Below are 103,605 nucleotides of genomic sequence, written 5' to 3'. Positions count from 1 at the left end.
GGGACAGGGACACTGCAGTGGCAGCAGCGGTGACAGCGATGGGGACACCGCCGGGACGGGGTGACCTCGGGACCGCGGCTGTGACAGCGACCGAGTGCGAGACCATCAATGAACGCGCAAAATAATAAAATAAAATGTCAATAAATCCAACAATAAAATAAATCAAACAATAAAATCAATCGAGCAATAAAATCAATCGAAATAAATAAATCAAACAATAAAATAAATCAATCGATAAATTAAATCGGACAATCAAATCAATCAATCAGTCAAACCAATCAATCAATCAATCAAACCAACGGAACAATTCGGGGCCGGACCCCCCCCCGGCGGGGCCCCTCCGCCCCTCCCCCCCCTGCGTGATCTCATCGCTGTTGATGGAGAAAATTCCAAAATTCCCAAATTCCCAAACTCCCAAAATTCCTCGGCGGGGGCCGGGACGCGCGATGGGCGGGGGGGGGGGGGGGGGCGCGGAGGGGACAGAAGGGGGAGGGGACGAAAGGGGGGGGGACGTTGGGGACAGCGGGGACACGGACAGGGACGGGGGCCGGACGCGGGACGGGGACAAGGGGGGGACGTTGGGGGTCCCTCCCGGTTCCCCCCGGTCCCTCCCGGTCCCCCCCGGTTCCCCCCGGTCCCCCCCGGTCCCCCCCGCTGTTGTCGCGGCTGCCGGGGCCGTGAGTCACGGGCACGCCCGCACCGGGAGCGCCGGGAGCGCTGGGAGGGGCAGCGCCGGGGCACTGGGAGCGCTGGGAGCGCTGGGATGAGCCGAACTGGTGTCACTGGGAGCGCTGGGATGTGTCACTGGTGTCACTGGTGTCACTGGGATGTGTCACTGGTGTCACTGGGAGCGCTGGGATGTGTCACTGGTGTCACTGGTGTCACTGGGATGTGTCACTGGTGTCACTGGGAGCACTGGGATGTGTCACTGGTGTCACTGGGAGCACTGGGATGAGCCGAACTGGTGTCACTGGGAGCGCTGGGATGTGTCACTGGTGTCACTGGTGTCACTGGGATGTGTCACTGGTGTCACTGGGAGCACTGGGATGTGTCACTGGTGTCACTGGGAGCGCTGGGATGTGTCACTGGTGTCACTGGGAGCACTGGGATGAGCCGAACTGGTGTCACTGGTGTCAGTGGGAGCACTGGGATGTGTCACTGGTGTCACTGGTGTCACTGGGAGCACTGTGCTGTGTCACTGTGCTGTGTTACTGGTGTCACTGGGAGCACTGGGATGTGTCACTGGTGTCACTGGTGTCACTGGGATGTGTCACTGGTGTCACTGGGAGCACTGGGTTTGGCTTACTGGGGGTTTTGGGCTTGCTGGAGGGCCGTACTGGTTTTACTGGGAGCACTGGGATGGGCTGTGCCATGTTACTGGAGTTACTGGGAGGACTGGAATGGACTGTGCCGTGTTACTGGTGTCACTGGGAGCATTTGGACAGACCGTACTGGTGTCACTGGGAGCGCTGGGATGTGTCACTGGTGTCACTGGTGTCACTGGGATGTGTTACTGGTGTTACTGGGAGCACTGGGATGTGTTACTGGGAGCACTGGGATGTGTCACTGGGAGTGATGGGGTTTATGGGGTTGCTGGTGTCACTGGGATGGGCCATACTGGTGTAACTGGGAGCACTGGGATGTGTCACTGGTGTCACTGGTGTCACTGGGATGTGTCACTGGTGTTACTGGGAGCACTGGGTTTGGCTTACTGGGGTTTATGGGGTTGCTGGTGTCACTGGGATGGGCCATACTGGTGTAACTGGGAGCCCTGGGCTGGGCTCTGCCACAGCACTGGTGTTACTGGGAACACTGAGGCAGGCTATACTGGTGTAACTGGGAGGACTGGGATGGACTGTGCTGTGTTACTGGGAGCACTGGGAGCACTGGGATGTGTCACTGGTGTAACTGGGAGCCCTGGGGTGGGCTGTGCCCTGTCACGGGTGTTACTGGTGTTAATGGTTTCTCTCACTGGTGTCACTGGTCTTACTGGGATGTGTTACTGCTGTTACTGGTGTTACTGGTTTCCATTACTGGTGTTACTGGTGTCACTGGGATGTGTTACTGGTGTCACTGGTTTCTCTCACTGGTGTTACTGGTGTCACTGGTCTCACTGGTTTCCATTACTGGTGTCACTGGTTTGTGTTACTGGTCTCACTGGTGTCACTGGTTTCTCTCACTGGTGTCACTGGGATGTGTTACTGGTGTCACTGGTTTCCTTTACTGGTGTTACTGGTTTCCATTACTGGTCTCACTGGTGTCACTGGTTTCTCTCGCTGGTGTCGCTGGTGTTACTGGTTTCCCTTACTGGTCTCACTGGTTTCCCTTACTGGTCTCACTGGTCTCCCTTACTGGTCTCACTGGTCTCCCTTACTGGTCTCACTGGTTTCTCTCACTGGTTGCTCTCACTGGTTTCCCTTACTGGTCTCACTGGTCTCCCTTACTGGTCTCACTGGTTTCTCTCACTGGTCTCCCTTACTGGTCTCACTGGTTTTCCTTACTGGTCTCACTGGTCTCCCTTACTGGTCTCACTGGTTTCCCTTACTGGTCTCACTGGTTTCCCTCACTGGTCTCACTGGTTTCCCTTACTGGTCTCACTGGTCTCCCTTACTGGTCTCACTGGTTTCCCTTACTGGTCTCACTGGTTTCCCTCACTGGTCTCACTGGTTTCCCTTACTGGTCTCACTGGTTTCCCTTACTGGTCTCACTGGTTTCCCTTACTGGTCTCACTGGTTTCCCTTACTGGTCTCACTGGTTTCCCTTACTGGTCTCACTGGTTTCTCTCCCCGCTCTCCCTGGAGCCGCTCCCGCTCCGCTGTTTGGTTTCCATGGCAACGCCCCAAACACGGGCGGGGGAGGCTCCCCTGGGGGGGCGGGGTGGGTGTGGCCCAGGCCCCGCCCCCAGGCCCCGCCCCCAGGCCCCGCCCCCTCGGGCCACCCCGCCCGGGGCAGAGCGAGAGCGGAGCGGGAGCGGCCGGAGGTACTGGGGGATACTGGGGGGAACTGGGATGGACTGGGGGGAACTGGGATGGACTGGGGGGAACTGGGATGGACTGGGGGGAACTGGGGGACGCTGGGATGGACTGGGAGAGACTGGGATGAACTGGGATGGACTGGGAGGGAACTGGGGGGGGACTGGGATGGACTGTGGGGGACTGGGAGGGAACTGGGGGGGAACTGGGATGGACTGGGGGGAACGGGGGGGCGCTGGGATGGACTGGGAGAGATTGGGATGAACTGGGATGGACTGGGAGGGAACTGGGGGGGGACTGGGATGGACTGGGGGGGACTGGGAGAGACTGGGGGGAACTGGGATGGACTGGGGGGGACTGGGGGGGGACTGGGATGGACTGGGGGGGACTGGGAGGGACTGGGATGGACTGGGAGAGACTGGGGGGATTGGGAGGGACTGGGATGGACTGGGAGGTACTGGGAGAGACTGGGGGGAGCTGGGAGGGACTGGGGGGCACTGGGGGGAACTGGGAAAGCTGGGCAGGACTGGGGGGGCACTGAGAGAATCGGGGGGAACTGGGGGCACTGGGAGAACTGGGAGGGACTGGGAGGGACTGGGAGGGACTGGGGGGCACAGGAGGGTCTGGGGGAACTGGGAGAACTGGGGGGGAACTGGGAGAACTGGGGGGCACTTGGGGGGACTGGGAGGGACTGGGAAGAACTGGGAGGAACTGGGAGGAACTGGGAGAATGGGGCAGGACTGAGGGGCACAGGGGGTCTGGGGGGAACTGGGGGAAGTGGCGGGGGACCAGGAGGACTGGGCAGCACTGGGGGGACACGGATATCTGAGGGGAACTGGGAGCACTGGGAGGGACTGGGAGGCCGCTGGGAGGCGCTGGGGGCTCTGAGGTCACTGGGAAGAACTGGGAGAACTGGGGGAAACTGGGGGGAACTGGGGGCACTGGGAGAGCTGAGAGGGACTGGGAGGGACTGGGAGGGACTGGGAGAATGGGGCGGGACTGGGGGGCACTGAGAGATCTGGGGGAAACTGGGGGGAATTGGGGGCACTGGGGGGGACTGGGAGCACTGGGATGGACTGGGGGGAACTGGGAGGGACTGGGGGCACTGGGAGGGACTGGGAGAACTGGGAGGGACTGGGGGGAACTGGGAGGGACTGGGAGGAACTTGGAGAACTGGGCAGTACTGGGGGGCCCTGAGAGAACTGGGAGAAACTGGGGGGAGTTGGGGGCACTGGGAGAGCTGAGAGGGACTGGGAGGGACTGGGGGGGGACTGGGAGGGACTGGGATGGACTGGGAGAGACTGGGGGAATTGGGGGCACTGGGGGGGACTGGGAGCACTGGGATGGACTGGGGAGCACTGGGGGGGACTGGGAGCACTGGGATGAACTGGGGGGAACTGGGAGGGACTGGGAGCACTGGGATGAACTGGGCAGTACTGGGGGACCCTGAGAGAACTGGGAGAAGCTGGGGGGAATTTGGGGCACTGGAGGGGACTGGGAGAACTGGAATGGACTGGGAGGGAACTGGGGGGAACTGGGGGCACTGGGAGGGACTGGGAGGCCGCTGGGAGGCGCTGGGGGCTCTGAGGTCACTGGGAAGAACTGGGAGAACTGGGGGAAACTGGGGGGAACTGGGGGCACTGGGAGAGCTGAGAGGGACTGGGAGGGACTGGGAGGGACTGGGAGAATGGGGCGGGACTGGGGGGCACTGAGAGATCTGGGGGAAACTGGGGGGAATTGGGGGCACTGGGGGGGACTGGGAGCACTGGGGTGGACTGGGGGGAACTGGGAGGGACTGGGGGCACTGGGAGGGACTGGGAGGGACTGGGAGGGACTGGGGGCACTGGGAAGGACTGGGAGAACTGGGAGGGACTGGGGGGAACTGGGAGGGACTGGGAGCACTGGGATGAACTGGGCAGTACTGGGGGGCCCTGAGAGAACTGGGAGAAACTGGGGGGAATTTGGGGCACTGGAGGGGACTGGGAGAACTGGGATGGACTGGGAGGGAACTGGGGGGAACTGGGGGCACTGGGAGGGACTGGGAGGGAACTGGGAGGGACTGGGGGCACTGGGAGGGACTGGGAGGGACTGGGAGGCACTGGGGGCTCTGAGGTCACTGGGAAGAACTGGGAGAACTGGGGGAAACTGGGGGGAATTTGGGGCACTGGGGGGGACTGGGAGAACTGGGATGGACTGGGAGGGAACTGGGGGGAACTGGGGGCACTGGGGGAGACTGGGAGAACTGGGAGGGACTGGGAGCACTGGGATGAACTGGGCAGTACTGGGGGGCCCTGAGAGAACTGGGGGAAACTGGGGGGAATTGGGGGCACTGGGAGGGACTGGGAGAACTGGGATGGACTGGGAGGGAACTGGGGGGAACTGGGGGCACTGGGAGGGACTGGGAGGCACTGGGGGGAAGTGTGGGGGGGACTGGGAAGGTCCTGGGGGGCACTGGGGGGCACTGGGGGAGACTGGGGGAGACTGGGGGAATTGCACCCGGGGGAATGGGGGGAACTGGGGGGGACTGGGAATCACTGGGAGGGGTGACTGGGGGTGACTGGGGGTGACTGGGGGTGACTGGGGGTGCCAGGTTCGGGGTGTCTGTGTGTCCCCAGGGGTGTCCCCATGGATGTCCCCACATGCTCATCCCTGTCCCTGTGTCCCCTGGCTGTCCCCACATGTCCCTGTGCCCTTCATTGGTGTCCCCGTGTCCACCCATGGATGTCCCCAAGATGTCCCTGCCTGCTCATGCCTGTGTCCCCTAGCTGTCCCCACAGGTGTCCCTGCGTCCCCTCCATGTCCCTGTGTCCTCATGGATGTCCCCACAGATGTCCCCTCATGCTCATCCCTGTCCCTGTGTCCCGTAGCTGTCCCCACGGATGTCCCCAGGGATGTCCCCCCCATGTCCCCGTGTCCCCAGGGATGTCCCTATGGATGTGCCTGCATGCTCATCCCTGTGCCTGTGTCCCCATCCATGTCCCCGTGTCCCCACCCATGTCCCCATCCATGTCCCCATGTCCCTGTGTCCCCAGGGATGTCCCCTTGTCCCTACGATGTCCCCATCCATGTCCCCACAATGTCCCCACGATGTCCCCGTGTCTCCATCCATGTCCCCATCCATGTCCCCATGTCCCCATCCATGTCCCCATGTCCCCATGTCCCTGTGTCCCCTCGCAGTGTCCCCATGTCCCCACGATGTCCCCATCCATGTCCCCATGTCCCTGTGTCCCTGTGTCCCCTCGCAGTGTCCCCATGTCCCCACGATGTCCCCATCCATGTCCCCATGTCCCCGTGTCCCTGTGTCCCCTCGCAGTGTCCCCATGTCCCCATCCATGTCCCCAGGTCCCCCTCCACATCCCCATCCATGTCCCCATGTCCCCACGATGTCCCCATGTCCCCATCCATGTCCCCATGTCCCTGTGTCCCTGTGTCCCCTCACAGTGTCCCCATGTCCCCACGATGTCCCCATGTCCCCATGTCCCCACGATGTCCCCACGATGTCCCCATGTCCCCATCCATGTCCCCATCCATGTCCCCATGTCCCTGTGTCCCTGTGTCCCCTCGCAGTGTCCCCATGTCCCCACGATGTCCCCACGATGTCCCCATGTCCCCATCCATGTCCCCATCCATGTCCCCATGTCCCTGTGTCCCTGTGTCCCCTCGCAGTGTCCCCATGTCCCCACGATGTCCCCACGATGTCCCCATGTCCCCCTGCTGTCCCGCAGGACGATGCCGGTGTCCCTGGAGCTGCGGCTGCTGCTGCTGGCGCTGGCGCTGCGGGGGGAGGCGGTGCCACCCCCGGTGCCACCCCCGGTGTCCCCTCCGGTGTCGCCCCCGGTGTCCCCATCGGTGTCGCCTGTCCCCGGGCCGTGCGGGGCGGCGCTGGCCGATGTGCTGCGGCGGCTGCGGGAGCTCGAGGGACACGTGCAGGCGCTGAGGGGACACTGCGGGGACACGGGGGGACCGCAGGCCGGGACAGGTGACAGGGGACAGCGAGGACAATGGGGACATGGGGGGCACTGCGGGGACACAGGGGGACCCCAGGCCGGGACAGGTGACAGGGGATGGGGGGGGGGGAGACATGGGGGACATGGGGACACTGCGGGGACACGGGGGGACCCCAGGCCGGGACAGGTGACAGGGGACAGCGAGGACAATGGGGACATGGGGGGCACTGCGGGGACACGGGGGGACCCCAGGCCGGGACAGGTGACAGGGGACAGCGGGGGGACACTGGGGACATTTGGGACATTGGAAGGACAGGGGGGACATGGGGTAGTGAGGGTACATTGGGGACATTGCAGGGACAGTACAGGGACAAGGGGGGACCCCAGGCCAGGACAGGTGACAGGGGACAGCGGGGGAGGGGGACATTGGGGACATGGGGGGCATTGGGGGACATGGGGACATTGCAGGGACAAGGGGGACATTGGGGACATGGGGGACATGGGGACATGGGGGACATGGGGGACATGGGGACATGGGGGACATAGGGGACATTGCAGGGACAAGGGGGACATGGGGACAGGGGGAACATTGGGGGACATGGGGGACCTTGGGGGACATTGGGGACATGGGGGACATGGGGGACATTGCAGGGACATGGGGACATGGGGGACATTGGGGGACATTGCAGGGACAAGGGGGACATTGGGGACATGGGGGACCTTGGGGGACATTGGGGACATGGGGGACATTGCAGGGACATGGGGACATGGGGGACATTGGGGGACATTGCAGGGACAAGGGGGACATGGGGGACATGGGGGACATTGGGGACATGGGGGACATTGGGGACATTGCAGGGACATGGGGGACATGGGGACATGGGGACATGGGGGACATTGGGGGACATTGCAGGGACAAGGGGGACATTGGGGACATGGGGGACATGGGGGACATTGCAGGGACAAGGGGGACATTGGGGACATGGGGGACATTGCAGGGACATGGGGGACATTGGGGACATGGGGGACATTGGGGACATTGCAGGGACAAGGGGGACATGGGGACATGGGGGACATGGCAGAACACGAGGCTGGGACAGGTGAGCACAGGGAGGGCAGGGGGACATGGGGGACAATGGGGACATGGGGCTGGGACAGGTGACAGAGGTTGGTGACCTGGAGGGGACAAGGGGGGGACACGGGGGAGCTCCAGGCTGGGACAGGGACACAGGGGGACACAGGGGACTACTGGGGACATTGGGCTCATGGGGACACTGCGGGGACAAGGGGGGACCCCAGGCTGGGACAGGTGACAGGGGACAAGGGGGGGGACATTGGGGACATGGGGGGACATTGGGGACAAGGGGGGACCCCAGGCCAGGACAGGTGACAGGGGACAAGGGGGGGGGAAATGGGGGACATGGGGTAGTGAGGGGACATTGGGGGTCACTGGGGACATGAGGGACACTGCGGGGACAAGGGGGGACCCCAGGCCGGGACAGGTGACAGGGGACAAGGGGGCGACACAGAAGAACCCCGGTCTGGGACAGGGACACAGGGAGGGCAGGGAGACATTGGGGACATTGGTGACATGGGGGACATGGGCCTCATGGGGACAGTGAAGGGACATGGCAGAACACGAGGCTGGGATGAGCGACAGAGATTGGTGACATGTTGGGGACATGGAGGGGACATGGGAGTGCCCCAGGATGGGACAGGGGAGCACAGGGGGACACTGGGGACATGGGGGACATTGGGGACATTGGGAGCATGGGGGCACATGGCAGAACACGAGGCTGGGACAGGTGACAGAGGTTGGTGACATGGAGGGGACATGGGGGAGCCCCAGGGTGGGACAGAAACAGAGGGAGGCCAGGGGGACACTGGGGACATGGGGGACATTGGGGACACAGGGAGGACAGGGGGACAATGGGGACATTGGGGGACATTGGGGCATCATTGGGGGGGCATTGGGGTCATTGGGTGTCCTTGGGGGATTGGGGGGGGACACTGGGGGGCCATTGGGGGTCATTGGGGTGACATTGGTGGAGTCATTCGGGGTCACTGGGGGGTCATTGGAGGGTCACTGGGGAGGTCACCGAGGGGTCACTGGGGGGACATTGGTGGGGACATTCGGGGGTCGTTGTGGGGTCATTGAGGGGACACTGAGGTGGGTTTTGGTGGGGACATTGGGGCGGTCATTGGGGGGTCACTGCGAGGGTCAGCAGGGGTCACTGGGGGGGTCACTGGGAGGTCATTGGGGGGTCATTGAGGTCGTCATTGCTGATGATATTGGGGGGTCGTTGGAGGGGGTCGCTGAGGGGTCACTGGGGTGGGCATTGGTGGGGACATTGGGGGGGGGTTTGGGGGGATCGGTGGGGGGGGCATTGGGGGGTCACTGAGGTGGGTTTCGGGGGGTCATTGGGGGGTCACTGAGGTGGGTTTCGGGGGGTCATTGGGGGGGGTTTGGGGGGATCGGTGGGGGGGTCATTGGGGGGACACTGAGGTGGGTTTCGGGGGGTCATTGGGGGGACACTGAGGTGGGTTTTGGTGGGGACATTGGGGGGGGGTTTGGGGGGATCGGTGGGGGGGTCATTGGGGGGACACTGAGGTGGGTTTCGGGGGGTCATTGGGGGGTCACTGAGGTGGGTTTTGGGGGGGTCATTGGGGGGGGTTGGGGGGATCGGTGGGGGGGTCATTGGGGGGTCACTGAGGTGGGTTTCGGGGGGGTCATTGGGGGGACATTGGGGGGATCGGTGGGGGGGGCATTGGGGGGACACTGAGGTGGGTTTCGGGGGGTCATTGGGGGGGGTTGGGGGGATCGGTGGGGGGGACATTGGGGGGACACTGAGGTGGGTTTTGGGGGGGTCATTGGGGGGGGTTGGGGGGATCGGTGGGGGGTCATTGGGGGGACACTGAGGTGGGTTTCGGGGGGTCATTGGGGGGTCACTGAGGTGGGTTTCGGGGGGTCATTGGGGGGGGGTTTGGGGGGATCGGTGGGGGGGTCATTGGGGGGTCATTGAGGTGGGTTTCGGGGGGACATTGGGGGGGGGTTTGGGGGGATCAGTGGGGGGGTCATTGGGGGGTCACTGAGGTGGGTTTCGGGGGGTCATTGGGGGGTCACTGAGGTGGGTTTCGGGGGGTCATTGGGGGTCACCGGGGGGTCATTGGGGGTCACCGGGGGTCACTGTGTCTCACCCCGCTGTCCGTGTCCCCCCCCCCCCCCCCCCCCAGGCCGCTCCGTGCAGCTCTGCGCCCCCCCCGCGGGCGGTGCCTGCGCTTGCCCCGCCCCCTCGGGCGAGGCCCCGCCCCCGGCCCCGCCCCGGCCCGCGTGTCCCCGCGGCTGCAGCGACCAGGGCCGGTGCGAGCGGGGGCGCTGCCGCTGCTTCCCGGGCTGGAGCGGCCCCGACTGCGGCACGGCCGCCTGCGCGCCGGGCTGGGGCGGCGCCCGCTGCCACGTCGGTGCGTCCCCGCGGTGACACACGGTGTCCCCAGTGTGTCCCCAAGGTGTCCCCAGTGTGTCCCTAATGTGTCCCCAAGGTGTCCCCAATGTGTCCCCAAGGTGTCACCAGTGTGTCCCCAGTGTGTCCCCAAGGTGTCCCCAAGGTGTCCCCAATGTGTCCCCAGTGTGTCCCCAAGGTGTCCCCAATGTGTCCCCAAGGTGTCCCCAGTGTGTCCCCAGTGTGTCCCCAAGGTGTCCCCAGTGTGTCCCCAATGTGTCCCCAGTGTGTCCCCAGTGTGTCCCCAAGGTGTCCCCAGTGTGTCCCCAATGTGTCCCCAGTGTGTCCCCAGGGTGTCCCTAAGGTGTGCCCAAGGTGCCCCAAAGGTGTCCCCAAAGTGTCCCCAAGGTGTCCCCATGGTGTCCCCACAGTGTCCCCAAGGTGCCCCAAAGGTGTCCCCAGTGTGTCCCCAATGTGTCCCTGCTCTGTCCCCACGCTGTCCCTGCTCTGTCCCCACGGTGTCCCTGTTGTGTCCCCTCAGAGGTGCCCTGGGTGTCACCCCGCCTGGCCTCCCGCACGCCGACGTCGCTGCGCATCACCTGGGCCCAGCCCGCGGTGCCTCCCGACGGCTACCGGGTGACACTGGTGCCACTGGTGAGTGGGGACACGGGGGTGGCACAGGAGGGGACACTGGTGCCACTGGTGAGTGGGGACACGGGGGTGGCACAGGAGGGGACACTGGTGCCACTGGTGAGTGGGGACACGGGGGTCGCACAGGGACAGCAGGTGACAGGCGGGGGTGGCACAGGGACGGGAGGTGACACGTGGGGGTGGCACCGGGACAGGAGCGGACACAGCAGGAACAGGGACATGCCAGGGGCACCACCCCAGTGCCACCGTGTGGCCACAATGGGAAGAGCCCAACATGTCCCCAAATCATCCCTGTATGTCCCCAAGGTGTCCCCAATGGTGTCCCCTATGTGTCCCCCAAAATGTGTCCCAAACATGTGCATGCCCCCAGCATTGTCCCCAGTGTGTCCCCAGCGTGTCCCTGTGGTGTCCCCATGGTTTCCCCCATGGTGTCCCCAACGTGTCCCCAGTGTCTCCCTGTGGTGTCCCCAGTGTGTCCCCAGTGTGTCCCCAATGTTCCCTGTGGTGTCCCCATGGTGTCCCCCAGTGTGTCCCATGGTGTCCCCAACGTGTCCCCAGTGTCTCCCTGTGGTGTCCCCAGTGTGTCCCCAATGTTCCCTGTGGTGTCTCCACCACGTTCCTGGTGTGTCCCCATTGTGTCCCCCAATGAGTCACCACCCTGTCCTCACTGTGTCCCCAACACGTCACCAAAGTGTCCCTCAAGCTCCCAACACATTCCTAGGGTGTCCCCAGTGTGTCCCCAGTGTGTTCCCAGTGTGTCCCCAGTGTTCCCTGTGGTGTCCCCATGGTGTCCCCCAGTGTGTCCCATGGTGTCCCCAACGTGTCCCCAGTGTTCCCTGTGGTGTCCCCATGGTTTCCCCACTCTGTCCCCAGTGTGTCCCTGTGGTGTCCCCAGGTGTCCTCACCTGTGTCCAGTGTGTCCCCAGTGTTCAGTGTGTCCCCAGTGTGTCCCTGTGGTGTCCCCACGGTGCCCCCGTGTCCCCTCACTGTGTCCCCAAATGTCCCCAGTGTGTCCCTGTGGTGTCCCCACGGTGCCCCCGTGTCCCCTCACTGTGTCCCCAAATGTCCCCAGTGTGTCCCTGTGGTGTCCCCACGGTGCCCCCGTGTCCCCTCACTGTGTCCCCAAATGTCCCCAGTGTGTCCCTGTGGTGTCCCCACGGTGCCCCCGTGTCCCCTCACTGTGTCCCCAAATGTCCCCAGTGTGTCCCTGTGGTGTCCCCACGGTGCCCCCGTGTCCCCTCACTGTGTCCCCAAATGTCCCCAGTGTGTCCCTGTGGTGTCCCCACGGTGCCCCCGTGTCCCCTCACTGTGTCCCCAAATGTCCCCAGTGTGTCCCTGTGGTGTCCCCACGGTGCCCCCGTGTCCCCTCACTGTGTCCCCAAATGTCCCCAGTGTGTCCCTGTGGTGTCCCCACGGTGCCCCCGTGTCCCCTCACTGTGTCCCCAAATGTCCCCAGGATGACCCGGTGGCCATGACGACGCACGAACTGCCCAGCTCTGCCGTCGCCTTCTCGGTGACAGGGCTGTCCCCAGGCCGCCCCTTCGAGCTGCTGGTCCAGGCCCGGCGGGGGCCGCACCTGGGGGCACCCGGGGTCCTGCGGCTGCGCACAGGTGGGGACACCTGGGGACACCTGGGGACACCTGGGGACACCTGGGGACACGGTGGGGACATGGCAAGGGGTGGGGAAACAGGAACGGGGTGAGGGTGAGAATGGCATTGGGAGGAGGGTGGAGAGAGGGTCCTGCACCTGTGCACAGGTGGGGACACCTGGGGACACCTGGGGACACCTGGGGACATGGTGGGGACACCTGGGGACACCTGGGGACACGGTGGGGACAGGGCAGGGCAGCAGGATTGGGGTGAGGGTGGGAATGGCAGGGGGGTGAGGGTGGAGAGAGGGTCCTGCACCTATGCACAGGTGGGGACACCTGGAGACAGCTGGGGACACCTGGGGACACCTGGGGACACGGTGGGGACAGGGCAGGGGTGGGGAAACAGGAACGGGGTGAGGGTGGGAATGGCATTGGGAGGAGGGTGGAGAGAGGGTCCTGCACCTGTGCACAGGTGGGGACACCTGGGGACACCTGGGGACACCACAGGGACACCTGGGGACATGGTGGGGACACCTGGGGACACCTGGGGACACCTGGGATCACTGTGGGGACAGGGCAGGGCAACAGGATTGGGGTGAGGGTGGGAATGGCAGGGGGGTGAGGATGGAGAGAGGGTCCTGCACCTGTGCACAGGTGGGGACACCTGGGGACACCTGGGGACATGGTGGGGACACCTGGGGACACGGTGGGGACATGGCAAGGGGTGGGGAAACAGGAACGGGGTGAGAATGGGAATGGGACGGGGGTGAGGATGGAGAAAGGATCCTGCACCTGTGCACAGGTGGGGACACCTGGGGACACCCCAGGGACACCTGGGGACACCATGGGAACAGGGTGGTGCACAGGTGGGGACACTTGGGGACACCTGGGGACAGGGCAGGGAGTGGGGGAACAGGAGCTGGGTGAGGGTGGGGATGGCATGGAGGTGAGGAGGGAGAGAGGGTCCTGCACCTGTGCACAGGTGGGGACACCTGGGGACACCTGGGAACACCTGAGGACACCTGGGAACATGGTGGGGACACCTGGGAACATGGTGGGGACACCTGGGGGCACGGTGGGGACAGGGCAGGGGATGAGGAAACAGGAACGGGGTGAGGGTGGGGATGGCATGGGGGTGAGGAGGGAGAGAGGGTCCTGCACCTGTGCACAGGTGGGGACACCTGGGGACACCTGGGGACACGGTGGGGACAGGAAAGGGGGTGGGAATGGCAGGGGGGTGAGGGTGGAGAGAGGGTCCTGCACCTGTGCAAAGGTGGGGACACCTGGGGACACCCCAGGGACACCTCAGGGACACCTGGGGACACCTGGGGACAAGGCAGCGGGCGCAGAGATGGAGTGAGGAACACAGCAGGGACAGGAATGGCAGTGGGGACAGTGGGTGGCATGGGGACAGGGACAGGATGGCATGGAGACAGTGGAGATGGCACAGGGATGGGGACAGGGATGTCCCCAGTCTCTGTGACACATTGGTGACATGGCTCCCCTTTGTTCCACAGCGCTCACCCTGTCCGTGCCCCACCATGAGGGGTCCCCGGGGTCACCTCAGGGCTCCCTGGGGTCCCCAGCAGTGGCACCATCAGCCCGAGGACCCCCAGAATCCCCAGGGTCCCCAGGGTCACCGGTGTCACCCCTATCACCAGACTTGTCCCTGGGGTCACCCGGCTCCTTGGGGTCACCAGCATCTCCCAAGGTTCCAGCATCTCCAGCAGCTCGAGGGTCCCTAGGATCGCCAGCACCCGCGAGGTCACCGGTGCCACCAGAGCCCCCAGCGTCACCGGTGCCACCAGAATTCTCAGAGTCACCGGTGCCACCAGAGTCCCCAGGGTCACCGGTGCCACCAGAATTCTCAGAGTCACCAGTGTCACCAGAGTCCCCAGGGTCACCGGTGTCACCAGAGTCACCGGAGTCACCAGAATCCCCAGGGTCACCAGGATCCCCAGGGTCATCAGTGTCCCCAGAGTCCCCAGAGTTCCCAATGTCCCCAGAGTTCCCAGAGCTGCCAGGGTCCCCAGGGTCCCCAGGGTCTCCTTCACCCCCAGAGTCCCCAGTGTCCCCAGAGTCCCCTCCACCCCCGTGGTCCCCAGAGTCCCCGTGGTCCCCCCTGTCCCCAGGCGTCCCCTCCCTGCAGGACCTGGTGGCCCGGCTGTCCCCGTACAGTGGCTCCCTGCTGCAGCGTCTCGAGAGCCACCTCCGGGCCACCAAGTTCCCTCTGCGTGGCAACCAGACGGTGCCAGGGGTGGCCCGTGCCATCCTGGCCTACATCCTGCGGCGGCACCCGGGCCTGGGGACAGCGCGGGGACACACAGGTGGCTGTGGGGACACTGGGGAGGGACAGGGGGGGAAAGGAGGCCTCAGGGATGGGGGGACAAGGGAGGGACATCCTGGAGAGGGGAAGAGATGGGGAGAGAGGAACATCAGAGTGAGGGGATGGTGGGACAGGGACAGGGACAGGGACAGGGACAGGGACATTCCAGGGAGGGTGGGATGGAGGGGATGGAGAACATGGAGGATGGGAGAAAGGAACATCAGAATGAGATGGATGCAGGGAGGTGGGAATGGGACAGGACAGGGACAGGGAAGGGACATTCCAGGGAGGGTGGGATCGAGGGGACAGGGGGACAGGGGGACAGGGACAGGGAGGATGGAGAGGATGGGTGGACAGGACATGCTGAGAAGGAGGAGGATCACAGGGATCAGAGGGAGGGACATCCTGGAGAGAGGAAAAGGGAGGATGGGTGTAAGGGACATCCTGAGAAGGAGGAGGATCACAGGGATCAGGGGGAAGGACATGCTGGGCAGGGAAATGAGAGATGGGGTGTCAGGGATGTCCTGTAACACACTCTCTGGGGACAGGGGACGGTGGAAACCAGGTGGAAGCGCTGGAATGGGGGGACTTGGACAGGATGAAGGTGACGGAGCCATGGAGGGACATGGGGAAAACAGGTACTGACGTTGGGAATGATGGATGGGATGAGCTCAGGGGTTGGATTTGATGGCCCTTAAGGGTCCCATCCAGTTAAGAAGATTCTGGTATGGAGAGAGGATGGATGGATGGATGGATGGATGGATGATGGATGGACGGATGGGTGGATGGATGGATGGATGGATGGATGGATGGATGGATGGATGGATGGATGGACGGACACAGGGAGGAATGGATGGATGGATGGATGGATGGATGGATGGATGGATGGATGGATGGGTGGATGGATGGATGATGGATGGATGGATGGATGGATGGATGGATGGATGGATGGATGGAGGGATGGATGGATGGATGGATGGATGGATGGATGGATGGATGGATGGATGGATGGACGGACACAGGGATGGATGGATGGATGGATGGATGGATGGATGGATGGATGGATGGGTGGATGGATGGGTGGATGGATGGACGGACACAGGGAGGGATGGCTGGGTGGATGGATGGATGATGGATGGATGATGGATGGATGGATGGATGGGTGGATGGATGGATGATGGATGGATGGATGGATGGATGGATGGATGGATGGATGGACGGACACAGGGATGGATGGGTGGATGGATGGATGGATGGATGGATGGATGGGTGGATGGATGGATGATGGATGGATGGATGGATGGATGGATGGATGGATGATGGATGGACGGATGGGTGGATGGATGGATGGATGGATGGATGGATGGATGGATGGACGGACACAGGGAGGAATGGATGGATGGGTGGATGGATGGACGGACACAGGGAGGGATGGCTGGGTGGATGGATGGATGATGGATGGATGATGGATGGATGGATGGATGGATGGATGGATGGATGGATGATGGATGGATGGATGGATGGATGGATGGATGGATGGATGGATGGACACAGGGAGGGATGGATGGATGGATGGATGGATGGATGGATGGATGATGGATGGATGGATGGATGGATGGATGGATGGATGGATGATGGATGGATGGATGGATGGATGGCCCATGGATTAGAGAGATGGAGAGACTGATGAATGCAGACATGAACGGAGGAGGAGATGGATGGAGAGATGGAGGGATAAGAGAGGGATGGATGGAGGGAGGCTGGAGATATGGATGACCATGCGAACGGACAGACAGCTGCCTGTGCCCACACTGTTCCCACTCCATTGCAGTCAAAGCCGAGCCAGAAGAGCAGCGTCCATCCCGGCCAGCCCTGGGTGACCTGGGGGTCTCGAGTGTCACGCCCAGCTCTGTGCAGCTGCACTGGAGCGTCCCCGAGGGCTCCTTTGACTCCTTCACGCTGCAGTACCGGGATGCCCAGGGCCAGCCCCAGGCCCTGCCCATCGATGGCGGGTCCCGCTCGGTGACAGTGCCAGGGCTGTCCCCGTCCCGCCGGTACCGCTTCCACCTCTATGGGCTGAGGGGTGAGAAGAGGATCGACCGTGTCTCCATTGATATCATCACAGGTGAGGGTAGATGGATGGATGGATGGATGGATGGACCAACTTATCTCATCTCATCTCATCCCATACTAACCTGCTATCAAGAACCCACAGTCATCATCATCACCCATCATCATCGGTACCATCATCATCCAGCACCCATCCTTCCACCAAAGCTCTCCTCAGTTTCCTCCAATCCCAAGTGCCAGCTCGAGGGTGGAGGACTGGTAACAGCATGATGGGATGGATGGATGGATGGATGGATGGATGGATGGATGGATGGATGGATGGATGGATGATGGATGGATGGATGATGGATGGATGGATGGATGGTGACTGTGATGGGTAATGATGGATGGTGATGATAATGATGATGATCAATGGTGAATGGGTGTGGGGACAGCTTGCTGGAGGTTTGATGTATCAAATCAGTGATTTGGTGGCTGGATGATCCAAATGAGGGAGAAGTTAAAGAATCGGTTGAAGCGAAAGGTGCCTGTGAAGAACCGTGCTTGAATGGATGAGTTGCTAATGAAGGCCAGAATGAATGATCCAGGAGATGAAAGTGTGGATGGATGTTCAGATGGACACACCCATCACCCTCACCTCTCCATCACAGCTGCAGAAGAGCCAGAGAAGCAGAACTTGCCCTCAGAGGAGCCCCATGAGAAACCCCAACCTGAGCCCCCAGCATCAGAGTCATTCCCAGCAGGAGCAGAGCTGGGGGAGCTGAGTGTCTCGAGTGTCACGCCCAGCTCTGTGCAGCTGCACTGGAGCGTCCCCGAGGGCTCCTTTGACTCCTTCACGCTGCAGTACCGGGATGCCCAGGGCCAGCCCCAGGCCCTGCCCATCGATGGCAGGTCCCGCTCGGTGACAGTGCCAGGGCTGTCCCCATCCCGCCGGTACCGCTTCCACCTCTACGGGCTGAGGGGCAGGAAGAAGATCGACCATGTGTCCACCGAGGCTGTGACAGGTGAGGAGGATGGTCAAAGGGACGGAAGGATCCCAGAAGGGAGCCATCAAGGGATCCCATGCCCATCACACACCCGCCAGCGGGCAGCCGTTGACTCACCACCATCTCATCAACCATCAACCTTTCCACCAACATATTCACCAGCACCTCCCATTATCCATCATCCACCAACAGCAGGCGGAACTATCAATTATCCATCGTCTTCATTGTCATCCATTATCTTCATCTACCATGAATCGTGATCACCATCTTCCATCAATTATCATGCATCCATCTGTCCTTTCATGCTTTCCTCATCCTCTGTCCATCAAGGATGGTTTCAGTGATACATGAATGGAAGATTGCTCATGGGAGATGGGTGTGGGAGGCTGGAAGGCATGGAGAGCTGTGATTAGAAAAAGACAGACAGATTGATGTGAGACTGTCTAGGGGGTTGTGTTGGGTGTTGGGTATGGAATGGGGAGGAAGGAAGGAAGGAAGGAAGGAAGGAAGGAAGGAAGGAAGGAAGGAAGGAAGGAAGGAAGGAAGGAAGGAAGGAAGGAAGGAAGGAAGGAAGGAAGGAAGGAAGGAAGGAAGGAAGGAAGGAAGGAAGGAAGGAAGGAAGGAAGGAAGGAAGGAAGGAAGGAAGGAAGGAAGGAAGGAAGGATGATACAACAGATGGACACATGGGTGAATGGATGGATTGGTTGTTGGGCCATGGGATGTGCATTTGCATGGACACAAGGATGCCCATGCCCATTGCCCTCTTCTCTCCAATGCAGCCACTGAAGAACCCTTGCCCTCAGAGGAGCCTCAAGTTGAAATGCCCCAAACGGAGTCCCCGGCACCTGAGGCACTCCCAGCACGGGCAGAGCTGGGGGAACTGAGGGTCTCGAGTGTCACGCCCAGCTCTGTGCAGCTGCACTGGAGCGTCCCCGAGGGCTCCTTTGACTCCTTCACGCTGCAGTACCGGGATGCCCAGGGCCAGCCCCAGGCCCTGCCCATCGATGGCGGGTCCCGCTCGGTGACAGTGCCAGGGCTGTCCCCGTCCCGCCGGTACCGCTTCCACCTCTACGGGCTGAGGGGCAGGAAGAAGATCGACCATGTGTCCACCGAGGTCATCACGGGTAAGGGAGAAGGTCACAGGGATGGAAGGATCACAAAATGGACGCATCAAGGGATCCCATGCCCATCACACACCCACCAACTAGCAGCCATTGACTCAGCAACAACTGATCAGCCATGAACCCTTCCCCCAACCCATTGTCTGGCACCTTCCATCATTCATCATCCATCAGCACCTGCAGGAACCATGAATTGTCCATTGTCGTCCATCATCTTCATCTATCATGGATCGCCATCGCCGTCATTCATCAATTATCATGCATCCATCTATCCTGCCATGCTTCCCTCATCCTCTATCCAGGCCGGATGTTTTCAGTGATAAATGAATGGAAGGTTGTCCATGGGAAATAAGGGTGGGAAGGGTGAAGGCGTGGGGAGATTTGATGAAAAAGAGGCAGAGAGGTTGATGTGGAAATGTCCACAGGCTTGTATTGGATGTTGGATGAGTGACTGAAAGAATGATGGATGGATGGATGGATGGATGGATGGATGGATGGATGGATGGATGATCCAATAGATGGACACATGGGTGAATGGATGGTTGGTGGGTGGTGGGATGGGGATTTGGAAGGACACATGGATGGCCACACCCATTACCATTTATTTCCAATCCAGCCACTGAAGAATCCTTGCCAACAGAGGAGCCCCAACAGGAGAAGCCCCAAACTGAATCCCTGGCATCTGAGGCACTCCCACCAAGAGCAGAGCTGGGTGACCTGAGGGTCTCGAGTGTCACGCCCAGCTCTGTGCAGCTGCACTGGAGCGTCCCCGAGGGCTCCTTTGACTCCTTCACGCTGCAGTACCGGGATGCCCAGGGCCAGCCCCAGGCCCTGCCCATCGATGGCGGGTCCCGCTCGGTGACAGTGCCAGGGCTGTCCCCGTCCCGCCGGTACCGCTTCCACCTCTACGGGCTGCGGGGCAGGAAGAAGATCGACCATGTGTCCACCGAGGTCATCACGGGTGAGGGAGAAGGTCAAGAGGAGGAAGACTGGGTGGATGTATGGATGAAGAAAAATGGATATATGCAGTGATGGAGGGATGAAGGGATGGGTGATTGGAGGAAGGGATAGATTGATGGAGTAGTGGATGGATGGATGGATGGATGGATGGATGCATGCATGCATGCATGCATGCATAGCAGATTTATGACTGGGCCTGTGTTGTGTTTGTGTCCTGGGTTTGGGAGGCGCATGGCAATGAGAATGGGCATGGAGGATTGGATTCAAGGACTGACTGAAGGAAACAGGAGGGATGAAGATGGATAATACATGATGTTTTTTAGGGCAAATTGATGGATTTTGGACAGAGCAGATCAGATCAATTCTGATCAGTGGTTGGGTGGTTGGATGGTCAAAAGGAGGGTGAGATTAAAGAAGGCGATAAGGAAAAAGTGTGTGAAAAGAAATATGACTGGATGGATGCATGGCTGGATGGATGGATGGATGGATGGATGGATGGATGGATGGATGGATGGATGAAGGATGATTGCCAGAATGAATGGTCCAGTATATGGAAGTGTGGATGAATGAGTGGATTGGTCGGTCTTGGATGGTCGGTTGGATGGAAGCAGCCATTAACATCGCCTCTCCACAGGAGCTGCAGAAGAGCCAGAGGAACAGCCCCTGCCCACAGAGGAACCGCAGGATGAGAAACCCCAAACTAAGTCCCCCACATCTGAGGCCACCCCAGCACTGGAAGACCTGAAGGTTTCCAGCGTCACGCCCAGCTCTGTGCAGCTGCACTGGAGCGTCCCCGAGGGCTCCTTTGACTCCTTCACGCTGCAGTACCGGGATGCCCAGGGCCAGCCCCAGGCCCTGCCCATCGATGGCGGGTCCCGCTCGGTGACAGTGCCAGGGCTGTCCCCGTCCCGCCGGTACCGCTTCCACCTCTACGGGCTGAGGGGCAGGAAGAAGATCGACCATGTGTCCACCGAGGTCATCACGGGTAAGAGAGAAGGTCAGGGTGAGGAAGGGTGGGTGGATGTATGGATGAAGGATATCAGGTATATGGAGACGTGGAGGGATGAAGGAATGGAGGGATGCCTGATTGGAGGAAGGGATGGAGTGGTGGATGTATGGGGAATACAGGAATGGGTGGATGGATGGATGGATGGATGGATGGATGGATGGATGGATGGATGGACAAATGGCCGGATGGACAGAAGGATGATTGCCAGTAAGAATGGTCTAGAATATGGAAGTGTCAATGAGTGAGTGGGTTGGTTGGTGGTGGATGGATGTTTGGATGGAAGCAGCCATTAACATCCCCTCTCCATAGGAGCTGTAGAAGAGCCAGAGGAACTGCCCCTGCCCACAGAGGAACCACAGCATGAGAAACCCCAAACTGAGGCTCCCACACCTGAGGCCACTCCAGCACTGGAAGACCTGAGGGTGTCTGGTGTCACATCCAACTCTGTGGAGCTACAGTGGACTGTCCCTGAGGGCTCCTTTGACTCCTTCACGCTGCAGTACCGGGATGCCCAGGGCCAGCCCCAGGCCCTGCCCATCGATGGCGGGTCCCGCTCGGTGACAGTGCCAGGGCTGTCCCCGTCCCGCCGGTACCGCTTCCACCTCTACGGGCTGAGGGGCAGGAAGAAGATCGACCATGTGTCCACTGAGGCTGTGACAGGTGAGGGGGAAAATCAGGAGGAGGAAGGGCGGGTGGATGTATGGATGAAGAATAATGGATATATGGAGAGATGGAGGGATGAAAGAATGGAGTGATGGGCGATTGGATGAAGGGTTGGAGTGCTGGAGGAGTGAGGCAATAGAGGAATGGATGGATGGATGGATGGATGGATGGATGGATGGATGGATGGATGGATGGACAGATCCCACTCCTATTCCATCCCCATCTGTCAGTGAGCATCCACTGACTTGGGTACCATCCAATCACTCACTGACCCTTCTACTGACCAGGTGACCAACATTTACAGTCCACTATGATCATCATCATCATCCATCCACCATTATCCATCACTGATCCATCATTTTCATCCCTATTTTTTATCTACCATGTATAAACACCACCATCATCATTCCTCAATTATCTTCCATCCATCCATCCATTCTTCCATCCACCCACTGATCATTCTTCATCCATTAACGATGGATGGATGGATGGATGGATGGATGGATGGATGGATGGATGGATGGATTGTTGGTAAGTGGTGGGATGGACATTTGAGGGACACAGGCATTTCCACCGCGATCGCTATCCCATCTCAACAGGAGAGGATGGATGAATGGTCCAATGGATGGACACATGGGTGAATGGATGGATTGGTTGGTGGGTGCTGGGATGGACTTTTGGAGGGACATATATATGCCCATCCCTTTACCATCTCTTGTCCACTACAGGCATGGAAGAACCCCTGCCCTCAGAGGAACCGCAGCATGAGAAACCCCAAACTGAGTATCCAGCATCTGAGGCCACTCCAGCACTGGAAGTCCTGAGGGTCACCAGTGTCACGCCCAGCTCTGTGCAGCTGCACTGGAGCGTCCCCGAGGGCTCCTTTGACTCCTTCACGCTGCAGTACCGGGATGCCCAGGGCCAGCCCCAGGCCCTGCCCATCGATGGCGGGTCCCGCTCGGTGACAGTGCCAGGGCTGTCCCCGTCCCGCCGGTACCGCTTCCACCTCTACGGGCTGAGGGGAGGCAGGAGGGTTGACCGTGTCTCCACCGAGGCTGTCACAGGTGAGGGAGAAGGTCAGAGGGATGGAAGGATCACAAAATGGAGGCATGAAGGGATTCCCATCACACGCCCACCAACCAGCAGCCATTGGCTCAGCACCATCTGATCAACCATCAACCCTTCCACCAACCCATTGACCAGCACCTCCCATCGTCCATCATCCACCACCACCAGCAGCAGGAACCATCAATTACTTATCGTCATCCATCATCTTCATCTGCCATGAATAACCATCACCATCATCCATTAATTATCATGCATCCATCTATCCTGCCATGCTTTCCTCATCCTCTGTCCATCAAGGATGGTTTCAGTGATACATGAATGGAAGGTTGTCCATGGGAAATGGATGTGGGAGGCTGGAAGGCATGGAGAGCTGTGATTAGAAACAGAAAGACAGATTGATGTGAGACGGTCTAGGGGGTTGTGTTGGATGTTGGATATGTGGTGGGAAGAATGGATGGATGGATGGATGGATGGATGGATGGATGGATGGGTGGATGGATGATGGATGGATGGATGGATGGATGGATGGATGGATGGATGGATGGATGATCCAATAGATGGACACATGGGTGAATGGATGGATTGGTTGGTGGGTTGTGGGATGGGCATTTGGATGGAATCAAGGATGCCCACACCCATTACCATGTTATCTCCAATGCAGCCACTGAAGTACCCTTGCCCTCAGAGGAGCCTCAAGTGGAAAAGCCCCAGACTGAGTCCCCGGCACCTGAGGCACTCCCAGCAAGAGCAGAGCTGGGGGAGCTGAGAGTCTCCAGTGTCACATCCAACTCTGTGGGGCTGCAGTGGAGTGTCCCTGAAGGATTGTTTGATTCCTTCCTGCTGCAGTACCGGGATGCCCAGGGCCGGCCCCAGGCCCTGCCCATCGATGGCGGGTCCCGCTCGGTGACAGTGCCAGGGCTGTCCCCTTCTCAGTGGTACCGCTTCCACCTCTGTGGTTTGCAGGGAAGGAAGAAGATTGACCGTGTTTCCACCGATGTCATGACAGGCAAGGCAGAAGGACGGGTGGGTGGATGTATTTATGCAGAAGAATGGATATATGGAGAAATGGAGAGATGAAGGGATGGAGGGAGGAGTGATGGGTGACTGGAGGAAGGTGTGGAGTGGTAGAGGAGAGGATGGATGGATGGATGGATGGATGGATGGATGGATGGATGGATGCATGGGTGGATGGATGCATGGGTGGATTGACGGATACCAGATTGAATGGCCCAGAGAATGAGAATGTGGATGTGTTAATGGATGCGTTGGTTTGTCGGTGGTGGATGGCTATTAGGATGGAAGTATCCATGACCATCCCCTCTCCATAGGAGCTGCAGAAGAGCCAGAGGAACTGCCCCTGCCCACAGAGGAACCGCAGGATGAGAAACGCCAAACTGAGGCCCCCACATCTGAGGCCATTCCAGCAAAGGCAGTGTTGGGTGACCTGAGGGTCTCGAGTGTCACGCCCAGCTCTGTGCAGCTGCACTGGAGCGTCCCCGAGGGCTCCTTTGACTCCTTCACGCTGCAGTACCGGGATGCCCAGGGCCAGCCCCAGGCCCTGCCCATCGATGGCGGGTCCCGCTCGGTGACAGTGCCAGGGCTGTCCCCGTCCCGCCGGTACCGCTTCCACCTCTACGGGCTGAGGGACAGGAAGAAGATCGACCATGTGTCCACCGAGGTCAGGACGGGTAAGGAAGAAGGTCAAGAGGAGGAAGACTGGGTGGATGTATGGATGAAGAATAATGGACATATGCAGTGATGGAGGGATGACGGGATGTGTAATTGCAGGAAGGGATAGATAGATGGAGTGGTGGATGGATGGATGGATGGATGGATGGATGGATGGATGGATGGATGGATGGAGGGATGGATAGATGGATAGCAGATTTATGGCTGGGCCTGCGTCGGGTTTGTGTCCTGGGTTTGGGACGCGCCTGGCAATGAGAATGGGCATGGAGGATTGGATTCAAGGACTGACTGAAGGAAACAGGAGGGATGAAGATGGATAATACATGATGTTTTTTAGGGCAAATTGATGGATGTTTGACAGAGCAGATCAGATCAGATCTGATCAGCGGTTGGATGGTTGGATGGTCAAAAGTAGGGGAAGATTAAGAAAACATTAAAGGAAAAAGTGTGTGAAAAGAAATATGACTGGATGGATGGATGGATGGATGGATGGATGGATGGATGGAAGGATGGATGGATGGATGGATGGATGGATGGATGGATGGATGGATGGATGGATGGATGGATGGATGGAGGGGTGGATGGATGGATGGATGGATGGATGGATGGATGGATGGATGGATGATGGATGGATGGATGGATGGATGGATGGATGGATGGATGGAGGGGTGGATGGACGGATGCCAGATCGAACGGCCCAGAGAATGAGAATGTGGATGTGTTGATGGATGCGTTGGTTTGTCGTTGGTGGATGGCTATTAGGATGGAAGTGTCCATGACCATCCCCTCTCTATAGGAGCTGCAGAAGAGCCAGAGGAACTGCCCCTGCCCACAGAGGAACCACAGCATGAGAAACCCCAAACTGAGGCCCCCACTTCTGAGGCCACTCCAGCAAAGGCAGTGCTGGAAGACCTGAGGGTCTCGAGTGTCACGCCCAGCTCTGTGCAGCTGCACTGGAGCGTCCCCGAGGGCTCCTTTGACTCCTTCACGCTGCAGTACCGGGATGCCCAGGGCCAGCCCCAGGCCCTGCCCATCGATGGCGGGTCCCGCTCGGTGACAGTGCCAGGGCTGTCCCCGTCCCGCCGGTACCACTTCCACCTCTACGGGCTGAGGGGAGGCAGGAGGGTTGACCGTGTCTCCACCGACGCTGTCACAGGTGAGGGAGAAGGTCAGAGGGATGGAAGGATCACAAAATGGAGACCTCAAGGGATCCCATGCCCATCACACACCCAGCAGCGGGCAGCTGTTGACTCAGCGCCATCTGATCAACCATCAACCCTTCCACCAACCCATTGACCAGCACCTCCCATCATCCATCATCCACCACCACCAGCAGCAGGAACCATCAATTACCTATCGTCATCCATCATCTTCATCTGCCATGAATAACCATCACCATCATCCATTAATTATCATGCATCCATCTATCCTGCCATGCTTTCCTCATCCTCTGTCCACCAAGGATGGTTTCAGTGATACATGAATGGAAGGTTGTCCATGGGAAATGGATGTGGGAGGCTGGAAGGCATGGAGAGCTGTGATTAGAAACAGAAAGACAGATTGATGTGAGACTGTCTAGGGGTTTGTGTTGGGTGTTGGATATGTGGTGGGAAGAATGGATGGATGGATGGATGGATGGATGGATGGATGGATGGATGGATGGATGGATGATCCAATAGATGGACACATGGGTGAATGGATGGATTGGTTGTTGGGCCATGGGATGTGCATTTGCATGGACACAAGGATGCCCATGCCCATTGCCCTCTTCTCTCCAATGCAGCCAGCGAAGAAACCTTGCCCTCAGAGGAGCCTCAAGTGGAAAAGCCCCAGACTGAGTCCCCGGCACCTGAGGCACTCCCAGCACGGGCAGAGCTGGGAGACCTGAGGGTCTCCAGTGTCACATCCAACTCTGTGGGGCTGCAGTGGAGTGTCCCTGAAGGATTGTTTGATTCCTTCCTGCTGCAGTACCGGGATGCCCAGGGCCGGCCCCAGGCCCTGCCCATCGATGGCGGGTCCCGCTCGGTGACAGTGCCAGGGCTGTCCCCATCCCGCCGGTACCGCTTCCACCTCTACGGGCTGAGGGACAGGAAGAAGATCGACCATGTGTCCACCGAGGTCAGGACGGGTAAGGAAGAAGGTCAAGAGGAGGAAGACTGGGTGGATGAATGGATGAAGAATAATGGACATATGCAGTGATGGAGGGATGACGGGATGTGTAATTGCAGGAAGGGATAGATAGATGGAGTGGTGGATGGATGGATGGATGGATGGATGGATGGATGGATGGATGGATGGATGGATGGAGGGATGGATAGATGGATAGCAGATTTATGGCTGGGCCTGCGTCGGGTTTGTGTCCTGGGTTTGGGAGGCGCATGGCAATGAGAATGGGCATGGAGGATTGGATTCAAGGACTGACTGAAGGAAACAGGAGGGATGAAGATGGATAATACATGATGTTTTTTAGGGCAAATTGATGGATGTTTGACAGAGCAGATCAGATCAGATCTGATCAGCGGTTGGATGGTTGGATGGTCAAAAGTAGGGGAAGATTAAGAAAACATTAAAGGAAAAAGTGTGTGAAAAGAAATATGACTGGATGGATGGATGGATGGATGGATGGATGGATGGATGGAAGGAAGGATGGATGGATGGATGGATGGATGGATGGATGGATGGATGGATGGATGGAGGGGTGGATGGATGGATGGATGGATGGATGGATGGATGGATGATGGATTGATGGATGGATGGATGGATGGATGGATGGATGGAGGGGTGGATGGATGGATGGATGGATGGATGGATGGATGATGGATTGATGGATGGATGGATGGATGGATGGATGGATGGATGGATGGATGGAGGGGTGGATGGACGGATGCCAGATCGAACGGCCCAGAGAATGAGAATGTGGATGTGTTGATGGATGCGTTGGTTTGTCAGTGGTGGATGGCTATTAGGATGGAAGTGTCCATGACCATCCCCTCTCTATAGGAGCTGCAGAAGAGCCAGAGGAACTGCCCCTGCCCACAGAGGAACCGCAGCATGAGAAACCCCAAACTGAGGCCCCCACTTCTGAGGCCACTCCAGCAAAGGCAGTGCTGGAAGACCTGAGGGTCTCGAGTGTCACGCCCAGCTCTGTGCAGCTGCACTGGAGCGTCCCCGAGGGCTCCTTTGACTCCTTCACGCTGCAGTACCGGGATGCCCAGGGCCAGCCCCAGGCCCTGCCCATCGATGGCGGGTCCCGCTCGGTGACAGTGCCAGGGCTGTCCCCGTCCCGCCGGTACCGCTTCCACCTCTACGGGCTGAGGGGCAGGAAGAAGATCGACCATGTGTCCACCGAGGCTGTGACAGGTGAGGGAAAGGAGCAAGACGAGGAACGGCGGATGGATAAATGGATGAAAAATAATGGATATAAGGAGAGATGAAGCGATGGAAGAATGGAGGAATGGGTGATTAGATGAAGGAACGTAGTGGTGGAGGGGTGAGCAATAGAGGAACGGATGCACGGATGGATGCATGGATGGATGGATGGATGGAGACCAGATTTATGGATGTGTCAGTGGCTGGTTTGTGTCTTGGGGTTGGGAGGTGCATGGGAATGGGAGAGTGGACGAAGGATTGGATTCAAAGACTGAGTGAAAGAAACAGGACTGATGAAGGCAGATGATGCATGATGGGTTTTTAGGACAGATTGATGGTTGATCAACAGGGCAGATCAGATCAGTGGTTGAATGATCGGATGATCAAATGGAGGTTAAGATTAAAGAAGGTGTTGAAGAAAAAAGTGTGCGAAGAGAAATATTACAGGATGGATGCATGATGGATGGATGGAAGGATGGATGGATGGATGGATGGATGGATGGATGGATGGATGGATGACTCCCAGAATTAATCGTCCAAAATATGAAAGTGTGGATGAATGAGTCGGTTTGTACACGTTGGATGGTTTTTTGGATGTAACCAGCCATTAACATCTTTTCTCAATAGGAGCTGTCGAAGAGCCAGAGGAGCGGCCCCTGCCCACAGAGGAACCACAGCATGAGAAACCCCAAACTGAGGCCCCCACACCTGAGGCCACTCCATCACTAGAAGACCTGAGGGTGTCTGGTGTCACATCCAACTCTGTGGAGCTACAGTGGACTGTCCCTGAGGGCTCCTTTGACTCCTTCACGCTGCAGTACCGGGATGCCCAGGGCCAGCCCCAGGCCCTGCCCATCGATGGCGGGTCCCGCTCGGTGACAGTGCCAGGGCTGTCCCCGTCCCGCCGGTACCGCTTCCACCTCTACGGGCTGAGGGGAGGCAGGAGGGTTGACCGTGTCTCCACCGACGCTGTCACAGGTGAGGGAGGAGGTCAGAGGGATGGAAGGATCACAAAATGGAGGCATGAAGGGATTCCCATCACACGCCCACCAACCAGCAGCCATTGGCTCAGCACCATCTGATCAATCATCAACCCTTCCACCAACCCATTGACCAGCACCTCCCATCATCCATCATCCACCACCACCAGCAGCAGGAACCATCAATTACCTATCGTCATCCATCATCTTCATCTGCCATGAATAACCATCACCATCATCCATTAATTATCATGCATCCATCTATCCTGCCATGCTTTCCTCATCCTCTGTCCATCAAGGATGGTTTCAGTGATACATGAATGGAAGGTTGTCCATGGGAAATGGATGTGGGAGGCTGGAAGGCATGGAGAGCTGTGATTAGAAACAGAAAGACAGATTGATGTGAGACTGTCTAGGGGGTTGTGTTGGGTGTAAGGTATGTAATGGGAAGAATGGATGGATGGATGGATGGATGGATGGATGGATGGATGGATGGATGGATGGATGATCCAATAGATGGACACATGGGTGAATGGATGGATTGGTTGTTGGGCCATGGGATGTGCATTTGCATGGACACAAGGATGCCCATGCCCATTGCCCTCTTCTCTCCAATGCAGCCAGCGAAGAAACCTTGCCCTCAGAGGAGCCTCAAGTGGAAAAGCCCCAGACTGAGTCCCCGGCACCTGAGGCACTCCCAGCACGGGCAGAGCTGGGAGACCTGAGGGTCTCCAGTGTCACATCCAACTCTGTGGGGCTGCAGTGGAGTGTCCCTGAAGGATTGTTTGATTCCTTCCTGCTGCAGTACCGGGATGCCCAGGGCCAGCCCCAGGCCCTGCCCATCGATGGCGGGTCCCGCTCGGTGACAGTGCCAGGGCTCTCCCCGTCCCGCCGGTACCGCTTCCACCTCTACGGGCTGAGGGGCAGGAAGAAGATTATCCACGTTTCAACCGAGGTCATGACGGGTAAGAGGAAAGGTCATAAGGAATACGGCTGGGTGGATGAATGGATGTAGAATAATGGATATATGGATATATGGCAGGATCAAAGGATGCAGGAATGGGTGATTGGAGGAAGAGATGGAGTAGTAGAGGGATGGAGGTATACAAGAAAGGATGGTTGGATGGATGGATGGATGGATGGATGGATGGATGGATGGATGGATGGACAGTGGATTAATGGCTGAGCCAGTGGCTGCTTTGGGTCGTGGGTTTGGGAGGTGCATGGCAATTAAATTGTAGATGGAGGATTGGATTCAAGGTCTGCCTGAAGGAAACAGTACTGATGAAGATGGATGATGCATGATGTTTTTATGGGCAGATTGATGCTTACTTGACAGAGCAGATCTGATCAGATCCATGGTTGGGTGGTTGGATGATCAAAGGGAGGGTGACATGAAAAAAGGAGTCGAAGCAAAAAGTGTTTGAAAAGGTATATGACTGGATGGATGGATGGATGGATGGATGGATGGATGGATGGATGGATGGTTGCCAGAATGAATGGCTTAGAATATGTAAATGTGGATGAATGAGTGGGTTGATTGGTGGTGGATTGTTGTTTGGATGGAAGAAGCCAGTAACATCCCGTCTCTATAGGAGCTGCAGAAGAGCCAGAGGAACAGCCCCTGCCCACAGAGGGACTGCAGGATGAGCACGCCCAAACTGAGGCCCCCACACCTGAGGCCACTCCAGCACTGGAAGACCTGAGGCTCTCCAGTGTCACACCCAGCTCTGTGCAGCTGCACTGGAGTGTCCCCGAGGGCTCCTTTGACTCCTTCACGCTGCAGTACCGGGATGCCCAGGGCCAGCCCCAGGCCCTGCCCATCGATGGCGGGTCCCGCTCGGTGACAGTGCCAGGGCTGTCCCCGTCCCGCCGGTACCACTTCCACCTCTACGGGCTGAGGGGAGGCAGGAGGGTTGACCGTGTCTCCACCGAGGCTGTCACAGGTGAGGGAGAAGGTCAGAGGGATGGAAGTATCACAAAATGGAGGCATGAAGGGATTCCCATCACACGCCCACCAACCAGCAGCCATTGGCTCAGCACCATCTGATCAATCATCAACCCTTCCACCAACCCAGTGACAAGCACCTCCCATCATCCATCATCCACCACCACCAACAGCAGGAACCATCAATTATCCATTGTCATCCATCATCTTCATCTGCCATGAATAACCATCACCATCATCCATTAATTATCATGCATCCATCTATCCTGCCATGCTTTCCTCATCCTCTGTCCATCAAGGATGGTTTCAGTGATAAATAAATGGAAGATTGTCCATGGGAAATGAGGGTGGGAAGGGTGAAGGCGTGGGGAAATGTGATAAGCAAGAGATAGGGAGGTTGATGTGGAATGGTCAACAGGGTTTTTTTGGATGTTGGCTCTGTGATGGGAAGAATGGATGGATGGATGGATGGATGGATGGATGGATGGATGGATGGATGGATGGGTGGATGGATGATGGATGGATGGATGGATGGATGGATGGATGGATGGATGGATGATCCAATAGATGGACACATGGGTGAATGGATGGATTGGTTGGTGGGTTGTGGGACGGGCATTTGGATGGACACAAGGATGCCCACACCCATTACCATGTTATCTCCAATGCAGCCAGCGAAGAACCCTTGCCCTCAGAGGAGCCTCAAGTGGAAAAGCCACAAACTGAATCCCCAGCACCTGAGGCACTCCCAGCAGGAGCAGAGCTGGGGGAGCTGAGAGTCTCGAGTGTCACGCCCAGCTCTGTGCAGCTGCACTGGAGCGTCCCCGAGGGCTCCTTTGCCTCCTTCCTGCTGCAGTACCGGGATGCCCAGGGCCAGCCCCAGGCCCTGCCCATCGATGGCGGGTCCCGCTCGGTGACAGTGCCAGGGCTGTCCCCATCCCGCCGGTACCGCTTCCACCTCTACGGGTTACAAAGTGGCAAAAGGATTGACCACGTGTCCGCTGATGTCGTGACAGGTGAGGGGGGCTCAGGCCGCATCTGCTCCTGTGGTGCATCAAAGGTCTCACATGATCCTTCAAGCTCGGGGAGTCTGGGAAGTTCTTCTGCGGCTGGAGATGGGGTGGCAATGTGGAGGCCAGAGGGATGGAGAGTGGATCCATGGATGGATGGGGATGCAGCGTTGTGTGGTTCTATGGATGGATGAGGGATGATGGTTGATGATGGCTGATGGGTTATAGATGATGGTGGCAGGTTGGTCAATAGGTAGGGTGATGGATCAATGACTGATCTGATGCTACTGGGACCACTGGGATACAACCGTCCGTCCATCCATCCATCCATCCATCCACTCATCCATGCTGATGATGATGGTGATGGGTGTTGTGGCAGGCGGTTTCACAGATCCAGTCAACAGTTTGATTATTGAATGGAAGAAGAAGAAGATAAAGAATCAGTTGTAGAAAAAGCCACATTGAAAGCCACGCAGTTGGATTGACGGATGGTGGATGATGGATAGTGGAATGAATGGTCCAGGAGATGAAAGTGGATGGATGGATGGATGGATGGATGGATGGATGGATGGATGGATGGATGGATGGAGATGATGGTGATGATGAGGATGATGATGATGATGATAGATGATGATGATGATGATGATAATGGGTGTTGGGGTAGGCAGTTTCACAGATCCAATCAATGGTTTGATTATTGAATGATTCAATGGTGGAAGAAGCTAAAGAATCAGTTGTAGGATTGAAAGCCAGGTGGTTGGATTGAGGGATGGTGGATGACGGATACTGGAATGAATGATCCAGGAGATGAAAGAATGGATGGATGGATGGATGGATGGATGGATGGATGGATAGTTGGTTCAATGAAGTTGTTGATTCTCACTCCTATCATCATTCCTTCTCCATCACAGATGCAGCAGTTCCAGAGCAGCTGCCCCTACCCTCACAGGAGCCCCAGCTTGAAGACCACAACCCTGAGCAGCCCCAAACTGAGCAGCCCCAAACTGAGTCCAGCCAGGGACAGGTGGTGCTGGGGGACCTGAGGGTCACCAGTGTCACGCCCAGCTCTGTGCAGCTGCACTGGAGCGTCCCCGAGGGCTCCTTTGACTCCTTCACGCTGCAGTACCGGGATGCCCAGGGCCAGCCCCAGGCCCTGCCCATCGATGGCGGGTCCCGCTCGGTGACAGTGCCAGGGCTGTCCCCGTCCCGCCGGTACCGCTTCCACCTCTACGGGCTGAGGGGCAGGAAGAAGATCGACCATGTGTCCACCGAGGCTGTGACAGGTGAGGGAGAAGGTCAGAGGGTGGAAGGACCTAGGAGATGGAGAGATTAATGGAAAGATGGAGAAAAAGGTGGATTATTGATGGATGTCTGGATGGATGGACCCGTGAGTAGAAGGATGGACATGAACATCACTGGATGGCTGCAGGAATGGGTAGTGGAAGTGTGGATGGATGGCTGGGTGCATGGGTGATGGATGATGGGGGTTGTTTGTCTGTAGGCAGGCGGGATTTAGTATCAATAATTAAACAGATGTTTTCCGGGACTTGTGACTGCTTGGTGGTGGACGGTGATGTGGAGGGAAAGGAGAAAGGGGTGGAATTGGGCAGGGAAACGGGAGATGGAGAGAGGGCTGGGACCAAGGGATGGTGGTGTGATGGAGAGACTGATGTTTGGATGGATGGATGGATGGATGGATGGATGCATGCATGGACAATGGATGGATGGATGGATGGATGGATGGATGCATGCATGCATGCATGCATGCATGGACAGTGGATGCATGGATGGATGGATGGATGGTTGATGGATGGATGATGGATGGATGATGGATGGATGGATGGATGGATGGATGGATGGATGGATGGATGGATGAATGGATGGATGGACGATGGATGGATGATGGATGGTGGATGGATGGATGGATGGATGGATGGATGGATGGTTGATGGATGGATGATGGATGGATGGATGGATGGATGATGGATGGATGGATGGATGGACGATGGATGGATGGATGGATGGATGGATGGATGGATGATGGATGGATGGATGGACGATGGATGGATGGATGGATGGATGGTTGATGGATGGATGATGGATGGATGGATGGATGGATGGATGGACAATGGATGCATGGATGGATGGATGGATGCATGCATGCATGGACAGTGGATGCATGGATGGATGGATGGATGGATGGATGGATGATGGATGGATGGATGGATGGATGGACGGACGATGGATGGACCTGGGTCTGAGCCCATGGTCAGCTTTTCCTTGAATGCCGGAGGACCTGCCTGTATGGATTCAGGGTGGTGGGGTTAGATGGAGGTTTAGTTTCAAGAATTTCAGTCAAGGGAAGAAGGACGGATGATGAAGGATTTATGATGAATAAATGGATGATGAGTAAATGATAAATGGAAGATCGATAACAGGCAGATGATGAACGCCTGAAGATAGATGGCAGGTGAATAATGGATGGATGAAGATGGATGGCAGATGAATAACGGATGGAGGAAGATGGATGATGCAGGATGTCCATTGTGGCAGTTGGAGGTTTGGTGGATCAGTTTCATAGTTGGGTTGTTGGATGATCCAATGGAGATGGAGGTAGAGATGGATGGATGGATGGATGGATGGATGGATGGATGGATGGATGGATGAATGGATGGATGGATGGATGGATGGATGGATGGATGGATGGATGGATGGATGATGGAAGGATGATGGATGGATGATGCAATGGATGGACACATGGGTGAATGGACACACGGGATGGACATTTAGAGGGACACAAGGATTCCCATGCCTATTACCATCTTCTCTCCAAAGCAGCCACTGAAGAACCCTTGCCCTCAGAGGAGCCGCAACAGGAGAAACCCCAACCTGAGCCCCCAGCATCAGAGTCATTCCCAGCAGGAGCAGAGCTGGGGGAGCTGAGGGTCTCGAGTGTCACGCCCAGCTCTGTGCAGCTGCACTGGAGCGTCCCCGAGGGCTCCTTTGACTCCTTCACGCTGCAGTACCGGGATGCCCAGGGCCAGCCCCAGGCCCTGCCCATCGATGGCGGGTCCCGCTCGGTGACAGTGCCAGGGCTGTCCCCGTCCCGCCGGTACCGCTTCCACCTCTACGGGCTGAGGGGCAGGAAGAAGATCGACCATGTGTCCACCGAGGTCATGACAGGTGAGGGAGAAGGTCAGAGGGCCAGATGGATGACAATGTGAATGGATTCAGGGATGATGGCCATTCCATCTCTACCTGCCCTCTGTTACCCACAGAGCCCAGCACAAGCCAATCAATCATCAACCCTTCCACCAACCCATTGACCCGCACCTGCCATGATCCACCATCATTGTCATCATCCTCCTTATCTATCACCCATCATCGTCATCACCATCATTGTTATCATCTTCCATCATGGTCCTGATCCATCCACAATGGTTGAAGAACTGAATGCTTGAATGGATTGTGGACATGATTGTGAGTGGATTTCTTCCCAGGCTGATGGAAGAAGGTCAAGAGATGGATGAGTGGTTGGATGGAATTGGGAATAGTGGTGAATGGTGCGTTCCTGGCGGGTGGTTGGATGTCTGGAAGGATGGAAGGTTGTCCATGGGAAATGGGTGGTGGAAGAGGTGAAAGCTTGGGTGGATCTGGAGATAAAGAGTGGGAGAGATGATTGTAGGATTGGTTATGGCATGGGGTTGGATGTTGGGTGAGATGATGGATGGATGGATGGATGGATGGATGGATGGATGGATGGATGGATGGACGGACGGACATATAGCTGGACAGGTATATCTGTGACTGAGCCCATGGCCAGTTTTTTCCTTGAGTGAAGGAGGAGCTGCCTGTAGGGATGCACGGGTGGTGGGGGTGGATGGAAGTTTAGTTCCAAGGAGTTCTGTCAAAGGAAGAAGGACGGATGATGGATGGATGATGGATGGATGATGGATAAATGGATGATGGATAAATGATAAATGGATGATGGATAACAGGGAGATGATGAATGGATGAAGATGGATGAGAGATGAATAATGGATGGATGAAGATGGATGACAGATGAAAACTGCATGGATAATATATATGGCAAATGAATAACGGATGGATGAAGAGGGATGTTGCAGGATGTCCATTGGGGCAGTTGGTTTGGTGGATCAGTTTCATAGTTGGGTTGTTGGATGATCCAATGAAGATAGAGGTAAAAAAGCAGTTGAATAAAAAGTTGCATGGAGAATATTGTGGATGAATGGATGGATGGATGGATGGATGGATGGATGGATGGATGGATGGAAGGGTGGAGGGCTGGATGGATGGATGGGTGATGGATGGATGATGGATGGATGGATGGATGGATGGATGGATGGATGGGTGGAGGGCTGGATGGATGGATGGATGTGGATGGATGGATGGATGGATGGATGGACGGATGGACGGATGGATGATGAACGATGGCTCATTTTTTGGATGATGAATGCCCTTTTGGATGGACACATGGACACCCATCACCGTCTCCTCTTCATTGCACCCGCAGCCAACATTGATGAGCCACCCATGCCTTCAGGGGATCTCCAACCCGAGGAACCCCAACCTAAAGATCCCCCAGCTGGGTCCCCATCAAGTGACACCGCCCCGGCCCAGGCAGTGCTGGGTGACCTGAGGGTCTCGAGTGTCACGCCCAGCTCTGTGCAGCTGCACTGGAGCGTCCCCGAGGGCTCCTTTGACTCCTTCACGCTGCAGTACCGGGATGCCCAGGGCCAGCCCCAGGCCCTGCCCATCGATGGCGGGTCCCGCTCGGTGACAGTGCCAGGGCTGTCCCCGTCCCGCCGGTACCGCTTCCACCTCTACGGGCTGAGGGGTGGCACCAGGACTGGCCACGTCTCCACCGAGGCTGACACTGGTGAGGAGCTGCGGGGATTCCTCCAGAGCCCCTCAGGGATGGCGCTGGAGCTGGGACAGGGCTGGGAATGGGGCCCAGGGGGAACTGGGAGGAACTGGGAATGGGGCCGGAGAAATGAGGGGCACTGGGGAGCTCGGGGGGCACTGAGGGCCGGGGAATTTGGGGGAAAGCGGGAACTGGGAGGGGATTGGGAATTGTCAGGGTTGGGGATTGGGGAGTTTGGGAGGAAACTGGGAATTGGGAATTGTCGGAGTTGGGAATTGGGGAATTTGGGGGAAAGTGGGAACTGGGAGGGGATTGGGAATTGTCGGAGTTGGGGATTGGGGGAATTTGGGAGGAAACTGGGGATTGGGAATTGTCGGAGTTGGGAATTGGGGAATTTGGGAGGAAACTGGGAACTGGGAGGGGATTGGGAATTGTCAAAGTTGGGGATTGGGGAGTTTGGGAGGAAACTGGGAATTGGGAATTGTCGGAGTTGGGGATTGGGGAATTTGGGAGGAAACTGGGAATTGGGAATTGTCGGAGTTGGGGATTGGGGGAATTTGGGGGTAAATGGGAGCTGGGGGGGAATTTGGAATTCCCGAATTTGGGAGGGTATTGGGGCTTCCCAGATTCGGGAATTTGGGATGGAATTGGGGATTTGCAAAGTTGGGAATTTGGGAATTTGGGAGGAAACTGGGAATTGGGAATTGTCGGAGTTGGGGATTGAGGGAATTTGGGGGTAAATGGGAACTGGGGGGGAATTTGGAATTCCCGAATTTGGGAGGGTATTGGGGCTTCCCGGATTTGGGAATTTGGGATGGAATTGGGGATTTGCAAAGTTGGGAATTTGGGAATTTGGGAGGAAACTGGGGATTGGGAATTGTCGGAGTTGGGGATTGGGGGAATTTGGGGGTAAATGGGAACTGGGAGGGAATTTGGAATTCCCGAATTTGGGAGGGTATTGGGGCTTCCCAGATTCGGGAATTTGGGATGGAATTGGGGATTTGCAAAGTTGGGAATTTGGGAATTTGGGAGGAAACTGGGAATTGGGAATTGTCGGAGTTGGGGATTGGGGGAATTTGGGGGTAAATGGGAACTGGGAGGGAATTTGGAATTCCCGAATTTGGGAGGGTATTGGGGCTTCCCGGATTTGGGAATTTGGGATGGAATTGGGAATTTGCAAAGTTGGGAATTTGGGAATTTGGGAGGAAACTGGGAATTGGGAATTGTCGGAGTTGGGAATTGGGGAATTTGGGGGTAAATGGGAACTGGGGGGGAATTTGGAATTCCAAAATTTGGGAGGGTATTGGGCCTTCCCGGATTTGGGAATTTGGGATGGAACTGGGAATTTGCAAAGTTGGGAATTTGGGAATTTGGGGGAAACTGGGAACTGGGAGGGAATTGCGAAGTCCCAAAGTTGGGAATTTGGGAGGGAATTGGGAATTCCCAAATTTGCAAATTGGGGAATTTTGGAGGGAATTTGGGAATTCCCAAATTTGAGAATTAGGGAATTTGGGGGAAAGTTGGAACTGGAGGCAAGCGGGGATTGGAGGGGAATGGAGATGAAGGGGAGTGAAACACCTGGAGGGGCTCTGAGCAGCTGGGGATGAGGAACTGGGGGGACTGGTTTGAACTGGGGCAACTGGGAGGCCTGCGTGGAACGGTGTGGGACTGGGGAATGGGGAGAACTGGGGTGAACTGGGGGAAACTGGGGGGAACTGGGGGGAACTGGGGGGAACTGGGGGGAACTGGGGGAAACTGGGGTGAACTGGGGTGAACTGGGGGAAACTGGGGTGAACTGGGGGGAACTGGGGTGAACTGGGGTGAACTGGAGCTGGGGACTGGCAAAGAGTGGGGGAAACTGGGACTGGGGAGAACTTAAGATATACTGGGATGAACTGGGGTGAACTGGGGTGAACTGGGGTGAACTGGGGGAAACTGGGGTGAACTGGGATGAACTGGGATGAACTGGGGTGAACTGGGGTGAACTGGGGTGAACTGGAGCTGGGGACTGGCAAAGAGTGGGGGAAACTGGGACTGGGGAGAACTGGGGTGAACTGGGGGGAACTGGGGTGAACTGGAGGGAACTGGGGGGAACTGGGGGAAACTGGGGTGAACTGGGGTGAACTGAGGTGAACTGGGGTGAACTGGGGTGAACTGGGGGGAACTGGGGGGAACTGGGGGATACTGGGTGAACTGGGGGGAACTGGGGTGAACTGGGGTGAACTGGGGTGAACTGGGGGAAACTGGGGAACTGGGGGGAACTGGGGGAAACTGGGGAACTGGGGGGAACTGGGGACAACTGGGGTGAACTGGGGTGAACTGGAGCTGGGCACTGGCAAAGAGTGGGGGAAACTGGGACTGGGGAGAACTGGGGTGAACTGGAGGAGCTGGAGTGAACTGGGGACAACTGGGGGGAACTGGGGGAAACTGGGGTGAACTGGGGTGAACTGGGGTGAACTGGGGTGAACTGGAGCTGGGGACTGGCAAAGAGTGGGGGAAACTGGGACTGGGGAGAACTGGGGTGAACTGGGGGAAACTGGGGTGAACTGGGGTGAACTGGGGTGAACTGGAGGAACTGGAGGAACTGGGGTGAACTGGGGACAACTGGGGGGAACTGGGGGGAACAGGAGACTGGGCTGAACTGGGAGGGGTCGTGAGGCACTGGGGGAACTGGTGTGGGAGGAACTGGGGGGAACTGGGGACTGGGAGCACTGGGGGAAACTGGTCTGAAGGAAACTGAGGGGAACTGGGAATGGGGGGACTGGGAGTACTGGGAGTACCGGGAGTACTGGGAGTACTGGGGGAACTGGGACTGGGCAGAGCTCAGGGGGAACTGAGGGGAACTGGGGTGAACTGGGGTGACCGGGATCTGAGGACTGGCAAAGAGTGGGGGAAACTGGGGGCACTGGGGACAATTTGGGGTGAACTGGGGTGAACTGGGAGGGGTTGTGAGGCACTGGGGGAACTGGTCTGGGAGGAACTGGGGCCAACTGGGGACTGGTGAGTACTGGGGGAAACTGGGAATGGGGAGATTGGGGGAACTGGGAATGGGGGTGGCTGGGGAATGAGGGGACACTGGGAATGGGGAGAACAGTGGGGAACTGGGGTGAACTGGGGGGAACTGGAGCTGGGGACTGGAGAGTACTGGGGGAAACTGGGAATGGGGTGAACTGGGGTGAACTGGGGCAAACTGGGTGAACTGGGTCTGGGGACTGGGAGTACTGGGGGAAACTGGGAATGGGGTGACTGGGGTGAACTGGGGGAAACTGGGAGGAACTGGGGTGAACTGGGGACTGGTGAGTACTGGGGGAAACTGGTCTGAGGGAGACTGGGGGAACTGGGAATGGGGGTGACTGGGGAATGTGGGGACACTGGGAATGGGGAGAACAGTGGGGAACTGGGGTGAACTGGGGGGAACTGGAGCTGGGGACTGGGAGTACTGGGGGAAACTGGGAATGGGGTGACTGGGGGGAACTGGGACTGGAGGGGGATTGGGAGCAGCTGGGGCTGAGGGGAACTGGGAGAAACTGGGAGAAACTGGGGGAACTGGGAGAACTGGGGCAAACTGGGAGCTGGGGGTCGGCAGAGAGTGCAGGGAACTGGAGATTGGGGGCAACGTGGCACTGGGAGCAACTGGGAGAACTGGGGCAACTGGGGGCAACTGGGGGAACTGGAGACTGGGGTGAACTGGGAGGGGGTTGTGGGGCACTGGGGAGAATTTCAGAGATACTGGGGTGAACTGGGGGGAACTGGGGTGAACTGGGGTGAACTGGGGTGAACTGGGGGAAACTGGGGGGAACTGGGGGATACTGGGTGAACTGGAGCTGGGCACTGGCAAAGAGTGGGGGAAACTGGGACTGGGGAGAACTTCAGAGATACTGGGGTGAACTGGGGTGAACTGGAGGAACTGGGGACAACTGGGGGGAACTGGGGTGAACTGGGGGGAACTGGGGGGAACAGGAGACTGGGCTGAACTGGGAGGGGTCGTGAGGCACTGGGGGAACTGGTCTGGGAGGAACTGGGGGGAACTGGGGACTGGGAGCGCTGGGGGAAACTGGTCTGAGGGAGATCGGGGGCAACGTGGCACTGGGAGCAACTGGGAGAACTGGGGTGAGCTGGGGTGAACTGGAGCTGGGGACTGGTGAGCACCGGGGGAAGCTGGGACTGAGGAGAATTTGGGGTGAACTGGGGTGAGCTGGGGCTGGGCTGGAGCTGAGGAATGGATTGGTGGGGTATTTGGGGTGCCACCAGTGAATTTTGGGGTGTCCGTGGGGGGATTTTGGGGTGTCAGTGGATTACGGGGCAGGTTTGGGGTGCCAGCAGTGGGTTTTGGGGTATCGGTGGCAGATTTTGGGGTATCAGTGTTTTGGTGGGGTATTTGGGGTGCCAGCAGTGATTTTTGGGGTATCTGTGGGGGATTTTGGGGTGTCAGTGGATTATGGGGCAGGTTTGGGGTGCCAGCAGTGGGTTTTGGGGTATCGGTGGCAGATTTTGGGGTTTCGGTGGTTTAGTGGGTGTTTTGGGGTGGCAACAGTGATTTTTGGGGTATCAGTGGATTTAGGGGGTAATTGGGGTGCCAACCGGAGTTTTTGGGGTATCCGTGGCAGGTTTTGGGCTATCAGCAGATTATGAGGGGTTATTTGGGGCGCAGCAGTGATTTCTGGGGCATCAGTGGCAGATGTTGGGGTGTCAGCAGATTATGGGGGAGTATTTGGGGTGCCAGCAGTGATTTTTGGGGTGTCCGTGGCAGATTTTGGGGTTTCAGTGGTTTAGGGCGGTGTTTGGGGTGCCAGCAGTGATTTTTGGGGTATCCCTGGGAGATTTTGGGGTGTCAGTGGATTATGGGGCAGGTTTGGGGTGCCAGCAGTGGGTTTTGGGGTATCGGTGGCAGATTTTGGGGTTTTGGTGGTTTAGTGGGTGTTTTGGGGTGGCAACAGTGATTTTTGGGGTATCAGTGGATTTAGGGGGTAATTGGGGTGCCAACCGGAGTTTTTGGGGTATCCGTGGCAGGTTTTGGGCTATCAGCAGATTATGAGGGGTTATTTGGGGCGCAGCAGTGATTTCTGGGGCATCAGTGGCAGATGTTGGGGTGTCAGCAGATTATGGGGGAGTATTTGGGGTGCCAGCGGTGATTTTTGGGGTATCCCTGGCAGATTTTGGGGTTTCGGTGGTTTAGGGCGGTATTTGGGGTGCCAGCAGTGATTTTTGGGGTATCCGTGGGGGATTTTGGGGTTTCAGTGATTTGGGGCGGTATTTGGGGTGCCAGCAGTGATTTTTGGGGTATCCCTGGCAGATTTTGGGGTGTCAGTGGTTTGGGGCGGTGTTTGGGGTGCCAGCAGTGATTTTTGGGGTGTCCGTGGGGTATTTTGGGGTGTCAGTGGTTTAGGGCGGTATTTGGGGTGCCACCAGTGATTTTTGGGGTATCCCTGGGAGATTTTGGGGTTTCGGTGGTTTAGGGCCGTATTTGGGGTGCCAGCGGTGATTTTTGGGGTATCCCTGGGAGATTTTGGGGTGTCAGTGGTTTGGGGCGGTATTTGGGGTGCCAGCGGTGATTTTTGGGGTATCCCTGGCAGATTTTGGGGTGTCAGTGGTTTAGGGCGGTGTTTGGGGTGCCAGCAGTGATTTTTGGGGTATCTGTGGGGTATTTTGGGGTTTCAGTGGTTTAGGGCGGTATTTGGGGTGCCAGCAGTGATTTTTGGGGTATCCGTGGCAGATTTTGGGGTTTCCGTGGTTTGGTGGGGTATTTGGGGTGCCAGCAGTGATTTTTGGGGTATCCGTGGGGGATTTTGGGGTCCCTGAGGTGCCACCGCTGTGTCCCTGCCCAGGCACCCCCGGGACCCTCAGGGTGGACTCGGTGTGGCCCCGCAGTGCCCGAGTGCGCTGGGACCCCAAACCCGGCCCCATCGATGGCTACGAGCTGGAGTACGGCCCCACAGGGGGACCCCAAAAGGTAACGGAACCAAAAAGGATCCCAAAAACCCCAGAACGGCCCCAAAAAGGATCCTAAAAGCCCCAAAATGGCCCCAAAAACCCCAAACAGCCCAGAACGGCCCCAAAAAGGATCCCAAAAACCCCAAACAGCCCAGAACGGCCCCAAAAAGGATCCCAAAAACCCCAAACAGCCCAGAACGGCCCCAAAAAGGATCCCAAAAACCCCAAACAGCCCAGAACGGCCCCAAAAAGGATCCCAAAAACCCCAGAACGGCCCCAAAAAGGATCCCAAAAACCCCAGAACGGCCCCAAAAAGGATCCTAAAACCCCAAACACCCCAGAATGGCCCCAAAACCCCAAACACCCAGAACAGCCCCAAAAAAGATCCTAAAAACCCCAAAAAGGATCCCAAAAACCCCAAACAGCCCAAAACGGCCCCAAAAAGGATCCCAAACCCCCCAAAACTCCAAACACCCCATAAAGGATCCTGAAAACCCCAAAACCCCCTGAACGCCCCCAAAAAGGATCCTAAAAAACCCAAAAACCTCAGAATGGCCGCCCGAAAAAATCCCAAAAACCCCAAACAGCCCAAAACGGCCCCAAAAAAGATCCTAAAAACCCCAAACAGCCCAGAACGGCCCCAAAAATCCCCAAACACTCAGAACAGCCCCAAAAAAGATCCCCAAAACGCCAAACACCCAGAATGGCCCCAAAAATCCCCAAAAACCCCAAACAGCCCAGAACGGCCCCAAAACGATCTTAAAAACCCCAAACACCCCAAAATGGCCCCAAAAACCCCAAACAGCCCAGAACGGCCCCAAAAAGGATCCCAAACCCCCCGAAACTGCAAACACCCCATAAAGGATCCTGAAAACCCCAAAACCCCCTGAACGCCCCCAAAAAGGATCCTAAAAACCCCAAAAACCCCGGAATGGCCGCCCGAAAAAATCCCAAAAACCCCAAACACCCCAAAACGGCCCCAAAAACCCCAAACACCCCAAAACGGCCCCAAAAACCCCAAACACCCCAAAACGGCCCCAAAAACCCCAAACAGCCCAGAACGGCCCCAAAAATCCCCAAAAACCACAAACAGCCCCGAACGGCCCCAAAACGATCTTAAAAACCACAAACACCCCAAAACGGCCCCAAAAACCCCAAACAGCCCAGAACGGCCCCAAAAAGGATCCCAAAAACCCCCGGGACCCCCCAATAATCCCCCAAGGGACCCCAAAACCCCCTTAGTGACCCCATAACCCCTGGGACACCCCATAACATTTAGAGACACCCCAAAACCCCCCCGGACACCCCAAAACCCCCCGGGACACCCCAAAACCCACCGGGACACCCCAAAACCCCCCTGGTGACCCCAAAACCCCCTTAGTGACCCCAAAACCCCTGGGACACCCCAAAACCTTTTGGGACACCCCAATAACCCCCCCGGACACCCCAAAACCCCCCGGGACACCCCAATAATCCCCTTGGTGACCCCAAAACCCCCTTAGTGACCCAAATAACCCCCGGGACACCCCAAAACCCCTCTGGGACACCCCGAAACCTTTTGGGACACCCCAAAAAACCCCCAAGGGACCCCAAACCCTTTTGGGACACCCCAAAACCCCTCTGGGACACCCCATAACATTTAGGGACACCCCAAAACCCCCCGGGACACCCCAAAACCTTTTGGGACACCCTAAAACCCCCCTGGTGACCCCAAAACCCCCTTAGTGACCCCATAACTCCTGGGACACCCCGAAACCTTTTGGGACACCCCAATAACCCCCCCGGACACCCCAAAACCCACCGGGACACCCCAATAATCCCCCAAGGGACCCCAAAACCTTTTGGGACACCCCAAAACCCCCCTGGTGACCCCAAAACCCCTCTGGGACACCCCATAACCCCTGGGACACCCCATAACATTTAGAGACACCCCAATACCCCCCCGGACACCCCAAAACCCACCGGGACACCCCAATAATCCCCCAAGGGACCCCAAAAGCTTCTGGGACACCCCAAAACCCCTCTGGGACACCCCAAAACCCCTGGGACACCCCAATACCCCCCCGGGACACCCCAAAACCCACCGGGACACCCCAAAACCTTTAGGGACACCCCAATAACCCCTGGCGACCCCAAACACCATCTGGGGCACCCCAATAATCCCAACAGCACCCTCTGATGGTAACGGCACCCCAAAACACCTCCAGGGGACCCCAATAATCCCTTTGGGCACCCCGATAACAGCCTGGGTACCCCAAAACCCCCTGGCGACCCCATAACCTTTAGGGACACCCCAATACCCCCTGAGGGACCCCAAAACCCCCCCGGGACACCCCAATATCCTTTAGGGTCACCCCAATACTGCCCGGGACACCCCAATAATCCCCTTGGTGACCCCATAACCTTTAGGAACACCCCAATAACCCCCGGAATATCCCAAAACCCACCGGGACACCCCAATAGTCCCCCAGGAAACCCCAATACCCCCCCAGACACCCCAATAACCTTTAGGGACCCCCCAATAACCCCGGGACACCCCAATATCCCCCGGAACACCCCAATAATCCCCCAGGACACCACAATAACCCCCCAGACACCCCATAACCTTTAGGGACCCCCCAATAACCCCGGGACACCCCAATATCCCCCGGAACACCCCAATAATCCCCCAGGACACCACAATAACCCCCCAGACACCCCATAACCTTTAGGGACACCCCAATAATCCCCTTGGTGACCCCATAACCCCCGGGACACCCCAATAATCCCCCAGGACACCCCAATAACCCCCGGGACACCCCAATATCCCCTGGGAACCCCAATAACCCCCGGAACACCCCAATAACGCCCGGGACACCCCAATAATCCACCAGGACACCCCAATATCCCCCGGGACACCCCAATACCCCCTTGGTGACCCCATAACCTTTAGGGACACCCCAATAACGCCCGGGACACCCCAATAACTCCTTGGTGACCCCATAACCTTTGGGGACACCCCAATAACCCCCCGGGACCCCCCAATACTCCCCTGGGAACCCCAATAATCCCCGGGACACCCCAATACCCCCTTGGTGACCCCATAACCTTTAGGGACACCCCAATAATCCCCCAGGACACCCCAATAACCCCCGGGACACCCCAATAATCCCCTTGGTGACCCAATAACCTTTGGGGACACCCCAATAACCCCCGGGCCCCCCAATTTCCCCCGGACCCCCCAATACCCCCGGAACACCCCAATACCGCCTGGGAACCCCAATAATCCCCTGGGAACCCAAATAACCCACGGAACACCCCAATAACCCACGGGACACCCCAGTAACTCCTTGGTGACCCCATAACCTTTAGGGACACCCCAATAATCCCCTGGGACCCCCCAATAACCCCCGGGACCCCCCAATATCCCCCGGGACCCCCCCCAATACTCCCCTGGGAACCCCAATAATCCCCGGGACACCCCAATAACTCCTTGGTGACCCCATAACCTTTAGGGACACCCCAATAATCCCCCGGGACACCCCAATAACCCCCGGGACCCCCCAATAACCTCCGGGACCCCCCAATACTCCCCGGGATACCCCAATAACCCCCGGGCCCCCCCAATAACTCCTTGGTGACCCCATAACCTTTAGGGACACCCCAATATCCCCCGGGACCCCCCAATAACCCCCTTGGTGACCCCAATAACCCCCGGGACACCCCAATAACCCCCGGGACCCCCCAATATCCCCCGGGACACCCCAATACCCCCTTGGTGACCCCATAACCTTTAGGGACACCCCAATAACCCCCGGGACACCCCAATATCCCCTGGGAACCCCAATAACCCCCGGAACACCCCAATAACCCCCGGGACCCCCCAATAATCCCCCAGGACACCCCAATAATCCACCAGGACACCCCAATACTCCCCTGGGAACCCCAATAACCCCCGGGACACCCCAATAACTCCTTGGTGACCCCATAACCTTTAGGGACACCCCAATAATCCCCGGGACACCCCAATATGCCCCAGAACACCCCAATAATCCCCCAGGACACCACAATAACCCCCCGGGACACCCCAATAACCCCCGGGACACCCCAATAACCCCCTTGGTGACCCCATAACCTTTAGGGACACCCCAATAATCCCCCGGGACACCCCATAACCTTTAGGGACACCTCAATACTCCCCCGGGACCCCCCAATAACCCCTTGGTGACCCCAATAATCTCCCAGGACACCCCAATAACCCCCGGGACCCCCCAATAACCCCTTGGTGACCCCAATAACCCCCGGGACACCCCAATAACCCCCTTGGTGACCCCATAACCTTTAGGGACACCCCAATAATCCCTTAGGACACCCCAATATTCCCCGGAACACCCCAATAATCCACGGAAAGCCCCAATAATCCCCCAGGACACCCCATAACCTTTAGGGACACCCCAATAACCCCCGGGACACCCCAATACCCCCTTGGTGACCCCATAACCTTTGGGGACACCCCAATAACCCCCGAGACACCCCAATACTCCCCTGGGAACCCCAATAACCCCCGGGACACCCCAATAATCCCCCAGGACACCCCATAACCTTTAGGGACACCTCAATACTCCCCCGGGCCCCCCCAATAACCCCTTGGTGACCCCAATAACCCACGGAACACCCCAATAACCCCCGGGACACCCCAATACCCTCTTGGTGACCCCATAACCTTTAGGGACACCCCAATATCCCCCGGGATCCCCCAATACTCCCCTGGGAACCCCAATAATCCCCGGGACACCCCAATAACTCCTTGGTGACCCCATAACCTTTAGGGACACCCCAATAACCCCCGGGACCCCCCAATAACCCCCGGGACCCCCCAATAACCCCCGGGACACCCCAATAACCTCCGGGACCCCCCAATACTCCCCGGGATACCCCAATAACCCCCGGGACACCCCAATAACTCCTTGGTGACCCCATAACCTTTAGGGACACCCCAATATCCCCCGGGACCCCCCAATAACCCCCGGGACCCCCCAATAACCCCCTTGGTGACCCCAATATCCCCCGGGACACCCCAATAACCCCCGGGACACCCCAATACTCCCCCGGGACACCCCAATAATCCCCTTGGTGACCCCCCCCCGGGCCCCCCCAATTTCCCGGTGCCCCCCAATACCCCCGGTGCCCCCCAATACCCCCGGTGCCCCCCAATTTCCCGGTGCCCCCCAATACCCCCGGTGCCCCCCAATTTCCCGGTGCCCCCCAGGTGCTGCGGGTCCCGGCCGGGGCGGGGCTGCGGACGCTGCGGGGCCTGGAGCCCGCGGGCCGGTACCGGGTGCGCCTGCGGGAACGGGGGCGGCACCCCCAGAGCGAGCCCCCCCTGGAGGCCGCCTTCGAGACCCGTGAGCGCGGGGGCACCCCCAAAACGGGCCCGGGGGGCCGGGGGTGCTGGGGGAGCTGGGAGCCTTAGAGGGAGGGAGGGGATTTTGGGGGGTTTTGAGGGGATTTTGGGGGGCGTTTGGGGGATTTGGGGAGGGGTTTGAGGGGATTTTGGGGGGGTTTGGGGGGGTTTGGGGGGATTTTGGGGGGTTTTGGGGGGGGTTTGGGGGATTTGGGGAGGGTTTTGAGGGGATTTTGGGGGGTTTTGAGGGGATTTTGGGGGGCGTTTGGGGGATTTGGGGAGGGTTTTGAGGGGATTTTGGGGGGGTTTGGGGGGGTTTGGGGGGATTTTGGGGGGTTTTGGGGGGGGTTTGGGGGATTTGGGGAGGGTTTTGAGGGGATTTTGGGGGGGTTTGGGGGGGTTTGGGGGGATTTTGGGGGGTTTTGGGGGATTTGGGAAGGGTTTTGAGGGGATTTTGGGGGGGTTTTGAGGGGATTTTGGGGGGTTTGAGGGGATTTTGGGGGGTTTGGGGGGGGTTTGGGGGATTTGGGGAGGGTTTTGGGGGATTTGGGGGGGTTTTGAGGGGATTTTGGGGGATTTTGGGGGATTTGGGGAGGGTTTTGAGGGGGTTTTTGGGGGGTTTTGGGGGATTTGGGGGCGATTTTGGGGGGGGTTTGGGGTGGTTTGGGGGGATTTTGGGGGGTTTTGGGGGGGGTTTGGGGGATTTGGGGAGGGTTTTGAGGGGATTTTGGGGGGGTTTGGGGGGGTTTGGGGGGATTTTGGGGGATTTTGGGGGATTTGGGGAGGGTTTTGAGAGGATTTTGGGGTGTTTGGGGGAGTTTGGGGGGATTTTGGGGGGTTTGACGGGATTTGGGGGGGTTTTGGGGGATTTGGGGAGGGTTTTGAGAGGATTTTGGGGGGGTTTGGGGGGGTTTGAGGGGATTTTGGGGGGTTTGGGGGGGTTTGGGGGATTTGGGGAGGGTTTTGAGGGGATTTTGAGGGTTTTGGGGGGTTTGGGGGGATTTTGGGGGGTTTGGGGGGGATTTTGGGGGGGGTTTGGGGGATTTGGGGAGGGTTTTGAGGGGATTTTGGGGGGGTTTGGGGGGGTTTGGGGGGATTTTGGGGGGTTTGGGGGGGATTTTGGGGGGTTTTGGGGGATTTGGGGAGGGTTTTGAGGGGATTTTGGGGGGTTTTGGGGGGGTTTGAGGGGATTTTGGGGGGTTTGGGGGGGGTTTGGGGGATTTGGGGAGGGTTTTGAGGGGATTTTGAGGGTTTTGGGGGGTTTGGGGGGATTTTGGGGTGTTTGGGGGGGATTTTGGGGGGGGGTTTGGGGGATTTGGGGAGGGTTTTGAGGGGATTTTGGGGGGGTTTGGGGGGGTTTGGGGGGATTTTGGGGGGTTTTGGGGGGGGTTTGGGGGATTTGGGGAGGGTTTTGAGGGGATTTTGGGGGGTTTTGGGGGGTTTGGGGGGATTTTGGGGGGTTTGGGGGGGATTTTGGGGGGGGTTTGGGGGATTTGGGGAGGGTTTTGAGGGGATTTTGGGGGGGTTTGGGGGGGTTTGGGGGGATTTTGGGGGGTTTTGGGGGATTTGGGGAGGGTTTTGAGGGGATTTTGGGGGGTTTTGGGGGATTTGGGGGCGATTTTGGGGGGGTTTGGGGTGGTTTTGGGGGGGGTTTTGGGGGATTTGGGGGGGTTTGGGGGAGATTTTGGGGGGGGTTTGAGGGTTTTGAGGGGATTTTGGGGGGAGTTTGGGGGATTTGGGGGAGATTTTGGGGGGGTTTGGGCGATTTTGGGGGGATTTTGGGGGGGTTTGGGGCATTTGGGGAAGATTTTGGGGGATTTTGGGGGATTTTGGGGGATTTGGGGAGGGTTTTGAGGGGATTTTGGGGGGTTTTGGGGGAGATTTTGGGGGTTTTGAGGGTTTTGGGTGGTTTCGGGGGGATTTGGGGGGTTTGGGGTATTTGGGGAGGGTTTTGAGGGGGGTTTTGGGGGGGTTTGGGGGTGATTTTGGGGGATTTTGGGGGATTTGGGGAGGGTTTTGAGGGGATTTTGGGGGGTTTGGGGGGGGTTTGGGGGATTTGGGGAGGGTTTTGAGGGGGTTTTTGGGGGGGTTTGAGGGGGTTTTTGGGGGGTTTTGGGGGATTTGGGGGGATTTCGGGGAGATTTTGGGGGGGTTGGGGGGATTTGGGGGGGTTTTGAGGGGATTTTGGGGGGTTTTGAGGGGGTTTTGGGGAGATTTTGGGGAGATTTTTGGGGAGATTTTGGGGGTTTTGAGGGTTTTGGGGGGATTTTGAGGGGATTTTGGGGGGATTGGGGGATTTGGGGGGGTTTTGGGGGGTTTTGGGGGGTTTGGGGGATTTTGGGGGATTTGGGGAGGGTTTTGGGGGGATTTTGGGGGGTTTTGGGGGGGTTTGGGGGAATTTTGGGGGTTTGGGGGGATTTTGGGGGATTTTGGGGGATTTGGGGAGGGTTTTGAGGGGATTTTGGGGGGTTTGGGGGGAGATTTTGGGGGTTTTGAGGGTTTTGGGTGGTTTCGGGGGGATTTGGGGGGTTTGGGGTATTTGGGGAGGGTTTTGAGAGGGGTTTTGGGGGGGTTTGGGGGTGATTTTGGGGGATTTGGGGGATTTCGGGGAGATTTTGGGGGGTTTTGGGGGATTTGGGGGATTTCGGGGAGATTTTGGGGGGTTTTGGGGGATTTGGGGGTGTTTTGAGGGGATTTTGGGGGTTTTTGGGGGGGTTTTGGGGGATTTGGGGGATTTTGGGGAGATTTTGGGGGGGTTTGGGGGATTTTGGGGGGGTTTTGAGGGGATTTTGGGGGGTTTTGGGGGAGATTTTGGGGAGATTTTTGGGGTGGTCGGGGTTGTCGGTGGAGGATCTGTGACCCTTTAAGGGAGGGATGGAATTTTGGTGGATTTTGGGGGGATTTTGGGGGATTTTGGGGGATTTTGTGGGGTCGGGGTTGTTGGTATGGGAAGTTGTGACCCTCTAAGGGAGGGATGGGATTTTGGGGGGATTTTGGGAAATTTTGGGGAATTTTGGGAGATTTTGGGGAAATTTGGGGGATTTTGAGAGATTTGGGGGAATTTTGTGGGATTTTGGGGGTTTTGAGGGTTTTGGGGGGATTTTGGGGGGCTTTGGGGCATTTGGGGGGATTTTGGGTGGTTTTGGGGAGATTTTGGGGAGATTTTTGGGGTGGTCGGGGTTGTCGGTGGGGGATCTGTGACCCTTTAAGGGATTGATGGAATTTTGGGGAATTTTGGGCGGATTTTGGGGAATTTTGGGGAGATTTTGGGAGATTTTCTGGGGTCAGGGTTGTTGGAATGGGATCTGTGACCCCTTGGAGTGAGGGATGGGATTTGGGGGGGATTTGGGGGAATTTTGGGGGATTTTTGGGGGATTTTTGGGAGATTTGGGGGAATTTTGGGGGATTTTGGGGGAGATTTTGGGGGTTTTGGGGGGATTTTGAGGGGATTTTGAGGGGATTTTGGGGGGTTTGGGGGATTTTGGGGGATTTTGGGGGATTTTGGGGGATTTTGGGAGATTTGGGGAATTTTGGGGGGATTTGGGGGGATTTTGGGGGTTTTGAGGGTTTTGGGGGGGATTTTGAGGAGATTTTGGGGGGATTTGGGGGGATTTTGGAGGATTTTGGTGGATTTGGGGGGCATTTTGGGGAATTTTGGGGGGATTTTGGAGGATTTTGGTGGATTTGGGGTTTGGGGGTGCACAGCGAGACATTTGGGGTTTTTTTGGTGTTTTGGGGTCCTTTGGGGGTTATTGTGCGGGGTACACAACCAAACGTGGGACATGGAAAAATTAGGGAAAATTTGAGAAAAATTTTGGTAAAATTTGGGAAAAATTTGGGAAAAAATGGGGAAAATTTGGGAAAAACTTTGGGAAAAAAAAATTGGGAAAAAAACGTGGAAAGTTTGGGAGAAAGTTGGGAAAAATTGGGGAAAAACTCAGGGAAAAGACCGGAAAATTTGGGGAAAATTAGGGAAAAACATGGAAAACTTTGGGAGAAATTTGGAAATTTTTGGGAAAAAGTGGGAAAATTTGGGAAAAAATTGCGAAAAATTTGGGAAAAAACTCAGAAAAATTGGGGGAAAATTTGGCAAAAACATGGAAAAATTTGCGGAAAATTTGGACAAAAGCACAGAAAAATTTGGAAAAAATTGGGGAAAATTTGGGAAAAATTTGGAAAAACACAGAAAAATTGCAGAAAAATTTGGGAGAAAATTGGGGAAAAGTTGGGAAAAATTTGGGAGAGAACTTGGAAAAACAGAAAAAATTGAGAAAATATGGAAAAATATGGAAAAATTTGGGGAAAAATCTCTGAAAAAATTGGGAAAAATTTGGAATAATAAATGGAGAAATTTGGGAAAAATTTGGAGAAAACATGGAAAAATTGGGGAAAAAAAAAAACACAGAAAAATTTGGGAAAATTTGGAAAAAAAAGAGAAATGAACAATGTGAGAAAATTTGGGAAAAAATTGGAGAAAACATGGAAAAATTTGGGGAAAAAAAAACCACAGGAAAATTTGGGAAAATTTGGAAAAAAAAAGAAATGAACAATGTGAGAAAATTTGGGAAAAATAATTAGGGAAAAATTTTTTGAAAAAGCACAGAAAAATTGGGGAAACACTGGGGGGAAAAACACAAAAATTGGGGAGAAATTTGGGTAAAAACACGGGAAAATTGGGGGAAAATTGGGGAAAATTTGGAATAATAAACGTAAACATTTGGGATAAATTGGGGATAAATTTGGGATAAATTTGGGATAAATTGGGGATAAATTTGGGATAAATTCGGGATAAATTTGGGATAAATTGGGATAAATTCGGGATAAATTGGGGATAAATTGGGGATAAATTTGGGATAAATTGGGGATAAATTCGGGATAAATTGGGGATAAATTGGGGATAAATTTGGGATAAATTGGGGATAAATTGGGGATAAGTTGGGGATAAATTTGGGATAAATTGGGGATAAATTTGGGATAAATTTGGGATAAATTTGGGATAAATTTGGGATAAATTGGGGATAAATTGGGGATAAATTGGGGATAAATTGGGGATAAATTGGGATAAATTCGGGATAAATTCGGGATAAATTGGGGATAAATTTGGGATAAATTTGGGATAAATTGGGATAAATTCGGGATAAATTCGGGATAAATTCGGGATAAATTCGGGATAAATTGGGGATAAATTGGGGATAAATTCGGGATAAATTCGGGATAAATTGGGGATAAATTTGGGATAAATTGGGAATAAATTTGGGATAAATTCGGGATAAATTGGGGATAAATTGGGGATAAATTTGGGATAAATTCGGGATAAATTCGGGATAAATTCGGGATAAATTGGGGATAAATTCGGGATAAATTCGGGATAAATTGGGGATAAATTGGGATAAATTTGGGATAAATTTGGGATAAATTGGGGATAAATTTGGGATAAATTGGGGATAAATTGGGATAAATTTGGGATAAATTGGGGATAAATTTGGGATAAATTTGGGATAAATTGGGGATAAATTTGGGATAAATTTGGGATAAATTGGGGATAAATTTGGGATAAATTCGGGATAAATTGGGGATAAATTGGGGATAAATTGGGGATAAATTTGGGATAAATTCGGGATAAATTCGGGATAAATTTGGGATAAATTGGGATAAATTTGGGATAAATTTGGGATAAATTGGGGATAAATTTGGGATAAATTTGGGATAAATTGGGATAAATTCGGGGCCAATCTCCATGCCCCGCGTGCCCAGCCCCGCTGCCGTTCCCGCACCCCCGGGACTGCGCCCAGGAGCAGCTGAACGGCCCCGGCCCCTCGCGCGTCGCCCTCGTCTTCCCCAGCGGGGACCCGGCCCGGCCCCTGCGCGTCTACTGCGACATGGACACCGACGGCGGCGGATGGACCGTGAGACGGGAAACTGGGATTAACTGGGGAAACTGGGATGGACTGGGGAAACTGGGATAAACTGGGATGGACTGGGATAAACTGGGGAAACTGGGATAAACTGGGATGGACTGGGATAAACTGGGGAAACTGGGATAAACTGGGACAGACTGGGACAGACTGGGACAGACTGGGACAGACTGGGACAGACTGCGACATGGACACCGATGGCGGCGGCTGGACCGTGAGATGGACTGGGATAAACTGGGGAAACTGGGATGGACTGGGGAAACTGGGATAAACTGGGATAAACTGGGACATGGACACCGACGGCGGCGGGTGGACGGTGAGATGGACTGGGGAAACTGGGGAAACTGGGATAAACTGGGATAAACTGGGATAAACTGGGATAAACTGGGACAGACTGGGACATGGACACCGATGGTGGCGGATGGACGGTGAGACTGGGATGGACTGGGATAAACTGGGATGGACTGGGATAAACTGGGATAAACTGGGACAGACTGGGACATGGACACCGACGGCGGCGGCTGGACCGTGAGATGGACTGGGATGGACTGGGATAAACTGGGGATAAACTGGGATGGACTGGGACAGACTGGGACAGACTGGGACAGACTGGGACATGGACACCGACGGCGGCGGCTGGACCGTGAGACGGGAAACTGGGATAAACTGGGGAAACTGGGATGGACTGGGAGGGACTGGGAGGGACTGGGAGGGACTGGGAGGGACTGGGATAAACTGGGATGGACTGGGATGGACTGGGAGGGACTGGGAGGGACTGGGAGGGACTGGGATAAACTGGGATGGACTGGGGGGGACTGCGACAGACTGGGATAAACTGGGATGGACTGGGACAAACTGGGACAAACTGGGAGGGACTGGGGGCACTGGGAGGGACCGGGACAGACTGGGGCTGCTGTGGCTGGGACTGGGGGAACTGGGACGGACTGGGACGGACTGGAGGGACCGGGGGGGATTTTGGGCTCAGGGGTTTTTGGGGTGCCCCTCAGGATTTTGGGGATTTTTTGGCTCAGGGGATTTTGGGGTTTTTGGGGCTCAGGGGTTTTGGGGCTCAGGGGATTTGGGGTTTTTGGGGCTCAGGGGTTCTTGGGGATTTTTGGCTCAGGGGTTTTTGGGGCTCAGGGGTTTTTGGGGTGCCCCTCAGGATTTTGGGGATTTTTGGCTCAGGGGTTTTTTGGGGGTTTTTGGGGCTCAGGGGTTTTGGGGTTTTTGGGGCTCAGGGGTTTTTGGGGCTCAGGGGTTTTTGGGGTTTTTGGGGCTCAGGGGTTTTTGGGGTGCCCCCCAGGGGTTTTTGGGGCTCAGGGTTTTTGGGGCTCAGGGGTTTTTGGGGCTCAGGGGTTTTTGGGGTGCCCCTCAGGGGATTTTGGGGTTTTTGAGGCTCAGGGGTTTTTGGGGCTCAGGGGTTTTTGGGGTTTTTGGGGCTCAGGGGATTTTGGGGCTCAGGGGTTTTTGGGGCTCAGGGGGTTTTTGGGGTGCCCCTCAGGGGATTTTGGGGGTTTTTGGGGCTCAGGGGATTTTGGGGCTCAGGGGTTTTTGGGGCTCAGGGGTTTTTGGGGTGCCCCTCAGGGGTTTTTTGGGGGTTTTTGGGGCTCAGGGGTTTTTGGGGCTCAGGGGATTTGGGGTTTTTGGGGCTCAGGGGTTTTTGGGGCTCAGGGGGTTTTTGGGGTGCCCCTCAGGGGATTTTGGGGCTCAGGGGTTTTTGGGGCTCAGGGGATTTTGGGGCTCAGGGGTTTTTGGGGCTCAGGGGTTTTTGGGGTGCCCCTCAGGGGTTTTTTGGGGGTTTTTGGGGCTCAGGGGTTTTTGGGGCTCAGGGGATTTGGGGTTTTTGGGGCTCAGGGGTTTTTGGGGCTCAGGGGTTTTTGGGGTGCCCCTCAGGGGTTTTTTGGGGGTTTTTGGGGCTCAGGGGTTTTTGGGGCTCAGGGGATTTGGGGTTTTTGGGGCTCAGGGGTTTTTGGGGTGCCCTCACTCCCTCCAGGTGTTCCAGCGGCGCCAGGACGGCAGCACCGACTTCTGGCGGGACTGGGACTCGTACGCGAACGGGTTCGGGAACGTCAGCGGCGAGTTCTGGCTCGGTGAGGGACGGAAAACACGGGAAAATCGGGGGCAAATTGGGGAAAAACCACGGAAAAAAATTGGGGAAATTTGGAAACGTTGGGGAAAAAACACGGAAAAAAAATTGGGGAAATTCGGAAACATTGGGGAAAAAAACACGGAAAAAAATTGGGGAAATTCGGAAACATTGGGGAAAAAACACGGAAAAAAATTGGGGAAATTCGGAAATATTGGGGAAAAAACACAGAAAAAAATTGGGGAAATTCAGAAATATTGGGGAAAAAACACGGAAAAAAATTGGGGAAATTCGGAAATATTGGGGGAAAACCACGGAAAAAAATTGGGGAAATTCGAAAATATTGGGGAAAAAAACATGGAAAAATTGGGGAAATTTGGAAACATTGGGGAAAAAAAATTGGGGAAATTCGGAAACATTGGGAAATAAAAACCGAAAAATTGGGGGAAAAAAAACACGGAAAAATTTGGGGGAAAAAACACAGAAAAATCTGGGGAAAAAAAAACCAAGGAAAATTTGGGGAAAATCGCACAAAAATTTGGGAGAAATTTTGGGAAAAAAATTTAAAAAAAACCACGGAAGAATTTCGGAAAAAGTTGGGGAAAACACGGAAGAATTTGGGAAAAATGTGGGAAAAATTTATGGAAACATTTGGGAAAAATTGGAAAACGCTTTGGGAAAAATTTGGAGAAAATTGGGAAAAAAATCGGGAAAAATTTGGGAAAAAGCACCGAAAAGTTTGGGAAAAACCACCAAAGAACTTGAAAAAAAAAAAAACGGAAAAAAAAAAAAAGGGAAAAATTTGGAATCCATTTGGGAAACATTTGGGTAAAACACGGAAAAATTTGGGGAAAAAACAGGAAAAATTGGGAAAAATTGGGAGAAACCAGAAAACTGGGAAAAATTCGTGAAAAAACACGGAAAAATTTGGGGAAAAACATGGAAAACTAAGAAAGTTTGGGTGAAAACACGGAAGAATTTGGGAAAAATTTATGGAAAACACGGAAAAAATTGCGGGAAAAAACATGGAAAAAATTGGGGAAAATTGAGAAAAAAGCATAAACATTTGGGGGGAAAATGTGAAAAAATTGGGGAAAATTTGGGAAAAACACGGGAAAAATTGAGACAAAATTGGGAAAAAACAGAAAAATTGGGGGAAAGTTTGGGAAAAAAACACGGAAAAATTTGTGAAAAGGTTTGGGAACAATTTCAGAATAATTTGGGAAAAATTAAGGGAAAAGAACTGGAAAACATTTGGGAAAAATGTGGGAAAAATTTATGGAAATATTTGGGGAAAAATTTGAAAACGCTTTGGGAAAAATTTGGGAAAAATCTGGAAAAAAATTGGGAAAAATTTGGGAAAAATTTGGGAAAAATGCACCGAAAAGTTTGGGAAAAACCACCAAAGAACTTGATAAAAAAAGAAAAAAAAATGGAAAAAATGGGAAAAATTTGGAATACATTTGGGAAACATTAAGGAAAAACACGGAAAAATTTGGGGAAAATTTGGGGAAAAAACAGGAAAAATTGGGAAAAATTGGGGAAAAAATTGGGAAAAAGCACCGAAAAGTTTGGGAAAAACCACCAAAGAACTTGAAAAAAAAAAAACCCGGAAAAAAAAGGGAAAAATTTGGAATCCATTTGGGAATAATTTGGGAAAAACATGGAAAAATTTGGGAAAAATGTGGGGAAAAAACGGGAAAATTTGGGAAAATTTGGGAAAAAAACAGAAAACTGGGAAAAATTCGTGAAAAAAACACTGAAAAATTTGGGACTGATTTGGGGAAAATTTGGGAAAAATTGGGAAAAACACAGAAAACTGGGAAAAATTCTTGAAAAAAACACGGAAAAATTTGGGGAAAAACATGGAAAACTAAGAAAATTTGGGTGAAAACACGGAAGAATTTGGGAAAAATTTGTGGAAACGTTTGGGAAAAAATTGGAAAACGCTTTGGGAAAAATTTGGAAAAAATTGGGAAAAAAATTGGGAAAAATTTGGGAAAAAGCACCGAAAAGTTTGGGAAAAACCACCAAAGAACTTGAAAAAAAAAAAAACGGAAAAAAAAAAGGGAAAAATTTTGAATCCATTTGGGAAACATTTGGGAAAAACACGGAAAAATTTGGGAAACATTTGGGGAAAAAACAGGAAAAATTGGGAGAAACCAGAAAACTGGGAAAAATTCGTGAAAAAACACGGAAAAATTTGGGACTGATTTGGGGAAAATTTGGGAAATAACGGGAACATTTGGGAAAAATTGGAAAAAACCAGAAAACTGGGGAAAACCCGTGAAAAAAACACGGAAAAATTTGGGAAAAAGTTTGGGAACAATTTCAGAATAATTTGGGAAAAATTAAGGGAAAAGAACTGGAAAACATTTGGGAAAAATGTGGGAAAAATTTATGGAAACATTTGGGAAAAATTCGAAAATGCTTTGGGGAAAAATTGGGAAAAAATTTGGGAAAAAATTGGGAAAAATTTGGAAAAAAGCACCGAAAAGTTTGGGAAAAACCACCAAAGAACTTGAAAAAAAACTGAAAAAATGGGAAAAATTTGGAATCCATTTGGGAAACATTTGGGAAAAACACGGAAAAATTTGGGGAAAAAACAGGAAAAATTGGGAAAAATTGGGAAAAACACAGAAAACTGGGAAAAATTCTTGAAAAAAACACGGAAAAATTTGGGGAAAAACATGGAAAACTAAGAAAATTTGGGTGAAAACACGGAAGAATTTGGGAAAAATTTGTGGAAACGTTTGGGAAAAAATTGGAAAACGCTTTGGGAAAAATTTGGAAAAAATTGGGAAAAAAATTGGGAAAAATTTGGGAAAAAGCACCGAAAAGTTTGGGAAAAACCACCAAAGAACTTGAAAAAAAAAAAACGGAAAAAAAAAAGGGAAAAATTTGGAATCCATTTGGGAAACATTTGGGAAAAACACGGAAAAATTTGGGAAACATTTGGGGAAAAAACAGGAAAAATTGGGAAAAAAACCAGAAAACTGGGAAAAATTCGTGAAAAAACACGGAAAAATTTGGGACTGATTTGGGGAAAATTTGGGAAATAACGGGAACATTTGGGAAAAATTGGAAAAAACCAGAAAACTGGGGAAAACCCGTGAAAAAAACACGGAAAAATTTGGGAAAAAGTTTGGGAACAATTTCAGAATAATTTGGGAAAAATTAAGGGAAAAGAACTGGAAAACATTTGGGGAAAAATGTGGGAAAAATTTATGGAAACATTTGGGAAAAATTCGAAAATGCTTTGGGGAAAAATTGGGAAAAAATTTGGGAAAAAATTGGGAAAAATTTGGAAAAAAGCACCGAAAAGTTTGGGAAAAACCACCAAAGAACTTGAAAAAAAACTGAAAAAATGGGAAAAATTTGGAATCCATTTGGGAAACATTTGGGAAAAACACGGAAAAATTTGGGGAAAAAACAGGAAAAATTGGGAAAAATTGGGAAAAACACAGAAAACTGGGAAAAATTCTTGAAAAAAACACGGAAAAATTTGGGGAAAAACATGGAAAACTAAGAAAATTTGGGTGAAAACACGGAAGAATTTGGGAAAAATTTGTGGAAACGTTTGGGAAAAAATTGGAAAACGCTTTGGGAAAAATGTGGAAAAAATTGGGGAAAAAATTGGAACGCGGATGATCCCGGGTTGGTTTTGGGGTGCCCCTGGCAGTTTTGGGGAACGCGGATGATCCCGGGTTGGTTTCGGGGCACGCGGATGATCCCGGGCAGGTTTCGGGGTGCCCCTGGTGGGTTTCGGGGCACGCGGATGATCCCGGGCGGGTTTCGGGGTGCCCCTGGTGGGTTTCGGGGCACGCGGATGATCCCGGGTTGGTTTTGGGGTGCCCCTGACGCTTTGGGGGCACACGGATGATCCCGGGATGGTTTCGGGGTGCCCCTGACGCTTTCGGGGTGCGGATGATCCCGGGTTGGTTTTGGGGTGCCCCTGATGGTTTTGGGGAGCGCGGATGATCCCGGGGCGGTTTTGGGGCACGCGGATGATCCCGGGTGGGTTTTGGGGTGCCCCTGACGCTTTCGGGGAGCGCGGATGATCCCGGGTGGGTTTTGGGGTGCCCAGGGCGGTTTGGGGCGCAGATGATCCCGGGGCAGTTTTGGGGCGCCCCTGACGCTTTCGGGGAACACGAATAATCCCGGGTTGGTTTCGGGGAACGCGGATGATCCCGGGTCGGTTTTGGGGTTCCCCTGACGCTTTTGGGGCATGCGGATGATCCCGGGTTGGTTTTGGGGTGCGGATGATCCCGGGCTGGTTTCGGGGCGCCCCTGATGGTTTTGGGGCACGTGGATGATCCCGGGTTGGTTTCGGGGCACGCGGATGATCCCGGGCGGGTTTCGGGGTGCCCCTGGCGGTTTTGGGGCGCGGATGATCCCGGGTCGGTTTTGGGGTGCCCCTGGCGGTTTCGGGGAATGCGGATGATCCCGGGGAGTTTTGGGGTGCCCCTGACAATCACCCGGGATGGTTTCGGGGTGCCCCTGGCGCTTTCGGGGATCGCGGATGATCCTGGGTGGGTTTCGGGGTGCCCAGGGCGGTTTTGGGGAACGCGGATGATCCTGGGTTGGTTTTGGGGAACACAGATGATCCCGGGTGGGTTTCGGGGTGCAGGGATCGCGGATGATCCTGGGGGGTTTCGGGGCGCCCAGGGCGGTTTTGGGGAATGCGGATGATCCTGGGTTGGTTTTGGGGTGCCCCTGGCGCTTTTTGGGAATGCGGATGATCCCGGGCGGGTTTCGGGGTGCCCAGGGCAGTTTTGGGGTGCGGATGATCCCGGGTGGGTTTTGGGGCGCCCCTGACGCTTTCGGGGAACGCGGATGATCCCGGGTTGGTTTTGGGGAACGCGGATGATCCCGGGCGGGTTTCGGGGCGCCCCTGACGCTTTCGGGGAACGCGGATGATCCCGGGTTGGTTTTGGGGTGCCCCTGGCAGTTTTGGGGTGCGGATGATCCCGGGCGGGTTTTGGGGAACGCGGATGATCCCGGGCGGGTTTCGGGGCGCCCCTGGCAGTTTTGGGGTGCGGATGATCCCGGGTGGGTTTTGGGGAACGCAGATGATCCCGGGCGGGTTTCGGGGCGCCCCTGACGCTTTCGGGGAACGCGGATGATCCCCGGTTGGTTTTGGGGCACCCTGGGCGGGTTTCGGGGCACGTGGATGATCCCGGGTGGGTTTTGGGGAACGCGGATGATCCCGGGTGGGTTTCGGGGCGCCCCTGGCAGTTTTGGGGTGCGGATGATCCCGGGTGGGTTTTGGGGAACGCGGATGATCCCCGGTTGGTTTTGGGGCGCCCTGGGCGGGTTTCGGGGCACGTGGATGATCCCGGGTGGGTTTTGGGGAACGCGGATGATCCTGGGCGGGTTTTGGGGAACGCGGATGATCCTGGGCGGGTTTTGGGGAACGCGGATGATCCCGGGTGGGTTTTGGGGAACGCGGATGATCCCGGGTGGGTTTTGGGGAACGCGGATGATCCCGGGTGGGTTTTGGGGAACGCGGATGATCCTGGGCGGGTTTTGGGGAACGCGGATGATCCCGGGCGGGTTTCGGGGCGCCCCTGGCAGTTTCGGGGCACGCGGATGATCCCGGGATGGTTTCGGGGCGCCCCTGACGCTCTGGGGGCGCAGGGAACGAGGCGCTGCACGAGCTGACGCGCGCGGGGCCCTCGGAGCTGCGCGTGGAGCTGCGGAGCGGCCGCGACGCCGCCTTCGCAACGTACCGCGACTTCAGCGTCGGCGCGGCCGCGGAGCGCTACCGGCTGCGCGTGGGCGCCTTCACGGGCACGGCCGGTGAGGAACGCGGGGGTTTTGGGGTCCCCTTTGGGGTTTTGGGGGTCCTTTGGGGTCCTTTGGGGTGTTTTGGGGTGTTTTGGGGGGTTTTGGGGCGTTTTGGGGCGTTTTGGGGCGTTTTGGGAATCTTCAGCGTCGGCGCGGCTCCGGCTGCGCGTGGGCGCCTTCACGGGCACGGCCGGTGAGGAACGGGGGGAATTTTGGGGTCCCCTTTGGGGTTTTGGGGTCCCCTTTGGGGTCCTTTGGGGTGTTTTGGGGTCCTTTGGGGGATTTTGGGGGGTTTTGGGGTGTTTTGGGGTGTTTTGGGGTCTTTGGGGCGTTTTGGGAATCTTCAGCGTCGGAGCGCTACCGGCTGCGCGTGGGGGCATTCATGGGCACGGCCGGTGAGGAACGGGGGGATTTTGGGGTCCCCTTTGGGGTTTTGGGGTCCTTTGGGGTTTTGGGGTGTTTTGGGGTGTTTTGGGGCGTTTTGGGGCGTTTTGGGAATCTTCAGCGTCGGCGCGCTACCAGCTGCGCGTGGGCGCCTTCACGGGCACGGCCGGTGAGGAACGCGGGGGTTTTGGGGTCCCCTTTGGGGTTTTGGGGGTCCTTTGGGGGTTTTGGGGGGTTTTGGGGTGTTTTGGGGAGTTTTGGGGCGTTTTGGGGCGTTTTGGGAATCTTCAGCGTCGCAGCGCTACCGGCTGCGCGTGGGGGCATTCATGGGCACGGCCGATGAGGAACGGGGGGATTTTGGGGTCCCCTTTGGGGTTTTGGGGAGTTTTGGGGTCCTTTGGGGCGTTTTGGGAATCTTCAGCGTCGGAGCGGCACCGGCTGCGCGTGGGGGCATTCATGGGCACGGCCGATGAGGAACGGGGGGTTTTGGGGTCCCCTTTGGGGTTTTGGGGTCCCCTTTGGGGTGTTTTGGGGTGCTTTGGGGTCCTTTGGGGGATTTTGGGGGGTTTTGGGGGGTTTTGGGGAGTTTTGGGGTCCTTTGGGGAGTTTTGGGAATCTTCAGCGTCGGCGCGGGTACCGGCTGCGCGTGGGGGCGCTCCGGGGCACGGCCGGTGAGGAACAAGGGGCTTTTGGGGTCCCCTTTGGGGTTTTGGGGTCCTTTGGGGTTTTGGGGTGTTTTGGGGGGTTTTGGGGCGTTTTGGGGCGTTTTGGGAGTCTTCAGCGTCGGCGCGCTACCGGCTGCGCGTGGGCGCCTTCACGGGCACGGCCGGTGAGGAACGGGGGGAATTTTGGGGTCCCCTTTGGGGTTTTGGGGTCCTTTGGGGGATTTTGGGGTGTTTTGGGGTGTTTTGGGGGGTTTTGGGGGCTTTGGGGCGTTTTGGGAATCTTCAGCGTCGGCGCGGCACCGGCTGCACGTGGGCGCCTTCACGGGCACGGCCGGTGAGGAACGCGGGGATTTGGGGTCTTTTGGGGTCCCTTGGGGTGTTTTGGGGTCCCCTTTGGGGTCCTTTGGGGGGTTTTGGGGTGTTTTGGGGTCCTTTGGGGGGTTTTGGGGCGTTTTGGGAATCTTCAGCGTCGGCGCGGCACCGGCTGCGCGTGGGCGCCTTCACGGGCACGGCCGGTGAGGAACGGGGGGAATTTTGGGGTCCCCTTTGGGGTTTTGGGGTCCTTTGGGGGATTTTGGGGTGTTTTGGGGTGTTTTGGGGGGTTTTGGGGGCTTTGGGGCGTTTTGGGAATCTTCAGCGTCGGCGCGGCTCCGGCTGCGCGTGGGGGCCTTCACGGGCACGGCCGGTGAGGAACGCGGGGATTTGGGGTCTTTTGGGGTCCCTTGGGGTGTTTTGGGGTCCCCTTTGGGGTCCTTTGGGGTGTTTTGGGGCGTTTTGGGGTCCTTTGGGGGGTTTTGGGGCGTTTTGGGAATCTTCAGCGTCGGCGCGGCACCGGCTGCGCGTGGGCGCCTTCACGGGCACGGCCGGTGAGGAACGGGGGGTTTTGGGGTCCCCTTTGGGGTTTTGGGGGTCCTTTGGGGTCTTTTGGGGTGTTTTGGGGGGTTTTGGGGAGTTTTTGGGGTGTTTTGGGGTGTTTTGGGGTGTTTTGGGGTCCCTTTGGGCCGTTTTGGGAATCTTTGGTGCCATTTTGGGGTCCCCGGTGGCTTTCGGGGGTTCCTGGTGGGTTTTGGGGTCCTCGGGGCGTTTTGGGCTCATTTGGGGCGGTTTTGGGGTCCCTGAGGATTTTGGGGTTCCTGGTGGCTTTGGGGTCCTTGGGGGTTTTGGGGTGTTATGGGTGATTTTGGGGAGTTTTGAGGTGTTTTGGGTGATTTTGGGGTGTTTTGGGTGATTTTGGGGTGTTTTGAGGTCCCTTTGGGGGTTTTGGGGTGATTTGGGTGATTTTGGGGTGTTTTGGGGTGCCTTTGGGTAGTTTTGGGGTGTTTTGGGTGATTTTGGGGTGTTTTGGGTGATTTTGGGGTGTTTTGAGGTCCCTTTGGGGGTTTTGGGGTGATTTGGGTGATTTTGGGGTGTTTTGGGGTGCCTTTGGGTAGTTTTGGGGTGTTTTGGGTGATTTTGGGGTGTTTTGGGTGATTTTGGGGTGTTTTGGGGTCTCTATGGGGGTTTTGGGGTGTTTTGGGTGATTTTGGGGTGTTTTGGCTGATTTTGGGGTGTTTTGGGGTCCCTTTGGGGGTTTTGGGGTGTTTTGGGTGATTTTGGGGTCCTTTGGGGTCCCTTTGGGGGTTTTGGGGTCCTTGGGGGTTTTGGGTGATTTTGGGGTGTTTTGGGGTCCCTTTGGGGGTTTTGGGGGGTTTTGGGGTGTTTTGGCGTCCTTTGGGAATCTTCGGTGCATTTTTTTGGGGGTTTTGGGGTTCCTGGTGGGTTTTGGGGTGTTTTTGGGGAATCTTTGCTGCGTTTTTGGGGTCCCTGGCCGGTTTTGGGGTTCCTGTTGGGTTTTGGGGTGTTTTTTGGGGAATCTTCGCTGCCTTTTTGGGTGTTCCCGGTGGATTTTGGGGGTCTTTGAGGCGTTTTGGGGTTTTTGGGGTGTTTCGGGAATCTTTTGTGCATTTTTTTTTTGGGTGGGGGGTAGTGTTGGGTTTTCTGGTGGATTTTGGGGCATTTTTGGGGAATCTTTGCTGCGTTTTTGGGGTCCCCAGTGAATTTTGGGGTTCCTGGTGGGTTTTGGGGTGTTTTTGGGGAATCTTTGCTGCGTTTTTGGGGTCCCTGGCCGGTTTTGGGGCTCCCGGTGGATTTTGGGGGAATCTGCTGCGTTTTTGGGGGTCCTTTGGGGTGGATTTTGGGGGTTTTCTGGTGGGTTTTGGGGTTTTCGGGGTGTTTCGGGAATCTTTTGTGCATTTTTTGGGTGGGGGGGAGTGTTGGGTTTTCTGGTGGATTTTGGGGTGTTTTTGGGGAATCTTTGCTGCGTTTTTGGGGTCCCTGGCCGGTTTTGGGGTTCCTGGTGAGTTTTGGGGCGTTTTTGGGGAATCTTCGCTGCCTTTTTGGGGGTTCCTGGTGGATTTTGGGGTCTTTGAGGCGTTTTCGGGGGTTTTCGGGGTGTTTCGGGGAATCTTTTGTGCATTTTTTTTGGGGGAGGGGGAGTGTTGGGTTTTCTGGTGGATTTTGGGGTATTTTTGGGGGAATCTTTGCTGCGTTTTTGGGGTCCCTGGTGGATTTTGGGGGTCTTTGAGGCGTTTTGGGGTTTTTGGGGTGTTTTGGGAATCTTTTGTGCATTTTTTGGGGGGAGGGGGAGTATTGGGTTTTCTGGTGGATTTTGGGGTGTTTTTTGGGGAATCTTTGCTGCGTTTTTGGGGTCCCTGGCCGGTTTTGGGGCTCCCGGTGGATTTTGGGGGAATCTTTGCTGCGTTTTTGGGGGTCCTTTGGGGTGGATTTTGGGGGTTTTCTGGTGGGTTTTGGGGTTTTCGGGGTGTTTCGGGGAATCTTTTGTGCATTTTTTGGGTGGGGGGGAGCGTGTTGGGTTTTCTGGTGGATTTTGGGGCGTTTTTGGGGAATCTTTGCTGCGTTTTTGGGGTCCCTGGCCGGTTTTGGGGTTCCCGTTGGGTTTTGGGGTATTTTGGGGGGCTTTGAGGTGTTTTCGGGTGTTTTCGGGGTGTTTCGGGAATCTTTTGTGCATTTTTTTTGGGGAGGGGTGTTGAGTTTTCTGGTGGATTTTGGGGCGTTTTTGGGGCGATCTTCGCTGCGTTTTTGGGGGTCCTTTGGGGTGGATTTTGGGGGTTTTCTGGTGGGTTTTGGGGTGTTTTCGGGGTGTTTCGGGGAATCTTTTGTGCATTTTTTTGGGTGGGGGGTAGTGTTGGGTTTTCTGGTGCGTTTTGGGGTGTTTTCGGGGTGTTTCGGAAATCTTGTGTTCATTCTTTGGAGTGGGGGAGTATTGGGTTTTCTGGTGGGTTTTTGGGGTGTTTTCGGGGCGTTTCGGGGAATCTTTGGCGCCGTTTTTCCGGGGCGTTTCGGGGGCGTTTTGGGCGTCCCCGTGGCGCATTCCCGGCGTCCCCGTGTCCCCGCGCAGGCGACGCGCTCTCGTACCACTCGGGCAGCCCCTTCTCCACGCGGGACCGGGACCCCCGGGACCCCCGGGACCGCCGGGACCCCTCGGGGCGGCCGCGCCCCCCGCCCTGCGCCGTGGCCTACGGGGGCGCCTGGTGGTACCGCAACTGCCACTACGCCAACCTCAACGGGCGCTACGGCGCCACGCGCGACCACCAGGTACCGGAATTGGGGCGTCTATGGGTCTATGGGGTCTGTGGGGTCTGTGGGGTCTCTATGGGGTCTATGGGGTCTATGGGGTCTATGGGGTCTATGGGGTCTCTATGGGGTCTATGGGGTCTATGGGGTCTATGGGGTCTCTATGGGGTCTCTATGGGGTCTCTATGGGCTCTATGGGGTCTATGGGGTCTCTATGGGGTCTCTATGGGGTCTATGGGGTCTCTATGGGGTCTCTATGGGGTCTCTATGGGGTCTATGGGGTCTATGGGGTCTCTATGGGGTCTATGGGGTCTCTATGGGGTCTCTATGGGGTCTGTGGGGTCTCTATGGGGTCTCTATGGGGTCTATGGGGTCTATGGGGTCTATGGGGTCTCTATGGGGTCTCTATGGGGTCTCTATGGGGTCTATGGGGTCTCTATGGGGTCTCTATGGGGCCTGTGGGGTCTCTATGGGGTCTATGGGGTCTATGGGGTCTGTGGGGTCTCTATGGGGTCTGTGGGGTCTCTATGGGGTCTCTATGGGGTCTCTATGGGGTCTCTATGGGGTCTCTATGGGGTCTATGGGGTCTATGGGGTCTGTGGGGTCTCTATGGGGTCTATGGGGTCTGTGGGGTCTCTATGGGGTCTCTATGGGGTCTATGGGGTCTGTGGGGTCTCTATGGGGTCTCTATGGGGTCTCTATGGGGTCTCTATGGGGTCTATGGGGTCTCTATGGGGTCTATGGGGTCTATGGGGTCTCTATGGGGTCTCTATGGGGTCTATGGGGTCTATGGGGTCTCTATGGGGTCTCTATGGGGTCTATGGGGTCTCTATGGGGTCTATGGGGTCTGTGGGGTCTCTATGGGGTCTCTATGGGGTCTCTATGGGGTCTATGGGGTCTCTATGGGGTCTCTGGGGTCTATGGGGTCTCTATGGGGTCTCTATGGGGTCTGTGGGGTCTCTATGGGGTCTCTATGGGGTCTCTATGGGGTCTATGGGGTCTGTGGGGTCTCTATGGGGTCTATGGGGTCTATGGGGTCTCTATGGGGTCTCTATGGGGTCTCTATGGGGTCTCTATGGGGTCTATGGGGTCTCTATGGGGTCTCTATGGGGTCTATGGGGTCTCTATGGGGTCACTATGGGGTCTATGGGGTCTCTATGGGGTCTATGGGGTCTATGGGGTCTCTATGGGGTCTCTATGGGGTCTCTATGGGGTCTCTATGGGGTCTATGGGGTCTGTGGGGTCTCTATGGGGTCTATGGGGTCTATGGGGTCTCTATGGGGTCTCTATGGGGTCTATGGGGTCTCTATGGGGTCTCTATGGGGTCTCTATGGGGTCTATGGGGTCTCTATGGGGTCTCTATGGGGTCTATGGGGTCTCTATGGGGTCTCTATGGGGTCTCTATGGGGTCTCTATGGGGTCTCTATGGGGTCTATGGGGTCTCTATGGGGTCTATGGGGTCTCTATGGGGTCTCTATGGGGTCTGTGGGGTCTCTATGGGGTCTCTATGGGGTCTATGGGGTCTCTATGGGGTCTATGGGGTCTATGGGGTCTATGGGGTCTCTATGGGGTCTCTATGGGGTCTCTATGGGGTCTATGGGGTCTCTATGGGGTCTATGGGGTCTCTATGGGGTCTATGGGGTCTATGGGGTCTCTATGGGGTCTATGGGGTCTATGGGGTCTCTATGGGGTCTATGGGGTCTCTATGGGGTCTATGGGGTCTCTATGGGGTCTCTATGGGGTCTCTATGGGGTCTCTATGGGGTCTCTATGGGGTCTATGGGGTCTATGGGGTCTCTATGGGGTCTCTATGGGGTCTCTATGGGGTCTATGGGGTCTCTATGGGGTCTCTATGGGGTCTATGGGGTCTATGGGGTCTCTATGGGGTCTCTATGGGGTCTCTATGGGGTCTATGGGGTCTCTATGGGGTCTCTATGGGGTCTATGGGGTCTCTATGGGGTCTATGGGGTCTATGGGGTCTCTATGGGGTCTATGGGGTCTCTATGGGGTCTCTATGGGGTCTCTATGGGGTCTCTATGGGGTCTATGGGGTCTCTATGGGGTCTCTATGGGGTCTCTATGGGGTCTGTGGGGTCTCTATGGGGTCTCTATGGGGTCTATGGGGTCTCTATGGGGTCTATGGGGTCTATGGGGTCTCTATGGGGTCTCTATGGGGTCTATGGGGTCTCTATGGGGTCTCTATGGGGTCTATGGGGTCTCTATGGGGTCTATGGGGTCTCTATGGGGTCTATGGGGTCTCTATGGGGTCTCTATGGGGTCTATGGGGTCTCTATGGGGTCTATGGGGTCTCTATGGGGTCTCTATGGGGTCTATGGGGTCTCTATGGGGTCTCTATGGGGTCTCTATGGGGTCTATGGGGTCTCTATGGGGTCTCTATGGGGTCTCTATGGGGTCTATGGGGTCTCTATGGGGTCTCTATGGGGTCTCTATGGGGTCTATGGGGTCTATGGGGTCTCTATGGGGTCTATGGGGTCTCTATGGGGTCTCTATGGGGTCTATGGGGTCTATGGGGTCTCTATGGGGTCTATGGGGTCTCTATGGGGTCTCTATGGGGTCTATGGGGTCTATGGGGTCTCTATGGGGTCTATGGGGTCTCTATGGGCTCTCTATGGGGTCTGTGGGGTCTCTATGGGGTCTCTATGGGGTCTATGGGGTCTATGGGGTCTCTATGGGGTCTATGGGGTCTATGGGGTCTGTGGGGTCTCTATGGGGTCTCTATGGGGTCTATGGGGTCTATGGGGTCTCTATGGGGTCTATGGGGTCTATGGGGTCTCTATGGGGTCTATGGGGTCTCTATGGGGTCTCTATGGGGTCTATGGGGTCTATGGGGTCTCTATGGGGTCTCTATGGGGTCTATGGGGTCTATGGGGTCTATGGGGTCTATGGGGTCTCTATGGGGTCTCTATGGGGTCTATGGGGCCTATGGGGTCTCTATGGGGTCTATGGGGTCTCTATGGGGTCTATGGGGTCTCTATGGGGTCTCTATGGGGTCTCTATGGGGTCTCTATGGGCTCTCTATGGGGTCTGTGGGGTCTCTATGGGGTCTCTATGGGGTCTATGGGGTCTCTATGGGGTCTATGGGGTCTCTATGGGGTCTATGGGGTCTGTGGGGTCTCTATGGGGTCTCTATGGGGTCTATGGGGTCTATGGGGTCTCTATGGGGTCTATGGGGTCTATGGGGTCTCTATGGGGTCTATGGGGTCTATGGGGTCTCTATGGGGTCTATGGGGTCTCTATGGGGTCTATGGGGTCTCTATGGGGTCTCTATGGGGTCTCTATGGGGTCTCTATGGGGTCTCTATGGGGTCTATGGGGTCTATGGGGTCTCTATGGGGTCTATGGGGTCACTATGGGGTCTCTATGGGGTCTATGGGGTCTATGGGGTCTCTATGGGGTCTCTATGGGGTCTATGGGGTCTATGGGGTCTCTATGGGGTCTATGGGGTCTATGGGGTCTCTATGGGGTCTATGGGGTCTCTATGGGGTCTATGGGGTCTCTATGGGGTCTCTATGGGGTCTCTATGGGGTCTCTATGGGGTCTATGGGGTCTATGGGGTCTCTATGGGGTCTATGGGGTCTCTATGGGGTCTATGGGGTCTCTATGGGGTCTATGGGGTCTCTATGGGGTCTCTATGGGGTCTATGGGGCCTATGGGGTCTCTATGGGGTCTCTATGGGGTCTATGGGGTCTCTATGGGGTCTATGGGGTCTGTGGGGTCTCTATGGGGTCTCTATGGGGTCTATGGGGTCTCTATGGGGTCTATGGGGTCTATGGGGTCTCTATGGGGTCTCTATGGGGTCTATGGGGTCTCTATGGGGTCTCTATGGGGTCTATGGGGTCTATGGGGTCTCTATGGGGTCTATGGGGTCTATGGGGTCTCTATGGGGTCTCTATGGGGTCTATGGGGTCTCTATGGGGTCTATGGGGTCTCTATGGGGTCTCTATGGGGTCTCTATGGGGTCTATGGGGTCTGTGGGGTCTCTATGGGGTCTATGGGGTCTCTATGGGGTCTCTATGGGGTCTCTATGGGGTCTATGGGGTCTGTGGGGTCTCTATGGGGTCTATGGGGTCTCTATGGGGTCTCTATGGGGTCTCTATGGGGTCTATGGGGTCTCTATGGGGTCTCTATGGGGTCTCTATGGGGTCTATGGGGTCTATGGGGTCTCTATGGGGTCTCTATGGGGTCTGTGGGGTCTCTATGGGGTCTATGGGGTCTCTATGGGGTCTGTGGGGTCTATGGGGTCTCTATGGGGTCTCTATGGGGTCTCTATGGGGTCTATGGGGTCTGTGGGGTCTCTATGGGGTCTATGGGGTCTCTATGGGGTCTCTATGGGGTCTCTATGGGGTCTCTATGGGGTCTATGGGGTCTCTATGGGGTCTCTATGGGGTCTCTATGGGGTCTATGGGGTCTCTATGGGGTCTCTATGGGGTCTCTATGGGGTCTGTGGGGTCTCTATGGGGTCTGTGGGGTCTCTATGGGGTCTATGGGGTCTCTATGGGGTCTCTATGGGGTCTATGGGGTCTATGGGGTCTCTATGGGGTCTCTATGGGGTCTCTATGGGGTCTCTATGGGGTCTCTGTGGGGCAATCTGTGGGGTTTCTATGGGGTCTCTATGGGTCAATCTGTGGGGTTCCTGTGGGGCAATCTGTGGGGTTTCTGTGGGGTCTCTATGGGGCAATCTGTGGGGTCTCTGTGGGGTTTCTATGGGGTCTCTGTGGGTCAATCTGTGGGGCAATCTGTGGGGTTTCTGTGGGGTTTCTATGGGGCAATCTGTGGGGTTTCTATGGGGCAATCTGTGGGGTTTCTGTGGGGTCTCTATGGGGCAATCTGTGGGGTCTCTGTGGGGTTTCTATGGGGTCAATCTATGGGTCAATCTGTGGGTCAATCTGTGGGTCAATCTATGGGTCAATCTGTGGGTCAATCTGTGGGTCAATCTGTGGGTCAATCTGTGGGTCAATCTGTGGGTCAATCTATGGGTCAATCTGTGGGTCAATCTATGGGTCAATCTGTGGGTCAATCTGTGGGTCAATCTATGGGTCAATCTGTGGGTCAATCTGTGGGTCAATCTGTGGGTCAATCTGTGGGTCAATCTGTGGGTCAATCTGTGGGGCAATGTGTGGGTCAATCTGTGGGTCTCTGACCCCGTTTCCCCCCAGGGCATCCACTGGTTCCCCTGGAGAGGCTTCAACGTCTCCATCCCCTTCACCGAGATGAAGCTGCGGCCGCAGCGCCCGTGAGGGACCCCCAAAACCGGGGAACCCCAAATGTGGGCACCCCAAATTTGGGCACCCCTAAACCTGCGCACCCCAAAACCTGGGAACCCCAAATTTGGGCACCCCAAAACCTGGGCACCCCTAAACCTGCGCACCCCAAAACCTGGGCACCCCAAAACCTGCGCACCCCAAAACCTGGGAACCCCAAATTTGGGCACCCCAAATGTGGGCACCCCTAAACCTGCGCACCCCAAAACCTGGGAACCCCAAATTTGGGCACCCCTAAACCTGGGCACCCCAAAACCTGCGCACCCCAAAACCTGGGAACCCCAAAACCTGGGCACCCCAAAACCTGCGCACCCCAAAATCTGGGCACCCCAAAACTTGGGAACCCCAAATTTGGGGGATCCCAAAATCTGGGAACCCCAAATTAGGGCACCCCAAAACCTGGGCACCCCAAAACCTGCGCACCCCAAAACCTGCGCACCCCAAATTTGGGAACCCCAAAATCTGGGCACCCCAAAACCTGGGAACCCCAAATTTGGGCACCCAAAACCTGGGAACCCCAAAACCTGGGAACCCCAAATTAGGGCACCCCAAATGTGGGCACCCCAAAACCTGCGCACCCCAAAACCGGGGAACCCCAAATTTGGGCACCCCAAAACCTGCGCACCTCAAATTTGGGGGATCCCAAAACCTGGGCACCCCAAAACCTGGGCACCCCAAAACCTGGGAACCCCAAAACCTGTGCACCCCAAAATCTGGGCACCCCAAAACCTGCGCACCCCAAATTTGGGAACCCCAAAATCTGGGCACCCCAAAACCTGGGAACCCCAAATTTGGGCACCCAAAACCTGGGAACCCCAAAACCTGGGAACCCCAAATTTGGGGGATCCCAAAACCTGGGAACCCCAAAACCTGGGCACCCCAAAACCTGCGCACCCCAAAACCTGCGCACCCCAAAACCTGGGCACCCCAAAACCTGGGAACCCCAAAACCTGCGCACCCCAAAACCGGGGAACCCCAAATTTGGGCACCCCAAAACCTGCGCACCTCAAATTTGGGGGATCCCAAAACCTGGGCACCCCAAAACCTGGGCACCCCAAAACCTGCGCACCCCAAAACCTGCGCACCCCAAAATCTGGGCACCCCAAAACCTGCGCACCCCAAAACCTGGGAACCCCAAATTTGGGCACTCCAAAACCTGCTCACCCCAAAATCTGCGCACCCCAAAACCTGGGCACCCCAAAACCTGGGCACCCCAAAACCTGCGCACCTCAAATTTGGGGGATCCCAAAACCTGGGCACCCCAAAACCTGCGCACCCCAAAACCGGGGAACCCCAAATTTGGGCACCCCAAAACCTGCGCACCTCAAATTTGGGGGATCCCAAAACCTGGGAACCCCAAAACCTGGGCACCCCAAAACCTGCGCACCCCAAAATCTGGGCACCCCAAAACCTGCGCACCCCAAATTTGGGAACCCCAAAATCTGGGCACCCCAAAACCTGGGAACCCCAAATATGGGCACCCAAAACCTGGGAACCCCAAAATCTGGGAACCCCAAAACCTGCGAACCCCAAAACCTGGGAACCCCAAATTTGGGCACTCCAAAACCTGCTCACCCCAAAATCTGCGCACCCCAAAACCTGGGCACCCCAAAACCTGCGCACCCCAAAACCTGGGGGATCCCAAAACCTGGGGGATCCCAAAATCTGGGAACCCCAAAACCTGGGCACCCCAAAACCTTGGGGATCCCAAAACCTGGGCACCCCAAATTTGGGCACCCCAAATTTGGGCACCCCAAAACCTGGGAACCCCAAAACCTTGGGGATCCCAAAATCTGGGAACCCCAAAACCTGGGCACCCCAAAAGCTGCGCACCCCAAAATCTGGGAACCCCAAATTAGGGCACCCCAAATTTGGGCACCCCAAAACCTGGGGGATCCCAAAATCTGGGCACCCCAAAACCTGCGCACCCCAAATTTGGGCACCCCAAAACCTGCGCACCCCAAAACCTGGGGGATCCCAAAACCTGGGCACCCCAAAACCTGGGCACCCCAAATTTAGGCACCCCAAAACCTGGGAACCCCCAAAATCTGGGGGATCCCAAAACCTGGGGGATCCCAAAATCTGGGAACCCCAAAACCTGCGCACCCCAAATTTGGGCACCCCAAAACCTGCGCACCCCAAAACCTGCACACCCCAAAACCTGCGCACCCCAAAACCTGGGAACCCCAAATTTGGGCACCCCAAAACCTGCGCACCTCAAATTTGGGGGATCCCAAAACCTGGGCACCCCAAATTTAGGCACCCCAAAACCTGGGAACCCCCAAAATCTGGGGGACCCCAAAGTCTGGGGGACCCCAAAACCTGGGGCATCCCAAAATACGGGGATCCCAAAACCGGGGGAGCCCCAATTGGGCAACCCCAAAATCGGGGGGACCCCAAAGTCTGTGGATTCCAAAATTGGGGGGATCCCAAAATGAGGGGACCCCAAAATTTGGGGTATCCCAACGTTTGGGGGACCCCAAAATCTGGGGGGGGGTCCCAGATTTGGGGGTCCCCGACTTTGGGGTCCCGGATTTGGGGGATCCCAGAGTTTGGGGATCCCACAGTTTTGGGGTCCCAGAGTTTGGGATCACAGAGCTTGGGGGATCCCAAATTTGGGGGGGTCCCAGATTTGGAGATCCCAGATTTGAAGTCTCTGAGTTTGGGGGTCCCAGATTTGGGGGATCCCCAAATTGGGGGTCCCAGAGTTTTGGGGTCCCAGAGTTTGGGATCACAGAGTTTGGGGGGTCCCAAATTTGGGGGTCCCAGCTTTGGGGGATCCCCAAACTGGGGGTCCCAGAGTTTTGGGGTCCCAGAGTTTGGGGTTCCCAGAGTTTGGGGGGTCCCAAATTTGGGGGGGTCCCAGATTTGGAGATCCCAGATTTGAAGTCTCTGAGTTTGGGGGACGCCAAAATTTGGGGATCCCAGATTTGGGGGGGGGTCCTATATTTGGGGGTCCCCAAATTGGTGGTCCCAGAGTTTGGGGGGTCCCAGGATTTGGGGGGTCCCAGAATTTGGGGGTCCCAGACGGGATTTGGGGGTCCCAAAATTGACATTTTTGTTATTGGGGTTCAATAAAAGCCGACGGTGACTCCTCTGCGCTGTCCCCGGTGTCCCTCTGTCACCTCCCAGAGAGAAAAATGAAACAAAAATGACAAAAAAAGAAATGAAACAGAAATAAACAAAAATGACTTTAATAAGAGCAAAGGAACGTTTAAAATTCCTGCAGAAAATAAAGCGCGAAAAGCAAATCCTGGAGCTCGGAAAAATAAAAACAAAAAAAATAAAATAAAAAAAAAATCCCCCCCGGGGCACCCAGTGCGGGGGCGGGGCTGGGGGCGGGGCCTGGGCGGGGCCTGGGGCGGGGGGGGGGGGGGCGGGGCCTGGGCCACACCCACCCCGCCCGTGTTTGGGGCGTTGCCATGGAAACCAAACAGCGGAGCGGGAGCGGCTCCAGGGAGAGCGGGGAGAGAAACCAGTGAGACCAGTAAGGGAAACCAGTGAGACCAGTAAGGGAAACCAGTGAGACCAGTAAGGGAAACCAGTGAGAGAAACCAGTGAGACCAGTGAGGGAAACCAGTAAGGGAAACCAGTGAGACCAGTAAGGGAAACCAGTAACACCAGCGACACCAGCGAGAGAAACCAGTGACACCAGTGAGACCAGTAATGGAAACCAGTAACACCAGTAAAGGAAACCAGTGACACCAGTAACACCAGTAACACATCCCAGTGACATCAGTGAGAGAAACCAGTAACACCAGTGAGACCAGTAACACAAACCAGTGACACCAGTGAGACAAACTAGTGACACCAGTAACACATCCCAGTGACACCAGTAACACCAGTGAGAGAAACCAGTGACACCAGTAACACATCCCAGTGACACCAGCAACACCAGTAATGGAAACCAGTAACACCAGTAACAGCAGTAACACATCCCAGTAAGACCAGGGACACCAGTGAGAGAAACCATTAACACCAGTAACACCCGTGACAGGGCACAGCCCACCCCAGGGCTCCCAGTTACACCAGTGACACATCCCAGTGCTCCCAGTGCTCCCAGTAACACAGCACAGTCCATCCCAGTCCTCCCAGTTACACCAGTATAGCCTGCCTCAGTGTTCCCAGTAACACCAGTGCTGTGGCAGAGCCCAGCCCAGGGCTCCCAGTTACACCAGTATGGCCCATCCCAGTGACACCAGCAACCCCATAAACCCCAGTAAGCCAAACCCAGTGCTCCCAGTAACACCAGTGACACATCCCAGTGACACCAGTGACACCAGTGACACATCCCAGTGCTCCCAGTTACACCAGTATGGCCCATCCCAGTGACACCAGCAACCCCATAAACCCCATCACTCCCAGTGACACATCCCAGTGCTCCCAGTAACACATCCCAGTGCTCCCAGTAACACCAGTAACACATCCCAGTGACACCAGTGACACCAGTGACACATCCCAGCGCTCCCAGTGACACCAGTACGGTCTGTCCAAATGCTCCCAGTGACACCAGTAACACGGCACAGTCCATTCCAGTCCTCCCAGTAACTCCAGTAACATGGCACAGCCCATCCCAGTGCTCCCAGTAAAACCAGTACGGCCCTCCAGCAAGCCCAAAACCCCCAGTAAGCCAAACCCAGTGCTCCCAGTGACACCAGTGACACATCCCAGTGACACCAGTGACACCAGTGACACATCCCAGTGCTCCCAGTGACACCAGTAACACAGCACAGTGACACAGCACAGTGCTCCCAGTGACACCAGTGACACATCCCAGTGCTCCCACTGACACCAGTGACACCAGTTCGGCTCATCCCAGTGCTCCCAGTGACACCAGTGACACAGCACAGTGACACCAGTGACACCAGTGACACATCCCAGCGCTCCCAGTGACACCAGTTCGGCTCATCCCAGCGCTCCCAGTGACACCAGTGACACATCCCAGTGCTCCCAGTAACACATCCCACTGACACCAGTGACACCAGTGACACATCCCAGCGCTCCCAGTGACACCAGTGACACATCCCAGTGCTCCCAGTGACACCAGTGACACATCCCAGCGCTCCCAGTGACACCAGTGACACATCCCAGCGCTCCCAGTGACACCAGTGACACATCCCAGCGCTCCCAGTGACACCAGTGACACATCCCAGCGCTCCCAGTGACACCAGTTCGGCTCATCCCAGTGCTCCCAGTGACACCAGTGACACATCCCAGCGCTCCCAGTGACACCAGTGACACATCCCAGCGCTCCCAGTGACACCAGTGACACATCCCAGTGACACCAGTGACACCAGTGACACATCCCAGTGACACCAGTGACACCAGTTCGGCTCATCCCAGCGCTCCCAGTGACACCAGTGACACATCCCAGTGCTCCCACTGACACCAGTGACACCAGTGACACATCCCAGTGCTCCCAGTGACACCAGTGACACATCCCAGTGACACCAGTGACACCAGTGACACATCCCAGCGCTCCCAGTGACACCAGTGACACATCCCAGTGACACCAGTGACACCAGTGACACATCCCAGCGCTCCCAGTGACACCAGTTCGGCTCATCCCAGCGCTCCCAGCGCTCCCAGTGCCCCGGCGCTGCCCCTCCCAGCGCTCCCGGCGCTCCCGGTGCGGGCGTGCCCGTGACTCACGGCCCCGGCAGCCGCGACAACAGCGGGGGGGACCGGGGGGGACCGGGGGGAACCGGGGGGGACCGGGAGGGACCGGGGGGAACCGGGAGGGACCCCCAACGTCCCCCCCTTGTCCCCGTCCCGCGTCCGGCCCCCGTCCCTGTCCGTGTCCCCGCTGTCCCCAACGTCCCCCCCCTTTCGTCCCCTCCCCCTTCTGTCCCCTCCGCGCCCCCCCCCCGCCCATCGCGCGTCCCGGCCCCCGCCGAGGAATTTTGGGAGTTTGGGAATTTGGGAATTTTGGAATTTTCTCCATCAACAGCGATGAGATCACGCAGGGGGGGGAGGGGCGGAGGGGCCCCGCCGGGGGGGGTCCGGCCCCGAATTGTTCCGTTGGTTTGATTGATTGATTGATTGGTTTGACTGATTGATTGATTTGATTGGTTTGATTGATTGATTGATTGGTTTGATTGATTGATTGATTGATTGGTTTGATTGATTGATTGATTGGTTTGATTGATTAATTGATTGGTTTGATTCATTGATTGATTGGTTTGATTGATTGATTGATTTGATTGGTTCGTTGATTGGTTTAATTGATGGATTGATTGATTGAATGATTGGTTGGTTGATTGGTTTAATTGATGGATTGATTTGATTGATTGATTGACTGATTGGTTGGTTGGTTTGATTGATGGATTGATTTGATTGATTTGATTGATGGATTGATTGCTTTAATTGATGTATTGATTTGATTGATTGGTTTGATTGATGGATTGATTTGATTGATTGGTTGGTTGGTTTTATTGATGGATTGATTGATTGAATGATTGGTTGGTTGATTGGTTTAATTGATGGATTGATTTGATTGATTGATTGGTTTGATTGATGGATAGATTGGTTGGTTTGATTGATGGATTGATTTGATAGATTTGATTGATTGATTGCTTTAATTGATGTATTGATTTGATTGATTGGTTTGATTGATGGACTGATTGATTGATTGGTTTGATTGATTGATTGATTGGTTTGATTGATGGATTGATTTGATTGATTTGATTGATGGATTGATTGATTTGATTGATGTATTGATTTGATTGATTGGTTTGATTGATGGACTGATTGATTGATTGGTTTGATTGATGGATGGATGGATTGATTGGTTGGTTTGATTGATGGATTGATTTGATTGATTTGATTGATTGATTGGTTTAATTGATGTATTGATTTGATTGATTGGTTTGATTGATGGATTGATTTGATTGGTTTGATTGATTGGTTGGTTTGATTGATGGATGGATGGATTGGTTGGTTTGATTGATAGATTTATTTGATTGATTGATTGATTGATTGATTGGTTTGTTTGATGGTTTGATTTGATTGATTGATTGATTGGTTGGTTTGATTGATGGATTGATTTGATTGATTGATTGATTGATTGGTTGGTTTGATTGATGGATTGATTGATTGGTTTGATTGATGGATTCATTTGATTGATTTGATTGATTGATTGGTTTAATTGATGGATTGATTTGATTGATTGGTTTGAATGATGGATTGATTGCTGGATTGATTTGATTGATTGATTGGTTGGTTTCATTGATGGATTGATTGGTTTGATTGATGGATTCATTTGATTGATTGATGGATTGATTTGATTGGTTGGTTTGATTGATGGATTGATTTGATTGGTTTGCTTGATGTATTGATTGATTGATTGGTTGGTTGATTGGTTTAATTGATGGATTGATTTGATTGATTGGTTTGATTGATTGATTGGTTTGATTGGTTGGATTGATTGGTTTAATTGATGGATTGATTGGGTTAATTGATTGGTTGGTTTGATTGATGGATTGATTTGATGGATTGATTGGTTGGTTGGTTTGATTGATGGATTGATTGATTGAATGATTGGTTTGATTGATGGATTGATTGATTGATTGGTTGGTTTGATTAATGGATTGATTTGATTGATTTGATTGATTGATTGATTGTTTGGTTTGATTGATGGATTGATTGATTGATTGATTGGTTGGTTTGATTAATGGATTAATTTGATTGATTTGATTGATGGATTGATTTGATTGATTTGATTGATTGGTTTGATTGATGGATTGATTGATTGTTCGATTTAATTTATCAATCGATTTATTTTATTGTTTGATTTATTTATTTCGATTGATTTTATTGCTCGATTGGTTTTATTGTTGGATTGATTTTATTGCTCAATTTAATTTATCGATCGATTTATTTTATTGTTTGATTGATTTTATTGTTTGATTTAATTTATCGATCGATTAATTTTATTGTTTGGATTGTTTTTATTGTTCGATTCAATTTATTGACCTATTTATTTTATTGTTTGATTTATTTAATAGATTTATTTTAATGTTTGATTTATTTATTTCGATTGATTTTATTGCTCGATTGATTTTATTGTTCAATTGATTTTATTGTTTGAATTGATTTTATTGTTCGTTTCAAGTTTTTGACTTATTTATTTTATTGTTCGATTAATTTTATTGTTCAATTGATTTTATTGTTCGATTGATTTTATTGTTCGATTCAATATATTGACTTATTTATTTTATTGTTTGATTTATTTAATCGATTTATTTTATTGTTTGATTTATTTATTTTGATTGATTTTATTGCTCAATTGATTTTATTGTTTGATTTATCGATTGATTTATTTTATTGCTTGATTGATTGTATTGCTTGATTTATTGTTCAATTTAATTGATCGATTGATTGATTTTATAGTTTGACTTTATTGTTTGATTTAATTTATCGATTGATTGATTGATTTATTTATTTCATTTGATTTTATTGTTCAATTTAATTTATCGATTGATTGATTTGATTGTTTGATTGACTTTATTGTTTATTTATTTCAATTGATTTTATTGCTCGATTGATTTTATTGTTTGATTGATTTGATTGTTTGATTGATTTTATTGTTTGATTGATTTTATTGTTTGATTTAATTCATCGATTGTTGCATTTTATTGTTCAATTGATTTCATTGCTGGATTAATTTTATTGTTCAATTTAATTTATCGATTGATTGATTTTACTGTTCGAATGATTTATTTTTTTCGATTGATTTTATTGTTCGATTTAATTTATCGATTGATTGATTTTAATGTTTGATTGACTTTATTGTTCGATTTATTTCGATTGATTTTATTGCTTGATTGATTTTATTGTGTGATTGATTTTATTGTTCAATTTAATTTATCGATTGATTTTATTGTTTGATTGACTTTATTGTTTGATTTATTTATTTTGATTGATTTTATTGCTCGATTGATTTTATTGTTCGATTGATTTATTTATTTCGATTGATTTTATTGTTCGATGTAATTTATCAATTGATTGATTTGATTGTTTGATTGACTTTATTGTTTATTTATTTCGATTGATTTTATTGTTCGATTGATTTTATTGTTTGATTGATTTTACAGTTTGATTGATTTTATTGTTCAATTTAATCTATCGATTGATTGATTTTATTGTTCGATTGATTTTATTGCTGGATTTATTTTATTGTTTGATTTAATTTATCGATTGATTTTATGGTTCGATTGATTTATTTATTTCAATTGACTTTATTGTTTGATTTAATTCATTGATTGATTTTATTGTTCGATTGATTTATTTCGATTGATTTTATTGTTCGATTTAATTCATCGATCGATTGATTTTATTGTTCGATTGATTTATTTCAATTGATTTTATTGTTTGATTTAATTCATCGATCGATTGATTTTATTGTTCGATTGATTTATTTCGATTGATTTTATTGTTCGACTTAATTCATCGATTGATTTTATTGTTCGATTGATTTTATTGCGGGATTTATTTTATTGTTCGATTTAATTCATCGATCGATTGATTTTATTGTTCGATTGATTTATTTCCATTGATTTTATTGTTCGATTTAATTCATCGATTGATTGATTTTATTGTTCGATTGATTTATTTCGATTGATTTTATTGTTCGACTTAATTCACAGATTGATTGATTTCATTCTTTGATTGATTTACTTAGATTGATTTTATTGTTCGATTGATTTATTTCGATTGATTTTATTGTTTGATTTAATTCATTGATTGATTTTATTGTTCGATTGATTTATTTCGTTTGATTTAATTCATTGATTGATTTTATTGTTCGATTGATTTATTTCCATTGATTTTATTGTTCGATTTAATTCATCGATCGATTGATTTTATTGTTCGATTGATTTATTTCAATTGATTTTATTGTTCGATTTAATTCATCGATTGATTGATTTTATTGTTCGATTGATTTATTTCGATTGATTTTATTGTTTGATTTAATTCATCGATTGATTTTATTGTTCGATTGATTTATTTAGATTGATTTTATTGTTCGACTTAATTCACAGATTGATTGATTTCATTCTTTGATTGATTTACTTAGATTGATTTTATTGTTCGATTGATTTATTTCGATTGACTTTATTGTTCGATTCAATTCCCGGATCGATCGATTTCAATCGATTTTCTCGCTGGATTTATTCGCTCCCCCCCTCTCCCGCCCTGGCCGGGCTCTGCCCTTTGCTCTGGGCCAAAAATGCCCCGAAACACAAACACAAAGCTGGTCCCAACCCCAAAATTGCTGAGTTTTGTGTCTGCAGAGCATTTCCAACCCCAAAATTGCTGATTTTTATGTTTGCAGAGCATTTCCAAACCCAAAATTTGTGATTTTTGTGTTTTCAGAGCATTTCCAAACCCAAAATTGCTGATTTTTGTGTTTTCAGAGCATTTCCAACCCCAAAATTGCTGATTTTTATGTTTTCAGAGCATTTCCAAACCCAAAATTGCTGATTTTTGTGTTTTCAGACCATTTCCAAACCCCAAACCCCAAAATTGCTGATTTTTGTGTTTTCACACCATTTCCAACCCAAAATTGCTGATTTTTGTGTTTTCAGAGCATTTCCAAACCCAAAATTGCTGATTTTTGTGTTTTCAGACCATTTCCAAACCCCAAACCCCAAAATTGCTGATTTTTGTGTTTTCAGACCATTTCCAGCCCAAAATTGCTGATTTTTGTGTTTTCACACCATTTCCAACCCCAAAATTGCTGAGTTTTGTGTTTGCAGAGCATTTCCAGCCCCAAACCCAAAATTGCTGATTTTTGTGTTTGCAGAGCATTTCCAGCCCCAAAATTGCTGATTTTTGTGTTTGCAGACCATTTCCAAACCCCAAACCCCAAAATTGCTGATTTTTGTGTCTGCAGAGCATTTCCAACCCCAAAATTGCTGATTTTTATGTTTTCAGAGCATTTCCAAACCCAAAATTGCTGATTTTTGTGTCTGCAGAGCATTTCCAACCCCAAAATTGTTGATTTTTGTGTGTGCAGAGCATTTCTGGCCCCAAACCCCAAACCTGTTGATTTTTGTGTTTGCAGACCATTTCCAACCCCAAAATTGCTGATTTTTGTGTTTTCAGAGCATTTCTGGCCCCAAAATTTGTGATTTTTGTGTTTTCAGACCATTTCCAACCCCAAAATTGCTGATTTTTGTGTTTGCAGAGCATTTCCACCCCAAAATTGCTGATTTTTGTGTTTTCACACCATTTCCAACCCAAAATTGCTGATTTTTGTGTTTGCAGAGCGTTTCCAGCCCCAAACCCAAAATTGCTGATTTTTGTGTTTGCAGAGCATTTCCAGCCCCAAAATTGCTGATTTTTGTGTTTTCAGACCATTTCCAAACCCCAAACCCCAAAATTGCTGAGTTTTGTGTTTTCACACCATTTCCAACCCAAAATTGCTGATTTTTGTGTTTGCAGAGCATTTCCAGCCCCAAACCTGTTGATTTTTGTGTTTGCAGAGCATTTCTGGCCCCAAATAATTTGGATTTTTGTGTTTGCAGAGCGTTCGTGGCCCCAGGACGGAATTTGGAGTTTGGAATCTGGAGACAAACAGCCATAAAATCCAGTTTGGCTGTGCAGGGACGGAATCGCGGGGCAGCGTCGCTGAGGGCAAAGGGAGTTTGTGACAATCAGTGAAATGGAATGGAATGAAATGAAATATAATATAACATAATATAATACAATATAATACTAATATAATGTAATGAAATGTAAAGTAATATAATATAATATAATATAATATAATATAATATAATATAATATAATGTAATGTAATATAATATAATATAACAATATAATATAATATAATATAATATAATATAATATAATATAACATAATACAATGTAATGTAATGTAATATAATATAATGTAATGTAATATAATATAATATAATATAATATAATACAATATAATGTAATACAATACAATATAATATAACATAATAAAATACAATATAATACTAATATAATGTAATGAAATGTAAAGTAATGTAATGTAATATAATATAATATAATATAATATAATATAATATAATATAATGTAATGTAATGTAATGTAATGTAATATAACAATATAATATAATATAATATAATATAATATAATATAATATAATACAATGTAATGTAATGTAATATAATATAATATAATATAATATAATATAATATAATATAATACAATATAATATAATGTAATACAATACAATATAATATAATATAACATAATATAATACTAATATAATGTAATGAAATGTAAAGTAATGTAATATAATATAATATAATATAATATAATACAATGTAATGTAATGTAATATAATATAATGTAATGTAATGTAATATAATATAATATAATACAATATAATATAATGTAATACAATACAATATAATATAATATAACATAATATAATATAATATAACATAATATAATACTAATATAATGTAATGAAATGTAATGTAATATAATAAAATATAATACAATATAATATAATATAATATAATATAATATAATATAATATAATACTAATATAATGAAATGTAGAGTAATATAATATAATATAATATAATATATAATTCAATGTAATGTAATGTAATGTAATATAAGGTAATGTAATGTAATACAATATAATATAATACAACATAATATAATAAAATATAATGTAATATAATGTAATATAATATAATAAAATAATGTAATGTAATATAATATATAGTGAAATATAATATTATATAGTGAAATATAATATTATATAGTGAAACATAATATATAGTGAAATATAATATAATATAATATAATATAATACAATATATAATGCAATGTAATGCAATGTAATGTAATATAATATAATATAATATAATGTAATGTATTATAACATAATATAACATAACATAACATAACATAACATAATATAATATAACATAACATAACATAATATAATATAATATAATATAATGTAATACAATATAATATAATATAATATAATATAATATAATGTAATACAATATAATACAATATAATATAATATAATATAATATAATATAATATAATATAATATAATATAATATAATATAATATAATATAATACAATATAAATGTATTAAAGCATACAATGCAATAAAAATATTTAATAGAAATCTCTAATAAATCAAACCCAGCCCAAGGCAGGAAATTTCCATTTCTGGCCCAGAATGTCGGGGCAGCGTCGCCGGTCCCCAGGAGCCAAACGGGGTTTGTGAAAATAAGTGAAATAAAATGAAATGAAATGAAATAAAATAAAATAAAATAAAAGAAAATTAAAATAAATTAAAATAAAATAAAATAAAATAAAATGAAATAAAATAAAATAAAATAAAATAAAATAAAATAAAATAAAAATAAAATAAAATACAAGGAAATATAATATAATGTAATGTAATGTAATGTAATATAATATAATTTAATATAACATAATATGCTTAAAAGTTTATATAGTAATATATTTAATATCTAATAATAACAAATATAAATAAATAAATAATCCAGCTCAGACGGTGCCTGAAATAAAGCGAAACAAACCAGGTCAGAGGATTGTCCCCAATGTCCCCAATATCCCCTCAATGACCCCAATGTCCCCTCAATGTCCCCAATGTCCCCTCAATGTCCCCCCAATGTCCCCAATGTCCCCAATGTCCCCAATATCCCCTCAATGTCCCCAATGTACCCAATGTCCCCAATCCCCCCAATGTCCCCAATGTCCCCAAATGTCCCCAATGTCCCCAATGTCCCCAATGTCCCCAATCCCCCCAATGTCCCCAAATGTCCCCTCAATGTCCCCCCAATGTCCCCAAATGTCCCCAATGTCCCCTCAATGTCCCCAACCCCCCAATGTCCCCCAATGTCCCCAATGTCCCCTCAGTGTCCCCAATGTCCCCAATCCCCCCAATGTCCCCAATGTCCCCAAATGTCCCCAATGTCCCCAATGTCCCCCAATGTCCCCAATCCCCCCAATGTCCCCAATGTCCCCAATCCCCCCTCAATGCCCCCAATGTCCCCTCAATGTCCCCAATGTCCCCAACCCCCCACTGTCCCCAGTCCCCCCACTGTCCCCACTGTCCCCAATGTCCCCAATTCCCCAATGTCCCCAATGTCCATAATCTCATTTTTCCCAATTTTCCCCCATTTCTCCCCAATGTCCCCAATCCCCCAATGTCCCCTCAATGTCCCCAATGTCCCCAAATCTCATTTTCCCCAATTTTCTCCCAATTTCCCCCATTTACACCCTAATCCCCTCAATGTCCCCAAATCTCATTTTTCCCATTTTTTACCAATTTTCCCCCATTTTTTTCCCCATTTTCCCCCAATTTTTCCCCAATGTCCCCAAATCTCATTTTCCCCAATTTTCTCAATTTTTTTCCCATTTTCCCCCATTGTCCCCAATGTCCCCAAATCTCATTTTTTTGAAACTTTCCCCAATTTTTCTCCATTTTTTCCCCATTTTCCCCCAAATGTCCCCAATGTCCCCAAATCTCATTTTTAAAAATTTTCCTCAATTTTTCTCCATTTTCCCCCAATTTTTTCCCATTTTTTTCTCATTGTCCCCAATGTCCCCAAAACTCATTTCCCCCAATGTCCCCAAATCTCATTTTTCCCATTTTTTACCAATTTCCCCCCATTTTTTCCCCAATGTCCCCAAATCTCATTTTCCCCAATTTTCCCCATTTTTCCCCATTTTCCCCCAATTTTTTCCCATTTCCCCCCATTGTCCCCAATGTCCCCAAATCTCTTTTTTTTTTTAATTTTCCCCCAATTTTCTCCATTCTCCCCCAATTTTTCCATTTTTTTTTCTCATTGTCCCCAATGTCCCCAAAACTCATTTCCCCCAATGTCCCCAAATCTCATTTTTCCCATTTTTTACCAATTTCCCCCCATTTTTTCCCCAATGTCCCCAAATCTCATTTTCCCCAATTTTCCCCATTTTTCCCCATTTTCCCCCAATTTTTTCCCATTTTCCTCCATTGTCCCCAACGTCCCCAAATCTTTTTTTTTTAAATTTTCCCCCAATTTTCTCCATTTTCCCCCAATTTGTCCATTTTTTTTTTTCTCATTGTCCCCAATGCCCCCCAATGTCCCCAAAACTCATTTCCCCCAATGTCCCCAAATCTCATTTTCCCCATTTTTTACCAATTTCCCCCCATTTTTTCCCCATTTTTACCCCAATGTCCCCAAATCTCATTTTCCCCAATTTTCTCAATTTTTTTCCCATTTTCCCCCATTGTCCCCAATGTCCCCAAATCTCTTTTTTTTTAAACTTTCCCCAATTTTTCTCCATTTTTTCCCCAATTTTTCCCCATTTTCCCCCAAATGTCCCCAATGTCCCCAAATCTCATTTTTAAAAATTTTCCTCAATTTTTCTCCATTTTCCCCCAATTTTTTCCCATTTTTTTCTCATTGTCCCCAATGTCCCCAAAACTCATTTCCCCCAATGTCCCTAAATCTCATTTTTCCCATTTTTTACCAATTTCCCCCCATTTTTTCCCCAATGTCCCCAAATCTCATTTTTCCCAATTTTCCCCATTTTTCCCCATTTTCCCCCAATTTTTTCCCATTTCCCTCCATTGTCCCCAATGTCCCCAAATCTCTTTTTTTTTTTTAATTTTCCCCCAATTTTCTCCATTCTCCCCCAATTTTTCCATTTTTTTTTCTCATTGTCCCCAATGCCCCCCAATGTCCCCAAAACTCATTTCCCCCAATGTCCCCAAATCTCATTTTCCCCATTTTTTACCAATTTCCCCCCATTTTTTCCCCATTTTTTCCCCAATGTCCCCAAATCTCATTTTCCCCAATTTTCTCAATTTTTTCCCATTTTCCCCCATTGTCCCCAATGTCCCCAAATCTCATTTTTTTAATTTTCCCCCCAATTTTCCCCATTTCCCCCAATTTTCCCCCATTTTTTTCCTATTTTCCCCCCAATGTCCCCAATGTCCCCAAATCTCATTTTCCCCAATTTTCTCCATTTTCCCCCAATTTTTCCCATTTTTTTTCCCATTGTCCCCAATGCCCCCCCAATGTCCCCAAATCTCATTTTCCCCAATTTTTCCCCAATTTTCCCCATTTTTCCCCATTTTTCCCCCAATTTTTTCCCATTTTCCTCCATTGTCCCCAACGTCCCCAAATCTCTTTTTTTTTTAAATTTTCCCCCAATTTTCTCCATTTCCCCCCAATTTTTCCATTTTTTTTTCTCATTGTCCCCAATGCCCCCCCAATGTCCCCAAATCTCATTATTTTAAATTTTCCCCCAATTTTCTCCATTTTCCCCCAATTTTCCCATGTTTTTCTCATTGTCCCCAATGTCCCCAAATCTCATTTTTTTTTTTAATTTTCCCCCAATTTTCCCCATTTTCCCTCAATTTTTCCCCATTTTTTCCCATTTCCCCCCATTGCCCCCAATGTCCCCAAATCTCATTTTTTTAAATTTTCCCCAATTTTCCCCATTTTCCCCCAATGTCCCCAAATCTCATTTTTTTTTAATTTTCCCCCAAATTTTCTCTATTTTCCCCCAATTTTTCCCATGTTTTTCTCATTGTCCCCAATGTCCCCAAATCTCATTTTTTTTTAAATTTTCCCCCAATTTTCCCCAATTTTTCCATTTTTTTTTCTCATTGTCCCCAATGCCCCCCCAATGTCCCCAAATCTCATTTTTTTTAAATTTCCCCCCAATTTTCCCCATTTTTCCCCTTTTTCCCCCATTGTCCCCAACGTCCCCAAATCTCATTTTTTGTTTTTAATTTTCCCCCAATTTTCCCCATTTTCCCCCAATTTTTTCCTATTTTCCCCCCAATGTCCCCAAATCTCATTTTTCCCAATTTTCCCCCAATTTTTCCCCAATTTCCCCTCCCCCATTTCCCCTCCCCTCCCCCCCCCAAACACTTCCGGGTTTTTTTTTTGGGTGGGCGCGGCAGCCAATCAGCGCCCGCGCTGTGGCCCCGCCCCCCCAGGTAAAATCCCGCCCCTCCCCCCCCGGGGCCTCACTCGGGCCCCGCGCGCGCCAGGTGAGTGGGGGAGGGGCGGGGCTGAGGGCAGGGGGCGGGGCCAGAGCCCACAACGGCCCGAAACGGGGAAAAATCGGGAAAAATCGGCACAAAAATGGCAAAAATGGACATAAAATCGGCCGAAATGACACAAAACCTGCGGAAATCGGCCCAAAACGGGAAAAAAAGGGGAAAAATCGGCACAAAATTGGCAAAAATTGGCATCAAATCGGCTGAAATGACACAAAATCAGCAGAAATCGGCCCAAAACGGGAGAAAAGGGGAAAAATCGGCACAAAATTGGTTCAAAATCATCTAAAAATCCTTAAAATGGGAAAAAAAGAGCAAAAATCGGCGCTAAATTGTCTAAAAATCCCTAAAATGGAAAAAAGGGGGGAAATGGGCACAAAATTGGCATCAAATCGGCTGAAATGACAGAAAATCAGCAGAAATCGGCCCAAAACGGGAAAAAAAGGGGAAAAATCGGCACAAAATTGGCAAAAATTGGCATAAAATCGGCCGAAATGACACAAAACCTGCGGAAATCGGCCCAAAACGGGAAAAATCGCCACAAAATTGGCAAAAATGGACATAAAATCGGCTGAAATTACACAAGATGAGCGGAAATCGGCCCAAAACGGGAAAAAAAGGGGAAAATCGGCACAAAATTGGCAAAAATTGCAACAAAATTGGTTGAAATTACACGAAATCAGCGGAAATCGGCCCAGAACGGGAAAAAAAGGGGAAAAATCGGCACAAAATTGGCAAAAATTGGCATAAAATCGGGCAAAATGACACAAAAGCAGCAGAAATTGGCCCAAAATGGGAAAAAAAGGGGAAAAATCGGCACAAAATTGACAAAAATTGGCATAAAATTGGTTGAAATTACACAAAATCAGCAGAAATCAGCCCAAAACAGGAGAAAAGGGGAAAAATCGGCACAAAATTGGTTCAAAATCATCTAAAAATCCTTAAAATGGGAAAAAAAGAGCAAAAATCGGCGCTAAATTGTCTAAAAATCCCTAAAATGGAAAAAAGGGGGGAAATTGGCAAAAATTGGCATCAAATCGGCTGAAATGACAGAAAATCAGCAGAAATCGGCCCAAAACGGGAAAAAAAGGGGAAAAATCGGCACAAAATTGGCAAAAATTGGCATCAAATCGGCCGAAATGACACAAAACCTGCGGAAATCGGCCCAAAACGGGAAAAAATGGGGAAAAGTCGCCACCAAATTGGTTCAAAATCATCTAAAAATCCTTAAAATGGGGAAAAAAGGGGAAAAATCGGCGCTAAATTGTCTAAAAATCCCTAAAATGGAAAAAAGGGGGGAAATGGGCACAAAATTGGCATCAAATCGGCTGAAATGACAGAAAATCAGCAGAAATCGGCCCAAAACAGGAAAAAAAGGGGAAAAATCGGCACAAAATTGGCAAAAATTGACATAAAATCGGCCGAAATGACACAAAACCTGCGGAAATCGGCCCAAAACGGGAAAAATCACCACAAAATTGGCAAAAATGGACATAAAATCGGCTGAAATGACACAAAATGAGCGGAAATCGGCCCAAAACGGGGAAAAAAGGGGGAAAATCGGCACAAAATTGGCAAAAATAGGCATAAAATTGATTGAAATGACACAAAACCGGCGGAAATCGGCCCAAAACGGGGAAAAAAGGGGAAAAATTGGCACAAAATTGGTTCAAAATCATCTAAAAATCCCTAAAATGGGAAAAAAAGAGCAAAAATCGGCGCTAAATTGTCTCAAGTTCAGCCAAAATCAGCTAAAAAGCCGAAAAATGGGGGGAAAAATCGGCACTAAATTGGCATAAATTGACCTAAAATCGCCTCGAAATACCCAAAACCTGAAAAAAAAGGGGGAAAATTGGCGCAAAATTGGGAAAAATTGAGATAAAATCGGCTGAAATGACCCCAAATCAGCACAAATTGCCCCAAAACCGGGAAAAAAAGGGAAAAATCGGCACTAAATTGGGAAAAATTGACCCAAATTAGCCCCAAAATTACCCCAAAAATCCTAAAAAAAGGGAAAAAAGGCAAAAAAACTGACACAAAATTATTTAAAAGCCCCAAAACCAGGAAAAAAAAGGGGAAAATCGGCACAAAATTGGCAAAAATTGGCACAAAATTATCAAAAAATCCCTGAAATGGAAAAAAGGGGAAAAATGGGCACAAAATTGGGAAAAATTGACCCAAATTAACCCCAAAATTACCCCAAAAATCCTAAAAAAAGGGAAAAAAGGCAAAAAATCGGCACCAAGTTGGCAAAAACTGACACAAATTAACTCCAAAATCACCAAAAAATCCCAAAAAAGGGGAAAAAAGGCAAAAATCGGCACCAAATGGACCCAGAGTGGCACAAAATCGGCCAAAAATCCCCAAAATGGGGAAAAAAAAGCGAAAATCGGCCCCAGATGGGCCCAAAGCCCCAAAGCCGAGCCCCAATTTGCTCCTCGGCGCCCCCAAATCCCCCCCGGGACCCCCAAAATCCCAATGGGGACCCCAAAATCCCAATGGGGACCCCAAAATCCCCCCAAAAATCCCAATGGGGACCCCAAAAATCCCCTCAGGGACCCCAAAATCCCCCCAAAAATCCCAAGGGGGGCCCCAAAATCCCCCCAGACCCAAAAATCTCCCCAAAAATCCCAAGGGGGACCCCAAAATCCCCTCCTGGGACCCCAAAATCCCCCCCAGACCCAAAATCCCAATGGGGACCCCAAAATCCCCTCAGGGACCCCAAAATCCCCCCAGACCCAAAATCCCCCCAAAAATCCCAATGGGGGCCCCAAAATCCCCTCAGGGACCCCAAAAATCTCCCCAAAATCCCAATGGGGACCCCAAAATCCCCCCCAGACCCCAAAATCCCAATGGGGACCCCAAATCCCCCCCAGACCCCAAAATCCCAATGGGGACCCCAAAATCCCCCCCAGACCCAAAAATCCCCCCAAAAATCCCAATGGGGACCCCAAAATCCCCTCAGGGACCCCAAAATCTCCCCAAAAATCCCAAGGGGGACCCCAAAATCCCCTCAGGGACCCCAAATCCCGTCCAAGCCCCCTCCCCATCGCCCCAAATCCCCTCAGGGACCCCAAAACGCCCCCAGACCCCAAAAAATCTCCCCATAAATCCCAATGGGGACCCCAAAATCCCCTCAGGGACCCCAAAATCCCCTCAAGGACCCCCCCAAACCCCCTCCAAGCCCCCTCCCCATCGCCCCAAATCCCCTCAGGGACCCCAAAATCCCCCCCAGACCCAAAAACCTCCCCATAAATCCCAATGGGGACCCCAAAATCCCCTCCAAGCCCCCTCCCCATTGCCCCCAATCCCCTCCAAGCCCCCTCCCCATTATCCAAAATCCCCTCAGGGACCCCCAAACCCCCTCCAAGCCCCCTCCCCATCGCCCCAAATCCCCTCAGGGACCCCAAAACGCCCCCAGACCCCAAAAAATCTCCCCATAAATCCCAATGGGGACCCCAAAATCCCCTCAAGGACCCCAAAAATCCCCTCCAAGCCCCCTCCCCATTGCCCCCAATCCCCTCAGGGACCCCCAAATCCCCCCCAGACTCAAAAATCTCCCCATAAATCCCAATGGGGACCCCAAAATCCCCTCAGGGACCCCAAAATCTCCCAATAAATCCCAATGGGGACCCCAAAATCTCCCCCAGACCCAAAATCCCCCCAAAAAATCCCAAGGGGGGCCCTAAAATCCCCTCAGGGACCCCAAAATTCCCCCAAGGACCCTCCTGGGACCCCAAAATCTCCCCCAGACCCAAAAATCTCCCCATAAATCCCAATGGGGACCCCAAAATCCCCTCCAAGCCCCCTCCCCATTATCCAAAATCCACTCAGGGACCCCAAAATCCCCTCCAGGATCCCCCAAAGAGCCCCAAAATGCCCCCAAATCCCCTCCTGGGACCCCAAAATCCCCTCAGGGACCCCAAAAATCCCCTCCAAGCCCCCTCCCCATTGCCTGAAATCCCCTCCTGGGACCCCAAAACTCCCCCAGACTCAAAAATCTCTAAATAAATCCCAATGGGGACCCCAAAAATCCCCTCCAAGCCCCCTCCCCATTATCCAAAATTCCTCAAGGACCCCCAAAACCCCCTCCAAGCCCCCTCCCCATCGCCCCCAATCCCCTCCCGGCGCCCCCAGCTCCCCTTTCTCTCTCTCTCTCTTTCCAGGTCTCCCCGCACCATGTCCGGCTCTGCACCCCCAGACCCCCCGAGCCCCCCGAGCCCCCCGGGGACCCCCTGGCCCCCCGCCCCTGCCCCGCACCGCCTGCGGGCCCTGGCGCGCTCGTGGCTGGACGAGGACGCGCCCTGGCCCGACCCCACCGTGGCGCCGCTGGGGAACCCCCAGATCCGCGCCCACATCCTCGTGAAAAACCCCGAGACCCCCGCGTTCGACATCCCCGAATCGCCGCCGTTTTTCGGCGTGCTGGCCGGCTGCCCCTTCGCCGAGGCGGTTTTCGGCGTGTCGGGCTGCTCCGTGCTCTGGAAGGTTCCCGAAGGCTCCCGGCTGGGCCCGGGCCGGGCGGTGGTGGCCGAGGTGCGGGGCCCGGCTCTGGGGGTGCTGCTGGCCGAGCGCACGGCCCTCAACGTGCTGGGCCGCTGCAGCGGCGTGGCCTCCGCGGCCGCCCGAGCCCGGGGCCTCGCCCGGAGCCGCGGCTGGGCCGGGGCCGTGGCGGGGACCCGCAAATGCACGCCCGGCTTCAGGGCGGCCGAGAAGTACGCGCTGGGCGTCGGCGGCGCGCACGGGCACCGGCACGGCCTGGGCGGCTACGGGCTCGTCAAGGACAACCACAGGGTCGTGGCCGAGATGGGCGGCGGGCAGGAAGGGGTTAAACGGGTAAGGAGCACAAAGTTTGGGGGGTTTAGGGGGGGTTTTGGGGCGGTTTTGGGGGGTTTAGGGGGGTTTTGGGGCGGTTTTGGTTGTGGGAGACCCCGAAATTTGGGGGGAAATTTGTGAGGGGCCGGGCGCGTTCGGGCTGCTCAAGGACAAGCACAGCGCCGTGGCCGAGATGGGCGGCGGGCAGGAAGGGGTTAAACGGGTAAGGAGCACAAAGTTTGAGGGGATTTGGGGCGGTTTTGGTTGTGGGAAACCCCGAAATTTGGGGGAAAATTTGTGAGGGGCCGGGGGCGTTCGGCCTCGTCAAGGACAAGCACAGCGCCGTGGCCGAGATGGGCGGCGGGCACGGACGGGTTAAACGGGTAAGGAGCACAAAGTTTGGGGGGTTTTGAGGGATTTTGGGAGGTTTTGGGGGGATTTGGGGGGTTTTGATTGTGGGAGACCCCGAAATTTGGGGGAAAGTGGGAGGAAATTTGTGAGGGGCCGGGCGCGTTCGGGCTGCTCCAGGACAAGCACAGCGCCGTGGCCGAGATGGGCGGCGGCGGGCAGGAAGGGGTTAAACGGGTAAGGAGCCCAAAGTTTGGGGGGTTTTGGGGGGGTTTAGGGGGGGTTTTGGGGCGGTTTTGGGGGGTTTAGGGGGGTTTTGGGGCGGTTTTGGTTGTGGGAGACCCCGAAATTTGGGGGGAAATTTGTGAGGGGCCGGGCGCGTTCGGGCTGCTCAAGGACAAGCACAGCGCCGTGGCCGAGATGGGCGGCGGGCACGGACGGGTTAAACGGGTAAGGAGCACAAAGTTTGGGGGGTTTTGAGGGATTTTGGGAGGTTTTGGGGGGATTTGGGGGGTTTTGATTGTGGGAGACCCCGAGATTTGGGGGAAAGTGGGAGGAAATTTGTGAGGGGCCGGGCGCGTTCGGGCTGCTCCAGGACAAGCACAGCGCCGTGGCCGAGATGGGCGGCGGCGGGCAGGAAGGGGTTAAACGGGTAAGGAGCCCAAAGTTTGGGGGGTTTTGGGGGGGTTTAGGGGGGGTTTTGGGGCGGTTTTGGGGGGTTTAGGGGGGTTTTGGGGCGGTTTTGGTTGTGGGAGACCCCGAAATTTGGGGGGAAATTTGTGAGGGGCCGGGCGCGTTCGGGCTGCTCAAGGACAAGCACAGGGCCGTGGCCGAGATGGGCGGCGGGCAGGAAGGGGTTAAACGGGTAAGGAGCCCAAAGTTTGGGGGGTTTTGGGGCGGTTTTGGGGGGTTTTAGGGTGGGGGTACCTCGAAATTTGGGGGAAAATTTGTGAGGGGCCGGGCGCGTTCGGCCTCGTCAAGGACAAGCACAGGGCCGCGGCCGAGATGGGCGGCGGCGGGCAGGAAGGGGTTAAACGGGTAAGGAGCCCAAAGTTTGGGGGGATTTGGGGCGGTTTTGGGGCGTTTTGGTTGTGGGGGTACCTCGAAATTTGGGGGAAAATGGGGGGAGATTTGTGAGGGGCCGGGCGCGTTCGGGCTGCTCAAGGACAAGCACAGGGCCGCGGCCGAGATGGGCGGCGGGCACGGAGGGGTTAAACGGGTGAGGAGCCCAAAGTTTGAGGGGATTTGGGGCGGTTTTGGGGCGTTTTGGGGTGGGGGTACCACGAAATTTGGGGGAAAATTTGTGAGGGGCCGGGCGCGTTCGGCCTCGTCAAGGACAAGCACAGGGCCGTGGCCGAGATGGGCGGCGGGCAGGAAGGGGTTAAACGGGTAAGGAGCCCAAAGTTTGGGGGGATTTGGGGCGGTTTTGGGGGGTTTTGGTTGTGGGCGACCCCGGAATTTGGGGGAAAATTCGTGAGGGGCCGGGCGCGTTCGGCCTCGTCAAGGACAAGCACAGCGCCGCGGCCGAGATGGGCGGCGGCGGGCAGGAAGGGGTTAAACGGGTAAGGAGCTCAAAGTTTGGGGGGATTTTGGGGTGGGGGAACCCCGAAATTGGGAAAAATTTGGGTGGAAATGGGGGAAAAGCTGGGGGAGAAATGGGAGAGAAATGGGGAGGGGGGGGTCGGGACAAGCACAGGGCCGCGGCCGAGATGGGCGGCGGGCACGAAGGGGTTAAACGGGTAAGGAGCACAAAGTTTGGGGGGTTTTGGGGCGGTTTTGGGGGGTTTTGGGGTGGGGGTACCTCGAAATTTGGGGGAAAGTGAGGGGAAATTTGTGAGGGGCTGGGGGCGTTCAGCCTCGTCAAGGACAAGCACAGGGCCGCGGCCGAGATGGGCGGCGGGCACGAAGGGGTTAAACGGGTGAGGAGCCCAAAGTTTGGGGGGATTTGGGGCGGTTTTGGGGTGGGGGTACCTCGAAATTTGGGGCAAATGAGGGGAAATTTGTGAGGGGCCGGGCGCGTTCGGGCTGCTCAAGGACAAGCACAGCGCCGCGGCCGAGATGGGCGGCGGCGGGCAGGAAGGGGTTAAACGGGTAAGGAGCCCAAAGTCTGGGGGGATTTGGGGCGGTTTTGGGGGGTTTTGGGGGATTTGGGGCGGTTTTGGGGGTTTTGGTTGTGGGAGACCCCGAAATTTGGGGGAAAATTTGTGAGGGGCCGGGGGCCTTCGGCCTCGTCAAGGACAAGCACAGGGCCGTGGCCGAGATGGGCGGCGGGCACGGAGGGGTTAAACGGGTAAGGAGCCCAAAGTTTGGGGGGTTTTGAGGGATTTTGGGAGGTTTTGGGGGGATTTGGGGGGTTTTGATTGTGGGAGACCCCGAAATTTGGGGGAAAGTGGGAGGAAATTTGTGAGGGGCCGGGCGCGTTCGGGCTGCTCAAGGGCAAGCACAGCGCCGCGGCCGAGATGGGCGGCGGGCACGAAGGGGTTAAACGGGTAAGGAGCACAAAGTTTGAGGGGATTTAGGGCGGTTTTGGGGGGTTTTGGGGGATTTGGGGCGGTTTTGGGGGGTTTTGGTTGTGGGAGACCCCGAAATTTGGGGGAAAATTTGTGAGGGGCCGGGGGCCTTCGGCCTCGTCAAGGACAAGCACAGGGCCGTGGCCGAGATGGGCGGCGGGCACGGAGGGGTTAAACGGGTAAGGAGCACAAAGTTTGGGGGGTTTTGAGGGATTTTGGGAGGTTTTGGGGGGATTTGGGGGGTTTTGCTTGTGGGAGACCCCGAAATTTGGGGGAAAGTGGGAGGAAATTTGTGAGGGGCCGGGCGCGTTTGGCCTCGTCAAGGACAAGCACAGCGCCGCGGCCGAGATGGGCGGCGGGCACGAAGGGGTTAAACGGGTAAGGAGCCCAAAGTTTGGGGGGGGATTTGGGGCGGTTTTGGGGGGTTTTGGGGTGGGGAGACCCGAAATTTGGGGGAAAATGGGGGGAAATTTGTGAGGGGCCGGGCGCGTTTGGCCTCCTCAAGGACAAGCACAGGGCCGCGGCCGAGATGGGCGGCGGGCAGGAAGGGGTTAAACGGGTAAGGAGCCCAAAGTTTGGGGGGTTTTGGGGGGTTTTGGGGGAATTTTGGGGGTTTTTGGGGTGGGGGAACCCCGAAATTGCGGAAAAAATCGGGTGGGAAAAAGGGGGAGCAATGGGGTGGAAAATGGGGAGGGGGAGTCTGGAATTTGGGGCGGAGTTTGGGGGGCACAGTCACAGAGAGAGCGGCGGGCAGCAAGGGGTTAAACGGGTGAGGACCCCACATTTGGGGGGATTTGGGTCGGGGGGACCCCCAAAGTTTGGGGGGGAAAATGGGGGAAAATTTGGGCGGAAATGAGGGAGGAATTCCCAATTTTGGGGGATTAATTTAGAGTAGAAATTCCCAATTTTGGGGTTAATTTGGAGCAGAAATTCCCAAATTTGGAGGAGAAATTCCCAAATTTGGAGCAGAAATTCCCATTTTTGGGGGATTAATTTTGAGCAGAAATTCCCAAATTTGGAGCAGAAATTCCCAAATTTGGAGCAGAAATTCCCAATTTTTGGGGATTAATTTTGAGCACAAATTCTCAGTTTTGGGGGATTAATTTGGAGCAGAAATTCCCAATTTTTGGAGATTAATTTTGCACAGAAATTCCCAATTTTTTGGGATTAATTTTGAATAGAAATTCCCAAATTTTGAGCAGAAATTCCCAATTTTGGGGATGAATTTTGAGCAGAAATTCCCAATTTTTGAGCAGAAATTCCCAATTTTTGGAGATTAATTTTGAGCAGAAATTCTCAATTTTGGGGATGAATTTGAGCAGAAATTCCCAAATTTTGAGCAGAAATTCCCAATTTTGGGGATTAATTTGGGGCAGAAATTCCCAAATTTTGAGTAGAAATTCCCAATTTTGGGGATGAATTTTGAGCAGAAATTCCCAAATTTTGAGCAGAAATTCCCAATTTTTGGGGATTATTTGAGTAGAAATTCCCAATTTTTGGGGATTAATTTGGGGCAGAAATTCCCAATTTTGGGGATGAATTTTGAGCAGAAATTCCCAAAGTTTGAGCAGAAATTCCCAAATTTTTGGGATTAATTTTGAGTAGAAATTCCCAATTTTGGGGAATTAATTTGAGTAGAATTTCCCAATTTTTGGGGATTAATTTTGAGTAGAAATTCCCAATTTTTGGGAATTAATTTGAGTAAAAATTCCCAATTTTGGGGATTAATTTTGAGTAGAAAACCCCAATTTTTGGGGATTAATTTCCAAATTTTTGGGGGATTAATTTTGAATAGAAAACCCCAATTTTTGGGGTTTAATTTCCAAATTTTTGGGATAAATTTTGAGTAGAAAACCCAATTTTTGGGGATTAATTTCCAAATTTTTTGGGGATTAATTTTGAATAGAAAACCCCAATTTTTGGGGGATTAATTTAAAAATTTTTTGAGGATACATTTTGAGTAGAAATCCCAGATTTTGGGGTTTAATTTCCAAATTTTTGGGGATAAATTTTGAGTAGAAAACCCAATTTTTGGGGGTTAATTTCCAATTTTTTGGGGATTAATTTTGAATAAAAAAAAACAATTTTTGGGGATCAATTTCCAAATTTTAGGATAAATTTTGAGTAGAAAATCCCAATTTTTAGGATAAATTTTGAGTAGAAATCCCCGATTTTTGGGGATGAATTTGAGGGGAAAATCCCAATTTTTGGGGAGTAATTTTGAGTAGGAATTCCCGATTTTTGGGTGGGAAATTCCCAATTTTTCGAGATTAATTTCGGAATTTTTGGGGATTCATTTGGGGAAAAAAAATCCCAATTTTGGGGATTAATTTCAGAATTTTGGGGATAAATTTTGAATAGAAAATCCCAATTTTTGGAGGATTAATTTTGAATAGAAAACCCCAATTTTTGTGGATTAATTTCCAAATTTTCGGGGATAAATTTTGAGTAGAAATCCCAAATTTTGGGGATTAATTTTGAATAGAAAACCCAATTTTTGGAGATTAATTTCCAAATTTTTGGGAATAAATTTTGAATAGAAAATCCCAATTTTGGGGACACATTTTGAGTAGAAATTCCCAATTTTTTGGGGATGAATTTAAGGGGAAAATCCCACTTTTTGGGGAGTAATTTTGAGTAGGAATTCCCGATTTTTGGGTGGGAAATTCCCAATTTTTCGAGATTAATTTCGGAATTTTTGGGGATTCATTTGGGGAAAAAAAATCCCAATTTTTGGGGATTAATTTCCGAAGTTTTGGGGATAAATTTTGAGTAGAAATCCCCAAATTTTTGGGGATAAATTTTGAATAGAAAACCCCAATTTTTGTGGATTAATTTCCAAATTTTCGGGGATAAATTTTGAGTAGAAATCCCCAATTTTTGGGGGTTAATTTTGAATAGAAAAACCCAATTTTGGGGGTTAATTTCCAAATTTTGGGGGATGAATTTTGAGTAGAAATCCCCAATTTTTGGGGTATTATTTTGAATAAAAAATCCCAAATTCTGGGGGGTGAATCCCTAATTTTTGGGGACAAATTTTGAGTAGAAATCCCCGATTTTTGGGGATGAATTTGAGGGGAAAATCCCAATTTTTGGGGAGTAATTTTGAGTAGGAATTCCCGATTTTTGGGTGGGAAATTCCCAATGTTTGGGCATTAATTTCTTAATTTTTGGGGATTCTTTTGGGGAAAAAAAAATCCCAGTGTTTGAGGATTGATTTCCAATTTTTTGGGGATAAATTTTGAATAGAAAACCCCAATTTTTTAGGGATTAATTTCCAAATTTTTGGGGATAAATTTTGAATAGAAAACCTCAATTTTTTAGGGATTAATTTCCAAATTTTTGGGTATTAATTTTGAATAAAAAAGCCCAAATTTTGGGGGTGAATCCCTGATTTTTGGGGTTCTTTTGGGGTCCCGCAGCTGATTCTGGGGGCGCGCCGGGCCGGGGGCTTCACGCAGAAATTGGGCGTGGAGTGCGCGAGCGCCGAGCAGGCGCTGGAGGCGGCCGAGGCCGGGGCCGACGTCGTCCTGCTCGACAACCTGAGCCCGGAGGTGAGCCCCGAAATTGGGGAACCCCCAAAATCCAAACTTTGGGGGGAAAAACGGCGAAAATTTGGGGGAAAACCGCGAAAATTTGGGGAAAAATGATGAAAATTTGGGGGAAAACGGCGAAAATTTGGGGGAAAAAGGCGAAAATTTGGGCCCAGAATTGGGGTGGGGGTGGCGGAGATTTGAGCCCTGAAATTCGGGAACACCGAAAATCGAAATTTTGGGGCGCAAAAAGGTGGAATTTTGGGGAAAAAAGGCGAAAATTTGGGGAAAAACCGCGAAAATTTGGGGAAAAACGGCGAAAATTTGGGGGAAAAAGGCGAAAATTTGGGGGAAAAAGGCGAAAATTTGGGCCCAGAATTGGGGTGGGGGTGGCGGAGATTTGAGCCCCGAAATTTGGGAACCCTGAAAATCCAAACTTTGGGGGGAAAAACGGCGAAAATTTGGGGGAAAACCGCGAAAATTTGGGGAAAAATGATGAAAATTTGGGGGAAAACGGCGAAAATTTGGGGGAAAAAGGCGAAAATTTGGGCCCAGAATTGGGGTGGGGGTGGCGGAGATTTGAGCCCTGAAATTCGGGAACACCGAAAATCGAAATTTTGGGGCGCAAAAAGGTGGAATTTTGGGGAAAAAAGGCGAAAATTTGGGGAAAAACCGCGAAAATTTGGGGAAAAACGGCGAAAATTTGGGGGAAAAAGGCGAAAATTTGGGGGAAAAAGGCGAAAATTTGGGCCCAGAATTGGGGTGGGGGTGGCGGAGATTTGAGCCCCGAAATTGGGGAACCCCGAAAATCCAAACTTTGGGGGGAAAAACGGCGAAAATTTGGGGAAAAATGGCAAAAATTTGGGGAAAAAAGGTGAAAATTTGGGGAAAAAGGTGAAAATTTGGGTAAAAACGACGAAAATTTGGGGAGAAAAACTCAAAAAAATCGGCCCAAAATTGGGGTGGGGGTGGCGGAGATTTGAGCCCCGAAATTCGGGAACACCGAAAATCGAAATTTTGGGGCGCAAAAAGGTGGAATTTTGGGGAAAAAGGCGAAAATTTGGGGAAAAACGGCGAAAATTTGGGGAAAAAGGTGAAAATTTAGGGAAAAATGACAAAAATTTGGGGGAAAAAGGTGAAAATTTGGGGAAAAATGGTGAAAATTTGGGGGAAAACGGCGAAAATTTGAATAAAATTGGAATAAATGCCAAAAAATTGGGATAAAAGCCCACAAAATGGGGATAAAACTCCAAAAAATGGGGATAAAAGCCCCCAAAATGGGGATAAAGACAGAAAATAGGGATGAAGGAAAAAAAATGGGATTGTTCCCAAAAAAATGGGGAAAAACCTGCAAAAAATGGGGAAAAAAACCCACAAAAATGGGATTGTTCCCAAAAAAATGGGGAAAAAAACCCACAAAAAATGGGGAAAAAACCCGGAAAAATGGGGAAAAAACCCAGAAAAATGGAAAAGCTCAAACCAAAAAGTGGGAAAAAATTTAAAAAAATGGGAATAAAAACAAAAAAAAAAAGGGAAAAAGAAAAACAAAAAATGAGAACGTGCTGCAAAAAATTGGGATAAACCCCAAAAATTGGGATGAAACCCCAAAAATGGGAAAAACAAACGAACGAACAGAAAGGAATGAACCCTAAAGAATGGGAGGGAAAAAAAAACCAAAAATTGAGATAAACCCCCCCAAAAACGTGGGGAAACCACAAAAAATGAAGACAAGCCTCAAGAAATAGGGAGAAAAACCCCAAAAATGAGGGGAAACCCCAAAAAATGGGAAGAAAAACCCCAAAAAATAGGAAGAAAAACCCCAAAAACATGGGGAAACCCCAGAAAATGGAGATAAGCCCCAAAAAAATAGGGAGAAAAACCCCAAAAACGTGGGGAAACCCAAAATAATGGAGATAAACCCCAAAAAATAGGAAGAAAAACCCCAAAAACGTGGGGAAACCCCAAAAAATAGGAAGAAAAACCCCAAAAAAATAGGAAGAAAAACCCCAAAAATGAGGGGAAACCCCAAAAAATGGAGATAAACCCCAAAAAAATAGGCAGAAAAACCCCAAAAATGGGGGTGCAGATCTTTTAAAATGGGGATGAACCCCCCAAAAACGTGGGGAAACCCCAAAAAATGGAGATAAACCCCAAAAAATAGGAAGAAAAACCCCAAAAATGGGGGAAAATCCCAAAAAATAGGAAGAAAAACCCAAAAAAAATAGGAAGAAAAACCCCAAAAATGTGGGAAAATCCCAAAAAATAGGAAGAAAAACCCCAAAAATGGGGGTGCAGATCTTTTAAAATGGGGATGAACCCCCCAAAAACGTGGGGAAACCCCAAAAAATGGAGATAAACCCCAAAAAAATAGGAAGAAAAACCCCAAAAATGTGGGGAAACCCAAAAAATAGGAAGAAAAACCCAAAAAAAATAGGAAGAAAAACCCCAAAAATGGGGGTGAAGATCTCTTAAAATGGGGATGAACCCCCCAAAAAATGGAGATAAACCCCAAAAAATAGGAAAAAAAACCCCAAAAACGTGGGGAAACCCCAAAAAATGGAGATAAACCCCAAAAAAATAGGAAGAAAAACCCCAAAAACGGGGGCGCGGATCTTTTAAAATGGGGATGAACCCCCCAAAAACGTGGGGAAACCCCAAAAAATGGAGGTAAACCCCCAAAAAATAGGAAGAAAAACCCCAAAAATGTGGGGAAACCCCAAAAAATAGGAAGAAAAACCCCAAAAACATGGGGAAATCCCAGAAAATGGAGATAAGCCCCAAAAAAATAGGGAGAAAAACCCCAAAAATGTGGGGAAACCCCAAAAAATGGAGATAAACCCCAAAAAAATAGGAAGAAAAACCCCAAAATTGGGGCGCGGACATTCGCAAACGGGGATGAGCCCCCCAAAAATGGGGGAAAAAAAAAAAAAAAACCGCAACAAAAAAAAGGGGAAATAAACAACAAGAAAAAAAATCGGGATAAACCCAAAAATGGGGAGCGGAGCCGGGAGCGTTTGGGGCTGCAGAGCCGCGAGTTGGGGCTTCGTGACGGTGTCACCGTCCCCGTCCCCGCGTGTCCCCGTCTGTCCCCGTTTGTGTGTCCCCGTGTGTGTGTCCCCGTTTGTGTGTCCCCGTTTCTGTGTCCCCATTTCTGTGTCCCCGTTTGTGTGTCCCCGTGTGTCCCTGTGTGTCCCTGTTTGTGTGTCCCCATTTGTGTGTCCCCGTGTGTCCCCATTTGTGTGTCCCTGTTTGTGTGTCCCCGCGTGTCCCCATTTGTGTGTCCCTGTTTGCGTCTCCCCATGGCGTGTCCCCGTTTGTGTGTCCCCGTTTGTGTGTCCCCATTTGTGTGTCCCCGTCTGTCCCCGCGTGTCCCCGTTTGTGTGTCCCTGTGTGTCCCCATTTGTCCCCGTGTGTGTGTCCCCGTGTGTCCCCGTGTGTGTGTCCCCATCTGTCCCCGTGTGTTCCCGTGTGTCCCCGTCTGTCCCCGTGTGTCCCCGTTTGTGTGTCCCCATGGTGTGTCCCCGTGTGTCCCTGTTTGTGTGTCCCCGTGTGTCCCCGTGTGTCCCCGTGCACCCCGTGTGTCCCCATGGCATGTCCCCATGGTGTGTCCCCGTTTCCATGTCCCCGTTTCCGTGTTCCCGTTGCCGTG

General features: G+C 52.5%; 2 protein-coding genes across 2 annotated transcripts in view; both read left to right on the top strand.

The window, feature by feature from the left end:
- The first annotated feature begins 6,701 nt into the window (after positions 1–6,701).
- LOC131570581 (tenascin-X-like) lies at positions 6,702–71,786 on the top strand. Its single transcript, XM_058822945.1, has 32 exons — positions 6,702–6,951; positions 10,154–10,381; positions 10,901–11,013; positions 12,467–12,620; positions 14,120–14,929; positions 15,477–15,566; positions 16,760–17,053; positions 17,649–18,002; positions 18,764–19,108; positions 19,722–20,066; positions 20,700–21,050; positions 21,384–21,734; positions 22,466–22,801; positions 23,467–23,828; positions 24,205–24,483; positions 25,347–25,650; positions 26,278–26,622; positions 27,495–27,854; positions 28,491–28,841; positions 29,464–29,808; positions 30,439–30,789; positions 31,463–31,807; positions 32,713–33,084; positions 34,637–34,984; positions 36,336–36,701; positions 42,512–42,636; positions 47,866–48,001; positions 53,755–53,906; positions 55,909–56,005; positions 61,642–61,803; positions 66,238–66,434; positions 71,588–71,786. Exons 1-32 carry the CDS (start codon positions 6,702–6,704, stop codon positions 71,666–71,668), a joined length of 9,099 nt encoding a protein of 3,032 aa, XP_058678928.1. The 3' UTR covers positions 71,669–71,786.
- Positions 71,787–92,932: 21,146 nt separating this feature from the next.
- The window catches only part of QPRT (quinolinate phosphoribosyltransferase), an 11,698-nt gene continuing 1,025 nt past the window's right edge, over positions 92,933–103,605 (top strand). Inside the window, exons 1-2 of the mRNA XM_058822944.1 lie at positions 92,933–93,577; positions 99,846–99,977. Of these exons, the coding sequence (XP_058678927.1) occupies positions 92,933–93,577; positions 99,846–99,977 (777 nt within the window). The remainder of the gene's footprint in view (positions 93,578–99,845; positions 99,978–103,605) is intronic.

Source organism: Ammospiza caudacuta, chromosome 36 (genome assembly GCF_027887145.1).
Source record: "Ammospiza caudacuta isolate bAmmCau1 chromosome 36, bAmmCau1.pri, whole genome shotgun sequence".
Lineage (NCBI taxonomy): Eukaryota > Metazoa > Chordata > Aves > Passeriformes > Passerellidae > Ammospiza > Ammospiza caudacuta.
Note: the sequence above shows the minus strand (reverse complement) of the source record. Positions and strands in the feature narration are given on the sequence as shown.

Bases quoted from the DNA above. Each gene is read 5' to 3' on its own strand.
- LOC131570581 (XM_058822945.1), top strand. From the start codon at position 6,702: ATGCCGGTGTCCCTGGAGCTGCGGCTGCTGCTGCTGGCGCTGGCGCTG. The intron at 30,790-31,462 runs GTGAGGGAGAAG...TCTCCAATGCAG, and splicing joins CTCCACCGAGGCTGTCACAG to CCAGCGAAGAACCCTTGCCC. The intron at 48,002-53,754 runs GTGAGCGCGGGG...CCGCGTGCCCAG, and splicing joins GGAGGCCGCCTTCGAGACCC to CCCCGCTGCCGTTCCCGCAC.